Source organism: Schistocerca nitens, chromosome 2 (genome assembly GCF_023898315.1).
Source record: "Schistocerca nitens isolate TAMUIC-IGC-003100 chromosome 2, iqSchNite1.1, whole genome shotgun sequence".
NCBI lineage: Eukaryota > Metazoa > Arthropoda > Insecta > Orthoptera > Acrididae > Schistocerca > Schistocerca nitens.
In genome coordinates, this window is record NC_064615.1 from 505,295,441 (window position 1) to 505,409,225 (window position 113,785).

At 42.4% G+C, this 113,785-nt stretch overlaps 1 protein-coding gene across 4 annotated transcripts; it reads right to left on the reverse strand.

Annotated features, from left to right (window-relative positions):
* Positions 1 to 1,286: 1,286 nt before the first annotated feature.
* Positions 1,287 to 82,837, reverse strand: LOC126236479 (NADH dehydrogenase (ubiquinone) complex I, assembly factor 6). Of its 4 annotated transcripts, XR_007544921.1 has the most exons (7): positions 82,487 to 82,837; positions 82,166 to 82,388; positions 64,370 to 64,526; positions 48,444 to 48,682; positions 30,468 to 30,690; positions 3,006 to 3,136; positions 1,287 to 2,867 (listed from the first exon to the last, which is right to left on the reverse strand). XR_007544921.1 is itself a non-coding variant. In XM_049945819.1 (6 exons), the coding sequence occupies exons 1-5, from the start codon at positions 82,615 to 82,617 to the stop codon at positions 30,505 to 30,507; spliced, it is 936 nt and encodes a 311-aa protein (XP_049801776.1). In that variant the 5' UTR covers positions 82,618 to 82,837; the 3' UTR covers positions 1,287 to 2,867; positions 30,468 to 30,504. The 4 variants fall into 4 exon arrangements, 3 of the variants coding, with proteins under 3 accessions (XP_049801776.1, XP_049801777.1, XP_049801775.1); XM_049945819.1 differs by lacking the exon at positions 3,006 to 3,136; XM_049945820.1 differs by lacking the exons at positions 1,287 to 2,867; positions 3,006 to 3,136 and adding an exon at positions 17,809 to 17,833.
* Positions 82,838 to 113,785: the final 30,948 nt, after the last annotated feature.

The following is a 113,785-nucleotide window of genomic DNA, read 5'->3' on the forward strand; positions in this document are numbered from 1 at the left end:
CTCAAAATGGCTGCTGTATTCTGCTCACAATTTATTTCCAGTTTCTACCATCTCTTGTGATCCTGCTTCCCAAATACGTAAATTCTGCTGACTTCTAACTCCTCTCTTCCAATTCTTTTTCTTAAAGGTCCATAATCTTCTTCAGCACTGCATGCCATAACTTTATTCTTTTCCTTGTTTACTCTCATGCAATACTAATAATAAAAACCTGTTCCATCATGCTGAGGACCACCTCTAGATCTTCTATTGCCTCCGTGCCCACACCAATATCATCTGCATAGTGCAGCATGTCTGTAACCTGACAATTCTCATCCCCACCTCAGCAGTTTCACAAACTCTGTCTATAGCTTCCTGGATGTATGCACTGTATATAAGAGGAGAGTGAGCATGTACCTGTCTCGCACCTTTTCTAATTTTTGCTTCTTGTTCCTGATTACAGTGGATGACCAAAGTGAACTGCGCATATGGAGGGGCTATTGGAAAGAAAGGATATTTGACGAATAGACTGGCCTGCCCATTCTTCAAAATTCAACACCATCTAGCAAGTGTGGGGTGTGTGGGGAAGACGTATTGCAGTAACATGCACCCAATGACCACCCAGCAGTTGTCAAACTGTGCTGGTGTAGGAATGGAAGGCCCTGCCAGAAGAATTGGGAGAATGTTGTAGACCATGTGTTGCCATTCATGGTGATCACAAAGCCTATTAAGAACTATGTTCCATCCACCCTTTTGTCATGTCCAGGGGGCCATAATAAATTGTACTGACTTCAGTACAATTGTTGCTTTTTATTTAAAAGTGTCATTTCTGTTTATCTCATTGTGTATTTCTTTCAGTTACCTTCTGTATTATACAGTAATAGCTCTTTCTACACATGGTCCAAGTTTCTTTGAGCTATGTTACTTAGAAGTGAAACACATGCGAGAATTACTTTCATCCTTAATTTTTGCACACCAGTGTACTTTGTTAACACACAGGTAGGCATGTGGGGTAGAGTTCCACTTACAGGTGCCTGGGGTCATTTAAGTCCCCATATACAATACATACATTAGATCCTTTCAGTAACGATAATCTTCGCTGTATGGTCTTTGAAATATTCTTCCAGGATAGGGGAAACAAATAACTCATTTAAAAACAACAAACTTGAACAATTTTATTGAATGAACTTGAAAATAACAGTAACAAAAATGTAGCATGGGGAGTTTGCACTAATACTCCTAATACAGTTCATTCTAAATCATCACACATATTATGTTTGCAAGAGTTTTGCAAACAAAGGGTTTGCATCTTGAGCATTTCTGTGAAGTTTTTTTTTTTTTTTTTGCCATCTTTTCGGAGGCACATTTTGCACTTCCCACGAGAAGGTCCAGGATCATCAGGGACCACTACTGACAGTTTTATATCCTCTCCCAAATGTAATTTATCTATACACTGTCACATTCTGATGTGCTTTTCAACCAATGTTCCTCCCAAGTCCCTTAGCAATTTTCATCATAGCAAGTGATACGTTTTTGGGTCAATGTTATACAACAAATGTGCATTTATATGCATTACATTTAGAAAATGGAAAAATATAGCTGGTGGCCACCTTCTTGTTTGTCTACCAACATTAAAAATTGGCCATAACTGATCACATGTGTCGACCCCACCTTTGGTACCATTATATAAGGTGTTTATTTTAGACTTCACTTTAACATCATCATGATACATTGTTAATAATACTATTACCGTCTTATTTTTGGCAGTAATGTACGATACTAAAGTCTCATCTTTAGTGAATCCAGAAACACAGCTATACTTTGTTTTATACTTACTAGGCTGAAATTCTCATGGAATTTCATGCTTATTTTTTCATACGGTACCCACAACTGTTAACGTTCTTGTAAGGAGAAGCTGAGCTAGTTGGTAACTAATATTGTCACAAGTTATATTCCTGCTGGTACCTGCACCATGTTCAGTCGACCTGTTCACAACTGATAATACAGCACTGTCTTGACGAAACAGTTCCTTCAGTTGTGTGTTTGCATATATTTCAAAGTTGACGAAATGATTCATTCTAGCGTCTATTAGTACAAAAACCTTTATTCCACACCTTTTGGGTTTTTGCAATAAATAATGTCTAAATGGATATTATCCCCTGAAAGTAGAAGCTGTTCTTCAATTGTACAATATTCACTTGGGCTGAACGCATTTTTACAATTATTATTTATCGCAGTGGGAAAGTCCCTCACAGGTGCTAATTTATAATGTTTTCTTCTAGTTTTAAAGGTGTGAATGTCATCAAATCTTATGACTCTAAGTAAAAACAAAAATCATTTGCATGAAATTGTGAGACAAAAGATTTTTATGTCTTCCCATAAATCCTCATAATTCACATGAGTGGCTTTGTGAAGCCCAGCCAAATAGAGTAGCCCCAAAAATACTAGTAAGTCTTCTCTCGTCATATGTTTGGCATCCCACTCTCTGAAATGTTTATTTTTTACCGACTTTATGTACATCATTGTGCAATTTACAACTGAGGTCACTATACGTTCATCAAATAAAATAGAAAATGAATTGATGACAGACACTACACTTTTGAAGTACTGCCTTTCTTCCAGGTAATGGGTTATGATATGTTTCCAAGTTCTGAGGCTCTGGCCAGGTTTTGCTTTTTCCATTTTATAGACCTGTCTTTGCATACAAAAAATCAACCCTCCTGACAATCAACATCGGATTCACTTTGTTCTTGTTCAGTGTCCGAAGTATGCTCACTCTTCTCCTCGTGATCCTCATCTATATCCGTACCTACTAAATCTTCATCTGCTTCGTCCCTCTCCCGCCAATGAAATTCCTCCCATATTTCTTCAGTCATGTGCGATGCAGCCACCTGAAAATATAATGACTGGAAATGGTACACTGGCAAAAGTGGTAATGAAGAATCCACACTTATTTCATCATACTTCATTAAAAATTCTATCATTTATACCATTACTCATGGACGATTACAATTCAAAAAGCAACTTACCTCTATACCAAATGATGCACTTTGAGGCGCATGGGCCAGAAATGTCTTGCAAGGCTCACAACAACTAGATGGTAAGTTGCAGGGCAATGAAAACACACTGATGGCTTACTGCAGGAAAGAGTGGGAAGGCACTGAAAATGTAAACAATGGCAGGCGGTGCATGTCAGGATGCAACAACTTGAATCATGCACATGAAAAGAAATGAACCCATGCTCCCAGTAAAGGGTTAATGAAGGACATGTTGCCAGGCAACAAAACTTTATTTATTAAGAAACATCGTGGACTGAAGTTTTGTTTCAATAAAGGAAAATAATTTTTAAATTTGTGTTTCTTGAGAGAAAATTTATTTGAAAATATATCATCTCTGCCTGTCTTGCTTCCATCAATATGTCCAAGTTTGTCTCTTCTTGTCTGGATGTGCCTCCACAGAGATCTGATTTCCTGTACTCTTATTAGCACCTCTTCATTGGTAACTCTGACGCTTTAGCTACGTTCATTTAGTAAGCGAGTCAGACGGGCCCAGCTCTTGGCTGATACATACTTACAGAGTGGGAAGTTAAGCGTTTATCTTTTCCTGTGTTTTTCTCACACTATATTTATTAAATTTCATGTGTGTTTTTCTGTTTAAAAGATGTAATCTCACATTTTGTAAGTGTAAATTCGGGCAATCTGTAGCACAGTTTTTATTTCTAATGAACAGCCACCTACATACCTCACTGAGGCACCAGTGTCCCTTGGTGACACATCAGGAGGGTAGCAAGTTGCATCTCTAGGGTTTGTCTGCTTTTATAGTTTTCTTTTCCAGTTTGTCTTAGTTTACTTTTTCAGTCTTGCTCGAACTGGTAGGAAGTGTGCATACCGTGTGCTAATGCAGGAGGAGCTGGCTGCAGTATGCGAACAGCTGAATACATTTTGGCTACCGTCAGTCACCTTCAGGCTGCTGCCTCAAGAGTGTAGCAGTGGCAGAGAATCTGGTATGTCGCATGGGACACCAAATTTGTTGCTCATTTTGCTCACGGGCTCTGCTACTAAGTTACCTCCTAGTGTACCTGATGCTGTGGAACTGCCCCCACAGCAGAATGAATGGTGGGTGGAAGCGCATTTATGTCGCTCAAGGCGGAGGGTCAATGTGGAGACTGAGTGTCTGGCCTCATCCATTCATCCTGTGTGTGGACAGATGACTGCTCCTTCAGCAGTGTCTGAGCAGGCACAAGGGGGGGAAGGCTTTACTAATAATACGGAGCTCGAATGTTAAGTGTGTTATGGAGCCCCAAAGGCATATAGCATTCAGGGATAGAAAGAAAGTCAATGTGCACTTGGTATGTCTGCAAGGGGGCCTCATCCAAGTTGTGGAGGCTGCCTCTCCTGCGACTTTCGAGCATACAGGTGCAGTCATCTGCAGGTTGTGGTTCAGTTTGGCACGAATGACGCCTGTCCAACGGGTTCAGAGGCCATCCTCAATTCATATAGGCAGCTGGCAAAAGTGGTGAAGACTACTGGCCTCACATATGTGGTGCAAGCAGAGCTCACAGTTTGCATTGTTCCCAGAGTTGATAGGGGATCTTTGATTTGGAGCCAACTGGAAGGTCTCAATCACAGGAATCATCAGCTCTGTGATGGACTTTGGTGCAGCTTTCTAGACCTGTGTTATCAGTTGGGGATTTGTAGGACTCCTCTTGATAGATCAGGGGTGCACTACACAAAGGAAGCAGCTACTCGCGTTGCAGAATACTTGTGGAATGCACACGAGGGTCTTTTATGTGAAGTGGTAGTTGAGGGACTCCAATGAACAACTGCCAGTTGCTACGCAGCATGGGAAGTCTGACTATGTCCAGATTAAATATGCTTCAACTGTCAAAAGTTTATCAGTAAACATCGAAGCACTTATAATAAAGTTTCCGAAATTTATTGCCCTCCACAAAAGTTATTGCGCTTGAATTATTTTCGGGACGAGGAGCTGAAACACAAGTGGAAAGCTCCAAGATATTTAGTGAGTCCTGGAAAGTAAATCAGAAAGAACAATTAGAGGCCACAGGAGTGGGAATGTTCATTGGAGTTGACAAAAATACTGTCTCTCTTGATGTCAAAGTTGAGTGTGACAGTGATACTGGGTCACTTATAAGAAGTCTAGATGAAATCAAGGAAACTTATGCATGTTTTTACTGGCCACCCGATTCTGTTGTAACAGCTCTAGAGTCATTCAAAGAATGTCCATGGTCAGTAGTGAGTAAATACCCAGATCATGCATTGCTGGCGACTTTAACCTACTGAGTACAGTCTGGTATATTTATGGATTCATTACAGTGGGTGCAGACAGATAGTCATGCAAAGTACTTGTGAACACTTTCTGAAAACTTGAGAAGCTAGGTCAGCAGCCCTTATATAATGAAAATATTTTAGACCTTGTAGCTACAAACGGCCAGATCTTACCAACAACGTCAGTATAAAAATGGGTAGTAGTGACCATGGTGTCATTACAGCAACTATGGTTACGAAAGTTAATAAATCAGTCAAGAACGCTAGCGGAATATTTGTGCTAGAAACAGCAGATAAGCAGTTGTTAGCATCTCACTTAGACAGTGAACAGTAAGATGGACATAGAGACATTATGGGCAAAGATTAAGGAGATCACATATCGTGGTCTAGAGAACTGTGTGCCTTGTAAGTGGATTACAAATGGAAAAGACCCACCATGGTTTAATAATAAGATTCAGACATTGCTGATGAAGCAGAGGCTGTTGCACTCTTTGTTCAAAAGAGAAAATGCAAATGACAAAGCAAAGGCTGGTAGAGATTCATGCTTCTGTGAAAATATCTATGCACAAAGCATACAACTACTACCAACATCATTATCTTAGTATAAGATCTGGCAGAGAACCCAAGAAAATTCTAGTCCTATGCCCAATCGCTAAGTGGGTGTAAGGATTCCAACCTGTCACTTGCTGACCACTCTGGTGTGGCAGTTGGATAGTGAAATGAAAGCCAAAGTTTTAACTTTCACATTCAAGAAGTCACTGATGCAGCAGAATCATACAAACATATCTTCATTTCACCATCAAACAGACTTCCATATGGACAACATATTAATAAGCATCAATGGCGCACAGTTACAACTGAAGGAGTTAAGAACAAATAAGACACCAGGGCCAGAGCACTCTACATCATTGGCCCCTTACTTAGTTTTCTTTTATCACCCAGCACAAAGTCCCTATCAACTGGAGAAAACTCCAGGGACACCTGTGTACAAGAAGAGCAAAAGCATGTACCTGAAAATTACACACCAATATCCCTAACATCGGTTTGCTGCAAAAACCTTCAACATATTCTCAGTTCAATTATAATAAATTTTCTTAAGACAGAATCTTATATCAACGAATCAGCATGATTTTAGAAAACATCACTCATGCAAAACTCAGCCTGCCCTTTTCTCACACAACATATTGCGAACTATGGATGAAGGGCAACAGGCAGATTCCATATTTTTAGATTTCTGGAAAGAGTTTGACATGGTGCTTCATTGCAGGCTGTTAAAGAAGGTACAAGTCTATGGAATAGGTTCGAGATATGTACAGACTTCTTAAGTTATAGAACACAGTATGTTGTCCTCAATGCCAAAAGTTCATCAGAGACAAGAGAATCATCAGGACTGCCCCAGAGAAGTGTGATATGACCACTGCTATTCTCTACAGACATAAATGATTTGACAGACATGGTGGCCAGCAATCTGCAGTTATTTGCTGATGATGCTGTGATGTGGATTATGGTGTCACCGTCTAGTGACTGTAGGATGATACAAGATGACTTACACAAACTTCGTAGTTGGTGTGATGAATGGCAGCTAGCTCTAAATGTAGAAAAATGTAAGTTAATGCATAAGAGTAGGAAAAACAAACCCGTAATGTTCAGATACAGCAGTAATAGTGTCTGCTTGACACAATCACATTGTTTAAATATCTGGGCATAACATCACAAATCAGTATGAAATTGAACGAGCATTTGTTGATTGTCAATCCTTTGGTTTATGGGGAGAATTCTGGGAAGTGTAGTTCATCTCTAAAGGAGACTGCACATAGGATGCTAGTGCGACGTATTCTTGAGTACACCTCGAGTGTTTGGGATACGTATCAAGTCGAGTTAAAGAAAGGCATTGAAGCAATTCAGATGCAGGCTGCTAGATTTGTTACTGGTATATTTGAATAACATGTAAGTATTACGGAGATGCTTCAGGAACTCAAATGGACATCCATGGAGGGAAGGTGACATTCTTTTCGAGGAACACTATTGAGAAAATTTTGAGAACTGGCATTCTGAAGTTGACTGCAGAATGATCTTACTGCCACTAACATAAATTTCGCATAACGGCCACGAAAATGAAGATATGAGAAATTAGGTACATATGGAGGCAAATAAACAGTCATTTTTCCCTCACTATTTTTGCCAATGGAACAGGAAAGGAAATGACCAGTAGTGGTACGGGGTACCCTCGGCCATGTGCTGTAAGGTGGAGTGTGGAGTACTGATATAGATATAGATGTAGATCTTGAATCCAGAGCTTCTTTGAGTGTCTTGTTTGTGGCAAAAACTAGACAACGGATAATGCCAGAGCATGAATTTGTACCCTTTATCAATGGCACTATCTGACTTACAATGATTATTCACTTTCTTCTTTTCTCTCCTAAAACGGGTCCTGAAAGAACTTCTCTTCATATTCTTGCTTGCATTAGGGTCAAAGTGACATATCATACACTGCATCATGCTTACTTTTATTATGATAATCCTTAGATTGTATTCGCCATAGAAAAGTTTGGCTTTCATATGACTGAATAAAATCATCAAGCTGATTATGATTGATATGTTTCCAAATCACTCGACATGTTACTGGTATGGAAACAAACAGAGGACTCTGGTCTTTGCTTGAACAAGGACGCACAAATCTGATATAATGCTTAAGCACTGATGCTAGTACACGCTCGCATAACTGAAAACTGCCCAAGCCTTAAACTTCTCACGCTTGCAGTAATGTGGGTGGATGTCTTTAACAACTTCTGGTGACCTGTACAGTCTAAGTATCAGATGTGGTGATTGCCTTTCCCTACAAGGGACCCCAATACAGATTTTGTATGTTCAGCAAGAAAATAGAAAATGTTAATTACATTGGGGCAAATGAGACATTGGACTAGGCCATGATCTAATCCTTGTCTGGGGCTCAGAAGAGGAAGCTTCTCAAAAAAGAACAGGAAGGTAAAAAATATAAATGGAGGGAACTAAAAGGTCTTGCACCTAAGACTTCCAAAAAAGACTGCCTCAGAGTGAAGGGGTTGATTAGACCCCTTCTACCTCTAACACAGGGACAAGAGAACAAAGGAGGAGTCAGGTACTCCCACTGACACCGAAAAAGCCAAAGCAGGAAACAGGGAAACAGACCTATAGTGCTCCCTTAAAGGAGACCACTCCCTGAAAAGCAGACGTGTTGAGTTGCCAATAAGCACACACCAAAGAAACAAAACTTGCTAGCTTTCAGAGTAAAGTAAAATAACACACACACACACACACACACACACACACACACACACACACACACACACCTATGCCCCTGTGTGGTATGGGCTAGACTAACAGTACAAATTCTATTTTTTGGCTGGTGAGATGGTTGTGGTGGGGGTAGTGTCAGGTGTAGTGGGTAAAGGGGGAGGGAGGGAAGAGGCAGGAAGAGGGACTGGGGTTGGGTGGCTAGTGGCTCAGAGGAAGGTGGCCGGTTTGCCTGATTGGAATATGGGAGGCACTGGTCACAGGTATATGGGCTGGCACAACTGGAGCGGCCGGTGGAAAGCGTGCACTTAAGGTGAATGGGGACATGAACTGGGAGGGGTGACAGAATGGAGAAGAAGAAACTGATGGGTGAAAGGTGCTGGGACAGTGGGTTACCTGAGATTGAAGCCAGAATGTTTACGGGAGTGGAGGATGTGTTGTGAGGATAACTCTCATCTGCATAGTTCAGAGACGTTGGTGGTGGAGGAAAGGATCCAGATGGCTCAGGAGTTGACGCAGCCATTGAAATTGAGCATGTTGTGCTACTGGGTGGTCAACTTTGTTCTTGATAACAGTTTGGTGGTGGCCATTCATCCAACTGAAAAACTGGTTAGTAGTCATACCAACATAAAAGGCTCTGCAGTGTTTGCAGTAGATAGGATATATGACACGGCTGCTTTCACATGTGGCCCAGCCTCTGATGGGGTAGGATAAGCCTGTGACAGGACTGAACTAAGAGGTGCTGCGTAGTTGGAGTGGGCAGGTCTTGCACCTTTGTCTGCCACAGGTATATGTTAGTCTAGCAGGCACCACATAGGGGAAGAGACCTTTGAATGCATGTCTACGAGTCAGTGTATTAGTGTTAGTTTTCTTCCTACTGCGTGTGTCTCTCGACAACTCAATGCTTTTGCTTTTCAGTGAGTGGTATCCTTTAATCCTAAAGTATTTACATTCTACAAGAATTTTCCTACAACATTTATAGACTTGCAGTCTTGGTTTTCAGGATGGTGGTTATCCAACAGGGACATCCATTGATCAACATCACTTCACAGCAGATGGTACTTTTTCATATGGCTATCTTTGAGAAGACTGGGGAGGTGGCGGGGAGGGGGTCACAAGTACAGGACCCAAATTCAGGAGGGTCTATCTGGACAAGGATGCTCTTCTCCTTATCTATTGGGGGGATGGGAACAGTGGATTTTCTTAAGGAGAAGGTGTTCAAGGTATCTCTGTGGGAGGAGCGGAAGCTGCTGGCCAAAACAAGCAGTTGAGCTCTTTAAGACTACAGTGGTATGTATTTGGGTACCCATACTTCTTAAGCATACTCCCTAAAAGAAAATGTTCAAGCACAGAAGGGTGCAGATCCAGAAGATTGCAACAGAGGATTGGAGAGTAATAAACCTAAAGGTTGTACCGGAAAGCCAAACCTTTGCGGATGAGTTGGCAAAAAATCCCTCGTGGCAGTACGAGAGCAGGACCTAAAATTATACTTAGGGTTTTCGCAAGTTGCTGTCAGAATAATCAAAGACATCAGAAGTGATCATGGTGGCAAGCTGGAGGCTGCAATTGTTGCAGATAAACCTGCAACAAAGTAAAGAGGCAACAGCTACCCTAATTCATCTTCTGGGAAGAGAGGAGGTGAATGTGACCCTGACTAAGGAACCCTATCTATAGAAACGGGGCCTTTCAAGTCTCAGAGAAACTGAAGGTAAATTGATCTATGCTAGAAATCTAAAGAAATGCAGAAAATGCAGTTATGTTAAGAACAGAATTTGATTCATGTCGATGGTGGACTTCTGTTCAAAGGACCTAGTGACCATCAGGAAGGACTAATGTGGCGAAGGAAGCACAGGGGAAATTATATAGGCCGCCTCCTTCCCACGAGGTAAAGAGACAGATTGATAGTAACTCACAACAGAATTAACAACTGCTGAGTGGATGTGAGGCTAATGTTCACAATGTGGTGTGGGGAAACAGTGAAACTAAGAGCAAAGCTGAGCACCTATCGGAATTTGTAACAGAGAATAATTTGAAAAATCTTGAAATGGTGTAGTGAACCTACCATCAGGAATAGGAGGAGGGAAGAAGTAACTGACATAACTTCTGGGTTACCTTTAATGGGTAGGTACATCAAACAATGGTATATAGTGATGGAACCATTTTAATCTGACCACATATATTTTAAGTTTGAGGTTGAAATGGGAGTTAAACAGACAATGCCCTACAAGAATCCTAGGAAAACAGATTGAGACTCATTAGGAAACACCTAAATTCCTACTTATTTGAAGCCAGAACTTTGGCAATGAACCTAGTATTTTGAAGAAATGGCAGATGCAGTAACATCTGACATTGCATCATATTTAGCAGAACTGCCCAATCACCAAGAAGTGCATATACAGCAATATAACTTTGTAGAACAACAATCTGGAAGTGCAAAGGAAACAACTAAGAAGACTGTTCATCCTTGCAAGAAAGAAAGGATAATGGGCAAAATATCAAGAGGCCCTTGTCAAATACAAACTTACAATCAAGTGAGTGTATCTATCATCCTAGAAGGTATTCTGTGAGGAAGCAGAAGATATAGCTACTTGTGCTAGACTTCATAAAATCCTCTCAAGAATACCAACTAATGCAGGAGCTACTTTAAGGAAAGACAATGGTGGTTGTAGAAGGGCAACGAGTGTGATACAGGATGTGCTCCTCAAGACTTGCACTCTGGCAGATAACACAGACCAGGAACCAGTTCCTGAGAGGTACTGCTTTACAGGTAATCACAGGTACAACTGGAAATCTGCCAGAGAACGTGTTGATCTGAAGAAAAAAAAAAAAAAAAAAAAGAAACAGTGGGTGCTGGGAATGTTGGTTGGTTGGTTTGGGGTATAAACGGACCAAACTACAGGGCCATCAGTCCCTTTTTCCTCATGCAAAGAAGTCTCCAGGTAAAACAATTCCCAAAAGGAGTTGGGGAGATTAAAAGGGTGTAAAACTAATGGGGAACCACAATGAAAGAGAAAATGAAAGAAGCAAACAAAAAGGGAAAAACATACACTAAAAGGAAAGTAGATAATGGTATTAAAAGCATATAGCAGATGACCTGGGCTGGCTGATAACAAGAATAAAAATGGATGAGCCAGCCACTCTACAACACACTATAATAAATCTCCAGCCTAAAAGACAAGGCGAGATGAACACACACAGGGAAAGGACAAACACCAAACCAAACAAATTGCAAAGAAAGAGTGACAAAGAGGTAAAATGGAGGGAGGGTGGAGGCCTGAGAGAGAAGGCCAGGCACCCACCCTTAGACTGTATGATAAAAAAAACCCTCAGAAGTAAAACGTAAAACTAAATTAAATGGTGGGGCATTGTCACCCAACACCATCGGTAGGGTGCTGGGAAGGTTAAAAGTCCGCTGCAGAGTGGCTAAAATTGGGCAGTCCAACAAGATGTGGATGACAGTCATATGGGAGCCACAGCGACACTGAGGTGGGTCCTTGCGACGGAGGAGGTGACCATGTGTTAGCCAAGTATGGCTGATGTAGAGCCAGGAAAGGACAATAGGGTTCCTGCAAGTGGCTCGCATGGATGACTGCCACACATTCATTGTCTCCTTGATAACACAGATTTTATTTAGTGTACTGAGGGTGCAGGATACAGTATCCCAGATCGCGAAAACTTTACAGCGGAGGACCGATTGGAGATCAGTCTCCGGCAGGCCGATCTACGGAGTTGGCTTACCAGTAGCCTGTTTGGCCAGGATGTCAGCAAGTTCATTGCCTGGTATCCCGACATGGCTTGAGATCCAAATGAAGGTCACTGAATGTCCACTGTTGCTGAGGGCGTAAACAGACTCCTAGGTAGTCATTACCAAAGGATGTTGAGGAAAGCACTGGTTGAGAGCTTGTAGGCTGCTTAAGGAGTCAGTACAGATGATGAAGGACTCCCTGGTGGAAGAGCAGATATGCGCAACAGCGCGATAGATGATGAGCAGATATGTGCAACAGCGCGATAGGTGGTGACCAACTCTGCAGTGAAAACACTGCAGCCATCAGGCAAAGAGTGCTGTTCAGTATGTCCAACATGACCATATGCGCGAAGCCAACAAGACTGTCGACCACTGAGCCATTGGTGTAGACTCTCTCTGAGCCCTGGAACTCACTGAGAAGAGAAAAAGTCCCGGCAGAGGTCTTCAGGTGGAAATGAGCCTTTTGGGCCTTGTGATAGGTCCAGACGTAGCTGTGGCCGAGGCACAGACCATGGATGTGTACATAAGTGGACCCGCAGGAAAGGTGGGAGAGGGAAAGTGCCGAGTTCAGTAAAAAGTGACTAGACATGGACAGCAAGAGGATTCCCAGTTCTGGGCCGCCATTGCGGGATGTGGATTGCCGTGTTAGGGAAAATGAGACAGTAATTTGGATGGCGAGGTGAACTATGAATGTAGGCAGTATAATTACCAAGCAGTAGTTGCCTCCTGGACCACTATGGAGGAATGCCAGTTTCCACGAGGATGCTGTTTACTGGGATTGTTCAGAAGGCTCCACAGTGGTGAATAGGGCCCAGCAGATGCACCGCGGAGGGCAATGCTGAACAATACACCAGGCTTCCATAGTCAATACAGGACTGCAGGCTTCCTTAGTCAATACAGGACTGTACAGGATCTGCAGCAGTGTAGGATTATCAGTACCGTAGTCGGTGTGGCTCAGGCATTGAACAATACTGAGATGCCGCCAGCACTTATCCTTAATCTGATGAAGCCAAGTTAAGTGGGCATCAAAGACCAGTCCCAAAAAGCGGCAAGTCTCCACTACATCAAGTAGTTGGTCATCAAGGTAAAGTTCTGGATGAGTGTGGACAGTACGAAGACGATAGAAGTGCATGAGACAAGTCTTGATGGCCGAAAACTGAAATTCGTGAGTGAGGGTCAATGACTGTGCCTTCCGCACAGCTCCCTGCAGCCGGCATTCGGCCACATCAATAGAATAGGAGCAGAAGGAAATACAAAAATTGTCAGCATATAGGAGGGAGGATAATGGGGACCCTACTGCTAGTGGCAAGACCTTTGATGGCAATTAAAAAGAGTGGGACACTCAGGACAGAGCCCTGTGGGACCCCATTCTCTTGTACATGGGGGTGCACTGAGGGGAGCACCAATGTGAACTCTGAAAGTGTGGAGCGACAAGAAATTCCATATAAAAACTGGGTGTGGGCCACAGAGGCCCTAGTCATGTAGAGTAACAAGGATATTGTGTCACCAAGTAGTATTGTAGGCCTTTGTCAGGTCAAAAAAAAGACAGCAATAAGGTGTTGTCACCAGGAAAAGGCTGATCGAATGGCAGACTCCAGACCAAATTGTCGATGGTGTAGCACCCTTGGCGAAAACTGCCCTAGGACAGAGCCAGAAGGCCCTGAGACTCAAGGAGCCAACGCAACCGCCAGCTCACCATACGTTCAAGCAGCTTGCACAGATTGCTGGTGAGGCTGATAGGGCGAAAGCTATCCACATCTAGCAGGTTCTTATCAGGCTTTAGCACTGGAACAATGATACTTCCCACCATCTCTCCAGTTGAAGTTGAAGACGGCAAGGAGATGGTGCTGGTAATCTGCTGACAAATGTTTCAGCACATGGGAATGGATGTGGTATGGGCCAGGGGACGTATCAGGACAGTCGGCAAGGGCACTGAGAAATTCCCACTTACTAAAGGGAGCATTACGAGGGGCGTTTGAAAAGTCCGTGCAAAGTCCGAGAGATGGCACCACTGGCGCATATCGAGGCCATGTTTAGTTAATAGCATCTTTGCAAAGAACGCACACCAAGTTTCAGCTATATTTGTCAATTTCTTTGTGTTTGGCATTCATGTGAATCAAGGAAGTCAAGTGACTGTCAAAAAATGGATGAAGAAGAATTTTGTGTGGTGATTAAACATTACTTTATGAAAGGCAAAACACTTCAGGAGACTAAAGAGAAGCTTGATAAACATTACGGTGACTCTGCACCTTCGATTAGAACAGTTTATAAGTGGTTTAAAAATTTTCAGAGTGGCCATGTGGGCACAAGTGATGCTGAACGTTCTGGATGCCCTGTGGAGGTTACGACTCCATAAATCATTGATAAAATCCATGATATGGTGATGGATGACAGAAGAGTTAAGGTGCGTGTGATTGCTAGTGCTGTGGACATCTCGAATGAACAGGTACATAGTATTTTGCATAAAGGTTTGGACATGAGAAAGCTATCCACAAGATGAGTTCCATGATTGCTCACACTTGACCAAAAATGGAATTGTGTGAAGTGTTGCAAGGATGGTTTGCAGCTGTTCAGGAAAAATCCACAGGACTTTAAGGGTTGTTCCATCACTGTGGATAAAACATGGATACATTACTATACTCCTGAGACAGAACAACAATCTAAACAATGGGTTACCAAGGGAGAATCTGCACCAAAAAAGGCGAAGACCAGTCCTTCGGCCAGAAAGGTTATGGCGACTGTCTCTTGGGATTTGAAAAGGGTAGTCCTCATCTGGAAAAGGGTAAAACTATTACAGGTGAATATTATTCATTGTTATTGGCCCATATGAAAACTGGGCTGCAAGAAAAACACCAGTGACTGGACTGCAAAAAAAGTCTTTTTCCATCACGACAATGCACCGGCACACACCTCAGCAGTTGTGGTCACAAAATTAATGAAAATAGGATTCCAACTCATTTCTTCACATCCCCCCTATTCTCCAGAAGTGGCTCCCTCGGACTACTACTTGTTCCCCAATTTGAAGAAATGGCTGGCGGGACAAAGATTTTATTCAAACAAGGAGGTGATTGCAGCAACCAATAGCTATTTTGCAGACTTATAAAATTGCTATTATTCTGAAGGGATCAACAAATTAGAACAGTGTCGGACGAAGTGTATAAGTCTAAAAGGAGACTATGTCCAAAAATAAAAAAGCTTTACCCCAAACACGTAAGTAGTTGTTATTTTTGCACGGACTTATCAAACGCCCCTCGTATATGGCTCAGAGCATGTGGAGCAAAAGATAGGTGGTGGTGTTCCACCTGCTGCTTGAGGAAATAAAAGGTGAGGCGGTAATTCTCAGATGCAGAAGTGCAAGCATAATGCTCGGCAAGATGTTCTGTGGTTACGTCTGGATCAGCAGATACAGCTCCATGTGTAGAAATTCGGGTCAGAGCTTGGTCCAAACCTGGGAATGGGAGGTTTGTGTTCCAATGGTGGGGATGCAGAGTTCCCAACACTCCTGTTTCCTTCATTTGATGACTAGGCAGACCTGGGAATGGAGCTGTTTGAAAGCTACGAGCTTCTCTAGGGTTTGGTGGCGCTTATGATGTTGGAGGGCCCGCCTATGGTCTCTAATGGCTGCAGCGATTTCCGGTGACCACCAAGGCACTGACTTTCACCGGTGGCAATCTGAGGAACAAGGGATTGCTGATTCAGCTGCGACAACAATGGTAGTAGTGATCGTCTGGATGACCTCATCAATGTTGCCAGGCAACGGAGATTCAACGGTAGTAGTGGAGGTGAAAGCGTCCCAGTCAGCCTTGGGAAGTGCCCATCTGAGCAAGCGCCGACATGAGGGATGCTGGGGGAGGAACAGGAAGAGTGAAAAGTGGTCACTACAGCATAAATCATCATGGGCTCTACAGTGTGTAGACAGGAGAGAGGACTGCAAACCGAGAGATCAATGGCCAAGTTTGTGCCATATACCACACTGAAATGTGTGGTGGTGCACCAGCACACACCTCAGCAGTTGTGGTCGCAAAATTAATGAAAATAGGATTCCAACTCGTTTCACATCCCCCCCTATTCTCCAGAAGTGGCTCCCTCGGACTGCTATTTGTTCCCCAATTTGAAGAAATGACTGGCGGGACAAAGATTTTATTCAAATGAGGAGGTGAGTGCAGCAACCAATAGCTATTTTGCAGACTTTGTCATCGCATGTCAGTCTACAAACACATAATAAGCCTGGACAATAAACTTGGCACAAATGGAACTGCACAAAGTGTCATATTGAATGGCTTGATTTTTTTTCTGTGGATGTCGAGTTAATTTCAGTCTTGATGTTGCCACAGGAAGTACTGGAAGGGAATGGTTTATGCTTGCCATCGTCCGATGTGAGAATGCCTCTCTACTTGGACTTAAATCATTCGCCGACCGAGATGTCATCGCTTACAAAAATGTCAAATTGAGTTAGTAGGTTTCTGATACCATTATAACAGCCAGTACCCTTATTTCCACCTCACTAAGGGTTATGGGTATTAAAATCAACTAGAAGTAGAAAACAAGGAGGGAGTTAAAAAATTAGTACAGCCAAAACATTGGGTGGCACTTCACCATCAGGAGGATGGTAGATATTACAGATGGTAATTTCCTGCATTATCCTCACCCTGACAGCCACAGCTTTGAAAGGTGTTTGCAGGGGCACAGGTTTGCTACAGACAGAGGTAAGGACATAGATAGAAACTCCACCTAACAGTCAGTCATAGTCAGTACAGTTTTTGTAGTACCCCTGATGGCCATGAAGGGCAGGAGTCTGCATTGCGGGAAACCAGTTTTCCTGAAAGGCAATGCAAAAATCAGATGTAATGTTTAAGAGTTACCATAACTCAGCCAGGTGGGAGAAAAAACTGCTGCAGTTCACTGGAGGATGACACTTTCTGGAACTGGGGAAGGCATGAAGTGATTGAGGAGGCAGGTTACGCCTCAGTATCATCTGCTGCCACCAGTTGAGTATTTGTATCCATTGCCATTGCGGGTGAGGTATTGATCAGACACACATCCTCAGGGGATGCTAAAATCTCCACCTCGTCCTTAGACACCAGTAGCGAGTGGTAGTGTTGAGGCCACTGGAGGTTTCTTAGTAGACTTCTGCATTTGCTTGCCCTCTCACTTCTCCAAAGTAGTTTCAGGCATTGAGAAAGGCCGTGAAGCCCTTCGTCCAGCAGCCTGTGGCTTCTTCAGCCACTGGTGAGTGGCCACTATGGCATTAGCAAAGACCTTGGAAGGGAGAGTTCCAAGGGACTTCCATGCGAGAGGAGCCAGAGGAGGCTGTGATCTCTCCAGCTTTGGGGAGGGGACCAGTTTCCCCGGTGTTTGGGGGGATACTGCTCCTGAAGTAGGTGCTTTGGAAGCAATGGACGAAGAGCTGCCCCCAACCGCCAAGAGGGCAGATGTATTCGGGCAGCCTGGAGGGCCCACTGTATGTGGCACAGATTATGGAACTACCACCACAAGTGACGGTGATGTTGAAGTAGCTGCAGCATATGTAGTTGTCAGGCAAATGGGATGCAACCTGTAACAGGACATCCTCATCTAGCATTACTTTTCCCCAACAGTAGTTGTCAACAACAGTATTATTTTTTGAACTTTGGACAGGTCAATATTATGTCAGTTGCTTTTCTAAAAACTTTCATATAATTTTATACACAGTATGTTATATTTCAAGCTAAAATTTATGAAAAGGAATTACTTTATAAAATATTTTAGTCTTGATGTTATAATCGGTAAGTACTAGTTCGAATGTACTGTTAAAATTATTTTTTACAAACATTTGAAATTATGAATTATTGGCAGACTTAAAATTTCTATTATTAATGACACAATCCCGTACTGTTTACTATTTCTGGATTCATTTATTAAATAACAATTGAAATTAATAATATAACAGAAACTGGTAAAAATTCATTTGTTAAAAAAATTGCAAACCCTTTGGAATATTGTTGTTTCCACAGAGGGCGAGAGTCTTAAGCATGCCTCTGATGTGATCAGACATATTTTTTTTATTTTTGTGCAAACAATGTAATTTTAACTTTGTTAATGTGAAAAATGAAAATACTATACGATATACTAAAATGTGAGAAAATATATTTACATAAAAAAATGCTGCAAGAACAATCTTTGAATTTATTTAGTTAAAACCAACAGTGAGGACCTGATGTGAGATTTTTGTATAATAGCTTCAAGAATCAGACCCCTACACAAGCAGAACTGTAGCCATCTCAACATGACAAGCTAAGTAAACTAGAAAGTTTATTGTGATCTTTGCTCCTCTCAAATCTTCATAAAAGACTTAAATGTGGACAATAGATGGAAGTAGGATGGAGGGAGGAGATTACAAACCATTCAAATTTACGTTTAGCCTCTTGGTAAGTCAGTCAGTCCAGGGTCTTTTACTCCATAATTTTCCAATCCTTCTGGATTACTGTGCAGTCTGGTGAGCAGAGGAAGTGGTGCTCTCCACAGTTCACACAAGTGGGAGGAGGTGCACATGGAGTATTTGAATGCAGTGGATGCCCACAGTCTTGACATGTGGTGCTGGAATTGCAGTGGGAAGACATGTGCCCGAATTTTCAGCACTTAAAGCACTGCGAAGGGGGAGGGACATATGGTTTTATGTCACATCAGTAAACCATCACTCTGACCTTTTCAGGCAATGAGTCACCCTCAAAGGTCAAGATGAAGGCACCGATAGCAACCCTATCGTCTTTGGGCCCCCAATAAGACACACTAGTTGAAGTGAACACCCCACTGTTCTAAATTGGTGCGGAGCTCATCGTCAGAATGAAGGGAAGGTCGCGATGGAAAATAACCCCCTGGACCACGTTCAGGCTTTTATGGGGAGTGACGGAGACAGGAATATCACCCAGCTGGTCACAGGCAAGCAAAGCCTGGGACTGGGCTGTGGATGCTGCCTGAAACAACATTGACCATTTCTCATTTTGGACAGTGCTGTCACTTTCCCAAACGTATCCTCCAGATGTTCAACAAAAAAAAGAGGCTTCGTAGCTAGAAAGGAGACCCCACCTGTTCTACTGCAGATTAAATACCGAAGTGAATACGGCTCTCTTCTTTCTGTAGCCCTATGTTCCTCCCATGATGTAGCGGGGGAGGTGAACAATTTAGGGTCATACACTAAGTGATCAAAATTATCCAGACACCTGGCTGGAAATGACATACAAGTTCATGGTGCCCTCCATCAGAAATGCTGGAATTCAATATGGTGTTGGTCCACCCTTAGCCTTTATGAAAGCTTCCATTCCCACAGGCATACGTTCAATCAGGTGCTGAAGGTTTCTTGGGGAATTGCAGCCCATTCTTCACAGAGTGTTGCATTGAGGAGTGCTATCGATGTCGCCCGGTGAGACCTGGCATGAAGTCGGCATTCCACAACATCTCAAAGGTGTTTCAGGTCAAAACTCTAAGCAGACCAGTCCATTACAAGGATGTTATTGTTGTGTAACCACTCTGCCACAGGCCGTGCATTATGAAAAGATGCTCGATCGTGTTGAAAGATGCAATCGCCGTCCCCAGATTGCTCTTCAACATTGGGAAGCAAGAAAGTGCTTAAAACATCAATGTAGGCCTGTGCTGTGGTTGTACCATGCAAAACAACAAGGGGTGCAAGCTTCCTCTCTCTCTGTCTCTCTCCATGAAAAACACAACCACACCATAACATTACTGGCTCTGAATTTTACTATTGGCACTACACACACTGGCAGATGACATTCACCAGGCATTCGCCATACCCACACCCTGCCATCAGATCCTCACATTGTGTACCGTGATTCATCACTCCACACAATGTTTTTCCACTGTTCAATTGTCCATTGCTTATGCTCCTTATAACAAGCGAGGCGTTGTTTGGCATTTACCGGCATGATGTGTGGCTTATGAGCAACCGCTCAACCATGAAATCCAAGTTTCCTCACCTCCTGCCTAACTGTCATACAACATTACAACTCTCTTCAACTGTCTGCAGTCTCTATCAGTCAACAGACAGGGTTGGCCTGTACGCTTTTGTGCTGAATGTGTCCCTTCACATTTCCACTTTACTATCACATCCGAAACAGTGGACCTCGGGATGTTTAGGAGTGTGGAAATCTTGCGTACAGACGTATGACACAAGTGACACCCAATCACCTGACCACATTCGAAGTCCTTGAGTTCTGCGGAGTGCCCCATTCTGCTCTCTCACAATGTCTAATGACTACTGAGGTCACTGATATGAAGTACCTGGCAGTAGGTGGCAGCACAATGCACCTAATATGAAAAACATATTTTTTGGGGGGTGTCCGGATACTTTTGATCACATAGTGTATGTCAGTATTGTATTCTATCTTTCCCTTCCCTTCTTAGAGACTGCTGGCGCCATTCTGTTACCAACGAGAGCTGACTCAGTCCACTTTATTGTGGGTCATCTGCCCTGACACCACCCACTCTCCCCATGGGCACCACCCAGCCACAGCAAAGGCCACCTGGCATGATGACCGTTGCCAGGAGTCCTGATGCCCCAAGAAGATGGGCATTTACTCCTTGGGATATGTGGGGAGTTTGCAGCTCAGGCATCAGCAGTGCCATCCCTGTGTTGTGAGGGGGCTACCACCAAATAGGTAAATGACGGCTCACCACAACGGACAGACTACCGTGCTGGATGTTGGGTGCAGAGAAATTCAGTATTGTCATGGGGGCAAAAGAGGACAGTGAAGAATGGAAGAAGACATTAACCCAGAAGGCGTCCTCACCCAAACAGCTGAACTGCAGATGGAATCGCAGAACCATGATAATAAGAGGTGCAGAAGATCAAACGGCACGATGGATATATGATGCAGCACATAAGGCATCCTTCCCCAAATGTCCCACACCTCTGTAGAATTCTGAAAGTGTGAGATCACACCCTTAAAGGGGACCAGAACTTATTAGGCCGAAAAGTGGGAGACTCCTTTTAGTCACGGCTTACGACAGGCAGGAATACCTCGGGCCTATTCTAACCCCCGAACCTGTAAGGGAGGCGAGGGTTGGGGGTGAGGAGGGAGGGGGATGTTTCAACCATCCAAGTCACCAGGTCCAGATGGTAGCTTTCCAGATCTACAGCAACAAGGAGAAGAGGATTTAATTAGATTCTCACCTAGACTGTTCAGGGTCACCCTAGCCATAGGAATAATCACTAACGCTTGGAGGACAGCAATGGCTGTTTTCATTCCAAAGCCAGGGGTTGTCCACAAGGAGGGGTTTTGTCCCCACTACTGTGGAAACTGGTGTTGAATGAACTCACTGAAGCTTTAAATACTAGATGCTACTTTTGCCAAGGATATACGGACCATTCAGTCGTAGTAATACTTGGCAAATTTGTTAATACTGATAGAACAATGGCACATTGTGCACTAGAGATTGCAGAAGATTGGTGCAGGAACAGGAGCTCAGGGTAAGTCCCAAGAAAACTGCTGTGCCATTTACAAGGAAACAAAATCAGGTGCAAATACCAGAATCTCAAGCTCCTCAATGAAACTCGACCAGTAGAAGGGGCAGGGAAGTATCTAGAAATAATCCCAGATCAGAAACTGTCATATGACCCCTCACATACAGAATGTGTATATTCTCATGAGCACTAAAAAGATCTGTAATAAAAATTTGGGTCTAAACTCCCGGAGTACGTATTAGATGTAAAGCACTATAATAAGACCTATAATAATCCCTGGAGCTGCAGTGTGGCGGAATAAAGCAGAACAGAAAGTGGCGGCTAAGGAGATTGGCAAGAAGCAGGGATTGGTCTGTTTAGCTATAACAGGTGGAATTAGCAACACACTCACTGCTGCAATGGAGACCAGGCTTGACAGACCCCCATTACACCTTCAGGTTACAACGGTGGCAGTGGCATGGGTGTGCAGGTTATAAACTGGAAACAACTGGATCCCTTTAGGATATCCAGAACCTCTCACCAATATAGCGTGTGTGGTAATTATAGGAATGGCCACGAAAATGCCGGCTGACCACACAGTGATTTCCAGCTGCTTCAATAAAACTTTCAGTATAACAATTGGATGATGAGACCAGTGGAAGAATGAATCAAAACACCATTCAGGAGACAATCTGGTTTACTGATGAGCTGAAAACAGATGAAGGCACTGGAGTCAGAACATACGCAGTACAGCCTAGAGTAGATAGAGCAGTCTCTAGGAAAGCTGACAACAGTATTCTAGGCAGAAGTATTTGTTATCAGAATGTACGCGGAGGAGAATTTGCTCCAGTTGCAGGAGCTTGTGTTGGAAGTGCAGATTATGCTCAGTTGTTGAAACAGACTGAAAAGAAAAATCTTTTGAATATAATTTTTACACTACATATGTGTGGTGCCTGTTCTGCCAGACATGTTACTGCAAGCAAGTAGGTGAATGGACAGTAGGTGCTAAAACTAGCATGCGATAAGTTGAGAATTTGGGTCGGATGGGAAGCATGTCAAGATGGCTGAAGCAATTAAGGTGACTACTCACTTTAAGCGGGAGCCAACTTTCACCATCGAATTATTTCGATGCCAGATAGTGACTGGAGTCAGTCTCTCTTCTGTCATTTTTGTAAGTTCATAACTAGATTGTGCTAAGATTTTTCCTAGCAATGAAGATATCTGAGAACTGGAAGTTCAAATCAATTCAGATTGGAAATAACACAGAGAAACAGAGTAAAAATAAAATGGAACTCCGTTTATTACTAAGTTCATGGAAGTGAGAGGCACTAGCTGAAATCAAGAGTTCCTTTGCCGTCATTTTTCACATGTGTGTCTCATGAATTCCAAGAATTGCAGTTCATTGGAAATTTAATCTACTGATGGGTTCAAATTTCTACCTGCAGATAAAGTGTCTTTTGCAATATACGCACATACTTTCTTGCTCTCATCTTTCACAACTGTAAGAAACTAAAAAACAATAAAAAAAGAGGAATTTCATCTGTTCTTCAAAATGTCATAACACGCTCAGTGTTGAATTCTGGCACAGCACCCCTCAATACATGTACACAGAATAAATGCCATAAACATGTGAATTTTAAGTTTTCCCTCTCTAATGAGTGTTACAAAACGTTTTCAGATTGCAGCCACTTAATGTCAATTTCTTACCACGATATTTTGACTAACAATGAGGCAGCCATCTTTAGCCAAGTTCTCTAGTGAAAATCTCTAAATTTATACCAAAAATTGAAACAGCTGCACATGCACATAGGTCTTGACTGCACGATCACCAGCATTCTTAATTACTGTCCTCTGTCAAATATGGCACTGTCTAAGGGGCACATGCAAATGCATACCAGTATTATTACATACACTTCCTGCAACTAATTTTAGGTTGGATACATATTTAAGAGTAAAATTTGTCTTTGTGAAAAACTTTAACTACTAATTGGATGCCATGGATGCCACGTCTTAACCATATGAAACCCACCATCACAATTAACAAGATTGTCCGGAAAATGCATTTCTACAGATACCTTAATAATTGAATCTCAGAAGGATCTCAGCATGGCCAAGATTTTCACTGTAAACTTTTCCACACTGATGTGGCAGCCTGTGGACTCCAGCCTTCCACAAACCTTTATGTACTTTATCAAGCCGAGAAGAGCACAGGTCTTTGTAGAAGGGAGAATATTAATTTAACATAATATTTCTTTACTATTCTTCACAAATTAAGACAACATGCTGCCTAAATATGGAGTGAAACAACTTTATATTTTCTTTATCGTGTGAGCTGTCATGTTTATTCCTTATTAAACCCATGCTAATCTGATGTTGAAAATAACAAGTTTCTTTGAACACTCACTGTAAGGGTTCCAGCTCCTTTGCAAGGTTGTCTCCACTAGACAACGTGTGCTTGGAGCACCAGCATTTGAAGGCTGCTCATATGTGATGTGTGGTGGCAGCTAAACATCTGTAAACACAAATCTGCATGTGTAGACTTACGGTAAATGGAATGCCCTGATGACCCATCTACTTTCAACTGACAAAAGCTAGACATCTCACTATTACAAGAAGGCTTTTAAGTGCCCTCTCTTCAAAGTATAACAGACTTCCATGGAAGATTCTGAGGAGACAGCAATTCTGCTGCTAGAACTTAATCCAAGAAAAAAATTTACAGTGGAAACATGGAAGAAAGTGCCCGAGTTAAAACAAGTAGAGCATTAACAATGAGCATCCTTCAAATTCTGGTGAACCCATTTATGATGGGGACAGCATTGGAAAGGAGTTGGAACCTAAACAATTTGTGTTCAACGAAAATTAATATTCACCACATCAGATTAGCACTGCTTTAGAAAGGAATACATGTGATGTGTCACAAGATAAAGAGGACAAGGAGCTGTTCAACCAGGGCATGCCTCACTTACATGGGAAACACTTTGTCTAAGTTAGGCAGAAACCTTTTTTGAAATAATAATAATTTATGATAAAATAATTTTCTGGCCTTACAGTGATGTATGTTGTTCTTGGCACTATAAAGGATGATCTGAGTTTGTGGATGGCTTGAGACTACAGAATACCATTGTCAGTTTGGTAAAGCCTATATCCATACCAAATGGACAGTACATGAAAGGTACGTGCAACATTCTCACCGTACTCACCTACCACAGTCCAGTAGGGCTGCCATAGTTGAGCATTGTATCTCTAAGGGACATTGCATGAATTATTTTATCATGAAACTTGGCTATTATGAGATTCTTCTGTTTTTTTCTTATTAATTAAGATCTGTATCAACATATGTTAGGCAGAAGATCTTATTAACTGTGATGGTGATTTTTTTACTTTTTCATAAAGACAATATTTTGTACCTCATACCACACATCTAGCAAGTATTAATTTTTTAGTTTGACTACTTAATTTTAACTCTAAGGGCTTGCAATTTTATTGAGGGCATACATGCAGTAACACTGTTGTGCATGCACCTGCACACCTCAGATGGAGCAATATTCAACACAGGGTGCTAAATTTGATAGGAAGGTGGTTATGCAGCCAAGACCTATGGACATGAGCCACCTCACCAATTTTTTTAATAAATTAGCAAAGTGCACCAGGGCACTCTAATTATTAAAAACTCCTGAAGACAGGTGCCTGTTTGTCAACTGAAATGCTACAGCAAAAAGTTAAACACTGTCTGGCTGCAACCCAAAACTTTATGGTAACCAATTTTGAAATGTTATGATGGAAAGTAAGTTCTCAACTCACCATCACTCAATACCAAGAGTGTTGTTTGATAGTGACTTGTTGAATGAAGCTTATATCGGTTACTAAGATTTTATTCTGCTCCAGATCTCATCATGCAGTTAGCTCAAGAAGGTAACGATACTATCATCACTGTAGGTAGATTAGGATTAGTTGGAACAAAAATGAAGACAGGTAAAATGTGATGCACATGTAATGTAGCAGAAGGAGGATATTCAGTGTCTGGAAGGCATACAGGATCATTTGGAGCACACACAGAGAATGACATAGCTATGATGAAACCACTTCAAATACCATATTTATATTGTTTGCAACACAATTTAGTTGAATGCAGAACATTCAAACAGCAAAGGAAGTTTTTTTTACATATTGGCTTTACTATGCAGCAAACCACTGACAGCATTAACACACTTGGATCTGAACTCACTGGGGATCACATAAGTTACTACCCTTTCTTGCAGTACCTGGAAAATCTTCTCACAAAGACACATGGTATTAATTAGAGCAATGTGGTGCTGATTTGTGTATAGAACCTTGTTTTAAAATCTACCATGAGAAAAAATGTAAATATAAAACAAAACATCGCGATCGCTGCCCACCGTGAGATTGAATGCCACATGGTGGCAGTGCACTTTGGGCATATGACAAGGCAAGGAAAGTACATACATGGAGCAGAGATGAATGAAGAATCATTCTACCAATGATACATGCCACAAATGGGGAATTCTACTGACATAAATGACTTTACATAGGACAGATTATTAGTGCTCAGCATCTGAGAGTGACCATCTTGGAAGGTGAAGCTTGTCAGTTAAGCATGTGCTACTGTCACAAGCATCTATGGCAAGTGGCTGGAGGATGGCCCAATCTTGAATAGGCAACAAGGTGTTGGATGTCCATGCCTTATCACTGAATGTGGATGTCGGAGGCTTGCCCTCTCTATAAAGAAGTCTAGGTGACAATCTGTGGCAGATCTCACAAGCAAGTACACTTCTGGTGCAGGCACAAATGTGTCGAAATACACCATTCAGTGAACACTGCTGAACAAGGGTCTTCACAGCAGATGACCTCTATTCATTCTTATGTTGACCCAATGAAATCATCAATTACGATTGCAGTGTGCACAGAGACTGGACTGGACTGTGGATCAATGGAAATATGTCGTATTGTCGGATGAATCACATTTCTTGTTACACCACGTCTATGGTTGTGTCTGGATAGGTCGTCATTTAAATGCCATCATTCAGGTGAACGGCTAAAGATATGCTGTCGTTCAGGGGAACAGCTGTGGACATGCCATCATTCAGGTGAACGGCTGCAGGTACGCAGTGTTGCAGGTGTACAGTAGCTCTAAATATGCTTTGTGGCAAGGGCACAGGCTGGTGGGTGCATTCACTTTAGTTTCCATGGACTTGTGATAGTATTCAAAGGCACCATGAAAGCTGCAGACTACGTGGAAAGTATTGTGGACCACTTTCTTTGTGTCATGCTTGGTGTCTTTCCCAACAGCAATGGCATCTCCCAGCAGGATATGTTTCCATGTCAAAAAGTCAGAATCGTGTAACAGTGGTTTGAGGAACACAATAGCAAACTCATCTTGAGGTCTTGACCATGATGGAAGTCACCTGATCTGAACAAGATGGAAAACACGTGGAATGCTGTCAGGCACCAGCTCTGCATGCACAAATCACCAGTGCATAATTTACAGGACCTGTGTACATGCATCTGGTGCCACATACATCCAGAAACCTATGAAGGTCTTGTTGGGTCCATGACATACTGAACTGCTGCTGTATTATGCTACAAAGGCAGACCAACATGCTATTACAGAGGTGGTCATAATGTTTCAGTTCATCAGTGTAATGCTATACAAGAATTGACAAAGCATAGTGTGAGTCTGTAGAAACAAGATGCTTGTATTTAAAAATATGTTTTCTGAACTTTCTTCTACAATATGAATCCCAGTTTTGTCATGGATGATTCTCTGAAGGCTCATTTGGCAAAATATGAACAATTGACACAATAAAAAAATCTCTGAATACTGTTAAAATTGTCCATATTCAACAGCCCAATAAATAGACAGGCCTGGAAATGAGAGAGAAGGACGTTTATATATCTGATCATATTGTTCAGGATGTATAAGGTTAGTGAGTAAAACAACAGTTTGTAACATTTAACACAGACACTATGGAAGTCCTAATCTTCAGCACCTAGCTTACTTTAAGTTTCTGAGACTCTAGACAGCTTATCTATATAAATTTCAATGGCCTCATCATCAGCTGGTTGTTCACTAGTATCCTCCGTATCCAACACACTGCCATTTCCATCCTGAATTATGATCCCAAAAAGAAAAATATTATTGTTACGCAGCTGCCATTTACTGTTTATATGGACACATGCCACTTAATTTTTGCTAAAGAATACTTTAAAAAATAATATTTGCAATATCCATATCTAGAATGAATATTTTCATAATTCACCACATACAGATCAGAACTTCATCATCGTAAAACGCTGTGCTCATTGCTGAGCGTCGTGACCCCATGCACCAAGTGTCTCCATCCTGGACAGTTGCCTGCTGAAGAGGTAGACCAGAGATGATCTTGATTTGATCCCTCCATCTGCTCGCTGCTCTTCCTCTTGGTCTCGTGCCCTAGATCTTTCCTTGCAAGACTATTTTCTCTACATTTTCTCCATCTCTTCTCACAATATGGCCAAAGAACTGGAGAATTTCTTTTGGTGACTTGAAAAGAAAGGCGACTGGAGATATCAAGTTGTTCAATAATGGGCACATTTGTCCTTTTGGTCCATTTTATGCGTAGCATCCTATGCCAGCACCAAAGCTCAAACGCTTCAATGCGGTGTTTGTCTCTGGCCTCGAGTGTCCATGTTTCGCAACCATAAAAGAAGACAGAAAACACGAGAGTTTCAACTAGCCGGATCTTTGTGCTATTTGCTATTGCTCTGCTCTGCCAGATCTTGGTGAGCTGCTTCAGAGCTACTCACCCTACCGTGATATGTCTTCTTATCTCATCTTCACAACTTTCCGTGCTACAGATGGTTGACACAAGATAGATGAAGGAATCCACGACTTCCAGTTCCTGTAATCGACCTGTGTGCTGGATCTGTTGTTCTCGATCAGTTGTTACGAGTTAAGACTTGCTGAGGTTGATGTCTAATCCATATGCTAGACTAATGTACTTTATTCTTGTTAGTAGCTCAGCAAGTTCATCTCTGCTGTTGACTAAAAGCACAGTGTCATCAGCAAAGTGGAGGTTGTTGATAGTTCTCCCACCAATTAAGATGCCTTTGGTCCCACCATCAAGAGCTTTCCTAATGACATGTTCTGCATAGATGTTGTACAGTTGTGGGGATAGGACACAACCCTGTCTCACACCTTTTGATACTCTGAAGGAATCAGATGTGCCAGTACTTGTCTTTACAGCTGTGAAGTGATTATTGTATAGACTTTTGATCAATGCTATCAAGAAGGGTGGGACACCTAACTCTGCAAGCACCTGCCACAACTTTTCCCAGACAACACAGTCAAAGGCTTTCCTATAGCCACGGGAGCAGATGGAAACAGGAACACAGAACTCTCACGATTTTTCTGTTATTTGTTTTATGTTGGGGATCTGTTCACGAGTTCATTGCCCTTCAACAAAAACTGCTTGTTCTGTGGATATGTGAGGCTGAATGTAGAGCAAAATTTTACTTGCGTGAGATATGAGGGCAATAGTTCGGTGGTTGGAGCAGTTCCTGATAGATCCTTTCTTGTGTAAGGATATGAAGAGAGACTTTGACCAGTCATCCGGCCACTCCCCATTTTCCCATATTCTGTTACACAGTTAATGCAGCACATCAATACCTTCCCGTCCCACTTCTTTGATCATTTCTCCAGATATACCATCTACACTAGGGGCTTTATAATTCTTCAAATGTTGAATTGCATTCTCTATTTCACTGAGTAAAATTGTAGGTTCCAAAGTAAGTTGCTCAACTGCTTGATTGTCCGTACTGTTGTTAATTCCAGAGTACAGCTTTTCACAGTAATGTTTAAGCTCACAACAACATAGTCCTTGTCTCCAATTGGGTTACACTTCTCGTCATCTACCACCCATGTACAAGGATTATTTTCACCGGTGATGCTGCTGATTTTCTTGAAGAGATCACGTACCTGATTGTGATTATGATGCTGTTCTATTTCATTACAGATACTGTTAATGAAATGTGCTTCGTCCTTTTTACAATTCCATTGTATTACTCTGCACAGGTTCCTTATCTTTCTTGATCCTGGGTAGTGTGGATACCAGTTTTCCTCAGATGGGTTCTCTCTTCTCACCTTGAACTTATGATTGTAAAAAAGCATTTACCTACGCCGTAAATCATGGTTCTCTCTTTCATGTTACAGTTGTTTGGAAGCTCACATTTATTTTACAGAAACACATTTTGAACTACTCTTGATAATTTATTTTTCAGTTTTCCACTGTACATAAAAGTTACAGATTCACATAAACATAAATTAAACACTATTTTTGTAATTCACAGAATGATAACACAATTAACAGGTTTTATGAGATAAATTTTTTTATCATTCCAACAATATGTGATAACTTGAGCTAAACAGATATTTCTAGTTTGTGACACATAAGTGACTTCCGTAACGGAAGAGCAAGAAAGGGTTGAGTTTGAGTGAGATATCCAGTACATATTTATATACTACATCCTTGTAAGATTAATGTTTCCCATTTCCTGTCTACTAAACAAACACTGCACCCTCCCCCCCCCCCCTTTTTTTTTAGCAGCTACTGTACAGAAGTGTGTCTCTAAAGCAGTCGAGTTTCATATTTTTCTCCTCTTTGGAACATTTAACACAGAAATCACTTAGTTCTTTATCACAAATAACTACCTTTACTCAACGTCTGTAAAACAACGAGACTGATGCAACACTTACCAGCAAGTGTTTATGAACTAAAATGATGTCTCACTTTTCAGAACTTCATTCTGAATCTGTTCCAGTACAAGGCAAGTGGAAGGAGACTATTTCTCCTCTGCAATTTGGCATCAAATACATCAAAATGAAGTAGTCTCAATTTCTCTAGGTATTGACCAACAGGTACACCAGGCAAAAATATCCTGAAGGCAGGTTCTGGAAGATTGGTTTTAATAGAATGAGCCTGCAAGAGAAAAAAATGATATTATACAGAAAAAGTTCAAAACTGACAGCTGCTAAAATTGGGTGGAACTGTTGTGCAGTAAGTAAAACAGGTAAGTATATAAGGTGGCCAGATACACTAAAACTATAAGGCTGGCTGCAGTGTTACATCACAATTATTGATTCTGCTCCTAACAAGTGGCTTGGTCGTGTTTCTGCACCTATGAAAAACCTTTAGATAATAACAGAAATAACTGAATATGCAGAATGCAATATCAATTAAATACTACCAAAAATCATCTGCCCTGTGATCATAATTTATTGACACACAAGACCTCCGTAAATATAGTCTTCATGAGCTAGATCCTTGTATGACATGTGCACACCTTCTTATGGCAGAGAGACCTTTTTTTGCCACCCATTATGGCAACTGTCTCTGACTGTAACCTTAGATCTGCATCTCACCTTCTGCTAGAACATTCTTAAGAGTGTTTTCATCATCATCTGCATTAGAAATTAGCAAATACTTTCCCAATGGTTTTGACTTGGCTCTATTTCCTACAGCATTTTTCCTACATGATTTATGAAAATAATAGAAAATCTAAACCTGGCAGCTGGGTGGAGATTTGATGCATAGTCCTCCTGACCATGACTCCAGTACATTACCCACTGAACACACTATTCAGCTACACTTAAGTTGTGCCCTTGAAGATTTCTGTGAAAACTGCATGGCATGGTGTCCAAATCCTAGGTAGCTAAATAACAGTTATTAGTACCATGAATGATCTGATTAACACGTACAGTTTACAGTGGGCTTTTTATTTCTATAAAAAGATCACCCAGGCCTTTAGTGATAAATGCTCTACTTTTTCAAAAACACTTTTAACAATTACAACATTGCATACAGTTTATTGAGTCCTCTGTGAGCTTTGTTAAACAACTGAAATGTTCACACAAATGTGTTTCCGTACTTGCAGAAAACTTCACACGAACTATCCTCTTACCATTCAATATGATCCTTGTTTTATAACCCCACAGCAGCATCTTTACTAAGATTATGAAAGACAGATACATAAGAGGATGATAATTGTATGGTCTGTAACTTTATGCTTTATATTGCTGTGTAATGGATATTCCATATATTTCACAGTGATCTACTGGATAAAAATGCATCAGCTACAGCTATCTATTACCTACACCTATAAATCACAAATCACTTTAAATGAATGGCAGTGGTTACTACACACTGTACCCCATATTAATGTTTATTCCTATTCGATTCACAAGTGGTGCATGGTGTAAGGAGCACTTAACCCTTTGACTGTCAGAGGCGCACCACCTGCGCGAAGTGCCTGTTTCTTAAGCCGCCGCTGGGGCCGGAGATGCCTGCACTGCCTTACCCGCCCTGTGCTGAATATTTCTGGAATGGCTATGACTCCAGGCGAAGCACTGTGCTCTCTCACGGCTGATACTGGGTAAATGCTCTCACTACATAGTTTCTCTGCAGAATCAAACTGAATCTATTTTTCCATCACTAAGAATTATATCTTGCTTGTAGTTTATTTTACACGATTTTTGTAGCTTATGCCAAAAGCTACATGATTCGTTAGATTTACCTCAATAGTTTACATTCTTTCTTCCATACCTGTTTACAACATCTGTACTAACTCAGCATCGAATAAAATAAGCCATAGATTACAGATAACTGTACATTGTTTTTGTTGTTCAAAACATCATATTACATTGTTTATAGGAGAAAGCGACATACAGATCATCATTCATATCGCTTTACATCAGAATTTACTGTGAGCAACAGTAAGAACAATTATACTTCACTTCATTAGGTTGGTTGGTTTGTGGGATTAAAGGAACCAGACTGCTACGGTCATCGGTCCCTTTTCCAAATACTAAAAACAACCACAGAGAATAAAAACGATCAACAGAATAGATGACAGACGACACAGAACAAGAGAAACTTAGACAAAGACCAGACAAGATGAACTAAAATCACTCAGAGTGTGACAGTGGTTGGCCGACCATAGAAACAAAAAAGGAAAAGCCAACCACCGAGAAACACATTAAAAAATCAGACTAAAACCGTAGGCCATAGGCCAGAATCAACACAAAAAGACACACACTTACATTAAGGGATAAAAGCCCCCTGCCCGAATAAAACGCAAAACTAAGTCCGCTATGGCAGAGTCGTCAGTTAAAAGGGCAGGTAGCGTATCAGGCAGCGCAAACATCTGCCTGAGACAGTTAAAAGGGCGCACTCCAACAGAATATGGACCACCGTTAAGGGCGCCCCACAACGACAAAGAGGTGGGTCTTCACGACACAGTAAATAACTGTGTGTCAGTCGGGTGCGCCCATTGCTGAGCCGACAAAGGACGACTGAGTCCCTGCGGTTGGCTCGCATGGATGACCGCCACACAGTCGTCGTCTCCTTTATGGCACGGAGTTTATTGGGCGTGGTCCGATCGCGCCATTCAGCGTCCCAAAGCGCAAAAACTTTTCAGTGGAGGACTGCTCGCAAATCAGTTTCTGGGAGGCCAACGTCCAGATATGGTTTACTGATGGCCTCTTTCGCCAGGCGGTCAACATTTTCATTGCTGGGTATCCCAAAATGGCCCGGGGTCCACACAAAGACCACAGTGCACGAGCAAGAGTATGCAGGGACTCCTGGATAGCCATCACCAGACGAGAACGAGGGAAACACTGGTCGATAGCTCGTAAGCCACTCAGGGAATCGCTACAGATAACGAAGGACTCACCTGAGCAGGAGCGGATATACTCTAGGGCTCGAAAGATGGCGACCAGCTCAGCAGTGTAAACGCTGCAGCCAGCTGGCAATGAATGTTGTTCATAGTGGTCCCCTAGAGTCACAGCATAACCGACACGACCAGCAACCATCGAGCTGTCAGTGTAAACAATGCCAGAGCCCTGATACGTTGCGAGGATGGAAAGAAAGCGGCGGCGGAAGGCCTCCGGAGGGACTGAGTCCTTTGGGCCCTGTGCCAATTCCAGCCGAAGGCAAGGGCGATGCACACACCATGGGTGTGTACGCAGAGGTGCCCGGTAAGGAGGCGGAAGAGGTAAAACCCCAAGCCCAGACAGAAAAGCTCTGATGCGGACCGCGATCGTACATCCAGCCCGGGGCCGACGTCCTGGCAGATGGACGTGCGACTGTGGGAATAGTAGACGATAGTTGGGATGCCCGGGCATGCTGCAAACATGCATAGCATAAACGGCCAGCAAACATTGGCGCTGTAACCGCAGTGGAGGGTCACCTCCCTCCACTAGTATGCTGTCCACAGGGCTGGTACGGAAAGCACCAGTGGCAAGGCGTATCCCGCTGTGGAGGATTGGGTCCAGCACCCGCAACGCAGACGGGGATGCTGAGCCATAAGCCAGGCTCCCATAATCCAGACGGGACTGGATTAACGTCTGGTAGAGCCGTAACAGGGTAGATCGGTCGGCGCCCCAGCTGGTGTGGCTCAAGCATCGCAGAGCATTAAGATGCCGCCAACACTTCTGTTTAAGCTGCCGAATATGAGGCAGCCAAGTCAACCGGGCATCAAATACCACACCCAAAAACCTATGTGACTCTACCACAGCAAGAAGTTCGCCGTCAAGATAAAGCCGCGGCTCCGGGTGAACAGTGCGTCGCCGGCAGAAATGCATAACGCAGGTCTTGGCTGCCGAAAACTGGAACCCATGAGTGACAGCCCAAGACTGTGCCTTACGGATAGCGCCCCGTATCTGACGTTCAGCAGCTGCAATGCCAATAGAGCTATAGTAAAGGCAGAAGTCATCAGCATACAGGGAAGTGGAGACAGAATTTCCCACCACTGCAGCGAGCCCGTTTTTTGCAATTAAAAACAGGCAGACACTGAGGACAGATCCCTGTGGTACCCCGTTCTACTGGACTCGGGAGGAACTATGGGAGGTCGCGACTTGCACGCGGAAGGTACGATACGACAGAAAATTTTGGATAAAGATCGGCAGAGGGCCCCGAAGACCCCATCCATGAAGTGTAGAAAGGATGTGATGACGCCACGTCGCATCGTACGCCTTCTGCATGTCGAAAAAGACAGCGACCAGGTGCTGACGGCGGGCAAAGGCAGTACGGATGGCCGACTCCAGGCTCACCAGATTGTCGGCGACGGAGCGGCCTTTATGGAACCCACCCTGAGACGGAGCCAGAAGGCCCAGAGACTCCAGTACCCAATTCAAGTGCCGGCTCACCATCCGTTCAAGCAACTTGCAAAGAACGTTGGTGAGGCTAATGGGACGGTAGCTGTCCACCTCCAAAGGGTTCTTGCCTGGTTTCAGAATGGGGATAACAATACTTTCCCGCCATTGCGACGGAAACTCACCCTCGACCCAAATAGGTCGAGAAGCCGTCGCTGGCAGTCCACTGAAAGGTGTTTCAGCATCTGACAGTAGATGCTATCTGGCCCAGGAGCGGTATCAGGACAAGCGGTGAGGGCACTGTGAAATTCCCACTCACTGAATGGAACATTGTTGGATTCAAGATGGTGGGTGCGAAAAGAAAGGCGCCGATGTTCCATCCGCTATTTAATGGAGCGGAAGGCCAGTGGGTAATTGGAAGAAGCAGAACTCAGAGCAAAATGCTCTGCCAAGCAGTTGGCAATTTCGTTGGAGTCTGTACAAACTGCTCCATTCAGTGAGAGCGCAGGGACGCTGACAGGGGTCCGATAGCCATAGAGGCGTCGGATCTTGGCCCAGACCTGTGATGGAGAGACATGGAGGCCAATGGTGGAAACATACCGCTCCCAGCACTCCTGCTTGCGTTGGCGGATACGGCGGTGGGCCCGCGCACGCAGCCGTTTGAAGGTGATGAGGTATTCAATGGAGGGATGTCGCTTGTGACGCTGTAGCGCCCGCCGGCAATCTTTAATCGCCTCAGCGATCTCAGGCGACCACCAAGGCACAGTCCTCCTCCGAGGGGACCCAGAAGAACGGGGAATGGGAGATTCTGTGGCAGTAACAATGCCGGTGGTGACCGAGTGTACCACCGCATCCATGGCGTCATTAGAGAGAGGCTCAATAGCGGCAATGGAGGAGAAAAACTCCCAGTCAGCCTTATTCATAGCCCATCTGCTAGGGGGCCCAGAAGAGTGACACTGTGGCAGTGACAGAAAGATCGGAAAGTGGTCACTACCACACAGGTCGTCATGCACTCTCCATTGGACAGAAGGTAAGAGGTTAGGGCTGCAGATCAAAAGGTCGATGGCGGAGTAGGTGCCATGCACCACGCTGAAGTGAGTGACGGCACTATCATTTAAAATGGAAAGATCGAGCTGTGCCAATAAATGCTCAATTGTGGCACCTCGACCTGTTGCCACTGACCCACCCCACAGAGGATTATGGGCGTTGAAGTTGCCCAGTAACAAGAAAGGTGGCGGCAACTGGGCTGTCAGCGCAGCCAGGACATGCTGTGGGACATCACCATCCGGTGGAAGGTAAAGACTGCAAACGGTAACAGCCTGTGGCGTCCACACCCGAACAGTGACTGCCTCTAAAGGTGTTCGTAGAGGGACAGACTCACTGTGCAGAGAGTGAGGGACATAGAGGCAGACACCACCAGACACCCTTTCATAAGCTGCCCGGTTCTTATAATAACCCCAATAGCCACGGAGGGCGGGGGTTCGCATTGCTGGAAACCAAGTTTCATGAAGAGCAATGCAGAAGAAAGGGTGAAGGCTGATAAGTTGTCGGAGCTCAGCTAGATGGTGGAAGAAACCACTGCAGTTCCACTGGAGGATGATATTGTCCATGGCTGAGAAAGGCGTGAAGGGACTGGGAAGGCAATTTACGCCACTTGTTCACTCGCTGCCACCGATTAAGTATCTGCGCGAGTGACATCCATGGCGTCTGAGGGACCGGCGAGATCCGGGTCTTCAGCAGACGCCAGAATCTCGACCTCGTCCTCAGACACTGAGCTTGTAGGAAGCTGTGGGACGGGTGCCACCGCAATGTCGGGATTCTTGGGTACCTTTTTCTTTTTCGGCTTATCTCGCTGTGCCTTCAGTGGTTCAGGCTCGGAGGGCTTCACTGGGTCAGTCTCAGGGACGGACGACAACTGTGAGGCCCTACGACCAGGGACCAGTGGTTGTTTGAGCCACTTGCGAGTGTCCACTTTAGTATCGGTCGGAACTTGCGAAGGGTGGTCCCCAAGGGACCCCTTCTTGGCGAGAGGAGCCGAAGAAGTCTTATGCTTCTCCGGCTGGGAAGGGGGAACTGATGTCCCCGATGGTTGGGGGTGGGGGGGGGGGGCGTTGTACCTGAAGTAGAAGGAGCAGGAGCAACAGGGAGTGAAGTGCCCCCCCACCATCAAGGCGGCAGCTGTGGTTCTCTGGCTCTGAGAGCTAACAGTGTGTTGTGCGGCCATGGGAACTGTAACAGGAGCGACAGTGGCGGCATAAGTGGACGTCATGCGTACTGGACGCAGTCGTTCAAACTTATGCTTAGCCTCAGTGTAGGTCAGCCTATCCAAGTTCTTGTATTTCATTATTTTCCGCTCCTTCTGGAGAATCTTACAGTCCGGCGAGTAAGGGGGATGGTGCTCACCGCAGTTGACACAGATGGGAGGCGGGGCACATGGAGTATCAGGATGGGATGGTCGACCACAATCGCGACAGATGAGGGTGGAAGCACAGCGAGAAGACATATGGCCGAACTTCCAACACTTGAAGCACTGCATTGGGGAGGGACATAGGGTTTGACATCACAACGGTAGACCATCACCTTGACATTCTCAGGTAACGTGTCACCCTCGAAGGCCAAGATGAAGGCACCGGTGGCAACTTTATGATCCCTCGGACCCCGGTGGACGCGCCTGACGAAATGGACACCTCGTCGCTCTAAGTTGGCGCACAGCTCGTCATCGAACTGTAAAATGAGATCTCTGTGAAAAATAATGCCCTGGACCATATTTAAGCTTTTATGCGGTGTGATAGTAACAGAAACATCCCCCAGCTTCGTACAAGTGAGCAAGGCTCGTGACTGGGCAGAGGATGCTGTTTTTATTCAGACTGACCCTGACCGCATTTTGGACAAGCCCTCCACCTCCCCAAAATTGTCCTCTAAATGTTCGACAAAGAACTGGGGCTTCACAGACACAAATGATTCCCCGTCAGCTCTGGTACAGACGAGATACCAGGGCGAGTACCTTTCGCTGTCATTCATAGCCTTTCGTTCCTCCCATGGTGTGGCCAGCGAGGGAAACAATTTGGGGTCATACACATTAGCCTTAAAGTGAGCTTTCGAACACTTAGAGACTGCTGGCAGCTGGCCGCCAGCGAGAGATGATGTACCACGCTTCATTGCGGGTTATCTGCCCTGATGCCACCTACTCCAACCAAGGGCCCTCCCCACAGGCGCCACCCAGCCGCAGCAATAGCCACCTGGCAGGATGGCCATTGCCGGGAGTCCTGATGCCCCAGGGAGACGGGCATCTACTCCTTGGCATACGTGGGGAGTTAACGGCGCAGGCATCAGTAGAGCAATCCCTGTGTTGTCAGGGGGCTACAACCAACAGGGTACATGGCGGCCCCACCACAACGGACTGGCTACCGTGCTGGATGCTAGGTGACATGTAGTCCATTGTCGCCATCAGTGCAGAAAGTGGCACTGCACATTGCATGGCAGAAGCTGCATGCAGAAACATATCCATGCCCAAGAGATGGAGAGCAGGCAGGACTGCAATGCAACAACGAATAAGCTGGCGAAAGATCTCAACGCAAGATGGACACAATGCACCAAGTAAGGCGCCCTTCCCCAATCGGCTCGCTCTTCGGAATAATTTTGAGATATGGAGGTCAAACCTAACAGGGGACCATCACATAAGGCCGAAACGTTTGAGACTCCTTTTAGTCACCTCTTACGACAGGCAGGAATACCGCGGGCCTATTCTTACCCCCGAACCCGCAGGGGGGTTCACTTCATTAAATTTGTTTTGTGATGTGTTTGGAAATTTCACATGGCCTACTATTTGTTTCTGAGAGTACAACAAATTGAGTGCTTTGTCATCTGCCATCAGATTCTTTACCTGTAATAGGTACACTGTGTAAAGTGTTCCACCCAGGCACAGATGCAGCTGTCCTTTGCAGATGGTAATCAAATGTGTTACGATTTGGAATTGCCAGAAATGACTGATCGTCTGCCACAGATATTTTTTCTTGTGCTCTACTTTTAACTGTTGCACATAAGCACTCAATAGATTTTCTGACATTTGAAAGCTGTGAAATCACTATCTTTTATTAGCACATTAAATTCACTTATAGAGAAGATTGAAAGCTATGAACTGTAAATGTAGGAGTTCCTTTTACACTTTGTGAATGTATTTTCCATCCCTCTTTTTGATCTGGACTTTGGACCAGCACTGGCAAACATAAATTATATTTCTATTTTGTTTTTTGCTTTTCTGTAATTTTTTTTTGTTCTCCGTGTTTTTTTTTCTGATAGCATTGTTGTATTCATTCTGTGCTGTGATTAGTAATTCATTTTTGTGTGGCAATTTTCAAAACAGTGTACGACAGACAATGGTACCTTGCAAGTTTTATATTCGTATCTGCTTTCTTGATGCACTTTCTGTTTCCAGCAAATAATGCATCTACAGGTTAGGATAGTTTTCTTCGAATGATCACTTGTTGGAACATCTGGAAAATGCCTTCCCACAAACCTTGGAGAATTATCATCAGAACACCTTCCCTTGCCCACTTTCCTGCGCTCTGGTGCACGCATTTCCATAAGTTCCCTTACCAGCGAAACTCTGCTATTGTCATTTTATGACCTGTTAGTGACCTCTGTAGGATATGAGTGTTCAAAACTCTCAGATTGAGAGTGTGAAACATGAACTTCTCACACCACTTCATTGTTTTTTGTATACAATCGACAGAGCTAAGCAGCATATCAGAACTATCAACTGCTCCCATATTCAAGTTAAAATCTGCAACACTTTGTGGTTTCTTAATTTTCTCTCCAACAGTCCTGGCAGGCTTTCCTGTGTCAACCATTTCTGTGATGTTACATGTGATCAACATCTACACCTCCCTTTTGTCACATCACTTTATAGCAAGCATTGTATTAGTGCACATAAATTGAATATTTCCTCATTTCAGTTGTTGATAATTCTTCTGGGTTATAAGGCCGTGGTCCATGGAATTCTTCAATTCCTAACATTTTGTCCAACGTAGTATTGGACGAAACGTTAGGAATTAAAGAATTCCATGGACCACGGCCTTATAACCCGGAAGAATTATCAACAACAGTACCATCCGGTCGTGAAAGCCTTCATTGTATTCCTCGTTTCAGTTTCTTCTGAAGTTTCGGCATGTCGCATCTGTTCTTACGGACAGCTCCATATGCATTTGCCCCATGACTATGAAGCCAGGAAAATAAGTCTGGGCTTGAGTACCAATTATCGAAGTAGAGGATCTGTCCACGTTCTAAACAGTGCTCTATTAGTGTAGTCACTATGTCACCACTTTTCCCCAAATTGTGGAACTCTGTTTCTGTGGATGTCCCTGTATAAACAATGAAATCTAAGACATAGCCAGTCTCACAATAACATAACACAAATGTTTTTATTCCAAATCTACTCTGTTTTGGTGGAATGAATTGTCATTTAGCTGCAGTGTAAATGAATTGTTAGGTCCTGTGACTCTGCCATGCCAATAGTAAAATAGCTACACTGCATGCCAAAATTACAGATAGATGTGCTGTTGGTTGACGGGAAAACAGCAATCTGAAAAAGCGCCTATGTTCAATAGTCGCTGGCATTTGCGAACGCACACGGTTTGGTGCAGCGTTGCACACATTCCCCGAAACACGGTGGTACCAGCAGATGTCCTTCTGTGCGTCAGGTGAAGGCGTAGGCGAGCAGGGTGCGGACGTGCTGTGGGAGCGTCTTCTGTATCTTGGCCAGCTGCAACGTTCACCGACACTGCAACATGCTACCAGCTGAATAATCTGTTATGTCAGTTGATCAACCTTCACCTCTAATGCATCGTACACAGCTCGCTCTACTGTGGTGGCTGTACCCGTGCACTGCATGGCTGATACTGTAATAGGCGCGGGTGAGACAGCATCCAGCACTTTGTCAGCCAATTCTGCCACGGTGTCTAACGATATCTCCGACTGCGTCGTGATAATTGCCTTGATAGATGGAGGTAAGCAACTGCCCCAGATTGTACACAGCAGATGATCAGGTACGGTACCAGCATCAGTTTTACTTCTAAGATGCTGCAGATACTGTGACAGTCTTCGGTCTCCAATGTCTTCTTGGGTTAGTACCTAATGGAAATCACGTCGGGGTCACCACTTTAGCTGCAGTGTAAATGAATTAGGCCCTGCGACTCTGCCATGCCATTAGTAAAACAGCTACAATGCACACCAAAATGTCCTATAGATGTGCTTTCAGCTGACCGGAGAACAGCAGTCTGACGAAGTGCCTATGTTCAACTGCTGCTGGCATTTGGGAACGCACATGGTTTGGTGCAGCTTGTGCATGTTCCCTGATGCTTGTGGTGCCAGTACACTTCCTTCTGTGCATCAGGATCCCACTTCCGACACCAGAGTCACAGCATCTAATTCATTTACACTGCAGCTAAAGTGATGATCCTGACGTGATCTGGCCTGCCTGTGTGTACGTAACACCAGTAAAGAATGAATGAGACTCAAGTGGCTGCTAACCCGGCAGTATCTAGACTAGTTGTGGGGCTATCATCGTTCTGGCCACAAAACCCGATGCTGTGGTTTGCCCAGTAGAGGCAAATTTTATTTATTCAGGCATTACCACAGACACATCTAAATTTGCATTGGTGGTGAGCCAATTGGAGCAGCAATATGTGGCAGAAGTGCAAGATATCATCATTGCACCACCTGAAAGGAGTGCATACAAATGGTTGAAGATGGAACTGATCCGCCGCTTATCTGCATCACAAGAAGAGCGCTTCTATCAGGTACTAACTCAAGAAGATACCGGTGACCGAAGACTATCATAGTCTCTGCGGCATCTTAGAAGTAAAATTGACACTGGTACCATAGCCGATCACCTGCTGCATACAATCTGAAGCAGTCGCTTACTTCCATGCAGTCAGAGATGTCATTAGACGTTGTGGCAGAATTGGCCGACAAGGTGCTAGATGCTGTCTCACCTGCGCCTATGACGGTATTGGCCGTGCGGTGTGCGAGTATAGCCACTATGATAATGCGAGCTGCATATGATGCATTAGTGGTGAAGGTTGATCAACTGATGCAACAGATTAGCCAACTGGTAGAGTTGGGCACCACATCTAGTGAGAATTTTGGCACATGTAGCTGCTTTACTCACGGCATGGAAGAGTCGCAGGTCCTAATTGTGGCTAAAGTCTGAAAGACAACTGTTCTTTGAATAATAACAAACTTCCATCAATGCAGAGTTTTTTATGTGGATTAATGCACAACAGGAAGCTGTACAAACTTTATTGACAATATTCCTCCTCTATTATTGGCACTGTTGTAACTGAAATGTAATATTCTCATAAGTAACAAAAAGCAATCTTTTGACAACAGTTCACTAACAATTGGAGTATTTAGAAGAACATCTCTGGTCCATTATTCGCTAATTTTCAGTTTTTTCACACGAGGCATCAGAAGACAAACAGCTATGACACAATACATTTCTCCACATCCAGCATCTTTCCACTTTGATATTCGAGAATGCACTGATTCTGGAGTATTCTCCTTGGTGAATAAATAAAACCGATTCGTTTCATCAGCTATTTATTTCATCAGTTCTTCTGTAAAGAATAACATGAAAACCGACGGAATACTTGGCTCATTCCCTATTTGACACACGTCCCAATAGCGTATCATCAAATGCATGATTAACTGGCCAAAAATCATTTTACTTCCAGTCAAATTTATCGCTAAGATGTGATTTCTTTGTAGGTGTTTCGCTATCAATTTCTGAATCTGAAGATTCAGAACAACTAACATCTCTTGTTGAAACACGAGACTGCATTGACATCCCTGCTGATGTGGACTGTTTATGAGTACAGGTTTCTGATTCTGTGGAAGAGCTATCACTTTCGTCAAAATCAAGTAGTTCGTCCTCACTGTCGCTCCTCGTGAGAATCTCCACGTTTTCTTCCTCAGTGCACCCACTATATCTTGCCATTTTCTTTGTAAAATACAGGATGTGAAGAATATTGAAGCATAGGCTCACAACAAACAAAGAATCAGATGACAAGCTAGCAGCTAAAACTGTGAAAAGCTACTCGTCAAAAGCAGTGAAGGGTTAAAATGCTCCTTTGCATGCATCTTGTAGGAAAGTTGTGGTAGAACATAAATAATTTAGGAGTAAAGACAACCACTCATCAGAAAGCTTAAGTGCTGAGTCATCGACAGGAACACACAAAACTTGCAGTTTGGTAGATGGCCTAAGGTGCGGTGGAGGGGTGTCAGTTGGGTGAGGGAGAGAGATGGGAGACAAGAGGAGGGATTAAGGCTGGGTAATCAGCAGCTCGTAAGCAAGCAGCCTGTTTGTTGGCTGGGAATACAGGAGGGAGGGGTGGCAGATGCAGGGGCTAGGCATGTGGGGAAGGGTGTCGGAGCCAGTGAGGAGCAGTGCACAATGAAGGTGACACTGAGATGTGTTGTTGGGAGGGGGTGACAAAACAGAGAAAGGGAAAACTTGGGTGGAGGATATGGTGATGAGGCAAGGAGGGTTACAGGAGCGAAAGATTTGTTGCAAGATTATTGCCCACCTGCTTAGTTAAAAAAATAACTAGTGCTGGTGGAATGGATCCAGATGGTCTGGAATGTGAAGCAGCCAATGAAACTGAGCATATTGTGCCCAGATGCGTGTTTTGCTGCTAGGTGATCAACTTCTTTGTTCTTGGCCATAGTTTGGTGGTGACCATTTGTTCTGGTGGACACCTTGTTGGTTTTCATACTGGCATAAAAAGCTGTGCAGGGATTGCAAAAGAGCTGGCATGTGATTTGAGTGCTTTCACAGATGGCCCTGTCTCTGATGAGGTAGGATAAGCCTGTGGCACAAAATGGAATAGGGAGTACTGAGTTGGTGGATTGGGGCTGTTGTCTTGTACCTGGGTCTTCCATGGGGATATTATCCTTGTGGCAATGAGTTGGGATTGGGAATGTCACAGGGATGGAGTAGGATATTGTAGAAGTTGGGTGGGTGATGGAATGCCACTTTAGGATGAGTGAGAAGGATCTTGGGTAGGATGTCCCTAATTTCAGGGTGAAGGATATGATTCAGTTGTTCCATTATAGGGTGATGAGTGGAGCATGCCTTTGTAGCTGATTCTTGGAGGTGGTGATAGGATTAGGCATAACCCCCCCCTCTCCCCTCCAACCTAGTCTGCGTACAGATTTCCCCTGCCATATTCTCAAACAACCCCAATCCCCACACAACATCTGATAATTAGGTATGAAGGAGTACTGCATCCCTCGTCACTCAGTATCAGCCTGGACTCAAACAACCGTATCCTTTACCAGCTCTTTGATTATCTATCACCATGCCCTAAATGAGGGACACACTACCCAATATGCTTCCCACCTCTCCCGGAGTGGTGTTTCGTCACCCACCCAACCTAAACGTCCTCGTCCAGCCTTACGTCACTCTCACTGCCAATCACTTGCCACAAAAATGATATAACTTTGCAACTGGGAACAATATGCTCAGATTCAATTCCCTCTTCACAACTCAGGCCTCTGGAGTTTTCTTTCCACCACCAGCTTTTCCAAACTATGCAGATGAAAGTTATCTTTGTAACACACCCGTCACTCGTATAACCCTCCTGGCCTTGATCTCCATAACCCATTGTCCCCACATCTTCGTTCCAACAGTTTCCCCTTCCTCTGTCCTCCCATACCATCCCAATTCACATATCCATGTCACTTTCATCATGAGACACTCCCCACTGGCTCTGACACCCTTGCCCAACATGCCTAGCCCGTGCACCTGCCATGCCTCTTTCCAACATTCTTAGCCAACAAACTGGCTGCATTCCTCTGATCTACTGTCTACCCACTCCTAACCACTCTTCCTGTCTTCTGCCCCTCTACCCTCTACCCATTCTACCCAACAAAATCCCCATCCCACCCTACTCCACCTGCCAAACTGTAATCCAGTTCAGGTTTTTCAACATTTTCTGTCCTCCTTTGTATACATTTGATACACCCTGTTTGTCCTATTTGGTAGGGTCCCACACGCTTCAACAATATTCTAGGGTATGTCACAAGAGTGTTAGGAGAATAATCTCTTTGTAGACTGACAGCTTTTTAAGTATCCTGTCAATGAACAGAAGTCTGCCACCTGTTTTACGCGAGAATGAGTCTATGTGATAATTCTAAGTCATATCCATCCCCCCCCCCCCAAAAAAAATTATTACACTGAGATATTTGCAGGAGGTATGATTCCAAATGCAACTCGTTGATATTGTAGTCATGTTTTTCTGTTTTGTGAAATGCGCAATTGTACATTTCTGAAATTTTGGAGCAAGAAGTCATTTTTCCACCATTTTGAGTCCTTATGAAGATTTGAAAATATTTGTGCAGCTTTTTTTCACATAATGCTTCTTCACGGATTACTGCATTATCTACAAACAACCTGGGGTAGCTATTAATTTTGTCTTCAGTGTCATTAACTTACAACATGAGTGGCATTGGTCTCAATAGTTCCGTAGGGCATGTAACTACATTACTGAAGCTTGTCCATCTAAGAACTGTGCTGTGTTGTCTCTACTAATAAATTCTCAATCTAGAGACATTTTTTTTATACCCATTCGATCATATGCTAATTAATAAATGCTGATGTGTTACTAAGAAATCCATGCTGGTTGGCATGGAGAAGGTCATTTCTTCAATATACTTCAATATATTTGAGCTCAGAATATCTTGTAATATTCTACCACAGATTGATGTAATGATATTGAATAGTAGTACTGTGGACGAATTTCTTGTAGCTGTGCATAGCTTCTGCCTTGTCAGTCCAGTTCATCCCTGGTCTGGTGGTGACTTTACTCTCTAGCAGTACCAATTTACTAAAGTTTTTTGTCTGTATGTCTGGTGGATTTATTTGAGTCTTTTCTAAACCCTTTTTGACCTGCTGGGTCCAGGGGTACGGTTTTGAGCTGTCGCAATTTTGTGACTGTGTCTTGGGTGTTGGATGTCTAAATACACCCATAAAATTTCAATTTGGTTTGATAAAAAGGGCCTGTTGAGCAAAGGAAATGCACATCATCTTGCAGTCCATGAAGGAAAGTGTGATCTGTCTGTTCCCTGAGTGCTTTGTATTTTAATGTTATTTTTAAAGTGGATATTTGTTCTACACAACTTTGACCAGTATGAAAGCTGGCTTGGTATTCGCCAATATCTCCATGTTTTATTTCAGATGTACTATGTTACACTTTCTGTGTAAGTTTCTTTATAGTGCCTTTATACCATGGACAGTACTTCTTACAACCAGCTGTCCTACAATGTTCATATCTGTCCCGTGCCTGGTCAACTATTGCTAGAGCCACAGTTCATCTACATGCTCCTGCCCAAAGCTACATGTTCTTCTCTGAGATATGACACTACTGTCTATTTATCTAGTTTACTGAACATTTAAGTCTTCCTCCTTGATTTAATTGCCCTTTGTACTTTAATAATCTATGTTGCTATAACTGCCTCATGATCACTGATACCAGTTTCAATGTGGACATCTTCAAAGAGGGCAGATCTATTTGTTCCCATACATCTAATATCTGAACTACCTGTTCTAAATAAATCTTGCAGAAAGTACAGTTACTATTTTTCAGAATGTTGTGACACACCCACCACTTCTAAAACTGTAATTATTCCATCCCATCAGGTGGATGATTACTGTCTCTTCTAATGAAGACAGTATGATTTATTTTGTTACGGAGCACAAAGGCTCTTCTCATATTAACCTTCCATTCAGCTTTGTTTGCTGTTTACTTTATTTGCAAATAAGTTTTGTTGGCTGAGGTTTTCTCCAAAGTTATCAGTTACTTGGGGATGACTGGTGGACGATACAAGGACCCAGTTATATCTTTATGCCCATTCTCGTATTAAATCTTGCACAAATGATCTCATTTTATTTACTAACCAATGGATTGAGTTTCTTGTATATTGCGATGAATACACTACCTTCACTTTTCATTCACCTACCCATTTGCTATGCACTCATTCTCTGATTTACTCAAAAATCTCACAGTTTTAGGTTTTACCTAGTATTATGTGAGCTGTACTAATTTTTAGGACCACTTCAAATTCTGCGACCTTGCTGCCAGTATTTTAGCAGCTGATGACTGGTATTTAAATAGTCTCATTTGGGGTAGGGGCATTACTTTGAGCCTTACAATAATACTTTGAAGGACAATACTGTTATTATCTGGACTAGATGAAAGTCACCTAATTAAAAAAGAAAGAAACCCTTGTACATACCACACACACTAATCAGCTGCCTGGTTAGTAGCCTCTGATATGAAGTGCATCCTTTTGCCACTTATAAAGACCCTATGGTTTTGAACCACATAGTGCAAATCTGGGAAGTTACAACCTAGATTGTCACATAATCCTCAAAGTCTCTGGTTCAGGCCTTTTATTCCACTAAGAACCAGGGGGATACAAACAGTTTGAGGAACAATGTCGCAGATAGTTTTGTTGAAATTCTGTGAGCAAAGCTGGCCTTCTCAACCTTTTTGCCACTGGCTGTAAAAATCCAAAAATGACCTTGGAGCATCAATAAAATCTCAATTTAAAAGTCATGTCATTTTGAATAAAACACTTGAGCTTTCAATAACTCTCACTGCCACTGTCTTCAGGAGCTGAAATCACTGACTATATTTCAACTCCTGATGACGATGGCAGAGACAGATATCGAAAGCCCAAGTGTTTTATTCAAAGCAGCGGGCTTGTAAAGTGAGATTTTACAGATGCATACCACCACGAAAGACTTTGAGGATACATGACCTTGGAGCCCAGGTGACAGGCATCGTTTCTTGTGTGCACCACAATCTACAGCTAGTTGCACCTTGTTCTGTAAATGGCTTCCACAACAGCATCTTTAAACCTGCTGAATGAGACCTCATGTGAGTGCACTATGTGATCATTCTTATTCCTTACAGTAATTTCCCTAGTGGGTGCCATTAATTGCCATATGTTGAACTGCTGACAATCAACAAGCTGTTAACCTCTTGTGGTTACATCCCCTTGACATGGAACACAGCAGGCTTCCAAACATGTGAAGTGTATCATATCGGCTCAGTTCCAATTTCAATGGGAAAGAGCACCTCAATCTTGTTGATTAGAGAGATATATGTAGATGTATTAGATTTACAACAGCAATGCCAAATTATTCAACAGAACATGCAGGATGCCTTACAACCAACAAGTATGCTTGCTCTAAACTTAAAGGATAATTGTAGGGCCATCTAACAGTACTCTCAAACCACGTGCACCTTATCCAGAATATAAACGCATATTCGCCATTATTTTTAACTTATGGGGCAACAGGGTACCATTATGATGTAAAAATGAATTTATGATCATGAGAGGGCATTCAAGCAGCACAGCAAGCTTACAAGTTTTCTGTCATTTGTTGGTGTATTCGACTTCTGGAAAGGTATTCCCACTGTGTGTTTCATATGAGCTGCTCCATTAATTTTTACAGCTGTTCCTACTCCCTTTCTCCTATCTATACTCCTGTAAGCTATATGAGAACACACTGACCTTTTCGAGATGTTGTGAGGCTCTGGCAGCTACTGTGAAGATTACATCACGAGTGTTGTCTGATCTGCTTCCACGGATAATCTCTTCCTGAGAGACACCTTTCTCCATCATAACATCTTGTGGTAATGGTGGTGCTAGTCTTCTCTCAGCACAATGAGGTACCGAACGAACCATGTTGGTAAGACCCTGTGCTTTTCCTAAGTGACTAGCAGCATGATCAGCATGAATGTTTTTAATGCCTGAAGAAAAAAACAAATAGTCAGCAGATTGTTCTAAGTGAAGGAGATTTTCATACTCATTTGAAAACTGATTCATAAAATGCAACAACATTAAATGACTTTTCCTTTAAAAAAAAAGGAACAGCAGCATGCTTTGTGCAGTGTAATATGTATTTGTGTTATACTGGTTATAAGATTTGAAAACTGAATTGTATCCTCACTGTGCACCACACTCTGTCAATGCACCGACTGGTCTTTTTCTCTTCCCTGCTCCGCCATAGCCTCCTGATGCTGCACATGGCAGCCATGTCCTGCCACCATCAACCACAGCATGCTCTGCCAGGTAGCACTCACTTCTCTCCTCCCACCGATGCCCTACCCCACTCTGGATTGCTGCCTCTGTTCGATTCAATTGCACTCTGGATGGAGATAGCACTGTGTGCATGAAATGTGCTTGCCTGTTGCTTTGAATGAGTATGTGTGTTTCCTTTCTGAATGGGGCTTTGGCTAAAAGCTCAATGTTTAACAGTCTTTTCACTGTGCCTGTCTGCAACTCACCTTGTCATCTTTATGTCCAGCAGCAATCTATCCTTTTCATAATATTGTTCATAGTCAGACCTGGACTTTCCATTGTTTCATTTTGTCTAACGGCTTTCCTTTCATCCCACAACCCAGTGATGTTTTCCTTTGTTACTATTCTCTAAAGCATTACTCTACTCAAGCATCCATTCTTCCCTGCAGTTTTTCATCACCTTCCAAATTGCACACGCTCTGACATCTGAGCCACACTGAATCAACAGTCTCGACCGTGCATGACACTGCTACATGACCGTGCAGATTGTTGGTAAGAATCTCACGCTCATTCTTCCACTAATAATTATAATTTTTCCTATTGATCACATTTCCTCCATCATCCTCACATATTTTCACAAATTATTTTCCACACCTACCTGTGCCACATGCATTTGTGAACCTCGACTTAACCAATACACCCTCCCCCCCCCCCCCCCCCCACCCACCCTCTCTCTCACTTCCCTTATCCCAACATGTACATACTCCCATATCCCATTGCTTCCATCCTTTCTTCTCCATTTTTTAAAACATGTTTGTTCGTTTTTGTACATATTTTTATTCATCTTCTTCTGTTATCTGGATCGCATCTCAATCATTTAACACTTCCATTTGCCCATTTTCTACATCATTTCCGATTTCCCTAATGCCAAAGTGGACCCCTGCTCCATCTTTTGGTTCAGGAAAATATCCCTTTCCCTGGCTAAAATGCAGCAGCACATCCTGTTCTTTAAATCCTGCCTAAAACACAGAGTCTGTCCAACAACCTAACTATAAAAATTTCTTTCTCTGGATCCTACCCCTCCTTTCACAATGACCATCACTTTTTCAGATTCCATCAGCCCGTCCCTCATAAATCTGGTTCTCTCCATTGTACAGGCATCCTAGAACCACCTCTGCAAGATACTGCAACTGTGCACTCCCTACTACACACATCATGTCTCTTGAAACTGAATCCCTTGCACTCTAGCATCTAGAAGAGCTTTCCAGACAACACCACCTTAAGTATCCACCCTGTCAACATCCTACTCCTGCCTTGAGGCACCACTATCTAACTCTTATCTTACAGTGTTGCTCCTTGCAACCCTCTCATAGCACCCAGACCCTACCTGGCTGACCTTTCCAACTTGCCACAACCCCAAAACTCCCAACCAATACTCCACTAAATTGAGAGCCAAAACAATCCCAGAACATAGTTGTCAATGTTTCCACCAAAATCCGCAATCTCACAGAAGTTTCAGCCCTCACTTTCAGCCTAATTTAACCATGTTGAACTGGTCAAAGACCTACTCTCCTCCCAATCCCCGCAATGGAAACACTTCATCACCACCAACCCCTCCCACCAAAGCCAACCTGGTCACAACACTGAACCACGCCTCTCTCATTTTCTACTACTCTCCAATTGTGATCCCCCACCTCTCCCACCTAAACACCCCATGATCACCTTACAGACTTCCTTACCTCCAACCTGGCTCACCATGCTTCCCCACGTTCCTCCCTAAGAACACCAACCTTTCAGCAGACAAAAGGACAGCCATACACAGCCCCAAAACAGATTCTGATCTAATCATCATACTTACAGACAAATGTTCCACTACTATAGTTGTGAATCACAGTGACTACCAGGTGGAAGGCCTCTGCCAATTGTCTGACTCCTCCACCTACGAAGTCTGCCATAGAGTTCCTACCTCAGAATTTCAATGTAAGCTCCAGTTCCTACTTAAAGCCTTAGGCTCTTCCCAGAACCTCTCTCTTGAACCCATTTCTCTTCTCACTTCCTGTGACACCCTGCACACCCACCTTCTACACGTTCCCCACAATCCACAAACCCAACAATCCTGTACACCCCATTGTAGCTGGTTATTGTGCTCCCACTGAAAGAATATGGGCTTTCGCAGGCCAACACCTCCAACCAACTGCCCAGAATCTAGCCTCAAACATCAAAGATACCAACCACATCCTTCACTTTCTCTCCATCATCTCCCCCCCCCCCCCCTTGACCCTCTGGATCTTTACTCATCGCTGTTGACACTACTTCTCTATACACCAACATTGCTCATGCCCATGGTCTTGTTGATCTCTCCCAACATTCTTCAGACTCCAAACCCACTACCCTATTCCTCAAACACCTTACCAACTTTATCCTAACATACAACACTTCTCCTTTGGAGGGAAGGTACACACATGAACCCACAGCACAGCCATGGGCACCTGCATGGCACCCTCTCATGCCAATCTGTTTACGGGCCAACACGAGGAAACCTAACTAGCCTCCCAAAATCCCAAACATCTTTCTGGTTCATTAATGATATCTGCATGATCTAGACTCAGGGCCAAGACACCCTATCTTCATTCCTTCACAATTCAACACCTGCTCTTCCATCTGCTTCAGCTGGTCCTCCTCCAACCCAGTATGTCCTCCCTGGGCATTGACTACCTCTTCTCTGATGTCTCCATCACACGTCTGTCCACCTTAAACCCCTCAACCTTTAATTATCTATCATCATCGCCTGAAACGAGTGACATTCTACCCATGATCCTTTCGACTCCTCCTAAAGTGGTGTTTTGATGCCCACCCAACTACATTGACATCCTGGTCTATACTATGCCAACTCCTTGCCACAAGGATCACATACCTGTGGAAGACTCAGATGCAAGACCTGCCCAATTTCCCCCCCCCCCCCCCCCCCTGCCCCTCAGAACCACGTATTCCAGTCTTGTCACAGGGTTTCCTACCCAATTAGAGGCCAGGCCACCTGGGAAATGAGTCATGACATGTACCACCTCTACCCCTGCTGCAATCATTTTACCACTTTTTACATTGGTATGACAACTGACCAGATGTCCACCATGACAAATGGCCACCGCCAAACAGTGGCCAAGAGCAAAGTGGAAGTCTTGTTGGTACAACATGCAGCTGAACATAACATGCTTCATTTCAGTGGCTACTTCACAACACAGGCCATCTGGATCTTCCCCTCCACCACCAACTTTTCTGAACTGCACAAATGGGACTTATCTTTAAAACACATTCTGCACTAGTGAAATTATCCCATCCTCAACCTACTGTAACTTACTGCCCCCACAACTTCCACCAAACAGTTTGTCCTCTCTCTCCCACTTCCTTCCAATTCACACCCTCTTACACATATTGTCCACACCTCTCTACCAATGCACCCACTGATCTTCCCCCTTTACCGCCCCTCTCCTTTTCTGCTCCCTGTTCTCCTCCCCCTTCCTCCCCGCCCCCACAAGCTCCTGAAGCTGTGCATGGCAGCCTTGTCCTGCGGCCATTTAGTCCCCACATGATCTGCCTGGCTGCACTGACATCTCTACCCCTATCAGTACCCTGCTACCCCTCCTCCTCCTCCATCCCGCTCTGGATTCCTGCTTCCACTTGACACAGCTACATTCTGTCTGGAGCAGCCAGAGGTGATGCTCACGTGTGTGTGTGTGTGTGTGTGTGTGTGTGTGTGTGTGTGTGCGCGCGCACACGGTTTTTTTCTTTTCTCCTTTCTGAAGAAGGCTTTGACCAAAAGTTCTTTTCATTGTGCCTGTCTGCAACTCAACATGTCATCTTAATGGTGAGTAGTGATCTATCCTTTTCACAATATTGTTGCAGTTTAATGTTCCAAAAATATTAAATCTTTTTAGTTATTTTGTTGAAACAAATACAATCTCATTTTCAATACTGAGTTGACAAATATTGGAACAGATAATGTGAAATTAACATTTTGTTAACAACATACAGCGAAAATAAATTATGGTATTTAAAAGCATACAAAAGCCACAGAAAGAAAAAAATACAATAAGCTATCATTTAGTTGATGATTTAATTTGTATACATAAAATTAATTTTAAATTGTATACATGGATAATATTAACATATTTTTATATTTTAACAGTGCTGAGGATACGTTCAAGATGACAAAAACAAATTTAATTGACGATGGGAGTTCAACATAAAAGCTCCCAGGGGTGAGCAAGTCTAATTTTCCCCTAGCGCCTCATATAGAATAATGGTGGTGCAAGCGTAAACTGACGGACTTAGCTATTTAATCGTATACTTTTCATCTCTTATTTTTCACTTCGGCCTGATGCCATGAATACAGATTGTGTGTCATAACTTATCTGAGTGTAGCATCCCTGTCTAGGCAATAGTAGAACTACTTTCATTTCAAAGTTTACATACATAAAATTCAAATTCACAAAAGTATTGGATACTTTACTGTCTAACTGCTACTGTCACCTAGCTTGTCACATCCATTATGCACTGTTATTTAAATATGCCATAATGTTTTTTTTTTGCATCAAAGCATAGAGAAATTACAGCTTATATGTATTACCATTACCATTATTATTATTATTATTATTATTATTATTATTATTATTATTATCATTATTATTATTAAAAAAAAAAAAAACGAGCGAGGTGGCGCAGTGGTTAGCACACTGGACTCGCATTCGGGAGGACGACGGTTCAATCCCGTCTCCGGCCATCCTGATTTAGGTTTTCCGTGATTTCCCTAAATCGTTTCAGGCAAATGCCGGGATGGTTCCTTTGAAAGGGCACGGCCGATTTCCTTCCCAATCCTTCCCTAACCCGAGCTTGCGCTCCGTCTTTAATGACCTCGTTGTCGACGGGACGTTAAACACTAGCCACCACCACCACCACATTATAAAAAGAATGAACCTCTATCACTAGCAAATTCAGCAGAGGATAAAATATGTATTAAGTATTGTGGTCATGCAAAATTTCAGAGTTTCATGGCAAGAGTCAATTTCCATAAAATTCTTCTGGATTGTACACCAAGGCACATAAAATGATGCACCACTGCTGCAAATGTCTTTCATCAGTGTGTGTAGTACGTCTAGGGAAACTCTACTTCAGTTTAATATATTGTCCCTACCCGGCCTCTGTAATTCCTTAAAAGGAGTGCAAATAAAAATATGTCATGGAATACAAGGTAAGATTAATTGTGATAACCAAGCAGCAAATATTTCCAATGACAGAGTGTGGAAAGAACAATATTATGAAAAGGACACATTGCTACCAACTGTATAAAGATGTTGAATCCCAGACATGCACATCAAAAAGACTGCTCTACATTTAAGCTTTCAGCCAAAACGCCTTCTTCTGAAGTAAAAAACACACACACATTCTCACAAGCACAACTCCCACACATGACTGCTGTCTCTGGTTGGTGGGACCAGACATGTGGGGGAGTGCATTTTCCATCTGCAGGCAGTGGCAGTGCAGCATATTTTGGTGATGCGAAGGCAGTGACCTCTAGTGTATTGCTTGAATATTTTTTCTCGTTCATCGTGCTGTGCAGTTGATGTGGAGCATTCTGCAGTATTGCCAACACATACTATTTGCACTTTGAACTTGTTGCTTGCTGTAGTGTAAACACAGCAAGTTTTGTGGAAGCATGTATATACACACAAGTTTGCTTCACATGTTGTAATATTTATACCAATTAATATGAAATAAAGTTAATCTTGCTGTGATTTCAGTGTTTCTCTGTCCCAGAAATGTGTTACATTTATAACAATCTGTCTGCTGTCACAATGAATTAAACACCATTGAGGAATGCAACAAAGATGAACAACTGTCCACTGAACACGTCCTGTTAATTGTGGTGCTGCACATAGCAAATGGAGTAGCCTGTGTTGGCTGCAGTTGGTAGAGTCATGATACATTCTGGATTCTGTCGACAGTTTCCAAGCAGAACTATTGTAAGTAAAATTAATGCATGGATGTGAAGTGTGTACGAGGTTTAACTATATAAATTAAACCTAAGTGGAAGCCATGGTCAGTCCATTTGCTATACACAATTACATCAGCCATTCTTTGGAACAAGTCACCAAGTAAGCTTGTTATTTCATTCTATATGCTAGAACCCCTGATTAGTGTTACATCACCGTACAATACAGCTATTGGCTGCAGGTGGAAAACAAACATCCAAGTCATCATAATCTGGCAATTTTCACCGTATTTCATTTCATGACACAATGTGGGCTGTAGATATTTGCTATTTCCCAGGCAATCATAAAATGAAAGAACTATCAAAACCAAGTGCTTTACGATATAATTTTTGGCAGCAGTGTGTTCAGAAATGGCTCAATTACCTCGTATATCATTAGCAAAAGTGATAGTCTTTTCAATTACATACCTTACAGTATTACAAAAGGCAAAACCCACTTTTTTTCCTAACAGGTCTAGAACATGATGTAAAATTTTGAAATTTCTTTCTTGTTTGTTTGCAACTTTGAGATTTGGATGTTATGAGTGTTGGTAAAATTGCTGCCTAGGAGGAGGAGAATGAAATTCTCACGCCTACTTTTGATTTATAGCTCCTGTGTGTGTTGATACTTTATAATCCAGTACTTTAGGAATTTTGAATGTTTCGTAGGCTAACGTCTGTAAACCTACTACAAGTGTTAGTGTGGTGGGCTGACTGTGAGCCAGTAACAGCTGACTAGCTGGAAATAACTGTCTTTTCCTCTATTCTGACTGAGCATATTCTTCGACACTCAGTGCCTGAATTTAAAAGGCTGATGATCGATGTTGCTGCTGAGTACAGTAAATCAGAAATACACGCAAAAAAGATGAGTCCGAGTTATAAGTGGCACATGGAAAGATACTGGCTCGGTCCAGAACACTTCGTGTCGGTTGACCTGTTTTTCCATTGCAACCTAGCAGTAGTTGTATCATAACTTCGCGATGAAGCTAAACGTTGCGAGTTGTGTTGGCAATGCTGATTGTGGATTACGTCAGCATTTCCTCTTTCATGTTTCCCCTCTCCATAAAACTGAGGAATTTTTGGCATTGATCTTTAGGGTTTTATCAGGAGTTATGAATTTATGGTGTAGAATCATGAAAACTATAAATCACAGAACATAAAATCAAAGTTCCATTTTACTGCTACAAAATAAAATGAACTAATTTTGAAAGGACAATGATGGATAACTTGATAATGACAAAGCCTAAACTGCAATAGTGTATCCAGATAACTAAAAGTCAAATGGTGAACTTTTTTTCTAAACAATCTTATCTACCAACTAGGATCACGTTGACAACTTCAGTTCCTCTTCTTCCTTTGTTGTTGTTTCCTATTTTTCCAGTACCCCCTCATTTTCTCCCCATGAAGTCTCTTCCTTTCTTCTGTCCACGTTGTTCCTGATTTTTTTAATTTCTTCTGCGTTGAAAGCCTTCCAAATTTAGTATTTTATTTTTAAAACAGTTTCTTTCTGCTATTTCTGATTATTTGATGTTGTTTCTTTCTAGACCTTTCCTTACTTCTGTAATCCATGCTATTGTCGATTTCTTCTTCCAGAAATATAAGTGTATGTACATTTCTTGTTGCAAATATTTTTGGTCACACCATATGCTCTTTCCATTTTGTTAATTCTTACATCTATTGCAGATTTTTCTAGTCTATTCTGTTGTATATTTTCTCCGAGATATTTAAATTTATATGATCACTCTACTTTACCTATTTGTGTTTCTATGAATTTTGGCGCTTTTCTTTGTGTTTGTCATGAATTTTATTTTTTCCGCTGAAATTTTGAGACCAGTTCTGTTTGCTATTTTTTCCAGAAGGTTTATTTGAATAACTGCTTCTGTCCGGTTTTCTGAAAGAACTGCAAAATCATCCGCAAAAGCCAAGCAGTTTACCTTAATTCCATTTGTTTTCCTTCCTTGAGTTATTGGCTCAATCTTGTGATTTTTTAGCTCCGAATTCTAGATACTAACAATTTTTTCTAGAACACAATTAAACAGGCTAGAACACAATTAAACAGTAAAGGTGATAAACCATGACCTTGTCTAACACCAGTTTTTATTTCAAATGCCTGATATACTTCTCCCATAAATTTGACTTTAGATATTATACCTATTAGTGTTTCACAAATTATATTTGCTTATTTTGATTAACACAAAAATCTCTAATGACCTTATCTATTGTTTCTCTGCCTACACAATCAAATGCTTTCTTGAAATCAATAAATGACACTATTATTGGTTTGGTGGTTAACATTCTATGGCGAATTATTGACTAACTTGAAAATTTGTTCTGTACAGGATCTTCTCTTTTGAAAACCACCCTGATATTCTCCCAGTTGTTTGTTTAAAGTGTCTACCACTCTGTTCAGGAGAATGTTTGATAATATTTTGTATGCCACTGCAGAAGTGACACTCCTCTGTAATTATTGACATTTTGTTTGTCTACCTTTTTATGTAACAGGTGGATTAATGCTGTTTTCCATTCAACTGGAATCTTTTCATTTTTCCAAATGTTCTCAAAAAGTAGCTGTAGATCCTTTATGATTTTTGATTTTGACCACTTCAATAATTCTGCTGTAATTGAGTCTTCACCACTTGCTTTATTATTTTTGAGTGTTTTGATGGCTTCAGGAATTTCTAACTTTGTAGATGGGAAATCTTCCTCTAGGATTTGAAGTGTCACTGGAAATTCTAATTTATTTATGGGAACTGGAGAGTTTAACAGCTTTTCAAAAAATTTTGCAAAAATGTCATAATTATCTTTGTTATTTAATCCCATTTTGCCATTTTCATGTTTGAAACAGATACTTGCCACCTGATATCCTTTAAGTATGTGTTTAAAAGTTTGGTAAAAATTTCTAGTATTATTTTTGGTGAACTTTTCTTCTGTTTCAATAAGCTGAGAATTTTCAAAGTGTCATTTGATTTTCCAGATTATTTTTCATGCTTCTTTTCTTTGTTGTCTGAATTGTTCAAGGTCTTCCTCTTTTTTCGAACATCTCCATTTTCCACATTTTGGAGCTCTTTGTATTAGTGTTTCTTCACATTCCTCATTCCACCATGTCTTCTTTTTATTCTTGGCCAATCCTAAAGTTTTCTCTGCTGCTTGAGTTATTTGCATATGGAGTTCATGCCAATCACCTTCTTTACTTGTCTCAATTTCTTCTCTATATTTTTCTATATTTCCTCTTGTAATATTAGCTGTAGTGGTGTTGTATCTGATCACTTCCTTGGTCACCTTTTTAGTTTTACATGGGAGAAATTTTATTTTTTAATGATCTGAATCGAATTCCCCATTTCTGACTATTTTAACATTCATTATTTCCATGATATACCTTTTCGATATAGCTACGTGATCCAGTTGAAATTCTCCTAGGTTTGGATTTGGATGTCTCCGAGTTTTGGCTTTTCTTGGTAGTTTGCAGAAATGTGTGGACACTAGTTTTAACTGGAGCATTTTACGCATATTGATCAGTCTTTCACCATTTCTGTTTGTTCTTGAGTGTGCTGGATATTCACCTACAATAGTTCTAAATTTCTTTTCCCTCCCAATTTGTGCAGTGAAGTCACCAGGAAGTATTTTAATGTTCTTTTTAGGTAAGATAGAAATTTCAGATTCTAAAAGATCCCAGAATTGATTTACTTTCTCCAGATTTCTTCTGTTGTCAGCATTTATAGGTGCATTGCAGTTTATGAGGGTGCAACTTTTATTGAAAACATTATCATTTAGATGTATTTTTATCCATGCTGGAACAAGTGAACTCTGCGGCTGTTAATGATTAGTGGTGAATAACTCAATCAGCCACAGATACTTTTAAAATGCTTTATATCAATTCCATAAACGGTTTTGGGCTATCATGTCCATCTTCAGATGGTTAATGTTTCAGATCACATTACAATTTTCAACAACAGCATGTTGTCTGCTCCTGCTCTGGACAAGAATATTTGGATATTTAGCACCACTTTATATGTGGTTTCGATAGCAAAAAAAGTTGCTAATGATTCTGCGTTATTCTAAATCAATGCAAGTTCATTAAATTTACATGCTAATGTAAAATAGTAGCTTACATCTTCAGATATTTCTAGGATTCTTTAATTTGCAGGTAATAGGCTCCTATGTAAAAGATACCAACCATTTCTTCCACCAACTCTCCACAGTTCCTGTTCCTTTACCACATGGTGCCATCCTCATCACTACTGATGCCACCTCCATATGCACTAACATCCATAATGCCCATGACCTTGCCACTACTGAACGCTACCTTTCCCAGTCCCCAACAGATTCCAACCTACATCATCACTCCTTGTCACCATGACAAACCACACCCTCACTCACCATTACTTCTCCTTTGAAGGCATCGCCTATTAAGAAATCCAGGATACAGCAATGGGCACCTACATGGCACCATCCTATGCCAAACTATTCATGGGTCATCTAGAGGAATCCTTCCTAACCACCCAAAACCCAAACCCCTCACCTGATTGAGATTCGCTGATGACACCTTTGTGATCTGGATCAAGGGTGAGAACACCCTATCCACATTCCTCCAGAACCTCAACACCTTTTGCCCCATTCACTTCACCTGGTACTCTTCAACCCAACAAGCCATCTTCCTTGATATTGGCCTCCACCTCAAAGATGGCTACCTCATTACCATAGTCCACATCAAATCTCCCAGCCACCAGCAATGCCTCCACTTTGACAGGTGCCACCCATTCCATACCAAGAAGTCCCTTCCATACAGCTTAGCCACTGTGGCTGTCACATCTGTAGTGACAAGCAGTCCCTCTTGAAACATACCAAGGGTCTCATTCAGGCTTCCACAGACCACGATTACCCTCCTCACATTGTACAGAAAGATATCGCCTGCACCTTATATTTCCAGTCACCTAACACCTCCCAAAGTCCCATCGTATGGCCACAGAGAACCATTTACCTAGTGAACCAGTACCACCCAGGACTGGAGCAACTGAATCACATTCTCCTCCAGGGTTTCAGTTACCTCTCAAAGTGCCCTGAAATGAAAAATTTCCTAAAATTTCCGAGCCCTACACAATACCCTAGTCAATCCCTACACAACCCCTGCTCCCAACTTCTTACCTCATGGCCCATATCCCTGCAATAGACCTAGATGCGTAGACCGGTCCCATACATCCTCGCACTACCACCTACTCCAGTCCCGTCACAAACACATCTATCCTATCAACGGCAGGGCTGCCTGCGAAACCCGTCATGTGATTCACAAGCTAAGCTGCAACCGTTGTGCTCTGTTCTATGTGGGCATGATAACAGACAAGCTTTCTGTCCACACGAATGGTCACCAACAAACTGTGGCCAAGAAACAACTAGGCCACTCAGTTGCTGAGCACCCTGCCCAACACAACATTGTTCATCACAGCATGCCCCATCTGGATCATTCATTCCCACACAAGCTCTTCTGAACTGCACAGGTGGTAACTCTCCCTGCAATATATCCTAAGTTCCCATAACCCTCCTGGCCTCAGCCTTCATTAGTCATTGTCCTACACCCACCTATTCCCTTCCCTCTTCCCACTCCAGCACTTCACAGCACACCCACTGTCTTTTTCTTTCTCTCCTTTTCCACAGCACCCCCCACCCCCACCCCTGCTCTCCATCTAACCTCCCAACTGCACCTAGCTGCCCTACCCTCTTCTCCACCTCATACTGGTATCCTCCTACAAGCAGCACTTTACCATTCCGCATCACTACCCTGCTATCCCTTCCCCTCCCCACTCCAGCCTCCTCCTTACCCCCCCACCACCCAGATTGCTTCTCCCTTCATGCACTGCGGCCTACAGTATGGCCTTGGCAGCAAGAGACTGTGTTCATGTGTGTGTGAGGTGCGTTTGCACGAGTGTTTTTGTGTGTATGTTGTCTAATTCAGACAAAGGCCTTTCTGATCGAAAGCTTATTTGTTTGACCATCTTTTTGTTTGCCTATCTGTCACTCAACATCTCCACTATATGGTAAGTAGCAGTAATATTTTCGGATTTCAAAATTTTGTTTTTTGGTTTCACTGTTCATCCAATTGCCCCACATTACCATGCCTCAAACAGTGTAGGAAAGCCATTGGCATCCACAACAGTCATCTTGGAATGGATAAATACAGGTCCTGTATGGTTTCCAAGGGTATCTTCTAACATTTTTCCTTCAAAATAGTGGCAAGGATGTGGAAGTGGACAGTGATCACCCGCCCTTCTCTCCAAGAAAGTAGACCACACAGATTCAATAATACTGAGATCTGTTGACTGTGGTGGCCAGGGAAGATGCATCAATTCATCCTCATGCCCACAAAACCAGTCCTGGACTATGCAATCTGTGTGAACAGGGACCCTGTCATCTTTGAATACAGCATCATCATTCGGGAACAAACACCTTACCATGGGATGGACCTGATCAGTCAAAATAGTCGCATAATTCTTGGCAGTAACACCACGATAATGGCTGTTGAGATCACTACTAAACCTCCACCATGTTTTACTCTTGGGTCGTAAACTCACAGCGTGAAACAAAATTCATCATAGTCCAGGTCTTATGGAGCTCCCTTTGTGTTGTTTTCCTGCTGATAGGCAATGACTTTTTGAAGCTGTAGTCCTCTTATTTTTTGACACAATCCTCTTCAATGACCATCTGTCATAATCACTCAGAACACACTTTTGTCCATGTTGTGACTTAGTGGATGATGTTTTTCCACTTTCCCTGTTGTTGTTGTTGTTGTTGTTGTTGTTGTTGTCCTCAGTCCTGAGACTGGTTTGATGCAGCTCTGCATGATACTCTATCCTGTGCAAGCTTCTTCGTCGTTGTTGTTGTTGTTGTTGTTGTTGTTGTTGTTGTTGTTGTGGTCTTCAGTCCTGAGACTGGTTTGATGCAGCTCTGCATGATACTCTATCCTGTGCAAGCTTCTTCATCTCCCAATACCTACTGCAGCCTACATCCTTCTGAATTTGCTTAGTGTATTCATCTCTTGGTCTCCCTCTACGATTTTTACCCTCCATGCTGCCCTCCAGTACTAAATTGGCGATCCCTTGATGCCTCAGAACATGTTCTACCAACCGATCCCTTCTTCTAGTCAAGTTGTGCCACGAACTCCTCTTCTCCCCTATTCTATTCAATACCTCCTCATTAGTTATGTGATCTACCCATCTAATCTTCAGCATTCTTCTGTAGCACCACATTTCAAAAGTTTCTATTCTCTTCTTGTCCAAACTATTTATCGCCCATGTTTCACTTCCATACATGGCTACACTCCATACAAATACTTTCAGAAATGACTTCCTGACACTTAAAGCAATACTCAATGTTAACAAATTTCTCTTCTTCAGAAACGCTTTCCTTGCCATTGCCATCTACATTTTATATCCTCTCTACTTCGACCACCATCAGTTATTTTGCTCCCCAAATAGCAAAACTCATTTACTAATTTAAGTGTCTCATTTCCTAATCTAATTCCCGCAGCATCACCCGACTTAATTCGACTACATTCCATTATCCTCGTTTTGCCTTTGTTGATGTTCATCTTATACCCTCCTTTCAAGACACTGTCCATTCCGTTCAACTGCTCTTCCAAGTCCTTTGCTGTCTCTGACAGAATTACAATGTCATTGGCGAACCTAAAAGTTTTTATTTCTTCTCCATGGATTTTAATACCTACTCCGAACTTTTCTTTTGTTTCCTTTACTGCTTGCTCAATATACAGATTGAATAGCTTTGGGGAGAGGCTACAACCCTGTCTCACCCCCTTCCCAACCACTGCTTCCCTTTCATGTCCCTCGACTCTTATAATTGCCATCTGGTTTCTGTACAAATTTCCCTATATGTGGTACTAATCTTCAATTTTGTGCCTCTTGAAACACCTAACACTTCGGCTACCTTAGTTACGGAAGTGCCCACCATATGAGCACTAAAAATTTGCACACAGTCAAATTCACTTCAATCCAATGCACTCAGAACACAGAATACTGTTCTGACCAATACTGACACTTGCAAACATATTAAAGACATCGATAGGTGCCGTTCATGGTCAGATACAACAGCACAGCCTGCAGGCTTGGATAGCACCTGCATTTATGTTCAAGCTTGCATTTCTCATAGTGTTTCCATATCTTTGTCCAACCCTGTATCTCAAAGCACAAAAAAAATTAGCATTTCACATATAGTATGTAGATATGACATAATGATGTAAGGCACCATAGTCCTGTAATGGGAAGTCCTGCTTGGAATGAAAACAATTACTGACAGCACATATCATCACTATCTTAAGAAAACATGGTTAGGTTAGGTTAGTTTTGTTTAACGTCCCGTCGACAACGAGGTCATTAGAGACGGAGCGCAAGCTCGGGTTAGGGAAGGATGGGGAAGGAAATCGGCCGTGCCCTTTCAAAGGAACCATCCCGGCATTTGCCTGAAACGATTTAGGGAAATCACGGAAAACCTAAATCAGGATGGCTGGAGACGGGATTGAACCGTCGTCCTCCCGAATGCGAGTCCAGTGTGCTAACCACTGCGCCACCTCGCTCGGTCTTAAGAAAACATGATGAATAAAGGACAGAAATATTATGAAGTTGTAACTAGTGTGAATTTTTGAAGTTTCTATCTTCATGAATGCAATGAGTGAATTACAAAAATTTCTACTGAATGTAGACTAGACATTTCAAAAGTAAAAATGGGTACAAAAAAATTTATTGCTTGTTCCACAAAGTCTTAAGGAACACTAGCTCTAACCTAGTTAACCATAATGGGAACACATTGCTAGTTTTTCTCAATAGCAAGAGAGTCATACATATCTCATTTAGTTAGGTGCAGCTTGCTGACAGACACAGAACCAAAATTAGCACATTATAGAGCCTGTAAAAATATCTTATTCAATGTGCCCCCTTACACTCAGAGCTTTGCTGCTACTAAATGGCATAGTATCAATGTAACATTATGTGATAGGCTAATATTCTGTCCAGTTAGTTGTAGAATTCAGTGACAAACCTGAGAAGAACACAAAAGTGTCCCCCTTTAAATAACAGATTTTAACTGAAAACATTTGAGACGGAAAAGTCATCTAATATGTGCACTACAACCAAATTTCAATTGGGTATTCAGCTGGTGCACTTAATATATTTAACAGTTCTTAACACAGCAATGAACTTCCACAAACAGTCTGTTACAGGAAATAGGAACTTTCTATTGAACGGACAAGTTTTCAGTGTATTTCAGTGTAACACTAAGCAAATTAATTTGGAAGGAATGTATTTATTTAATAAAATAAATTTTATCTTCAATGTTGGGTCTCAGTCATTTATGGCATTGAAGCAGAGATTTTTTTAACACACATGCCTACCCAGTGCTTCCAGAAGCATATAGTATACTGGAGATGTTGATTCTTCTGCATATGACTCCATTTCATCAAGACTCAGAAATGAAGTAGAAAAATGGTTGGAGCGTGCCAATATGAGCCGTTTCAGGTGCCTTTTAGATAATGTATGCCTCTTGATAGCCTACAACAAAAGTTTTCCTGAATTAAAATGTTGTACATAAATTTTCTTTCACATTCGCTGTGTAATATAAAGAAAGGAAGATCATAGTTTAATGCCCTGTCAACAACATAGTTATTAGTGATGATGCCCAAACTTGCACTGGAATGGATGGGAAAGCAAACTGGCAGTGTTTGTTTCAAAGGAAACATCCCAGAATTTGTCTTTGGAAATTTAAGGGAACCATGGAACCTAAACCTTAAGGGCCAGATAGGTTTTTGAGCCCTATTCTCTCAAATTTACGTACAGTGTCTTACCACAGTGCCATCTAGCTTTGCCACATAGATATTAACTGAAATGTGAATTAAGGAAACTATAATAAAGAAGAAAATGTGCCAAACCATCAATATAAACATTTGTTAATGAGTTCAGTTGGGCACTTAAAACAGTCTCAGTTTAAATCTAATACCGTTAGAGATTGAGAGCCATTCTCAAACAAAATCTGTATTAATCTTTTATATAAAAGCAATTACAATGGTTTCAAATACAGTGTCTTTAATCTCACATCTGTCATAGAACTACATGGGTGGAAAAAAAAATTAAGAATGTCATGGTTTACAAGCAATACAATGAATAAAAATAACCATTCACTGTTTCCTATACACGATCTTTCCAGTCTTATATGAAGGTTATGATTTGGAAGATGTATACACAATACGGACAGCATTTACTGTTTGATACACTGACGATTTATCACAGAGTTATTATGGAAACAGAGCAATGAAAGTGTTGGTAGAGGGAGAAAAAGTCAAACTAGGCAGGTTTTTGTGGCCAGTATTTGCATTCTTTGTGATTTTTGTTTTATGGTCATTAGACCTTGGTGCAAGCCATAGTTCTCTGCCTATTGTTTCATCCTCCAATGCTGGAGACGTCATCAGAGACTATCAAGATCCAAACAGCAGTAGCAAATTGAAACAAGCTCATAAAGCCGAACTGTTAATACATATCATCATAATAGAGCAAAAGGGGAACATGGATAAATATTGAAGGATGTGTCCGAATCTTCTCTGGGTGTTGTACAAGTTCGTAGATGGTTTAGGGGAAAGTGTGTGATGTGGAAAAGCTGCAGACAAACACCAGTGACCATACAACAGTTCTTCATTAACTTATTCAGCTCAAACAGTCTTAAGTGTGCTCTGTTTTCTGGCATGGTCAGGTACTCCTTCGTAACATTCAGTGTTGTAACTACAGGTGATGGTTTATGGTGAAAGGAGTGCATGCGCTGCCTGGGAGGTAGTGCTGAGCTGGTGTTTCAAGTATGCCACCTGAGATAATTTGACACGGCCATGCTTCATTCACAGGCAGCCACATTCTTCTCTACTGCAGAAGGTCTCGATGTCGCAGCAGCATGGTAATGGCATTGCCCAGAGTCGAAGTCTGGACCAATGCTGAAGAGCAGGGATGCCTGTCCAAGCTGGGCCAGATAGTAGCCCCAGTGGCAGAGTTAAGGCAATGGGTTCAACTGACACAGGTTGGGCATCACATACTGCACAGCTGGTTGCAGTTACATACTGCCGTTCCCTCCTGATTTCATGGGAACATCAGTGTTTTGGGTCATGTCAATTGTTCAGGGCTGGGCAACAACCCTGTTGTTGTAATCAGCTACAATAACTTCTGCAGGCTAGCCTGGTGTAGTCTGTCAACACATTGGAATTGTTAAGCTGCTGAACACGCATTCCACTTGTGAACGCCTGACTTTGTCTTGACCAGATTCTGACTTGGCAATGCACTACTGGTTCCAAGTCTCATTTAATAACTTTTAACCTTTACAATAATGTTATCAGACCAATGGCCAAGATCACAGAGTTCACTAATTTGTGTTGTTAAGCTTGTGGTGGAGAAGAGTTGATGCTGTTTATTTTATTTAGCGTTAAAGCCCACAACTTGTCCAGTTTCAATCCTCCTCCTCTTCTATTACATTATCTTTGTGTTTTCAGATTTCTAAGGTCTCTCTGTACATCCTAGCATAGTAATTACTTTGAACAGGAAAAATAACCTATGGTTAAATTATTGTTCTGTACCTTCCTTTCATGTGGATGTGTTTCTAGGACTGTAGTGTTTTTACAACATTGCAGAGCACTTTGGAATGTTTGTAGTTTTTTGGGAATTCAGTGTACCTGCTTGATTTGCCTAGTTAAACTGTGTGGCTAATCTGTACTTTTGCATCTTACTTTGTAGTGTTTCCCTCTGACTGCTGAACATTTGTCTGGGGATCAATGGCACAAAATGTGGAGACAGTTTTCAAATTGCAGAAAATGGCTGTAAAAATATTAACTAACTGCACTAGTCAGGTTCATTGCAAAAAATTGGATACCCATACCATACCAAGTGAGTACATCTCCCAAGCTACTGTTAAAACATTACTACGTATTTCACTAACAGATCTATACATAAACTTATTCCACTAACAGGTCTATACATAATCAATAAATAGAAGCCAGATTAGATTTACAGTACCAAGGAAAACTAACAAAAAATTCACAACAGCACTTTATTACAAATAGCTCAAGGACACGTCCTGGAGGCATCAGTAGGTATCCAGTATGGAATGATGCGGTACAAAAATGTGTTCGATATTGTAAGTTATCTGGTGCAAATCATGTACAATCAAAAGAATGTTGAACAATAGGGACCAACCAAATACAGTGCAGTTGTTAAGACACTGACCTTATATTCAGGTAGATGGAGTTTGGACTGTTGGTTGGGTGATTGGTTGGTTTAAAAGAGGTCATTGGTCCCTTGTTCCTAATAAAACAATGCCACAAGTGTGAGAATAAAACGGACGAGACATATAACACAAAACGGAAAGAAAGGAAAAACATAACAAAGGACAGGCAACAAACACTAAAAGGAACAAAAGAGGACAAGAAAACAACAGAGAGGTGCTAGAAACAGAAGAGAGTAAAACAGTGGCTGGCCAACAATGAGAATAAAAAGGAAAAGCCAGCCACTCTGTAACACATTAAAACTTCCACCCTAAAAGCACTAGGGTTGAGGACACAGAGGGTCAAAGGACATGCGCTAAAACCTACATAGAAGTATACAACCCTCTCTCACAGATAAAACATAAAGCTAAAGCTACTGCTGAGGCATCATCGCCCAGCACCGAAGGTAGGGAGCTGGGAAAGTTACAGGTCCATCAAAGAGCGGCTAAAAGTGGGCAGTCCAGCAAGAGGTGGATGATTGACATTTGGGAGCCACAGCAACACAGAGGAGGGTCCTCGCAATGGGATTGGTAACCATGCATTAGCCTTGTATGGCCAATGCAGAGCCTGCAGAGGACAACTGATTCCCTGTGAGAAACAGCATAGAAGACTTCCACACATCTGTCGTCTTCTTAATGACACGCAGCTTGTTGTGCGTACTGTTACACCATTCTGTCTCCCAAAGCCTGACAACCCTGCAGCATAAGACAGAACGCAGGTCAGCTTCGGAGATGCCCATCTCCAAAAGCTGTTCCCATGTCGCCTGTTTGGCCAGCCTGTCGCCAAGTCCATTGCCTGGGATTCTGATGTGTCCTGGGGTCCACACAAATGCCACTGAATGATGGGACCGTTCCAGGGCATACATGGGCTCCTGGATGGACACTACCAGAGGATGGCAAGGGTAGCACTGGTTGATAGTTTTTAGGCTGCTCAATGAGTCAGTACACAGGAAAAATGACACGCCAGGGCATGAGCAGATGTGCTCAAGAGCACAAGATATGGCCACCAGCTCTACAGTGAAAACACTGCAGCCATCTGCAAGGAGTGCTATTCAGTATGTCCTCCACGAACACACGCGAAGCCTATGTGACATCAGCCATCGAGACGTCGGTATAAACCACATCACGGAACACGTCAAGAATTGAGAGGAAGTGGCAGCGGAGAGCGGTTGGGTTAATGAGTCCTTAGGACCATACAAAAAGTCCAGACGAAGCTGCAGCCGAGGCGTGCACCATGGAGGTGTACATGAATGGACCGCAAGTAGAGGTGGTAAAAGGGAAGGACTTCAGTTCGAAAAGAAGGGACTGCACGCGTACCACAATTGTTAGCCACGACATGGGCCGCTGACACAGGAGACGGACCACCACGGGCGGGAAAAGGAGACAGTAATTTGGATGCTCAGGAGAATTATGAATGTGTTCAGCATAACTGGTGAGCAGTTGTGCACGTCTGATCTGCAATGGAGGGTCCCCTGCCTCCACCAATACGCTGGTCACTGGACTCGTCCTAAAGCTCCTGTCGCTCGTCGAATCCCGCAGTGATGCACAGGGTCGAGTAAATGCAACGCTGAGGGCACTGCCGAACCATAAACCACACTCCCATAGTCAATTTGGGATTGGACAAGGGCTCTGTAGAGCTGCAGCAGCGTAGAGCGATCTGCACCCCAATTGGTGTTGCTCAGGGAACAGAGGGCATTGAGGTGCTGCCAGCACTTCTGATTAAGCTGACGAAGATGAGGAAGCCACATCAATTGAGCGTCGAAAACCAACCCTAAGAATCAATACATCCCACTACAGTGAGTGGACTGTCATGAAGGTAAAGTTCTGGGTCCAGGTGAATGGTACAAGGCCGACAGAAGTGCATGAGACACGACTTTGCGGCTGAAAACTGGAAGCTGTGGGCTACAGCCCATGACTGCACTTTGTGGACGGCTCCCTGTAGGTGCCATTCAGCAACACCAGTACTCGAGCAGCAGTATAAAACGCAGAAGTCGTCTGCATACAGAGAAGGTGACATGGAGGGCCTAACAGCTGCTACTAGACCATTAATGGCCACTAGAAATAGAGAGATACTCAATAGAGAGCCCTGTGGGACTCCATTCTCTTGGATAAGGATGGGACTATGGGAGGCACCAATTTGGACATGGAAAGTATGGAGCTACAGGAAGTTTTGGATAAAAATTGGGAGCAGGCCCCGGAGACCCCACTCATACAATGTAGCAAGGATATGATGTCACCAGGTCATGTTGTATGCTTTACGTAAGTCAAAAAAGACGGCAACCAGGTGTTGGCATCTGGAAAAGGCTGTTCGGATGGCAGACTCGAGGGACACAAGATTATCAGTGGTAGAACGACCCTGCAGAAGTAGCCCTGACATGGAGCCAGTAGGCCACGTGACTCCAGGACCCAACCCAACCACCGACACACCATACATTCCAGCAGCTTACAAAGAACATTGGTGAGGCTGATGGGCCAATAGCTATCCACATCAAGTGGATTTTTACCGCCATTGCAATGGAAAGATGCCATCACACCAGATCTGGTTGAAGATGACGAGGATATGTCACTTGTAGTCAGATGAGAGATGTTTAATCATCTGGCTGTGGATCCAATCAGGCCGAGAAGCTGTGTCAGGGCAACGTGCAACGGCACTGAGGAGCTCCCACTCTGTAAATGGGGCGTTATGGGATTCACTGTGGCATGTAGTGAATGAGAGGACTTTCCCTACCAACCGTCGTTTAAGAGAGCGAAAGGCTTGAGGTAATTCTCTGATGCAGAGGCTCGAGCAAAGTGCTCGGCAACCGTGTTTGCGTCGGTAGATAACATGCCATTTATGGTAACACCGGGAACACCTGTTGGGGTTTGGTACCCGAAAAGACGTTTGATCTTTACCCAGATTTGGGAAGGTGACATATGATACCCAATGGTTGAGACGTATCTCTCCCAACACTCCTGCTTCAGTCATTAGACAAGTTGGCGAATGTGGGCACAGAACCGTTCAAAGGCTATGAGGTGCTCCAGGGAAGGGTGCCGCTTATGCTGCTATAGAGCTCACCGACGCTCCATAATTGTTTCAGCGACTTCCGGTGACCACCAGGGACTGCCTTACACCAGGGCCACACTAAAGAGCGAGGGATCACGTTTTCTGACACAGAAACAATTGTTGTAGTCACCTGCTCAACCATGACATCGATGTTACCGTGTGGAGATCCAACGGTGGCAGCAGAGGTGAAAGTTTCCCAGTCCACCTTATTTAAAGCCCATGTGAGCAGGCATCTGTGGGCCTGACGCTGGGGCAGTGACAGGAAGATGGGGAAATGGTCACTACCACACAGGTCGTCATGTGCTCTCCAGTGAATAGATGGGAGAAGTCCTGGACTGCAAACTGATAAATCAATGGCTGAGTAGCTACCACGAGCCACACTGAAATGTGTGGCAGCTCCAGTATTTAAGAGGCAGAGGTCGAACTGAGACAGTAAAGTTTCGACATCTTTGGCTCGGCCAGTAAGCACAGTGCCACCCCACAAGGGGTTATGGGCGCTAAAATCTCCCAAAAGTAGGAAAGGTTTATGGAGTTGATCAATCAGTGCAGCTAATACATACAGGGGTACTACACCATCTGGAGGAAGATATACATTCAGGGGTACTACACCATCTGGAGGAAGATATGCATTGCAGACAGTTATTTCCTGTGTCATCCTCATTCTGACAGCCAAAGCTTCAAGAGGGGTTTGAAGGGGCACAGTGTCACTATAGACTGAGTTAGGGCATAAACGCAAACTCTGCCCGACACTCGATTATATTTGCTATAATTCCTGTAATATCCCTTATAGCCGCAGAGGGCAGGGGTCTGTATTGCCGGGAACCAGGTTTCCTGAAGGGCAATGCAGATAGCAGGTGCCGTAGCACAGCCAGGTGGTGGAAGAAACCCCTGCAATTCCATTGGAGGATGACATCTTCGTGAGACTGGCAAGGCATGGAACATTCAATGAGGCAATTTACACCCCATAGCCACCTGCTGCCACCGACTTTTTTGCCTGAGCAGTCTATACCATTGTGTCTGAGGGTCTTGTGAGATCTAGGTCCTCAGCGGACACCAGAATCTCCACCCCCATCCTCAGACGCAGATGTTGTAGGTAGCGTTGGTGTGGGTGCCACCTTGGTCTTAGGCGTCTTCTTTTTGGATTTCTCTTGCTGCTCTTTGGGCTTCCCTGGCTGGGAGGACTTCACTGGCTCAGTCTCCGGGACTGAGGATGAGTGTTAAGCCCTGTGACCAGATGCTTTTCAGTTCTTCAGCCATTGGTGGACGTCATCTTTCCCACAAACAGAAACCTGGGAAGGGAGTGACCCAAGGGCCAAGGGACCCCTTCCTAGCAAGAGAAGCCAAGAAGACTTATGCTTCTCCAGCTTGAACATACAAGGTACCGAGGCGAATAAGATCTGCTGCCATCCTTAGCCTGTCGTTCCTCCCATGGTGTGGCCAGGGAGGGGAACGATTTGGGGTCGTACTTCTGTGCGGTGAATTGAGCTTGTGAAAGCTTCGAGACTGCTGGTGTTTCACCTCCTGAAAGAGAAGATGGACTACACTTCATCGTGTAACATTTGCCCTGATGCCACCCACTCTGACCACAGGCCCTCCCCACAGGTGCCACCCAGCCACAGCAAAGGCCACCTGGCAGGATGGCCATTGTCGGGAGTCCCGATGCCCCACCAGGGGTATGAGCATCTACCCTTTGGCATACATGGTGAGTTAACGGCACAGTCATCAGCAGAGCGATCCCTGTGTTGTCAGGGGGCTACAATCAACAGGGTACATGGCGGCACCGCTACAACGGACTGGCTACCGTGCTGGATATCAGGTGCAAAGAAGTCCACCGTCATCGTCAATGCAGAAAGCGACACTGCATATTGCATGGTGGAAAATGCACCCAGGAAGGTGTCCTCGCCCAAGAGATGGAGAATGAGCGGGACTGAAATGCGACGATGAGAAAGTGGGCTGAAGATCTCAATGCACGATGGACATGCTGCACCATGTAAGGTGCCCTTCCCCAATTGGCTCGCTCTTCGGAAAAATTTTGAAGAATGGAGGTCAAACCCAACAGGGGACCATCACTTAAAGGTCGAAATGTGTGAAACTCCTTTTGTTGCCTCTTATGACAGGTAGGAATACCTCAGGCCTATTCTTACCTCCAGACCTGCTGAGGGTGGAGTTTGGTCTGTCATCCGGCAATCGTGGTTTAGATTTTCTGTCATTTTCCTAAATCATTTCAGGTAAATGCTGTAATAGTTCGATTAACAAGGCCATGACCAACCACTGACCACCTTGCCTATCGCTGTAGAAACATATTTATGTATTCTATGTGCATATGTTTTTGCTTTAACTATTTTCATTGTATTATGATAATAAATCTTTTATGACTGAATGAATGAATAAGTATTTGTGTGTGTGTGTTTTCATTTTTATGTTTTTTACTGACAGAGAGAAATTATCAGTCAGCTTTTCCAAAAGTGTGAGTACTGTGCCATAACCACAAGATTGCTTAATGTTTTGTTGTGCTGAGAGATTTTTTTTTATTTCATTAACAAATTTATTGCCTTCAATTAAGAAAACCCAAAGATCTGTAGCACCATTACTTGTGTGTAATTTGGAGTAAAGGAGACCATTCACTGAATAGTAGAAGCACTGAGCTGTCTACAGACATACATAATAGACAAAGAGAACTTGCTAGCTTTCGGAAGACATCCTATATTGAGCTACAGAGAACTTGCTAGCTTTCGGAAGACATCCTTTATTGAGCCCATGTCCACCCTCACACACACACACACACACACACACACACACACACATTGTGGCTGCTCCACACAAAATGCCGGAAATGCATGTTGGCAGGTGGATTAGGGTGGGGTGTGGGTTGCATCTAGTATGGGAGAGGCAAGAAGCAGGAAGACCAAGTTGCAGGAATGGTAGCTAGTGACTCAGGGAGGTGTCAGGTTCGCTGGCTAGGAATGTGGAAGGGAGGGGTGGTAGATGTATGGGCAGAGTGCAGTACACAATGAAGGTGATGTGGAGACACATAGAACAGAGGAAGGAAACGAGACTGGAGCCAGGAGGATTACAGGAGCAAAGGATGTGTTGCAAGGATACCTCCCAGTCATGTATTTCAGAAAAACTGGTGGTGGAGGAAAAGATCCAGATGGCCTGGGTTGTGAAGCAGCCACTGAAATGATCTGCCCAGCTGCATGTTGTGCAGCTGGGTGGTCAACTTTGTTCTCTTCACAGTTTGTGGTGGCCATTTATTTTGGTGGATAGCTTGTTGGTTATCATATCGGTGTAAAATGCAGTGCAGGGATTACAGCAGAGTTAGTATGTGATATGGCTGATTTCACAGGTGATGTTTGATGGGGTATGATAAAACTGTGGCAGGACTGGAATAGGAAGGGTTGGGTGGGTACATTGGGGAGGTCTTGCACCTGGGTCTTTCATAGGGATACGAACCCTGTGTCAAGTGGTTGGGAGTACAAGTGGCACAGGTATGGACTATGATGATATGTACATTGCACGGGTGAGGGAATAACACTTGGAATGGAGGGAGGGATGGGGGGGAAGGGGTGGGAAACATAGGTACGGTGTCGCTCATTTCCAGGCATGATTACATGTGTATGCATACTTAAAATGAGTGGGTGAATTGACTGGGATCACTGGTATATGGGGTATAAGACACACCTCTCTAGCTGGTGTATCTATGAGAATAGTAGCTTCAATGACAGTATTTTGCATAGTTTTAATCTGCAAATGGATAGGATTATATAAAGTTTTGGAAAATTGAGATTCCATAGCAGTATTCTAATCATAAACCGATAAGCTACAAATACAAGTTTCCAGTTTTCCTCCCACCTCTATCTGCCTATATCCTCCTCCCCACTCTCTACATCCCCTCCTCATCCTCTCTTTGTCCATTTCATCCACTCCTTCTCCCTGACTATATCTTCCACCCCCTCCCTCTGACCATATCCTTCTCCCCATCTCTGCCTCCCCCTCTTCCTTTTCGACCTGCCCACCAACTCTCTACATCTTCTGCTTGCCTCACGTATATATAGTGCCCAGGGGTACCAGCCACTACACACATAATGGCTATAATACACACCTACGAAACACATTGCTCACATGGTCCAGAGCAACCACGGGGAATTTTCAAATATGCTCCCAGACTGCCAGGTGGCACACAGAGCAAGCCAACAGGAAAAGGCCATTGGCCACATCACAAGACAATCGGGCGTCAGTTACTTGGGGGCAGCAGGTCTCTTCCTGAGCAACAGCTATTTAAGGAAACCCAGGAACCACTGCAGACAGTTCCCATCAACAAGAGTTGGGTGACTCGTGCGCCAACTGCTTGTAGTCCCTCAATTAAGTTCTCATCAATGTGTCATTGGTGACAATAGCAAAACGCCAAGAAGTAGGCTTCTTCATTGGAAAAGAGCTTTCTTCGAGTGTTAGTCATTTCAGATTTTTGTTCCAGCTCCAGGAAGTTAGGTGGAGCCAAATCTACATAATTTTATTTTGTTTGTAACTGCAGAAGAGGCATAGTTAATTTGTAATTTTAAATTGTGGCATACAGATTTTTGGTTTTCGGAAGGACAATAAAGAAGCTATTGTACTCCTACTGTGACTCTTTCAGTTAGGAAAGATAGACAGACTTTGCACCCTCCATCCCTCTTTCTGTCCATTTCTCCTCTCCCCAGTCTATCCTCTCCTGAATCCATCTCAACCACTCCCCAGCCATGCTCATTGGTATGTGTACCCCTGCAATACAGTTCAATAAATCAGGTGGATAATACTCCCAAAACATGCCGGTCACACAGGGCAGGCTACAATCATTTATTTATCCCCGACATACAGACCACTGTGCAAAGTGGGTCAATAAAGCAGTCTGATACTACTACAACATAACATGTCTGTCTGTCAGATTATCCTACACACTGGGATCCGGAAAAAGCACTTCTTGCTCTTGTCATGAAAGTTGTTCTGTTAAGTAGGCTGATATGGAAAGCCAGTACTGTTCCCACACAACAAGCCTGCCATGCAAGGCAGCCTACAAGCCAAGGACCAAAAAAAAAAACATGTTTTTGCTCGTATCTCCACTCCTATTGAAGCTACGAGGTTATAAACCCAACACTACTGGAAATTTGCAGGACCTGCTGTTTATTTGAAACTTATCCAGAGCCTTGGGAGGAGATACCAGAAAATAAGAAAAACTATCAAAAGCTTTGACATGTTTGGTAACATTGTTAAACAATGCCTTGTCTTTATATACCAATGTAGATAATCACCCTTGTCCCCTGATATTTTAAAAGACATTCCCCACTCCGTGAATTGCCTGGTTTTCATATATCACTGTGTAAGAGAGTTTAGTACTAGTTGGGGCACCCTCTTGAGCTGACGTGTGTGCTATTGTGTCAAATTTTACCTGGTGCTTGTTCCTTTCCTAAATTTACTTTAGTGTAGTGGGATAATTTTTTTCACGAGTATATGCTACATAGTTATTATTAGAAGACATTTATCGGGTTTTGTTGAAGTTTTTGTAGCATTTTTCTTGTTATTCCATCTTTGATTTTCCATGAATTTCTAAAATTTTAGTATTTTAATTCTGTTCAATTGTCTGATTCATTCTGAAGGTAGAGTGAAGTCTGAAAAAGTTATGATCATTTTGCTGAATCAGTTTCAAGAAATAACATTCAGAGGAGAATCTAGTAAAATGAAGGCCAAGTTGGGTTTGAAGTTTATTAATGTTTACCAATAAGTTTCAAACAACATAAGTGACCAGACAATTAAGATCTAATGTTTTTCAAATTATTGTATATATTATACATTCACGTTTACAACTGTTTAATTTCTAAAATTAGAATGTAAGATGTATTTCATTTTATGTCTACTAATTTTGATATTTTGTTTTTATGGGATGAATTTTGAAGCTGCAGGTAATTTCAGTGATTTTACCATCTATGAACATTTCTAAACACAAATAATATGGTTTCCTTTCTTGAATGCAATTCAGTTGATTAGAGGAGAATTTTTATAAAGTGTGGGAAAATAACATGTTTTCGAGAGGGGGCGGGGGGGGGGGGGGGGTGAAATTCACCACACTGAATGTAACTAGAAATTCTCTTCGTTTGGTAGAATTCTATGGTAATTATATGCACTTAAATTTTGTAGTTCCAAGATACAGGAAGTTGTTTACATTGATAATTGTGAAAAAATATCAAGAAAGCACGTGCCTATGGACTAAACAAAACTGCAAATATTCTCGTAAAATTTTAGAATTTGAACCGTGAATGGAGCATGAAACAAGCACGTGTAAAGTACGTTGTTCCAAAAAGTATGCTTTTCAGCAGGGTTTCTTGGATTGAACAGAATATAATATGGTGGCTCAACAGTCTTTTCCTCTCTTTAGGAAAATACACTGATCAGCCAGAACATCATGACCACTGACCTCCTATTGTATAAATGTATTCAGGTATAGCAATATCACCTGGTGAGGAATTACTGCTTATCAGAAACACACAAAGAGCATGTAGTATCAGTGCATGTGCTGTCCATATGTAGACTGGGGAAGGCGCACAATCTATCTGAGTTTGACCGAGAGCAGATTATGACAGCCCGGGGACTTGGCACAAGCATTTCGGAAACTGCATGGCTTGTTGAGTGTTCGAAAAATGCTGTGGTGACTGTCTTCAAAACATGGTGAAACCACATCCACACACTGTATGGTTGGGCTGCCACGCCTCGTGACAGATTTAGGATGTCGTAGGTTGAGCAGGGTGGTAAAACATGTGGTGAACTGAGGAGGAACTAACATCAGAATTTAATGCTAGGCAGGGTGCAAGTGTGTCTGAACACAGTAACTGAACATTGCTAACTAGTGGCTCCGCAGCTGACAACCCATGCATGTGCCAATGTTAACACCAAATCAGCAACTACGACTGAAATGGGAATGTGACCACTGGCCCTGGACATTGGCACAGTGGCAAAGCATTGCACAGTCTGATGAATCCCGATACCTTCTTCATCATGCCAACAGGACGGCATGAATCTGTCGTCCTCCAGAGGAACAGCTTTTTGACGCCTGTACTGCAGGGCAGAGCAAGTTGGTGGCAGCCTCTTCATGCACTAGAGAACATTCATGTGAGCATCCATGGGTCAGTGGAGCTGGAGCAAGGCACCATAATGGCCAAAGAGTATTGTGTGGGTGCAGATCATGTACAACCCTTCATGACAATCATGTGTCCCGACAGCAGTGGTGTTTTTCAACAAGATAATGCGTCATGTCACAATGCCAGGCATGATACGGAGTGGTTTGAGGAACACAGTGGTGAGTTCCAATTGATGTGGTGGCCCACCAACTCACCAAATCTTAATCCAATTGAACACATCAGGGATGTGACAAAGTGGCTTCACAGCTCACTGCCCCCCCCCCCCCCCCCCCCTGGAATTTACGGGAATTAGATGTGGTGCTAACTCCCTCCAGTGTACTACCATGCCATGATGCGTAGCTGCTGTTATCCATGCAAAAGGAGGACATACTAGCTATTTGGTGAGTGGTTGTAAATGTTCTGGCTGATCAGTGTATTACACTGTGCATCTTGGGGTTTTCCCTTAAATACTCTCCATGCCACGTTGTTCGTCAAAGGATATCTGGATGGAGTAGAAAGTGAAGAAAAAAAACTGAACAATATGCCTGGAATTGAATGCAAGACCAAATGTTAATGAAGATGTATATACGGGTTATTATAGCAGTCTTTATCACACAATACAAGGGCTACCCGCTGAAAATTGATCCAATTATGATGAAAGTAACTTGTGATAACACTGTTAAACACACAAAAATCTTTGTACCATTTCTGACATGTGTGTCTAAGGTTGGAACTGCTCTACTGCCATATGTAGTATATAAAGCAACTCATTTGTATGACAACTGAAGAGAGGGAGGAGCGACAGGAGCTCCATTTTGCACAGAACTGTGTTGCAGTGGAGGAACACCTTACAATGTTTTGATACCGTGACATTTACTGACCAGTTCAAATCGGTTTTTCTAACACAAATCAATTATCTGTATGGGGCAAAAAATTCCTGACAGGTGACAACTTACCACACTTTACTGACAAAGCATTTCAGCTGTATAATAAAAATGTTTTTTTATCCCTTCCAGCCAATGCTACTCATCTACATCAATCAGTAGATGTTCACTTTTTTAGGCCATAGAAAAAAAAGGGGACAAAAATTTTTTAACAGCAGGAAGAAAGGTCACTCCAAGTCATCTGCTGTAGAACAGTGTCTATTTCCAAACTGTTACAACATATGCTTAATGTACCACCACAAATGCAACAGATCATCAATGGCTTTGAAGCCACAGTAATCTTTCCATCAGACATATATAATCTCCGGAAGATAATTCCCAGAAGAGAAGGAACACTACCTTATAGACATCTTGACATGCCCAGGTTGATTAAAGAAACAGTTGTGGAATTTCTAAGCCAAAGGACACAGTTGTCTTGAGCACCTAGCTCGGCGGCCCATATGCAATAGAGATATCTTAGACATTGCAGCTACAAATAAGCTTGATCTTATCAACGATATCAGTACAGAAATGGGGATTAACGATCACAATGCCATTATAGCAACTATGGTTACAAAAGTGGCGAAGTTCAAGCAGAATATAAATCATGGTCTGGAAAGTTATATGCGTAGTTAGTGCATAAAGGATGGAATAAAACCACCATAGTTTAATAACAAAATATAGAATATGCTGAGGAAGCAAAACCTATTGAATTCTCAGTTCAAAAGAGAACACCCAAATGATGACAGGCAAAAGTTGGTAGAGATTCATGCACCTTTCAATAGATCTATGCACGAAACACACAACTACCAACCCCCTTAATACCTTAGCAAACCATCTGGCAGAGAACCCAAGAAAATTCTGGTCATTTATAAAATCACTAATCGGCTCTAAGGCTTCTGTTCCGTCTCTTGTTGTCTGGTGAGGAAGTTGAAGTTAGCAAAACAAGAGCCGAAGTTTTCAATTTTGTGTTCAAGAAATCATACACAGGAATATCATACAAACATACAGTCATTTAACCATTGGACAGACTCCCGTATGCACAACACAATAATAAGCATGCCTGGTGTAGAGAAACAACTGAAAGATTTGAAAGCAAATAATCTCAGTTTGAATGTGATAAATTTTCTTGATACTAAAAAGCTTATGTCCGTGAATCAGCACGGTTTTAGAAAGCATCGCTTATGCTAAACTCATCTTGCCCTTTTCTCCCACGATGTACTGTGAACTATGGATTAACGGCAACAGGCAGGTTTTGTATTTCTAGATTTCCATGAAGTATTTGACACGATGCCCCATTGCAGGCTGTTACCGAAGGTACAAGCACATGGAATAGGTTCCAACATCCTGAGTGGCTCAAAGACTTCTTAAGTATTAGAACCCAGTACACTGTCCTTGACAGAAAGTGTTCATCAAGGACAAGGGTATCATCATGAATGCCCCAGAGAAGTGTGACAGGACAGCTGTTGTTCTCTACACATACATAAATGATTTGGCAGATGGGCTGGGCGGCAACCTGTGGTTGTCTGCTGATGATGCTGTGGTGTACGATGAGGTGTTAGGAGGATACAATATGACTTAGACAAAAATTATGATTGGTGTGATGAGTGGCAGCAAGCTCCAAATGTGGGAAAATGTAAGTTAATGCAGATAAGTAGGAAAAAATGTGAACGAGTATAAATATCTGGGCATAACGTTGCAAAGCTATGTGAAATGGAACAACCATGTGAGGACTGTGGTAGGGAAGGTGAACGGCTGACTTGAGTTTATTGGGGGAATTTTGGGAAAGTGTGTCTCACCTGTAAAAGGTCCGCATATAGGATGCTGGTGCAACCTATTCTTGATTGAAGCAGGGCATCAAAGCAATTCAGAGGTGGGCTGCTTGATTTATTACCAGTAGCTTCAACAAAACATAAGCATTACAGAGATGCTTCGGGAGCTCAAATGTAAATCCCTGGATAGATGGCGATGTTCTTTACGAGGAACACTATTGAGAAAATTCAAAGCACCAGTATTTGAAGCGACTCCTGGTCGATTCTACCACCTTGTGCATAAGGATCATGAAGATAAGATATGAGAAATTAGGGCTCATACAGAGCCATGTACTGTCCTATTCTTCCCTCGCTCTATTTGTGAATGGAAAAGAAAAGGAAATGACTAGTGGTGATACTGGGTACCCTCCACCATGCATCATACGGTGGCTTGCAGAGTATCTATGTAGGTGTAGTTCTGATAAAGCCTTCACCCATTAACGCAGAGGAAGTCAAAAATACACTGTGTTTCAATCCTTGTCAGACAGTTTCAACATGAACACTCTCCTCAAATACAAATTATGGTGCCAGTTCCATAAAATCAAAGTCACCTGTAATGCTATTTATTTCCCTGGCAAACAATGACATTCTACTGACACAAAGAGAACTGTCAAACTCATACAAGACGAAATTGCACCTGCACAACCTGTAAAGTGGTGGAAGAAAGTGATTGTGCTATGATTTTGACGTTAAATTCATACGCTGTATAGATAAAATTCCAGATGCATTTTACTTTCTTTGGTCGATATTTCACTCATTGAGATTAGTCAATTAATAAATGTAGTAAGGGATTTCTGTACTCCTGAAATACTAACTTCTCAACAAAAATCTAACTTCATTCAAATTTTGTGTTCAAGAGTACAGTGTTTACTGAAATGCAGAAATAAAATTGATTTTATAGTGCTCATACAGAGTATTCTAGTGTAAAACTGTGGTACAAATAAGTTATTTCTGTTTTATTTTTCTATGTGTTTGAAGCTAATTTCATTCTCATCATTTAAAGAGTGGGATTTCTACAAAAGCTGTGTTTCAAACATTTTCTTTAACATAGATTGTAATCAATTTTATTTGGGTCTTAGTGTGACAACAAAACACTGTATATAGCTGCCTTGTTACATGTTAACCTTCATGCCATGGCTTTTTCTTTTTTTAAATACTAACGTCCTGTGCATTAAAATGTGTATGTGGTCACCTTTGTCCCTGATGAGAGGAACATAACTGAACAATTTTTTTAACGTGTTTTTTATAATACTGAAATTCAGTGTGTTTCAATTCCTCAGAAACACGTGATCATGTTTTCAGGCGGAATAAAAAGATATTAAGATGTACAGTAGCATAAAGGTTAGAACTGGGCATCTTCATCTCATTTTTGGTAGCGATGTGTTGACCTCAAAAACACATTAATTCATCGTTAACAAAACACCTATGAAAACAACGTCTGCGTAACCTAATTAAATAAATGGTGCCCAATCACTAGCAAAACATTTATAGCACCTAAACAAAGTAAGTAGGGTCTAACTGTTTTACAATGTGTCAACACTGACATACTGTGCTTTTCCAAGAAGTTTACAAATGGTTCAAATAGCAGAATGAAATTGTTACTGTTGACCTCCAATGGGCAATGTTAACATTACGAAGTATTTGGTAGCAACTCTTCTTCCAGAACGTTGTAAAGGCGATTGTGTTGCACAGGACAAGCTGTAGAGTATCTCTTATTTCGATAAAATAAAATCTGCATCGGTGAGAGTAGCCTGCTGATTTTGTAAATGTCTGTAAGTCAGTATCATACTATTTTCCATTATTCCTTCGATACAATACAGAACTCTTGTTTTGCAAATTCAATATCGCGTCAGCTGTGAAAAAGTGTGCGATAAATAGTCTATCGTGTTTCGCATCCGTGATGGACTGTGGAATATTTACACGCACGGAAAATGATAATACCTGTTTGACAGTGCGTACTAAACAAATAATACTCACACGATAAAGTTCACTAGCAACTGGTTGTTTTGGCACATGGCCATTGTAAATGTTATCAATGGTTTCTTCCCAGAATTTCAGCCTCATTTGACCAATACGTGGATCACTCACGCTATCCTGAACTCTTGCAGTCTCGATGTTAAATGCACGGATTGCAAAAGCAGAAGTCCGAATATCGTTAGGGAGGAGTAACGTACACAAGAAATTCTCGTAGTCGAAGTTTCTGCAAAGTAGAAACACTAAAAGTAGTAAGAGAAATTATTCATCACATTTATGGCACTAACGAGTAATCTTTAATAACAGAGGTTATGAACGACTTACTTAACCATATTCACACAATACCCTGAAGAAGTTTCTTTGGAAGTACTATATTTCATTAATGACTTCTTACATACTTCGCTGCGTGGCACTGCATAACCAAAAGTTCTGCTTAAACTACCGAAGCACTTCATTTGAGCTTTTGAGCTCGCCGCCTCTGCACACCCGGTTCCCCGTCTCCCCAACTGCAACGATCAACATGCGTAATGTATTGTACCACGCTGCAGCGTACTTGCATTACACTGGGTCCCCGAGTTCTCGCGTTTTGAGCTTCATGTAGCCCCTAGGCATTCGAAACCATCGGTTAAAATAGCTGGAAAAGCCGTCGAGATGCTCAAGTATTATGCCACGAAGATAAATATTACTTCTGAGCCGAAGAACATTATATTTTCCTTCGTCGCGCCAATTATAAAACAGCCATTTGATACTTTTTTTGCACACTTCAGCTATTACAGAGAAAGGCGCAAAAAAAGAAAAAAAGGGAAACCGTATTCTTTCTGTGTGGTAATTATCTTCTTTACCAAATATTAACACAAACGGTTTAACAGCAGAAACTCCAAATCACATTTAGGCTACTCAAAAAATTGATGTACTGCAATTTATACTTTCCGAATTTGTATACATAAAGGTAGTTTGCTTACATGAAGGTTGGCTCAAAAAAGAATGCTTAGAGGTTTTAAATAAAATAAATAATTTTAAACAAGCCAGCGGCTATTGAAGAAATGTCACATTTCCTGGAGGCTCCTGTACCCAACTTTATGTCTCCATAAATTATAAAGTGAACAGTTTCAGTTGTTTAAATCAATAATGTATTTTTGGAACTAGTTGTGGAGAGCTATGTGATTTAAATACTGTCATAATATTATATTCCAGAATTCCTGGACGTTCTGTCACCAAATTTTTCTGAGAAAAACTTAACAAGAAAGCAAGAAAAAGATTGTGATTGCAGTAGAGTTCTATCTAAAAACATAGTAGTTGAAACCAGTGACACTGTAAAATTTTGTGTTTTAATCCAGAAATCCAGGTTTAAGTTAAATCTCATTGCGTGGACTAGAGACAACTTCCAGTTAACAATCTGCTTCAATAACATTCTTACTAATTATGAGTCTGACAACACAGGGAAGTTTTCCCTAGATTTAGGGATATCTGATCACTCAGCTTTGTTTACAGATCCCCCAAAAACAGAGAAACTAAACTCTGATCTGATATAAGAAGGAATTTCAGTAAAGAAATTTTAGATTTGTTCAGTGATAAGTTAAGCATTATAAACTGACCTTTACACCAATATGCTTCCAAGTTACAAAAACTTGGATAAATTTTTAATTTGTTTGTAGATTTATTCAATGAAACATTTCCTCCAAAATCCTATCAAAAAAGAAATTCATGTTAACCCTTTCGCGGTTGATGGGTCATACACTCCTGGAAATTGAAATAAGAACACCGTGAATTCATTGTCCCAGGAAGGGGAAACTTTATTGACACATTCCTGGGGTCAGATACATCACATGATCACACTGACAGAACCACAAGCACATAGACACAGGCAACAGAGCATGCACAATGTCGGCACTAGTACAGTGTATATCCACCTTTCGCAGCAATGCAGGCTGCTATTCTCCCATGGAGACGATCGTAGAGATGCTGGATGTAGTCCTGTGGAACGGCTTGCCATGCCATTTCCACCTGGCGCCTCAGTTGGACCAGCGTTCGTGCTGGACGTGCAGACCGCGTGAGACGACGCTTCATCCAATCCCAAACATGCTCAATGGGGGACAGATCCGGAGATCTTGCTGGCCAGGGTAGTTGACTTACACCTTCTAGAGCACGTTGGGTGGCACGGGATACATGCGGACGTGCATTGTCCTGTTGGAACAGCAAGTTCCCTTGCCGGTCTAGGAATGGTAGAACGATGGGTTCGATGACGGTTTGGATGTACCGTGCACTATTCAGTGTCCCCTCGACGATCACCAGTGGTGTACGGCCAGTGTAGGAGATCGCTCCCCACACCATGATGCCGGGTGTTGGCCCTGTGTGCCTCAGTCGTATGCAGTCCTGATTGTGGCGCTCACCTGCACGGCGCCAAACACGCATACGACCATCATTGGCACCAAGGCAGAAGCGACTCTCATCGCTGAAGACGACACGTCTCCATTCGTCCCTCCATTCACGCCTGTCGCAACACCACTGGAGGCGGGCTGCACGATGTTGGGGCCTAACGGTGTGCGGGACCGTAGCCCAGCTTCATGGAGACGGTTGCGAATGGTCCTCGCCGATACCCCAGGAGCAACAGTGTCCCTAATTTGCTGGGAAGTGGCGGTGCGGTCCCCTACGGCACTGCGTAGGATCCTACGGTCTTGGCGTGCATCCGTGTGTCGCTGCGGTCCGGTCCCAGGTCGACGGGCACGTGCACCTTCCGCCGACCACTGGCGACAACATCGATGTACTGTGGAGACCTCACGCCCCACGTGTTGAGCAATTCGGCGGTACGTCCACCCGGCCTCCCGCATGCCCACTATACGCCCTCGCTCAAAGTCCGTCAACTGCACATACGGTTCACGTCCACACTGTCGCGGCATGCTACCAGTGTTAAAGACTGCGATGGAGCTCCGTATGCCACGGCAAACTGGCTGACACTGACGGCGGCGGTGCACAAATGCTGCGCAGCTAGCGCCATTCGACGGCCAACACCGCGGTTCCTGGTGTGTCCGCTGTGCCGTGCGTGTGATCATTGCTTGTACAGCCCTCTCGCAGTGTCCGGAGCAAGTATGGTGGGTCTGACACACCGGTGTCAATGTGTTCTTTTTTCCATTTCCAGGAGTGTATATGTCCCACTAACTTTGAGCGCCAGTTCGAGTGTCGGGATATATGTTACCCAGCTCTGCACGGTGCTGCCATCTAGGGACGACTGTACTGAACCTGAGAAAAAATCGGAACTGCACTGCAAAGGCAGGAGTGCTAGTTCTGCAAGGTTCGCAGAAGAGCTTCTGTAAAGTTTGGAAGGTAGGAGACGAGATACTGGCAGATGTAATGCTGTGGGGATGGGGCGTGAGTCGTGCTTGGGTAGCTCAGTTGGTAGAGCACTTGCTCGCGAAAGGCAAAGGTCCCGAGTTCGAGTCTCGGTCCGGCACACAGTTTTAATCTGCCAGGAAGTTTCATATCAGCGCACACTCTGCTGCAGAGTGAACACATCATTCTGAGAACAAAAGTTGTTTGCACAGCTTGTGGTGTCCACTTTGTGCCACACCATGTTTTTCCAAGTTTCATGGAATGTAAAGTTTTGTAAGTATTGGTCATGTATCATGAAAATTGAAATGTAATGAATATTTTTTTCACTGGCTCTACACAAATAAAAAGATTACATGCATGTATAATTTGTAGTTATTTTATTCTCCACAAAATCCAGTTTATGGCTAATGATGCCGTGTTGAGTTGCAAAAATGGAAAAACTGTTACACATTAAATTTTTGGCCAAAGCCTTCTTTAGAAAGGAAAAACACACACATTCACACAAGTAAGTACTCCTCATGCACACATGACCACTATCTCCAACTGTTCTGGCTCCAGTCAATGGAAATCTCATCATGGATGATTATGTAATTAAAGAAACTTGGCAACCTTACTTTGATGAGCTGTGAAAGATATGCAGCATACATAAGAAGAGTTTGCTGTATCATGTAATGGCCATGAAAACGTATGGGCAATCATTGGGACATAGAAAGGAAACAGTTGCAGATAATCCATCATTTGAAACATCTTGACAGTATTGTCTCTGATACTGGTTCTATAGACAAAAAAATCACTCAGAGATCCATGCAGGTAGTAACTTCCATCAAATTGTTAAAGATATAATGTGGAACAAAGAAGTACTGCTAAAATATAAGACAGTCATCTATGGAACCTATTGCATTCTCATTCTAACACATGGTTGTGAAACACAGACCATGAGAAATAAATAATGAAGACATCAGCAGAATTCAGGCAGCTGAGATGAGGTTTTCCCATAGCAGAATTGGAGAGATATGGAGGGATAGAAACTGTAATGTGGAAATATGAAAACAGGCTCAAGATATAAGACTACAAGACAAAATAACCTCACAGTGGCTGAGATGGTATGGACATACGTGATGCTTGGATGCCAACAGGCTACAAAGTGTAATTTATGACATAAAATTCCGAAATAGAAGTCTAAATCTCTATCTACATACATACTCCACAAGCTGCTACACAGTGCATGGCAGAGTGTAGACTGTATGACCACTAGTCATTCCCTTTTTCATTCTCCTCGCAAACAGAGAGAGAGAAAAATGACTGATTACACCTTTGTCTGAGCCCTAATTTGTTGTATCTCATCTTTGTCATCCTTATAGGAAATGTATGTTGATGACAGTAGAATCATTCTGCAGAAAAAAAAAACATCTTCTCTCCAGGGATTCCCACTTGAGTTCCCAAAGCACCTCTGTAATAGTGAAGTGTTGTTTGGACCTAGCAGCCTACCTCTGAAATGCTTCGATGTCTTCCTTTAACCCAACCTTATGCAGATCCCAAACACTCGAGCAGTACTCAATAATGAGCTGCAGTAGCTTTCTGTGTGCTGTCTCAGATGAACCACACTTCCCCAAAATTCTCCCAGAAACTAAAGTTGACCATTTGCCATCCCTACCACCATCTTCAAACTCTGGGTCCATTTCATATCACTGTGCAGCATTATGTCCAGATATTTAAACAATGTGACTGTGTTAAACAGGACACTAATAATGCTGTATCTGAACATTACAGGTTTGTTTTTCCTGCTCATCTGCATTAAATTACATTTTTCCACATTTAGAGCTAGCTCCCATTGATCACACCAACTATAATTTTTTTCTAAGTCATCTTGTATCTTCCTACTGTCTGTCAACTTTGACACCTTCCCATATACCAAAGTATCATCAGTGAATAATCACAGATTTCTGCCCATCCTATCTGCCAGATCACTTATGTATATAGAAAATAATGGTGGTCCTATCACACTTTCCTGGGGCAATTCTGATGATACCCTCGTCTCTGATGAACATTCACCATCAAAGACAACAGACTGGGTTCTATTACTTAAGAAATCTTTGAGCCACTCACATATCTGTGGGAACTATTCCATGTGCTTGTACCTTCATTGAAAGCCAGCAGTGGGGCAGCATGTTTTTCAGAAATCTAGAAATATGGAATCTGCCTTTTGTCCTTCATACATAGTTTGCAGTATACCACACGAGAAAAGAGGAAGCTGAACTTTGCACAAGTGATGCTTCCTACAAAGTGCTGATTTGTGGACAAAACCATCTTGGTCTCAAACAAATTTGTTATATTCAAACTGAGTATACGTTCAAGAATTTTTCAGCAAACCAATGTTAAGAATATTGGTCTGTAATTTTGTGTGTCCGTTCTTTTACCCTTCTCGTATACAGGAGTCACCTGCACTTTTGTCCAGTCACTTGGGACATTGGATTGGGTGAGAGAGTTGTGATAAATGCAAAGAAGACCAAGACTCATTTACAAAGACATAATGAAGTCTGACATTGAGCAAGGAGGATATACCTGGGACAACACCGAAGAGAGACAGAGAAGTTTAAGGACCATAATTAGCAGAGAAGTCTAATTTGCTGACCCATCAAACAAGATGCAATGATGTAGAGGGATGATGATGACAAACTTAGGAGCTATGGGATCAAAGATACTGAATTGCAGCGGTTCAACTCTTGTCTGATAGAAAAGAAATGAAGAGTATTTTAATATTGTATTCAGTTAACTAGTACTCTGAATGGAAAATGATTTCCAAGGGGGTACCACAGGTTTCAACACTAGGTCCACACCTGTTCTTGTTCTACGTAAATGATTTACCATTAAATATTGATGCTCACTCAGTCTTATTCACAGATGACACCTCAGTCCTGATAGAAAATGATACAGTACTATAGAAAAAAATTTCGGGTAGTGTACAAAATGTTCTAGGAAAAACTGAATACTAGTTCCATAAGAACTGACTAAAATAAAATGTCACAAACACCCAGATAATGCAGTTTCTCTCTAAATCAATGACAATGTGTCCTGTAAAAATAGCTCATAACAGTCAATGCTACTCATTATGAAGATGTAAATGTGTAATGGTATTTTAATTGCAACTTTCTGCAACTCAGTGTGTTGCCTTTATGGTGAATAGCATTCTATCCTTTCCTTGTACTGTTGATATTCCAACCTGGAGTTTCCATTCTGTCATAATAACCATCTGAGGACAGAAGTAAGCCATGTGAAATTCTTGAGCCTAAACCTGGACAAAAGTTTAAACTGGAAGACAAATATAGGCTTTTTGACAAATTAATTTAATACCATAGCTTTTGCACTGTTTATGTTATTTGGTGTCTCTCATGTGGACATCATAAATACAATATAACAGTTATTTTGAATAAATTATTGGGTAGGGGATACTTTTCTAGGGAAATTCTATAAGCAGAACAAGGCTATTAAACCATTATAAAAATGTGTGCTGCCAATAAAAATGAGCCAAAATTCCATTGTTATTTAAGAAATTAAAAATACTAACCATTTCTTCATTGTTCATTTTTGAAATTTTGGTTTTTGTACACAATAACCAAGATGAATTTGAAAATTTTCACTTTAAGCAGTAAACATCACAATGTGAACTTCAAACTTCCCTAACATCACTCAAAGCTTTTATTCAGACACCATGCATTTTAATAGAGAAATATTATCATGACATTGAAAAAGCCACAGAAGACAGTTTGAAACTTTAAGCAAAGGAATTCTTTAGACTATTAATCTGTAACTAATTTTACAGTGTTGTATGTACTGAACAAAACAAATCCCTAAACTGTTAACCTATAACAAATATTGCAAACACACAACTTCCTTAAAATAATGCAAAGAGATCTTTTGTACATCATTGTATGTATTGAGACTAATACATCACGTTTCACATACGTTTATCTAAACACAATTTTAGGAAGTAATTGATTGATGTGCTTCAGTACTTTTTAGATCAACTGTTTAAACAAAGCCAATAAAGTCTATAAATACTTTCCATGTGTAAGGTCTATATAGCAGTGATAAATAAGATTGTTCTGTAGTTATTAAGTTAATTTCTTAGGGTTAAAATGCTCATTGGATGTATCTTTAAATGTTGCTACATAAATGAAACATATGATGTACCAGTATGTAAGTAATTACCCTTATTCTCTTATTTTTTTAATGCTGAGTTTATTACATGGGGCATTCAGTACATAATGCAACAAAGTTCTTTTCTGAAAGCAGGTATGTTTGAGTGTTAATTCCAGTACACCAAATTAGTCCCCACTTTTTTGGCTACAAAACCCTATTTTTCGACATAATCTCCACTCAATGGGATGGCCTTATGCCACCTTACTGGGAGCGCCTTTATGCTCGCAAGGTACCATTATACTGGTCGATGTCGGAGCCAATACCTAGCTGCATCAATAACCTCCCCATCAGCCATGTACTGCTTCCCACAGAGGACATGCCTCATTACGCCAAACAGATGGAAATCAGAAGGTGCAAATACAGACTGTTGGGTGGGCAAGGAAGAACAGTCCAATGCAGTTTTGTGGTATCTTCTCATGTGTGCAGACTTATGTGAGTCCTTGTGTTGTCATGGAGAAGGGGAAGTTCACTTGTTTCCTCAATTTCCTCACATGTTGGAGACCTGTGTGAGATCATACAGGTTTGCATTATGACAGATGCCTTGCACAATGACTTGACATGATTTTTTTCACTGCTGTGTCTCTGTAGGCATTCTGCTAGTGCATGTGAATATCTGTGATGCTCTGGTTTTCTGTCAAAAGAAAATCAATGACAGCTCTCTGCTTGAAATGCACTTCCATTACAGGTGCCATTTTTAAGGCTATACATAGAGCCACCATCTATCAGAATTTCATGAAACTATAGGGGCTGAAGTGGAAATTCTGCATTTTTTCAACTGAAATAAGCCAAGAAAAAAATTGTGTTGCACTACTTGTAGAACACCCCCTTATAGTACGAGGGCTATCCACAAAGTACATTACGTTTTCGTTTGTGTCCGTTAGGGGCGGGGCTAGCGCAACCATCTTGGTGTCATGGCATTCCGCCGCTCAGTTGGCATCCTGCCGTGCTAGTGAGAGGTTCATGCTGTACTCCGTTGAGTTACTGTGACAGTTTGAAATGTCAGCGTTAATTGAAAATGCCGCGAAGTGTGAAGTGCGTGCTGTAATAAGGTTTCTGACTGCAAAAAACTGTACACCGATAGAAATCTATCGGCAGCTTTGTGAAGTGTATGGGGACAACATAATCACTGAAGGTGGAGTGCGTCAATGGGTCATAAAATTAGAAATGGCCGAACTAACGTTCACGACGAAGAGTGAAGTGGAAGACCCAGTATAGTGACTGCCGAACTTGTCAAAAAAGTCGATGCCGCGGTCCATGAAAACCGTAATTTCACAATAACGGAACTCTCTATGAGTTTTCCACAAATTTCATGAAGTTTGTTGCACGAAATCATTACCAAAAAGCTTGGTTACCACAAGTTTTGTGCAAGATGGATACCAAAAATCTTGACAGAGATTCACAAAAATCAGCGAATGGCTGCAGCGTTAACGTTTTTGGACGCTTATGAGAAAGATGGCGACTCATTACTCGATCGAATCGTTACTGGTGACGAAACATGGGTTAAGCATGTGAACTGCGAGACAAAATTGCAGTCAATGCAGTGGGGGCACACAAATTCCCCCCCAAAACCCAAGAAATGCATGCAGACAGTGTCGGCAAGGAAGGTGATGGCGACTGTCTTTTGGGACAGAAAAGGTGTGATTTTTGTGGATTTCCTGGAAAGAGGCACTACAATAAACTCTCAAATGTATTGCCAAACTCTGCACAACCTCAGAAGAGCAATACAAAACAAGCGCAGGGGAAAGTTGGGCTCAAATATCTTGCTGATTCACAACAACGCCCGGGCCCACACGGCAAATGCCACTCGTGAAGTTCTCGAATCTTTTAAGTGGGAGTTGTTTCCTCATCCGCCGTACAGTTCCGACCTGGTACCGAGCGACTTCCACTTATTCCCAGCAATGAAGAAGTGGTTGGCTATGCAGCATTTTGATGACGACATACAGATTCAAGAAGAGGTAACCACGTGGTTGAAGGCGCAGGCGGCCAAATTTTACGACGAAGGAATTTCCAAGCTCATCCATCGCTACGATAAGTGCCTTAATTTAAATGGCAACTATGTAGAAAAGTAGTATTTAAGTGTGGCTTTCATCTGTATATAATAAAAAAATTTCCAATACTTTATTTATTTTTAATTCCAAAACGTAATGTACTTTGTGGATAGCCCTCGTATTTATGTGAATATGTATGGACTTGTTCATCATCCAAACAACATAGTTGCACTTAAGAGTCCATGGTGTACATACAGTATACAAAACAAATAAATGAGATTAAGGCAATACTTATGTGATCTGCTATTTATAATGTTTTGTCTTTTGTAATATAAGTCTGTAACTTGTACCACCAACCCCTCCAAAAAAATTATGAACTTCTGAATTCAGTAAACTTACTTTTTTGTAGCCTTCTTCCATTAGTAATTTGACTGATAATGACCAGTGTTTTTTTTCTCCCTTGAAGAAAGATAAAGAGAGATGTTTTGGTTTCCAGACACAAACTTAGAAGGAGTGGGATTCTAACCACCATGGCAGCTTTAGGTTTTCCTTGATTTTCTGTACTTTCTCCCTCAAATTACAGGATGGTTCCTTTCTCCTCATCCCTTTGATTGATTTAATATCCTGTTACTGATGACAATGGTGTCAACAAAATATTAAACTCTAATCTTCCTTCCTACTAACACATGCAGACACATCGCTGCATCAGTGTCACTCTGTAACAGTGTCAGCTCTGTGTGTCTCAATTGGGCATGTGTGTTACCAAAGCAAATGGCTTTGTCTGAGAACTAATCTTTCTCCACCATTTTTTGTTTGCTTGACCACTTCTCAGTACCATCTCTACTTGATGAATGACGGTCTGGTCTCTTGTACACAGTACAGCAACTTTTTGTGAAAACAAATGTTATTCAGTGGCTCTCACGATATGATCATCTTGGGAATTAGTCCAGAAGGAGTTGGTAGTGTCATTCCTTAAGTGGGTGCTTTTAGACACTGTCTCCAGATTAACAGTTGTGGCAGTTTACAGGGCACCATCTGGTAATTTTAAAGTGTTTGTTAAACAATTAGATACTCTTTTGTTGTACTTAAGTAGAAAAAATAGGGGCATAGTAGTTGTTGGGGATTTTAACATAGATTTCTTGGTTCATTCTTCCTGCAAGGTGGAGTTTGAAAATCTCATGTGCACGTACAACCTTGTTCCCGTGGTTAGCTCGCCCACCAGAACCACAACCTCTTCCAGTACTCTCATTGATAATGTTTTTGTTGATCAGAGTAAAGTCAACCATATTAATATTGAAATGGTTATAAATGGCCTGTCTGACCATGACGGACAACGAGTTACTTTCAACAGTTTGGGAATTCCTCTGAGTGACACCTCACCTTGATGGAAAACAGTAAGGAAAATAAGTGAGGAAGCTATTCAAACGTTCAAATCATGTCTTCAGCATACTGACTGGTCACCTGTTTATCTAGCAGAAACTGCTAATTCAAAATACAATTTATTCACAAATGAGATAGCAGGTACCTTTGAAAGTGTATTTCCAAAAAAGTCATACAGAGTCCAACCTGCTAGGTCTGCAAAAAAACCATGGCTCACTAAGGGCATCATAGCTTCCTGTCAGAGAAAAAGGCAACTCTACATAGCATCAAAGACTTCTAACAACCCTGCTCAGCTAAAACATTATAAACTCTACTGTAAAATTCTTGCCAAAGTAATTAAAAACTCTAAAAGTATGTGTATAGCATCTGAAATTACTAATTCTGAAAATAAAATTAAAACAATCTGGAATGTGATAAAGAGAGAAACAGGGACTGTAAACTACACCAAAGACAAAAATATTGTTTTAACTGTTGACAACTCAGAGATAACTAATAGTGAGGAAATTGCTGAAATCTTTAACCAACATTTTTTAACTGTCCCAACACAGATAGGTTGCCATGGTTCTGTAGATAAAGCTGCCTGTATAATGAAAAATAATTTTCCAGAACCTTTCAGTCAAATAAGTGTGCCTCCCATTACTGCCAATGAAATAAAAAAAATCATACAGTCTTTGAAAAATAAACATTCTGCTGGTATCGACGATATTTCAAGCAAGCTGTTGAAGGCTTGCTGTAGTGAAGTGACCGAAGTCTTGGCTCACATCTGCAACACATCCATGCAACAAGGAGTGTTTCCAGACAGAATGAAATACGCTGTTGTCAGGCCCCTGTACAAAGCAGGGGATGCTACAAATGTGTCAAACTATCGCCCTATCTCTCTATTAACAACATTTTCAAAAGTCCTAGAAAAAGCTCTGTACAACAGGATTGTGGCACACCTTGGTGACCTGAACATCATTAACAGACAGCAGTTTGGTTTTCAAAAGGGAGTTTCAATAGATAACGCAATTTTCTCATTCACAAATGATGTTCTAGAGTCTATAAACAGAAAGAGGCTGCCAATTGGTGTCTTATGCGACCTATCAAAGGCGTTCGACTGTGTAGATCACCAGATACTCCTCAAGAAGGCCTGTCATTATGGAATTACTGGACCTGTAGGGAACTGGTTAAAATCGTACCTCGAAAATAGGAAGCAGAAGATTACTCTAGATGTTTCAGATAGTGTATCACAATATATAGTGGACTCTGAGTGGGGAATTGTGCAGCAGGGAGTGCCACAGGGATCAGTGCTTGGGCCCTTGCTGTTCCTCATATATGTTAATGACCTGCCTTTATCCATCAATAAGCAGTGTAAATTTACAATGTTCGCTGATGATACGAGCATTGTGGTGGATAATGTGTCAACTACTGACTTAGAGTCCGAGGTCAATGATATCCTTAAAGAAGTTCTGGGTTGGTTTAGTATTAACTCCCTTTCAATAAACCTGAAAAAAACCAATTTTATCCAGTTCCAGACAACCCACAAAAACCCAAAAGAAATAGTTATCACACAGAATGATCAGATGATAAAGCAAGTGTACTTATCAAAATTCCTAGGCGTATACGTGGACAGTAGGCTGAACTGGGAACATCACGTTCTACAAACACTAAAACGGCTGACGTCGGCAACATTTGCTTTACGAATTTTGTCACGCTTCAACGACATTACCATCTCAAAGTCAGCTTACTTTGGCTATTTTCATTCAGTCATGTGTTATGGCATCATCTTCTGGGGCAATACACCTGCCGCAAAGAAAATCCTCACAGCACAAAAAAGGGCAATAAGAATCATTTGTGGTGTACCCCCACGAACCTCATGTCGAAATCTGTTTAAACGACTTGAAATACTGACAGCAACATCTCAGTACATATATTCACTGATGTGCTTCATTATAAATAACCCCACTCTGTATGAAACGAATTGCCTACATCATGAACATAACACCAGAAGAAAAGAGGATTTCCACTGTGAGTTAAAGAGCTTGACACTTATTCAGAAAGGGGTAAAGTACGCTGGAACGAAAATTTTCAATTCCCTACCCAACAGCATCAAAAGTATAAGGAGTAGTACATCAGTATTTAAACGTAGCTTGAAAAATTATTTACTTGAGACCTCACTTTATTCACTAGAGGAATTCTTTCAGAGAAATAAGTAAAACCCAGATTGGAAAGATGTTTTTAAATTTTTTGACACTGTTTACTGTTAAACTAATGTAATAATGCCCTAATGTAAAAATTCCTGTTTTTCTCATTTCCATTTTTGGGTCACTTTTAAACCCAAAGTGGGAAGTTTTGATTACTGTTCAAGGTTAAAATAGATGCAATAATGCCCTAAATATGAAACTGCTATCTTCACATTTATGTTGACTAGTTTTAAGCTAATAAGTATGACTTTTGTGCACTGTTATTAATACTATAACAATTTCTTTATTCTATGTATTTTATTATGTACATTGACACGTTCCACATCTGAGTGACTTGCTCACATGTACAGATCTATGGAACAAGTATATAAATAAATAAATAAATAAAAACTGTGCAGATATACACTAACCATGCACATCAACGTGACCACCTGTCAAAAGCCCGAATAACCGCCTACTGCAGTGCAGACTGCTGTGAGACATGCAGGAAGAGAGTCCATGAGGTTCTGAAAGGTACAGAAAGGAATATAGGACCATGCTGACTACAGTGCCATAGCCAGCTGCATTAGTTTTCCTAGCTGAGAATTGTGCGAACAGCCTGATAGAGGTGGACCCACAAATTCTCACTTGGATTTAAATTCAGGGAGTATGGTAAACTCTTCTAGGTGATCCTCAAACCACACATGTACAATGTGAGCTGTGTGACATGTTGCATTGTCCTGTTGGTAGATGCCATCATGACAAGGAAAAAACAAATGGCATGTAGGAGTGGACACTGTCCTCAGGGATGGACATATAATTGTGTTGATCCATTGTGCCTTTCTGCATTACGAGATCACTCAGTGAATGCCACATAAACATTCCCCAGACCAAAAGGCATGCAGGATGTTTGCTTTTAGGCATTTCACACTGTATACGCCAACAGCTATCTGCCCGATGGAATACAAAATGTGATTCATCTGTAAAGGCCACCTGACAGCATTGTGCAGTTGCAGTACTGGTGTGCAAATTCCAGCCCTTGTCTCTGATAAATAGCAGTCAGTGTGGGCAAATGAACCAGGCTCCTGCTGCAGAGGCCCTTACGCAGTAATGCATAGTAAATGGTCATTGAGGATACACTGTTGGTAGCCCCTTGGTTCATCTGGGCAGTCAGTTTCTCAATCCACAATACACCACAGTTGGTTTTGGATAGCACCATTTTGTCCTGTATGATATACTTTAACCATAGTGGCATGCAAACAGTTTACACACTTAGCCATTTCAGAAATGCTTCTACCCTTAGCCCAAAAGCCAATGATCATGCCCTTTCAAATATCAGATAAATTGCTCCATTTCCAAATTGATTGCACTGTTTTCTATGTCCCCCTGGACATGCTTCATATACCTTCCACTGCTAGCGCTGCCACCTGCCACTTGAGAGTGGCTATTGTACATTGACATCGAACATAGGCAGTGGTCACATTAATGTGACTGGACCGTGTATGTTGCACTGTGTGATGACTGATGAGGTGTTCGTGATGGAGGTTAATGGTCACTGAGGTTATCTGAATATTTAGATGCAAATGGATTGAAAAGTTCTGTCAACTACAAGCAAGTAGTAGTGGTTATTAGAAAGTTGTATAATAAGTAATTATGTACTATAAATAGGACTATTTTGAAAAATAAGATGCTGTTTCCATAGTTTTATTAGCTGCAGTTTGTCTTCTTTGGTTGTCTAATGTTTTTTTTCATAACACTGGTATTTTTTAAAGAAAATAGTTAACTAAACATGTAAATAAAGAGTCATGTTAACAATCCACAGCTATTTATCACAATGAACACTGCTACTTTCTTTGTAGCTAACAAGTATTTTCATTCCCTGAAACTAGATAATCAGATATTTTGTAGGAGTGGGCTGATGAGGCATGTTTTTAGTATTCTTTAGAATAGGTTGAGATCCCCAGCTGGTGGCTCATGTTGAATGGGAGCTTGTTCAATACCTCTGCACCAAAGGACATGAACACTAGAAGATGAGGCCTAGTCTACATGAAAATAGTTTTCATGTCTTGTATTGTGATGGTGCAAATCACAGTTCAGGTGAAACTGATTTTTACCATGGGCAAACAAATCATTAATGAATGCATAATTGTATTGGAAAATGAGTGTATGATTTCCAAGATCCTTAGACACACCTTTGTCCACAACTGCTTGCTTCTGCTGAATAAACACTTAGTTTACTTTAAGTGTGCTGACCCAGAAAATAATTCCATAAGACAACTTGGCATGAAAATAAGCCAACACTCTTCAGGTTATCTTCCATTTGGAAAGTGGATGCACTCAGCAACTGTATGTGACTTATAAATTATAGAGTGCAGCAATCAGTTGTCTTTGAATTCAAAGAACTGTGACTGAAGACTGAACAACAGGGACTTACATGCATTGAGAATAAAAAATAGTGCATTGAGAATGGCAAGCTACTAGCCAAAATTTGGATTTGCATAATAAAATCTGAAAAGGATGACTGATTGTTGCACTCTATAATTTATAAGCCAACACTCTTATCTTCAGATCAACACTGTGACAGGTGCTTCTGAGAACAAAATATGCTTGACTGAGCTCCGTGATTAATTCATCTGTGTGTTGGCTCCATTTTAACTCATTATCCAGTTGGACACCAAGAAATTTTACACAGTGAGTTTCACTTAGTTTACAAGCTCCTTGTCCAGGCCCAAGGAATGTCTATCGGCTGCCATGTCATCCTCTGCCTTGCAGCATCATGTGGATGTGGTATGGAGGGGCATGTGTTCAGCACATTCCTCTTCTGGGCATTTTGCAGACTTGTCAGACTGTGGAGTTGCTACTTCTCTGTCAGATAGCTCCTCAATTGGTAATAGTGACACTGGTATTGTTATCAGTCCAAGCATACAGACAGAAACAAAAGAAACGGTAAACAGTGTTCTGAAATGAATCATTGGCTGGTTTTCTGGAATGGTCTCACCCTCAATTTTACAGACCCAACATATTCCTATATACTACACCAGTGGTAAGTGTAACACATGGCGAGGAAATATTAAATAGGGTGGAAACATCAAAATCCTTAATTATCCACATTGATGAGAATTTAAACAGAAGAAAGCACATTTTGTAAATCCTAAAACGACATATTTCAGACACATTTTCACTTAGAATCATTGCAGATCTTGAAGAGAGACAAATCAGTAAGTTGACAAATTTTGCACATTTTCATTCAATAATGTCATATGGAGTAATGTTCTGGGGTAACTCATCTTTAAGAAAGAAAGTCTTCAATGCTCAAAAATGTGCAGTAAGACTAATATTTGGTGCTCACCCACAATAATCTTTTAGATATCTGATTAAGGAGTTGGGCATTCTGACTACTGCTTCACAGTATATTTATTTCCTCATCAAGTTTGTTGTAAAAGGTCCACTGCAGTCCAAAAGGAACATACCAGAAGGAAAAATGACAGTCATTTCTCCACATTAAGGTTGTCTTTAGCACAAAAAGGTAAGCACAATGGAGGAACAAAAAATTTAGATCACTTACCCAGGGATATAAACTGTCCACAGACAGCAAAGTAAACTTTGAAAACAAACTGAAAAAGTTTCTCTTTGACAAATTCTTTGTTCCATAAGAAGAATTTCTATTATTGTTATGTGTAAAAGGTGGTGGGTAGAAATTACTACCTCATATTGTACATTTCAAATAAAATAAAATAAAATAAAAAACATATAAGTGTTCCACACATAGCCGTATTTACAAATTAATTTGCAATGTGAATGTAAAATGACTTATTCCACGTTATTACAATTAACATACAAAATTATCCATGGAGCATGGAAGTAACTAACTAATTTGACAGTACCAGGAATCAAACCCAGGTCCTCCGCATAGCAGCCATCTAAGCTGACCAAGAAGCTACAGAGGTGGATGAGTTTCATTTAGCACATTACCATTAATACCTACTACTGCTGTTAACAGGTCATTATGCTTGTTTTGAATTACATAATAGGAGTGTTTTTGAGATTAAAACTGAGACTGTTAGCTGTGATAATAACAATGAAATAGGATGGAGGAGGTGTTGAATGTTAATCTTTCATTCTATTTCTACTCAGATGTAGAGCACATTTAGTGTGCCTCCATCTCCCAACTGCAACAACAGGCACAGTACTAATGTGAGATTATGTTCCATTCAGCAGCAACTTGTTCAGTTCTGTTTCTACATGTCTCAAAGTTGTGTTAACCCAAGGCTGATCATGCCACTGCAGGATCTGCCAATACCCCCCTTGTATATGCATTTACTACTCCTATTCCATCCAGGTCACCCTTGATGCTGTAGTCTCTTTCTATAGCCAGACTGCTCTACCTTTTGTGACTACCTGTTCGCTGTCACCAAATTCATCACACACGAACCTACGTCTTGTGTCACCTTATTTTCACAATACTTGTGATCTGATAAACTGCTCTTAGTTTGTCCCATAGCACCCAACCTAGGCCTTTTCAGTGACTGCTCCCTGTTACTCAGACAGTATCTAACTGAAAGAACAAGTTGTAACCAAGAGCTCCATTACCACAAGTGTTGTAAGAAAAAAATTACAAAACACATATACTATGCAAAAAATATAAATAATCCCCCAAATAAAACTGAAACAGTTTGGAGTATCATTGAGGAAGTAAATAAAAAAGAGTATCAAATAAAGTTGCACCCCTGGATAATAACTGTGACAGAAATGAGATGACTCATTGAAACTATTGGCTTCAGATTTCAATAATTACTTCCTGAGGAAAGAAAAGATAGTACCTGCTTATGGGGAACCAAATACAGAAGCCTTAGAATAACTCCAGGATACTCTGATCGCTCTGCTGGCAAATTTTAGTTTAAAGAGTACAAGCTCTGTGGAGACTAGAAAAATTGCAATATTGAAAAAAAGGGAAATTCTTATGGCTATGATAGTTTTTTGAGCATAATACTAAACTCTTCTGTTGCAATATAATGAAAAGGGTAGTTGCTACTCATCATATAGCGGAGATTCTGAGTCGCAGAAAGACACAACAAAAAGACTGTCCGAAAGTTAGCTTTTGGCCAACAAGACCTTTGTCAAAAATAGATAACATACACACACTCACGCAAATGCATCTCACACAGATGTGACCACAGTCTCTGGCAGCTGGAGCCAGACTGTGAGCAGCGGGGCATTACTGGGGAGGCAACTGGTGGGAGTAAGGAAGAGGCTAGGGCAGGGAGGGGGAGGGATAGCAGGGTAGGGGTGGGGGACTGTAAAGTGTTGCTGGAAGCTTGAAGGAACAACATGGAGAGTGGGGCAACTAGGTGCAGTTGGGAGGTTAGACAGACGTCGGGGGAGATTGGGGGGGGGGGGTGTTAACAGAAAACAAGAGAAGTGAAAAGACTGGGTGCATTGGTGGAATAGAGGGCTGTGTAGTGCTGGAATGGGAACAGCGAAGGGGCTAAATGTGTAAGGACAATGACTAAATAAGGTTGAGGCCAGGAGGGTTACAAGAACATAGGTTATATTGCAGGGAGAGCTCCCATCTGTACAATTCAGAAAAGCTGGTTTTGGTGGTAGGATCCAGATGGCACAGGCAGTGATGCAGTCACTGAAATGAAAGACATATTGTTGGGTAGCATTCTCAGCAACAGGGTGGTCCAGGTGTTTCTTGGCCATAATTTGTTGGTGGCCACTCATGTGGACATCCAGCTTGTTGGTTGTCATGCCCATGTAGAATGCAGCATACTGGTTACAACTTAACTTGTAGAGCACATGACTGGTTTCACAGGTAGTCCTGCCATTGATGGGATAGGTGATGTTTGTAATAGGACTGGAGTAGGTGGTGGTGGGAGGATGTACAGGACAGGTCTTGCATATAGGTCTATTACAGGGTATGAGTCATGAGGCAAGGGCTTGGGAGCAGCAGTTGTGTAGGAATGGATGAGGGTATTGTGTAGGTTCATTGGGTGGCAGAATCCCACACTGGGAGGAGTGAGAGGGGTAGTGGGTAGGACATTTCTCATTTCAGGCCACAATGAGAGGTTAACAAGACCCTAGCACAGAATATAATTCAGTTGTTCCAGTCCTGGATGGTGCTGAGTCATTAAGTGGATTACTCCTCTGTGGCTGGACAGTAGGTTCTGGGAGGTGTTGGGTGACTGGAAAGATAAGGCATGGGAGATCTGTTCTCGTACAGGGTTAGGAGGGTAATTACAATCTGTAAAGGCCTCAGTGAGATGTTCAGTATACTTCAAGAGGGACTGCTTGTCACCACAGATGTGATGGCCACAAGTGGCTAGGTTGTATGGAAGGGACTTCTTGGATGGAATGGGTGGCAGTTGTCAAACTGGAGGTATTGCCAGTGGTTGGTGGGTTTGATATGGACAGAGGTACTGATGTAGCCGTCTTTGAGGTGGAGGTCAGCATCAAGGAAAGTGGCTTGATGGGTTGAGTGAGACCAGGTGAAGCGAACGGGGGAGAAGGTGTTGAGATTTTGGAGGAATGTGGAGAGGGTGTCCTCACCCTCGATACGAATCATGAAGATGTCATCTATGAATCTCAACCATCTAGCCCCTTCCCTATTCCCATTCCAGCACTACACAGCTCTCTATTCCACCAACACACCCAGTCTTTTTACTTCTCTCCCTTTCCACTAACCCCCCCCCCCCTCCCTCCCACCTTGCTCCCCCGCCCTCCGTCTAACCTCCAGACTGCACCTAGCTGCCCCCCTCCCCACCTTGTCCCTGTAAGCTTGCAGCTGCACTTTACCATCCCCCACCCCTACCCTGCTATCCCTCCCCCTTCCTACCCCAGCCTCCTCCTTACCCCCACCAGTCGCCTCCCCCGTAATGCCCTGCTGCTCACAATCTGGTTCCAGCTGCCAGAGACTGTGGTTATGTGTGTGTGAGTTGCGTTTGTGTGTGTGTGTGTGTGTGTGTGTGTGTGTGTGTGTGTGTGTGTGTGTGTATGTTGTCTATTTTTGACAAATGCTATGTTGGCCAAAACCTAACTTTCCAATAGCCTTTTTGTTGTGCCTTTCTGTGACTCAACATCTCTGCTATATGGTGAATAGCAACTATATTTTTCATTATATTGGTACATTCCATCCTGGATTTTCCACTGTTTAAACTCTTGTGTTGACTTGACAGGATCAAACTATTTTTGCAATCAGTAACCAATGATTCAGGGGATGTTTGTGGACGGACTTAAAAATGTAGTAGTGACACCCCTCTGTAAACAGATATTAAAAGAACACCACTAATTATAGATTAAGTCCCTCTAGCTAATCATTTAAAAAACTGAAAAGTTGTTACAATACAATACTCACTCATTTTGCACAACATGGTAACTGTCTATCACTTTAGCTTTTGTAGAGGATGCTCTACAGAGATGATCTCACAAATGATGGTACACTTGAACAACAAATGATGATGTTTGTTCTGTGATCTTGCTAACATCTTTGATTGTTTGACCATTAATTTCTACTTGGAAAATGAAAGTGTTAGAACTGATGGCACATCTTTTGTAAGGGTAAGTTTTAGCTTCATAAAGAAGCATACGACCATAAAAGCTAGCTGTGTGACAGGAATAAAAGTAAACTCAGATTTGGGATAGGGGGTTGTAAAACATGGCGTCTCACACACTTTTGGTGTTGGATCTACTCCTGTTCTTAATCTACAAAAACAATACTCCAATCTCCTTTAAATATCTGTTCAAAGGCTGGTATGATTGTTCAATGACACAGGTGCATTAATCAAGGACTGATATTCAATGATACGAGACACTTTCTGTTACTGAGAAGTCAGGCATATGTACAGCATTTAACAATCATTTTCTGAGCACTGTTGGTGAATTAAATAAAAATTTAGTTTCTTCAGGGAATCATATAAATATCTTGGCAAATGCCGAAATTGCTGTCTGCAATACTCCTCTGTGATAATGACAAGGTGAAGATTTAGTCAATAACTAAATCATTGTAGACTAAGGACTTTCATTGATATGATGGAGTGCCTAACAGAATATTAAAGTTCTGTGATGCACGTGTTAGCCCTGTACTTAGCCATATTTGTAATTTTTCCTTTATCAATGGTCAGTTTCCTGAATGATTAAGGTACTCAGTAATAAACCCATTGTATAAAAAGGGAGAAAGGGATAATATAGACAATTTTAGACCTATTTCTATGCCAGCAGTATTTGCTTACGTTATTGAAGAGGGTGTGTATGTAAGGATAATTGATCATTTTATATCACATAATCAGCTATCAAATGTACAGTTCGGCTTTAGAAGTGATGCTATAGTCTCTTTTATCTGTGAGGTATTAGATGGATTAAACTAAATATTTCAAATACTAGGCACATTTTTTTTATTTAACTTAGGTGTTTGATTGTGTTGATCACAAAATATTGCTCCAGAAGTTGGACTATTACAGAATATGGGGAGTAGCTCAAATTGGTTCACCTCTTACTTCAACAACAGACAGCAAAAGTCATTATTCACAGTGTTGAGAATGGCTGTGATGTGGGGTCTGAGTGGGGTACAGTTAAATGTGGGGTGCCCCAGGGATCAGTGTTGGGGCCCCATCTGTTCCTTATTTATATAAATGATATGACTTCTAGTATTATGAGTAATTCTAAAATATTTCTGTTAACTGATGACACTAGCTTGGTAGTAAAGGATGTTGTGTGCAACATTGGCTTGGTTTCAAATAGTGCAGTTCAGGTCATAAGTTCATGGCTTGTAGAAAATAAACTAATGCTAAATCACAGTAAGACTCGGTTTTTACAGTTTCTAACACACAAGTCAACAAAACTCGACATTTTAATTTCACAGAATGCGCTTATGATTAGTGAAACTGAACAGTTCAAATTTCTAGGTTTTCAGAAAGATAGGAAACCGTCGTGGAAAGCTCACATTCAAGATCTTGTTCAAACACTTAATGCTGCCATTTTTACTATTCAAATGGTATCTGAAGTAAGTGATTGTTCGACATGAAAATTAGTCTACTTTGCTTATTTTCATTCACTTATGTCGTTCACTCGGCAGATATCCAGTCTGCATTTGGATCGCACTTCCTTAACTCTTGTGTAGAAAGATGTGCAGTATACTGTTCCATTCATTTTCAATAAACTACCACAAGAATTCAAAAATCTTAGCAATAATCCACATGCTTTCAAATTGAAACTGAAGAGTTTCCCCCTTCTATTCTGTTGAGGATTCCTTGAAAAATTAAGCTGATTCTTATGTTATATTGTTGATTGCATTTACTTAAATTAATGGCTTGACTTTTTTGGGTTTATAAACATTTTATTTTTATCTGTTATTACTTTTATGTTGTAATTTCATGTACTGACACATTCCATGACCTTGGAGATTTGCTCCTCAATTTGATCCTATGGAGCCAGACGTGTAGATAAAAAAATAACTAAGATACCAAGTGTTACTTGAACAGGCCTATGACTAGTTAACAGTTTAAGGCTTAATCTTACAAAACCTATCAGTTTGCAATTTCAGATGAATGAAAATAGTCTGCTGCTACTAAAAATGTAGCTTACTAGTGATATGCTATTAAAAAATTATGTAAATTCCCATGAGGTCCAGATGTATAGCAAGATAAAGTGAAATGAACCAAAAAAGATTCACACAGCTAGAATTTAAGACAGGAAAGTACTATGTATCCTTGCATTTCGGTTCTGTATTCTGGTGCAAAGTTCTTCAACAGTCTCTGAACTGTCATCAAGTGGGAAGTTGGGTAACCCAATAGATTAAAAAGAAAATTATAAACATACTTTATTGGTCTCTGCTACTATAAATTATCTATTTATCTAGATTTTAGGTCTGAATGTCCCTGCTGGCAATACAATAAGTAGCCATGATTGTTGTAAACAGGCCTCGATTTTGATAGCTTGCAGATATCTTATTCTCTGATATCAATATGATCAGTCTGATATTAAGCTACTAATATGGGATAGACAACAGTTGTTTAATGTATTGTGGAAGCAGCTTTCCTGTTAATTTTCACTTGAAAGTGCACAAATATTTTGTAGCAGTTCAATACTAATGCATCCTGGACAGCTTTTTAGTGTATGCCTTGATGTGTTCTCTGTCTGTATAATGTAAACTTGATAATCATACATCTGTAGAACATCATTACTTTTATCCTTTCATCGAGACTTCAGATGATTATTAAAAGTTCTGTTTCCTGACAGAAAACCTAAAATACATTTTCTGATTCATTTCTTCGTATATATTACTGTGGTGTCACCGCTAGACACCACACTTGCTAGGTAGTAACTTAAATCGGCCGCGGTCCTGTAGTACATGTCGGACCCGCGTGTCGCCACTGTGTACTCGCAATCCTAGCGCCACCACATGGCAGGTCACAAGACACGGACTTGACCTCGCCCCAGTTGTACGGACGACATAGCTTGCGACTAGACCTACCAAGTATTCCTCTCATTTGCCGAGAGACAGATTAAATAGCCTTCAGCTAGTCCATCGCTTCTACCTAGCAAGGCGCCATGTGTATCATTGCTAATTGCTTACTACTATGCAAGAGATGTATTTCAACAAGAACAAGACTACATTAAAGTTAAGTATATTAAAATCTCTCTTCTTTTCTTTATAGTTTTCATCCAGTCTCCTGTTTCAGAATTTACGCCCGTCTGCGTTAGTTTCGCGTGCACCTAGCCACTCATTGTGTCGAGACCTTAGGGAATCGACACAACAATATTTTGGCGCCGAGGAGTGGTGCCGCGCCCACGTTGCAGTCTTTGTGTTCTATTTGCTCTAATTTGCTTGTGTCATGGCTTCGCCGCATTCTCCAGATGTACTGTCCGAATTTTTTCGCTTGCAGAATCAGCAGACGCAGGCGTTATTGGAAGCCCTTGGACAGCTCGTCCAGGGTCAACGTGCGCTGCAAACCGATGCGGCACCCGCCGCTTCATCGCTACCGCAGCCACACAACGCTGTCGCACCGCCATTTAGGCCCTTTGAGGCCACAACTGAAAGCTGGACTGAGTGGGCCAGCCAGTTCAACTTCCACCTCACAGCTTATGGAATTCAAGGTAAAGAGCGGCAGCCGTTTTTGCTTTCTTGTGTCGGTGTGTCTACCTACCGTGTGATAGTGAAATTGTTTCCCCGACGCGACGTAGCAACTCTGACCTACGAAGAAATTTTGTCTGCTTTGGATGCCTATTTCAAAGAAACAGTAAATGTAGTTGCAAAACGGTATACGTTCTTTCGTACAAAACGTACGGCCGGTCAGACTAATAGGGAGTGGGTAGCAACTTTGCAAGGCCTTACTAGAGACTGCGCGTTTGCCTGTGAATGTGGCCTCCCATATTCAGATACTATGGTGCGTGATGCAATTGCACAGAACGTTTCTGATGTTCGCATAAGGGAACAGATTTTGAAGCTAGTTAATCCCTCCCTGCAACAAGTGATAGACATATTGGACAGGCAAGACACACTTGACTTTGCTCAGGCATCATTTGAAACTTCGCCAGCAGTGTGTCACGTTAATCGGCCCGCCCGGCCCGCTGCACGGGACGCTGAGCGGCCCTCGCGCCCGACTTCGCAGCGGCCGCCTAGCTTGCAACCACGTGCGCCGCGTAAGCAAGCAAATGCAGTGAAATCTTGCCCGCGGTGTGCAACTAGACATTCGCGTGAAAATTGCCCGTCACGCCAAGCTATTTGCTTTTACTGTCACAAGAAAGGACATGTACAAAGTGTTTGCCGGAAAAAGTTAAGATCAGACAATCACACAAATTCCAGGCCCTTTGCTTCGCGCCGGAATCGAACCCAGGACAATCAGGCTCGTGGACCTTCGCCCATGGACATTCATGTAGTTCATTCCCACCCGTCCAGTGACACTTTAGCTAACAGTGACTGTGTTCGTCCCACCCAAAGTGTGCGTCGACGTCGCCGGAAATCCCGTAAAGTTGCAAGTGCTTCTGGACCTGTATCAGTTCAAATTGCACGTGACAGTCGCTCTTGTCGTCAACAAGACAATAAACTTTTTGTGGACTTAGACTTTGCAGGACAAGTGATACCATTCCAGATCGATACCGGAGCTGCAGTTTCCTTGCTCAATCACGACACGTACAAACAACTGGGCGCCCCGCCATTGCGTGCCGCAAATGTTACGTTAACTAGTTACTCAGGACAGCACATACCTGTGTTAGGACAGTGCAGCCTTATTGCAACATACAAGGGACAGACAAAACTTGTGTCATTTTATGTTCTTCGTTCCTCTAGTGCCGTGAACTTGTTTGGTTTAGATTTGTTTCAATTGTTTAATTTGTCTATAGTGAATCAGGTCCTATCAGTGAATCAGACTGTGCCTTCCGCCAGTGTTTCTAGTCTTTGTGAAGAATTTGCAGACATTTTTGCACCGGGCCTTGGTTGCGCTAAGAACTATGAAGCGCATTTGGAACTGAAAGATAACGCGCAACCAAAATTTTTCAGAGCGCGCAATGTTCCCCACGCATTGCGTGATGAGGTCGCAAGAACATTGGCCGAATTAGAATCTCAAGGTGTAATTGAACGTGTGCAGGCTTCTCTCTGGGCCTCACCCTTAGTAATTTTGCCAAAACCTTCCGGAAAATTGAGACTTTGTGTGGACTTCAAGGCAACTGTGAATCCGCAACTTGTGACTGCTACTTTTCCTTTGCCCCGCCCGGAAGATCTTTTTGACAAACTGTGCCCGGGAAAATATTTTTCAAAATTGGACCTAGCAGATGCGTACTTGCAGATACCTGTGGCCGAAGAATCCCAGCGCGTCTTAGTGGTTAACACGCATCTTGGCTTGTATCGCTTCAAAAGACTGCCATTCGGGTGTGCATCCGCCCCTGCTTTATTTCAGCAATATTTACAAACTATTTGTGCGTCGGTCCCTACGGCTGCAAACTATCTGGACGATATTGTGATCTCAGGAAAGACAGAAGCCGAACATTTGCAGAATCTCCGAACATTATTTCAGGTCTTGCGTCAGAATGGTCTTCGCTTGAGGAAGGACAAATGTGTGTTTTTTGCTCGTGACTTACCGTACCTGGGGCATGTCATAAATGCCCAAGGTATACATCCGAGTCCAGAGCACCTTCGTGCCATTCAGGACTTGCCGTCACCGCAGAACTTAAAACAGCTACAGAGTGTGCTGGGTAAGGTACATTATTATCACCGATTTGTGCGCAATGCTTCTTCCATTTCAGCTCCGCTTCCTCGCTTACGCCGTAAAGGTGTTCCGTTCGTCTGGACGACGGAATGCGAACGCGCCTTTCGCCAGTTGAAATCGGCGTTACTATCAAATACTTGCCTTACGCCATTCGATCCCCGAAAACCCCTTTTGTTGATGGTCGATGCATCGGATTTCGGGATCGGTGCTGTGCTTGCGCACAAGGATGGCTCGCATGATCGCCCTATTGCCTTTGCGTCCAAATTGCTCTCATCTGCGCAAAGAATTTATTCACAAATAGAGAAGGAAGCTTTGGCTCTTGTGTTTGGTGTAACAAAGTTTCACGATTTCTTGTATGGTCGTCACTTTACAATCATCACCGACCACAAACCTTTGACATCGCTTTTTCATCCGAACAAGCCTGTACCTCCACGTACAGCGCAGAAATTCATTCGCTGGTCGCTTTTTCTCTCGCAGTACCGCTACGATATCTTGTATCGGTCCACTGCTAAGCACGGAAACGCTGATGCGTTGTCCCGTTTGCCTGTTGCTGAGGATAAAGCATTCGATTCTTCCGAACTTGCTTGCATGTTCATTGATTCGGAAGCCGATGACGTGGTCGCATCGTTTCCGATTGATTTTCGTCGTGTAGCTACAGCCACAGCTGCTGACCCTGTCCTTGCTACTGTTTTGCGTTTTGTTGCTACGCACTGGCCCTTGTCAAAGTCACGGATCGAGGATCCTTTGGTTCGCCGTTTTTTTTGCTCACAAGGAGAGACTTTTTGTCCGACGTGGTGTTTTGTTGTTGCGTTCTGATAATGATCAATCCAGAGTCGTAGTCCCACGTTCGTTACAGTCCTCTGTCTTAAAGCTTCTTCACCAAGGACATTGGGGTATAGTGCGAACTAAACAACTTGCTTGTCAGCACTGTACTTGGTTCGGAATCGATGCTGCGATTGCGAATATGTGCTCCTCTTGCGTGGCGTGTGCCGAACAACAATCCGCACCGCCGCGGAAATTCTTTGCATGGCCGAAAGCCACTTCCCCTTGGCAACGCTTGCACATCGATTTTGCTGGTCCATTCTGGAATGCTCGATGGTTGGTTGTGGTCGATGCTTTCAGTAATTTTCCTTTTGTTGTCCGGATGTCTTCCACGACGTCTTCTGCCACCATCCAAGCCTTGTCTGCTATCTTTTGCATTGAAGGTCTTCCGCAGACTCTTGTTTCCGACAATGGCCCGCAATTCCTGTCCGCAGAATTTCAGTCGTTCTGCAAGGCCAATGGTATTCAACATCTGACATCCGCGCCGTTTTCGCCTCAGTCAAACGGTGCCGCGGAACGATTGGTCCGGACTTTCAAGTCACAGATGTTGAAATTGAAAGAGTCGCATTCTCGGGAGGACGCTTTGTTGCTCTTTTTGTCCTCATATCGCTCTCAGCCCCGCGATGGTCGCTCGCCGGCTGAGTTGCTCCATGGTCGCACTCATCGAACTCTGATGTCTTTGCTGCATCCGCCACATCAGGTTCCTGTGCAGCGGCAGACTCCTGCTTTTGCTCCTGGCGACGTTGTCTATTATCGCAACTATCGCGGTTCACAGCGTTGGCTCGCAGGGCGCATTCTTCGCTGCCTCGGCCGCGCGATGTATTTGGTTTTGGGGGCCTCTGGTGAGGTGCGTCGGCATCTCAATCAGCTGCGCCTCTGTCGTCGCCTGGGTTCTGCCGCTCCCCGTCTGCTTTCAGCGACGGAGCCGTCAGGTCAGCGCCCTGGGGACCCATCTACTGGCTCGCCTCATCCCCAGGTGTTACCGACGATGCCTTCCATTTTGCCTCATGGCGTCGCGCCGCCGCAGCCGCCGCCGGCGCCGCCAGCAGCGGACGCTTCGCTGCAGCCGCCTCGCGCCTCCCTGGGTCACGCGCCGCCGCTTGCTTCCCGTGACCAGCCGTCCTCCGCCATGGACCTCTTGCCCGCTCCGGACCAGATGTCGTCTTCGCCCGTCGGGTGCTCCGACCACATGGAGGTCGACCCCGCGGCTCCTCTTATATCATTCCGTGCGCAAACACCTCATGTTGACGTGCACCCTGGACTAGGTTTGCAGGCGTTTCCTAGCTCCCCTCGGACCGAATGGCCGGGTGCGGGTGGCACAGCCTCGCCTGTTGTTAGGCTCCCCACCTCATCGCATACGTCAACATGGGGTCCTCCCCACGGCGGGCGGAAGCCTTATCTCACGACCGTTCGCCGATTTGCGGGGGAGGAATGTGGTGTCACCGCTAGACACCACACTTGCTAGGTAGTAACTTAAATCGGCCGCGGTCCTGTAGTACATGTCGGACCCGCGTGTCGCCACTGTGTACTCGCAATCCTAGCGCCACCACATGGCAGGTCACAAGACACGGACTTGACCTCGCCCCAGTTGTACGGACGACATAGCTTGCGACTAGACCTACCAAGTATTCCTCTCATTTGCCGAGAGACAGATTAAATAGCCTTCAGCTAGTCCATCGCTTCTACCTAGCAAGGCGCCATGTGTATCATTGCTAATTGCTTACTACTATGCAAGAGATGTATTTCAACAAGAACAAGACTACATTAAAGTTAAGTATATTAAAATCTCTCTTCTTTTCTTTATAGTTTTCATCCAGTCTCCTGTTTCAGAATTTACGCCCGTCTGCGTTAGTTTCGCGTGCACCTAGCCACTCATTGTGTCGAGACCTTAGGGAATCGACACAACAATTACCATAAATTGCAAATGGCTGCGTGATATATTCTCTGGAACCTTCTAAACACACAACCAGAGTTCAGGTGGGAGCTATCACTTCTTTGTATTGAAATTGATCTTAATGGCTTTATGTAATGAGGTAACCCCATGAATTTGGAAACTTGTGGTATGACTTATTGTTCATTTTGAGCTCAAAGTCTGAAAGATTGGAAAGTGCTGTGTACATAAATTATTTCTGAAGCATTGTGGCCATTAGACTTCAGAATTGCAATTCTTACTCACCATGGAAATCTGACCATTTAAGACAGCAACATAATGGAGCCCAGAGTTCCACATTAGAGCAATCCATCTGCATGGTGAAGCCAAGTGAGCAACAAGTCATTCCCCATCACTTGTTAACCTTGAGATTCTGCCTCATTCATCTTCCTTAAGGTGAGCACTTACTGAGTGCAAACCAAATAGAAGTGTAGTCTGTATGACCCAGCTAAGAAAATATAGCAGCTAGCTGTGTCATGACACAGCTTGAGGTTTAATGGTGAGTAAAGGAAGCATATTGAGCCTGTGCACACTGCAACTTTGTGACCTATACACATGCGAGTGAAATCCTTGTGGCCATGCAAGCCATGCTGGTGGCTGTGTTGTTAGCTGAGGTGCTATTGTAATCTTTTGCAACTCATACCAAGTTATGCAAAATTTCTTCACCATGTCTCTTGCACACTACATCTACATCTGCCTAGCTGCTCCACAAGCTACCGTACAGTGCATGGCAGACAGTACCCTGTACCACTACTTGTCATTTCCTTTCCTTTTCCACAAGGGAAAAATGATTGTTTATATGCCTTCGTATGAGCCCTAATTTCTCATATTTTATCTTTGTTGTCCATATAAGGAATGTATGTTAGCGGCAATAGAATCATTCGGCAGTCAGCTCCAAATGCCAGTTGTCTAAATTTCCTCAATAGTGTTTCTTGAAAAGAATGTCGCCTTCCCTCCAGTGATCCCCATTTGAGTTCCCGAAGTATCTCTGTAACACTTACATGTTGTTCGACACTACCAATAACAAATCTAGCAGCCTGCCTCTGAATTTCTTCGATGTCATTCTTCAATCCAACCAGGTACAGGTCCCAAGCACTCAAGCAGCACTTGAGAATAGGTCACATCAGCGTCCTGTATGAGGTTTCCTTTACAGGTAAACCACTCTTCTCTAAAATTCTCACAATAAACCAAAGTCGACCTTTCACCATCCCTACCACAGTTATTATACGCTCATTCCACCTCATATCTTTTTGCAACATTACGCCCAGACATTTAAACAGCTTGACTGTGTCAATCAGTACACTACTAATGCTGTATCTGAACATACAGGTTTGTTTTTCCTACTCATCCATATTAACTTACAGTTTTCCACATTTATGACTAGCTGCCATACATCACATCAGCTGGAAATTTTGTCTAAGACATCTTGTACCTTCCTACAGTCACCCAACTTCGACACCTTGATGCCCACCCTGTCTGCCAAATCATTATGTATATAGAGAACAACAGCGGTCCTATCACATTTCCCTGGGGCACTCCTGACGGTACCTTGTCTCTGATGAACACTCACTGTCGAGGACAACATACTGGGTTCTATTATCCAATGAGTCTTCGAGTGACTCACATATCTGTGAACTTATTCCATATGCTTGTACCTTCATTAACAGCCTGCAGTGGGACACAGTGTCAAATGCTTTCTGGAAATCTAGAAATATGGAATCTGCCTGCTGCCTTTTATCCATAGTTCTCAGAATATCATGTGAGAAAAGGATAAGCTGAGTTTTGCATGAGCGATGCTTTCTCAAACCATGCTGATTCATGAACATAAGCTTTTCAGTCTCAAGAAAGTTAATTATGTTCAAACCGAGTATTTGTTGAAGGATTCTGCAGCATACAGAAGTTAGGGATATTGGTCCATAATTTTATGGGTTCTTTCTTTCTTCCTACAGATACTCAACTTTGATACCTTACCGTACACCACAGCATCAACAAACAACTGCAGATTGACACCCACCCTGTTCACCAATTTATTTATGTTCACACATCACGAAAGTTTTGCATCACCCCGGTTCCCAGAACTCCTGAAGACACACTTTTAGCGGGCTATAATTGCAGTGGGTGACCGCGACCTACGGATTATGGCTCGAAGGAAACCTGCCAGCAACACCACCAAGTTGAATATTGCTTTTCGTCCAGCCACAGGAAGTCGTGTTACAACTCACACTGTACACAATAGGCTGCATGATGCGCAACTTCACTCCCGACGTCCATGGTGAGGTACATCTGTGCAACCACCACACCATGCAGCACGGGTACATATGGGCCCAACAACATGCCAAATGGACCGCTCAGGATTGGCATCATGTTCTCTTCACCGATGAGTGTCACATATGCTTTCAACCAGACAATCCTCAGAGACGGGTTTGGAGGCAACCCGGTCAGGCTGAACCCCTTAGACACACTGGCCAGCGAGTGCAGCAAGGTGGAAGTTCGCTGCTGTTTTGGGGTGGCATTATATGGGGCCGACGTATGCTGCTGCTGGTCATGGAAGGCGCCATAATAGCTGTACGATACATGAATGCCAGATAGTGCAACCGTATTGGCAGCATATTGAC

Bases quoted from the DNA above. Each gene is read 5' to 3' on its own strand.
- LOC126236479 (XM_049945819.1), bottom strand. From the start codon at position 82,617: ATGAAGTGCTTCGGTAGTTTAAGCAGAACTTTTGGTTATGCAGTGCCA. The intron at 82,389-82,486 runs GTAAGTCGTTCA...TCTACTTTGCAG, and splicing joins TATTGTGTGAATATGGTTAA to AAACTTCGACTACGAGAATT. The intron at 64,527-82,165 runs GTGAGTATTATT...CTTTTGTTGTAG, and splicing joins TTGCTAGTGAACTTTATCGT to GCTATCAAGAGGCATACATT.